Genomic DNA, 141500 nt, shown 5'->3' with positions numbered 1-141500 from the left:
GAAGCTTTGCAGCAGCATTTAAACGAGGTCAGGACTGACCCTGACGAAACAGGGCCTATCCGTTTCTGTTACCGGTGTGAAGCAATTATGAAAAATCAGCCCTAGAGGAGGAAAATCAAGCTGCAGTTTTAGTTCCTAATGTATGTAACACACAGATGTTTTTAAAAGCACGCGCTTTAGACAGACGGGACTGCTTCGAGAAGAGGCTGAAGCTCCCACAAGCACTCCTAACATATACTAAGTATCAAAGTTATTTATGGAGCGGCAGAAAATTGTACTCAATCATCCTCACAATATGGCATTTTTTGCCTTTTCATCCTAGAGACGGAGGGAGGATGAAGGCCTTCCGGGGTCCGAGAGCTGATAAAACTGCAGGAGCCCATCACTAGTGTAGCTACCACATTGTTAAGTCACGATGACTCCCCCTGCTCGATCGAAAATATCTCACCTCATAAGGCAGAGTCCATCAGTAGATTCCCAGGTCACACAGGCCTGCACTCTGCGAGCTGAACAGCTTTCTGTACTTCCACTTTACAGTGGAACCATGAGACTCTCTTGTTATGCTACTGATGTTGCCAACTTTAGGACCACCCTTGGATGGATTTCTACTCCAACAATGTCATCAAAATCTGCGCTGTGAAGAAGAACCCACCTTCCCTAGTCCTTTGCTTCATTTTAAGAAAAATAAACGAATGACAGGTTACCTTCTCCATGCAGAAAACACAGATCCATCGATTCCACCACGTACTCAACTTCAGTATCCAGCTCCAGCATGTCACACCTACTCACCCAGTGTGATAACACAGTCAAGAAGTCATCATTTTCATTCAGCCTCCCTGAGACAAAGGGAATAGAGACAGTCAGAGACAAACTGCGCTTTCCTTACCAGCCTCACCGTTTGAAAGGAAAGTGTTGCTTCGCTGCCTTCGCTGAGAAGTACATCTGTATTACTCTAGATCCTCCTGTAACCAGTGCGCAGCAAAGTGGGTGTCACCTGACACTGGCTGGACAGGACGCCAATGCCAGCTTCGTCCCATACTCTCTAGCGAGCGCAAATCTGACGATGCACACTTTGAGGCGTGCTCTCCTCAGGCAGCAACTCTGTCTTCTACAGGATCTGCTGGAGATGCCCCTCGTTTCATGAACTGCTGCCAACAGCACCTGCATTTATGGAGAATAAAGCATATTCAAGGGCCAGCTTGCTGCCTGGGACAGTGAGATATAGAATGAAAAAAAAAAAAAGAACACCAGACAACAGGCTAGAGAAATTTTTGGAGAAAACAAGACAGGTGCAGATCACGACAAAGAGATGGAAAAGGAAAGTAACTGCAGTGGCCTGCAGGACAGAGATGGAAGACGAAAAAAGGAGGAAGAGAAAGCAGGAAAAAAGCACAGAGAGAAAAAGAAAAGGGAGAGGGAGATGAAGAAAGAGAAAGGGAGAGAAGAAAAGGGAGCAGGACAGTAGAATAGAGAAGTACAGGCAAGGGGAAAAAAAAAAAAAAAATCAGAGGAGTAGTAAGAAAGGGCAGGGGTCAGTGGAGGGCTGGGAAGGACCAAGACTCACAAGAAGGACAACAGGTTCTGGATGGGTAACCACCCAACTCTTAAACTTTTGGGGACTTAATGGGTACAAGGTATCCAAGAAGAAAGCTCAAATAGCAAGCCAAACAGTAATGTCTCCAATGGGCTTGGACATTTCACAAGGGCAACAAAGGCTGACAAGGAAACAAAAGGCAGAGCAGAACCTGTGCTCCATTTTCATTTACCATAAAAAATTATAGAAACCCTGCGAGCCACGGAACCCCCAAAAACCCAATTAAAACCACAAAAGAAACCCAAACCAGAAAACCAACAAAAGACCAGAGCAAAATAACCACCGAGCCGAAGAAACCAGCAAACCCGGAAACCCCAGACACCACAAGAACCCCCGATAACCACTGAACGCCACAGCAGCCACAAGAGAAGCCCTAAGCCCTCCTCTGCCAAAACAGCCCCGCGAGACAGAAAACCCACAAGCCGCAACTAGAGAGAGACACAGACCCACGCAAACCCCCAAATCCCCCCAAACCTGCCAGCCCCGCGGCCCGGACACGCTCAGACTGACCGGAAGAGTCCAGTCGCGCCCCGCCCCGCCGGCCCCTTCGGTGCCCCGTGTCTCCCGTGCCGGCTGCTCGGGGAACGGGAGCTCTGGCCCGGCCGCACCCCCAAGCCCCCGCCGCGACCCCCTCCGCGCACTGCCCGCGCGGCGCGGAGCCCCCCCTCCCGGCCCAGACACCCCGCCGGACGCCGCGGAGACACGTCCCGGCACGGACCGGCGCCGGCAGAACGCCGGCCGCGGCTGGGGGGGGGGTGGAAGGCGCGGCGCCTCGCCGCCCGCGCGCCCCGCACCGACCCCCGGCCCGCCGCGACCACTCGCGCCGCGACCCGCCGACCGCCCGGCCCCGCGACGGGCGGCGGAACCGGAGCCTCACCGGGAGGGAGCGCCGGCATCCCGACGGGCCCCCTCATCGCCCCGGAAAGCACGGGCAGGCTCCTCGTGGCAGCTCCGCGGTTATACTGCCCGGAAAGGAGCGGGGCATGCCGGGATATACTGCCCCGGAAAGGAGCGGGGCATGCCGGGATATACTCCCCCGCAAGGGAGCGGGGCATGCCGGGATACATTCCAGTGCGGCTCCGGCGGAAAAATGGCCGCCGGAGGACTTCCGGGCATGGCGGCGCCCATCTCCGTGCGGCTCCGGCGGTTAAATGGCGACCGAGGGGCTTACGGGCATGGCGGCGCCCATCTCCGTGCGGCTCCGGCGGAAAAATGGCCGCCGGGGGGCTTCCGGGCATGGCGGCGCCCATCTCCGTGCGGCTCCGGCGGTTAAAAGGCGGCCGGGGGGCTTCCGGGCATGGCGGCGCCCATCTCCGTGCGGCTACGGCGGAAAAATGGCCGCCGGGGGGCTTCCGGGCATGGCGGCGCCCGTCTCCGTGCGGCTCCGGCGGTTAAAAGGCGGCCGAGGGGCTTCCGAGCATGGCGGCGCCCATCTCCGTGCGGCTCCGACGGAAAAATGGCCGCCGGGGGGCTTCCGGGCCCCCGTTTGGGGGCGCGAGCTTGGGGGGGGCTACACAGCACAGCTGCCCCGTTCGGGAAGCTAAGCAGGGACCAGTTCGGTCAGCGCCCGGATGGGCGACCTCACCCCGTCTTCGAATCCCCGCACCTAACAGTGCCCCCGCCACGTGCGCCCCTCCTCCCAAAATCTGACCCCCCCGGAGGGAGTCCCATCACCTTCGAGGGTTCCCCGGACCTGACAGTGCCCCAGCCGACCCCGCGACGGGCGAAGGAAACCCCGCCTCACCGGGAGGGAACTTTCGGAACGCTGCGGCTTCCGTGCGCTGCGCCACCCGGGCGCAGTACCGCTGCGTGTCCGCAAGGCGGCAGCACCGAGCGATCCCGCGAGGGGGGGGGGGGGGGTACCGGCGCCTCTCCGGGAGGGAGCGTCCGGTGACCTCACAGCTTCCCCGTCCGGGAAGCTAAGCAGGTACCAGCTCGGTCAGCGCCCGGATGGGCGACCTCACCCCGTCTTCGAATCCCCGCACATGACAGTGACCCCCCCCCCCGCGCGCCCCCTCCCAAAATCTGCCCCCCCGAGGGAGTCCCATCGCCTTCGGGGGTTCCCCGGACCTGACAGTGCCCCGGCCGACCCCGCGACGGGCGGCGGAACCCCCCCCTCACCGGGAGGGAGCGGCCGCCCCGCAATGGCGGCGTCCCTCGTTAAAGCGCCCTGCCGCTCGCGCTGCGCCGCCCGGCCGCAGTCCGCACGCAGCGGGCTCTGCGCGCACCCGCGCAGGAACGCGGCGAGTGTGCACGGAGGCAGCAGAACGCGGCGGCTTCCGTGCGCTGCGCCACCCGGGCGCAGTACCGCTGCGTGTCCGCAAGGCGGCAGCACCGAGGACCCCCGTGTTCGAATCCCCGCTCGGGCCTTTCCGCCAGTGCTCGGGCCTTTCCGCCAGTGCTCGTATCTCTCCGCCTCTGCTCGTATCTCTCCGCCTCTGCTCGTATCTCTCCGCCTCTGCTCGGCCCTTTTCGGCTCCCCCTGCCCCACTAATTACCCGTCTGCCGCTGACCTGCGCTCATTAACAACCCCCCATCTCCTCCAGCGAATTCAACCCCCCTCCCAACCCTACTGCGACCCCTCTGAGAGCCCTCGAACCCCACCATGGCCCCTGACCCCCTAGAAGACCCCCGAAGGAACCCCCAACACCCCAAAAATAGACCCTAGAGAGACCCCCCCCAGAACCCCTCAGAGACACACCCCCCCCCCAAAGAGCCCCCCCACGATCCCCTAAAAAGGCCCTTAGGGCCCCCCAACTCCCCAAAGCCCACAAAGCGACCCCCCAAAAAACCCAGACCCCCCAAACAGACCCCATAAAGAACCCTAACCACCCCCCAAAAAACCTGAGACTCCTTAAAGACGCCCCCAAGCCCCTCACATCCCCCCCAAAATGAGACCCCATAAAGATCCCCTCAAAGAACCCCACACCCCCCCTTAGAGAACCCCCCCCAAAAGCCCTAGACCCCACCAAAAAGAGACCCTGTAAAGACCCCATAGTCCCCCAAAAAGAGCCAACCGCCCTGACTCAGCTGCTGCCAGCCCCATCGATGGAAAGATGCCACAACAACAGTGGCCTTGGCCACGCTTTCTTGGAAACAACTGGTTCCCTCATCACCTCTGAATAATAAAAATTCTAAGGCATTTTACAACAATGTCCAATACAACAGTAAACTGCTGCCAAGTATAACCCAGAAAATTGTTAGCCGATTCTCCTCTGTCGAAACCGTTGCCAGCTTTGGGCTGAGATGCCTCCAAGGTTTGGTCACCTTCGTCTTCAGCTAACATTGCCAAGTCTCTTGGCTGTTCTTCTGGATCCCCTGGAAGAAGACTGGTGACTGCCTGGAGAAGTGACTCAATCTGCTCTTCTGTTAGTCTTTCCTCACTTTCTTCCACCATCTGCAGGTCAAAAACCAATACATTGTTATTCAATCCATACTTCCTTCCTCAGCTCCAAACAGGAAGACTCAGCCCCAGTAAATACTGCTTTCAATGGATGCAAGACGTAGCCTGAACTCATCACAAAAGCATTTTACAAAGTGGAACTCTTGTAATATTTATAACAACACAAAACAAAAAAGCTCCCTTGTTAGCCACGACAGCTGGCATGCCGCAGTGAGACCCTGCTTCTGTTACAAGGAGAACACCACGCTCAGAACAGGCTTTCCTCCTAAAGCCTCTCAGCCTAAGAAAAACCAAACCAAAATACCCAAAGAATTCCCACAAACTAGAAACCCCCACAAAGCCCAAAAACCAAAGAAGCCACAAACCCCCATTAAAGACACACACAAACCCCAGACCCCACAAGAAAAGCTGCGGGAACTCAAAACACCACAGAAGCCCCTAGCCCTCCCCCAAACCTGCAACCCACAGAACCCCAAAGCCTTCAAAAGGCAGAGAACCAAAACCCCCCCTTAGAACCCCAGTTAAAAAAAACAAACCAACAGAAAAACCTCACAAGCCCACACTAACCCCACAAATCCCAGACCCTGTAAAAAAACCAACCCACCCAACCCCTATAGCCACAAAAACCAGGAAAAAAAAAAAAAAAAAATCAGTAAAACTACAAACACCTTACCAACCTCCTTGGCTAATATTTTCTGAGAGGAGCCTGCACCAGCAGACAGACTAACACATTTTAATCCTAAACTCGGTTCTCTGCGTTCTTTCTCTGCCCCTTCTCTACATCCTTTTCTTTCAACTTCCTCTTCCTACCCACAAGGCTGTCTAAACCAATGGATAGAAACACTAACCCAGGTAACAGTACATCCAGTTCAGATAAAGGCAATGAAATCACCAGCGCCAATACTACGACCTTCTTACAGGTACCACAAGCTCCCAAGAACTCACCTGTAACAGGAAAAGAGGAGAAACCATAGAGACCTTAAATGCAATACGCCAAAACCCGAAAGAGACTTATTCTTGTATATTGAATGTTAAAATCACATGCATAATTACAGAATTCTTTACAGCTGAAAAAATATTTTTAGAAGACGACCCTGACAGTCTACCTGCAACTGCTGCAAGATGTCTATAATAAACCCCCACAATTTTCTGTAATTAAAAACAAACAAACGAAAAAAAACACAAACAGGAAAGAATGCAATCAATCATCCAGGTAATTCTGAGTTAACTGATGCCCTGAATGGGACAAGTCGAACCCAAGCTAACACCAGCCAGTTTACTGCAATGCTTGTCTAGCATACACATATATAAATCAAAATGACATGTGGCTAGAGGCCAGGTGCAAAAAAAATAAGACATTTGCACACCACAGCAGACAACCTGCCGAGGGCCACGATATGATATGCTGCAGCAGAGTCTTGTGGCTGTTGGCTCAAACACGCTGGTGGAATAGTCTGCATAACCGGCCCTGTGCACGATTTACATGGGGTTTTCTAAGCTATGCCTGATGTGGCTAAGGGATTTTTACTGGGCAATCCTGGTTTAAGACCAGTCTCGGCTCCTAAGGAATGCCAGCCAACAAAGATGTTTTCAGCCGTTAACAAGAGGAACAGAAATCCAACGACGAGCTGCTGCTTTTAAAACGTGGAGTCATCATTGTGACAAATGGCACCACACAGATCTCTGTTAACACATTTGTAGACAAAGCGGAAGACCTGGGGTTGGGGACAGCTGTGCAACTCAGCCTTCATTTCCCGAGGGCAGGTATGCTCCGTCAGCTGCTGCCAGGTGTCGTCGACAACAAGAAACGGGCTGCACTCTGCCGGCTTGTCCACCTCGAACTTCTCAGCGCAGAGCTGGCGAACATCTTCGGTGCTTATAGACAGTCTCACCAGGAAAGATCTTTCCTGTACATCCACAGTACACTCCCTGGAACGCAACATGAAGGTGGTTCTGTAGAATGAGAAAACACACATCAGCAACTCAAAAACCCCAACAGCTGAAGCGTCAGCAACAAACCTGTCCCCACACTGAGACTCACCCCCGCGATTCCCACGCCCGACAGCCACCTCACCAACTGCAATACTGGTGGCAAAACTGTGGCAAGCGGAACAGAAATTCCTAAGCCAACACCCTCCTTTCCTCATATTACACTCTAACCCTGCAATTACAGCCAAACAGGACTTGTCCTGCCGAGCAAAACCAGGAAACAAAATGCAGTGAGGCTAAGCAATGTCTGAGGCAGCAGGGTCGAGAGATGGTGCTGCTGCACTACTGCCACAAAACAGGCACCTCCTATGGCCGTGTCAGTCAGAAGGAATAAGAAAAAAGCCTCTGCCAGTGGCAGCAAACGGTGCTGATCCCCAAGTTACTGCGTGATAAGCCATCTGCATTCTTATGCTGCAGCACGCAAAGTGTTTTAGGGTGCTTCAGTCCAGTCAGGACACTTTCATTGCATTAAACCGGTGACAATCTGGGGTCCGAGCCCGATTTAACCGGCTTTCCCATGACAGCTTTTTTTCTTTTTTACAGTAAGGCTTAGAGGGAAGCAGAAAGAAAGCTTCCTCGGCAACATTAGGCTAAACCCTAATGGCAAAAGCCTCGTGGCAAAAGCTGGACCTTTTTTCTGTGTTGAAACTGACATGTTCTTACAACTCCGATAACATGGAAAAAGTCTAAGTGCACCCTACAAGGAAATGCAGTTCTACCTTTCAGAAAGCATTTAAAGAGGAAAAAAAACCAAGCAACAACTGGGGGAAAAGCAACCACAAACATCTTTTGAACACATGAACAAAGCAAGCTGCTGTAGTGTGCTTTTTTTAAAAAAAAAAGACATTAACTGTGGTTACAGACTGAAAAAGATACAATTAAAGGAAGTGGAAAAATGGCACAGTGAGAAAGACCTGTTTATCAACTCAGCGGGTGCCAATGTCTGTATGCTAAACCAATCAGGCACGCTAAATCACAATGGCAAAGATGTACATTGCACAAAAGCAAGCCAGCAAAAGCTACCATTGAGAAGGTGGTTCTACCACTTAAGTTCCAAGAAGCACTCTTATCTTTAACAAAGTATTTTTACAGCTTGCAAACTGAAACACCGAAGCTTTGCAGCAGCATTTAAACGAGGTCAGGACTGACCCTGACGAAACAGGGCCTATCCGTTTCTGTTACCGGTGTGAAGCAATTATGAAAAATCAGCCCTAGAGGAGGAAAATCAAGCTGCAGTTTTAGTTCCTAATGTATGTAACACACAGATGTTTTTAAAAGCACGCGCTTTAGACAGACGGGACTGCTTCGAGAAGAGGCTGAAGCTCCCACAAGCACTCCTAACATATACTAAGTATCAAAGTTATTTATGGAGCGGCAGAAAATTGTACTCAATCATCCTCACAATATGGCATTTTTTGCCTTTTCATCCTAGAGACGGAGGGAGGATGAAGGCCTTCCGGGGTCCGATAGCTGATAAAACTGCAGGAGCCCATCACAAGTGTAGCTACCACATTGTTAAGTCACGATGACTCCCCCTGCTCGATCGAAAATATCTCACCTCATAAGGCAGAGTCCATCAGTAGATTCCCAGGTCACACAGGCCTGCACTCTGCGAGCTGAACAGCTTTCTGTACTTCCACTTTACAGTGGAACCATGAGACTCTCTTGTTATGCTACTGATGTTGCCAACTTTAGGACCACCCTTGGATGGATTTCTACTCCAACAATGTCATCAAAATCTGCGCTGTGAAGAAGAACCCACCTTCCCTAGTCCTTTGCTTCATTTTAAGAAAAATAAACGAATGACAGGTTACCTTCTCCATGCAGAAAACACAGATCCATCGATTCCACCACGTACTCAACTTCAGTATCCAGCTCCAGCATGTCACACCTACTCACCCAGTGTGATAACACAGTCAAGAAGTCATCATTTTCATTCAGCCTCCCTGAGACAAAGGGAATAGAGACAGTCAGAGACAAACTGCGCTTTCCTTACCAGCCTCACCGTTTGAAAGGAAAGTGTTGCTTCGCTGCCTTCGCTGAGAAGTACATCTGTATTACTCTAGATCCTCCTGTAACCAGTGCGCAGCAAAGTGGGTGTCACCTGACACTGGCTGGACAGGACGCCAATGCCAGCTTCGTCCCATACTCTCTAGCGAGCGCAAATCTGACGATGCACACTTTGAGGCGTGCTCTCCTCAGGCAGCAACTCTGTCTTCTACAGGATCTGCTGGAGATGCCCCTCGTTTCATGAACTGCTGCCAACAGCACCTGCATTTATGGAGAATAAAGCATATTCAAGGGCCAGCTTGCTGCCTGGGACAGTGAGATATAGAATGAAAAAAAAAAAAAGAACACCAGACAACAGGCTAGAGAAATTTTTGGAGAAAACAAGACAGGTGCAGATCACGACAAAGAGATGGAAAAGGAAAGTAACTGCAGTGGCCTGCAGGACAGAGATGGAAGACGAAAAAAGGAGGAAGAGAAAGCAGGAAAAAAGCACAGAGAGAAAAAGAAAAGGGAGAGGGAGATGAAGAAAGAGAAAGGGAGAGAAGAAAAGGGAGCAGGACAGTAGAATAGAGAAGTACAGGCAAGGGGAAAAAAAAAAAAAAAATCAGAGGAGTAGTAAGAAAGGGCAGGGGTCAGTGGAGGGCTGGGAAGGACCAAGACTCACAAGAAGGACAACAGGTTCTGGATGGGTAACCACCCAACTCTTAAACTTTTGGGGACTTAATGGGTACAAGGTATCCAAGAAGAAAGCTCAAATAGCAAGCCAAACAGTAATGTCTCCAATGGGCTTGGACATTTCACAAGGGCAACAAAGGCTGACAAGGAAACAAAAGGCAGAGCAGAACCTGTGCTCCATTTTCATTTACCATAAAAAATTATAGAAACCCTGCGAGCCACGGAACCCCCAAAAACCCAATTAAAACCACAAAAGAAACCCAAACCAGAAAACCAACAAAAGACCAGAGCAAAATAACCACCGAGCCGAAGAAACCAGCAAACCCGGAAACCCCAGACACCACAAGAACCCCCGATAACCACTGAACGCCACAGCAGCCACAAGAGAAGCCCTAAGCCCTCCTCTGCCAAAACAGCCCCGCGAGACAGAAAACCCACAAGCCGCAACTAGAGAGAGACACAGACCCACGCAAACCCCCAAATCCCCCCAAACCTGCCAGCCCCGCGGCCCGGACACGCTCAGACTGACCGGAAGAGTCCAGTCGCGCCCCGCCCCGCCGGCCCCTTCGGTGCCCCGTGTCTCCCGTGCCGGCTGCTCGGGGAACGGGAGCTCTGGCCCGGCCGCACCCCCAAGCCCCCGCCGCGACCCCCTCCGCGCACTGCCCGCGCGGCGCGGAGCCCCCCCTCCCGGCCCAGACACCCCGCCGGACGCCGCGGAGACACGTCCCGGCACGGACCGGCACCGGCAGAACGCCGGCCGCGGCTGGGGGGGGGGGTGGAAGGCGCGGCGCCTCGCCGCCCGCGCGCCCCGCACCGATCCCCGGCCCGCCGCGACCACTCGCGCCGCGACCCGCCGACCGCCCGGCCCCGCGACGGGCGGCGGAACCGGAGCCTCACCGGGAGGGAGCGCCGGCATCCCGACGGGCCCCCTCATCGCCCCGGAAAGCACGGGCAGGCTCCTCGTGGCAGCTCCGCGGTTATACTGCCCGGAAAGGAGCGGGGCATGCCGGGATATACTGCCCCGGAAAGGAGCGGGGCATGCCGGGATATACTCCCCCGCAAGGGAGCGGGGCATGCCGGGATACATTCCAGTGCGGCTCCGGCGGAAAAATGGCCGCCGGAGGACTTCCGGGCATGGCGGCGCCCATCTCCGTACGGCTCCGGCGGTTAAATGGCGACCGAGGGGCTTACGGGCATGGCGGCGCCCATCTCCGTGCGGCTCCGGCGGAAAAATGGCCGCCGGGGGGCTTCCGGGCATGGCGGCGCCCATCTCCGTGCGGCTCCGGCGGTTAAAAGGCGGCCGGGGGGCTTCCGGGCATGGCGGCGCCCATCTCCGTGCGGCTACGGCGGAAAAATGGCCGCCGGGGGGCTTCCGGGCATGGCGGCGCCCGTCTCCGTGCGGCTCCGGCGGTTAAAAGCCGGCCGAGGGGCTTCCGAGCATGGCGGCGCCCATCTCCGTGCGGCTCCGACGGAAAAATGGCCGCCGGGGGGCTTCCGGGCCCCCGTTTGGGGGCGCGAGCTTGGGGGGGGCTACACAGCACAGCTGCCCCGTTCGGGAAGCTAAGCAGGGACCAGTTCGGTCAGCGCCCGGATGGGCGACCTCACCCCGTCTTCGAATCCCCGCACCTAACAGTGCCCCCGCCACGTGCGCCCCTCCTCCCAAAATCTGACCCCCCCCGAGGGAGTCCCATCACCTTCGAGGGTTCCCCGGACCTGACAGTGCCCCGGCCGACCCCGCGACGGGCGAAGGAAACCCCGCCTCACCGGGAGGGAACTTTCGGAACGCTGCGGCTTCCGTGCGCTGCGCCACCCGGGCGCAGTACCGCTGCGTGTCCGCAAGGCGGCAGCACCGAGCGATCCCGCGAGGGGGGGGGGGGGGGGTACCGGCGCCTCTCCGGGAGGGAGCGTCCGGTGACCTCACAGCTTCCCCGTCCGGGAAGCTAAGCAGGTACCAGCTCGGTCAGCGCCCGGATGGGCGACCTCACCCCGTCTTCGAATCCCCGCACATGACAGTGACCCCCCCCCCCCGCGCGCCCCCTCCCAAAATCTGCCCCCCCGAGGGAGTCCCATCGCCTTCGGGGGTTCCCCGGACCTGACAGTGCCCCGGCCGACCCCGCGACGGGCGAAGGAACCCCCCCCTCACCGGGAGGGAGCGGCCGCCCCGCAATGGCGGCGTCCCTCGTTAAAGCGCCCTGCCGCTCGCGCTGCGCCGCCCGGCCGCAGTCCGCACGCAGCGGGCTCTGCGCGCACCCGCGCAGGAACGCGGCGAGTGTGCACGGAGGCAGCAGAACGCGGCGGCTTCCGTGCGCTGCGCCACCCGGGCGCAGTACCGCTGCGTGTCCGCAAGGCGGCAGCACCGAGGACCCCCGTGTTCGAATCCCCGCTCGGGCCTTTCCGCCAGTGCTCGGGCCTTTCCGCCAGTGCTCGTATCTCTCCGCCTCTGCTCGTATCTCTCCGCCTCTGCTCGTATCTCTCCGCCTCTGCTCGGCCCTTTTCGGCTCCCCCTGCCCCACTAATTACCCGTCTGCCGCTGACCTGCGCTCATTAACAACCCCCCATCTCCTCCAGCGAATTCAACCCCCCTCCCAACCCTACTGCGACCCCTCTGAGAGCCCTCGAACCCCACCATGGCCCCTGACCCCCTAGAAGACCCCCGAAGGAACCCCCAACACCCCAAAAATAGACCCTAGAGAGACCCCCCCCAGAACCCCTCAGAGACACACCCCCCCCCCAAAGAGCCCCCCCACGATCCCCTAAAAAGGCCCTTAGGGCCCCCCAACTCCCCAAAGCCCACAAAGCGACCCCCCAAAAAACCCAGACCCCCCAAACAGACCCCATAAAGAACCCTAACCACCCCCCAAAAAACCTGAGACTCCTTAAAGACGCCCCCAAGCCCCTCACATCCCCCCCAAAATGAGACCCCATAAAGATCCCCTCAAAGAACCCCACACCCCCCCTTAGAGAACCCCCCCCAAAAGCCCTAGACCCCACCAAAAAGAGACCCTGTAAAGACCCCATAGTCCCCCAAAAAGAGCCAACCGCCCTGACTCAGCTGCTGCCAGCCCCATCGATGGAAAGATGCCACAACAACAGTGGCCTTGGCCACGCTTTCTTGGAAACAACTGGTTCCCTCATCACCTCTGAATAATAAAAATTCTAAGGCATTTTACAACAATGTCCAATACAACAGTAAACTGCTGCCAAGTATAACCCAGAAAATTGTTAGCCGATTCTCCTCTGTCGAAACCGTTGCCAGCTTTGGGCTGAGATGCCTCCAAGGTTTGGTCACCTTCGTCTTCAGCCAACATTGCCAAGTCTCTTGGCTGTTCTTCTGGATCCCCTGGAAGAAGACTGGTGACTGCCTGGAGAAGTGACTCAATCTGCTCTTCTGTTAGTCTTTCCTCACTTTCTTCCACCATCTGCAGGTCAAAAACCAATACATTGTTATTCAATCCATACTTCCTTCCTCAGCTCCAAACAGGAAGACTCAGCCCCAGTAAATACTGCTTTCAATGGATGCAAGACGTAGCCTGAACTCATCACAAAAGCATTTTACAAAGTGGAACTCTTGTAATATTTATAACAACACAAAACAAAAAAGCTCCCTTGTTAGCCACGACAGCTGGCATGAGACCCTGCTTCTGTTACAAGGAGAACACCACGCTCAGAACAGGCTTTCCTCCTAAAGCCTCTCAGCCTAAGAAAAACCAAACCAAAATACCCAAAGAATTCCCACAAACTAGAAACCCCCACAAAGCCCAAAAACCAAAGAAGCCACAAACCCCCATTAAAGACACACACAAACCCCAGACCCCACAAGAAAAGCTGCGGGAACTCAAAACACCACAGAAGCCCCTAGCCCTCCCCCAAACCCGCAACCCACAGAACCCCAAAGCCTTCAAAAGGCAGAGAACCAAAACCCCCCCTTAGAACCCCAGTTAAAAAAAACAAACCAACAGAAAAACCTCACAAGCCCACACTAACCCCACAAATCCCAGACCCTGTAAAAAAACCAACCCACCCAACCCCTATAGCCACAAAAAACAGGAAAAAAAAAAAAAAAAAATCAGTAAAACTACAAACACCTTACCAACCTCCTTGGCTCATTTTCTGAGAGGAGCCTGCACCAGCAGACAGACTAACACATTTTAATCCTAAACTCGGTTCTCTGCGTTCTTTCTCTGCCCCTTCTCTACATCCTTTTCTTTCAACTTCCTCTTCCTACCCACAAGGCTGTCTAAACCAATGGATAGAAACACTAACCCAGGTAACAGTACATCCAGTTCAGATAAAGGCAATGAAATCACCAGCGCCAATACTACGACCTTCTTACAGGTACCACAAGCTCCCAAGAACTCACCTGTAACAGGAAAAGAGGAGAAACCATAGAGACCTTAAATGCAATACGCCAAAACCCGAAAGAGACTTATTCTTGTATATTGAATGTTAAAATCACATGCATAATTACAGAATTCTTTACAGCTGAAAAAATATTTTTAGAAGACGACCCTGACAGTCTACCTGCAACTGCTGCAAGATGTCTATAATAAACCCCCACAATTTTCTGTAATTAAAAACAAACAAACAAAAAAAAACACAAACAGGAAAGAATGCAATCAATCATCCAGGTAATTCTGAGTTAACTGATGCCCTGAATGGGACAAGTCGAACCCAAGCTAACACCAGCCAGTTTACTGCAATGCTTGTCTAGCATACACATATATAAATCAAAATGACATGTGGCTAGAGGCCAGGTGCAAAAAAAATAAGACATTTGCACACCACAGCAGACAACCTGCCGAGGGCGACGATATGATATGCTGCAGCAGAGTCTTGTGGCTGTTGGCTCAAACACGCTGGTGGAATAGTCTGCATAACCGGCCCTGTGCACGATTTACATGGGGTTTTCTAAGCTATGCCTGATGTGGCTAAGGGATTTTTACTGGGCAATCCTGGTTTAAGACCAGTCTCGGCTCCTAAGGAATGCCAGCCAACAAAGATGTTTTCAGCCGTTAACAAGAGGAACAGAAATCCAACGACGAGCTGCTGCTTTTAAAACGTGGAGTCATCATTGTGACAAATGGCACCACACAGATCTCTGTTAACACATTTGTAGACAAAGTGGAAGACCTGGGGTTGGGGACAGCTGTGCAACTCAGCCTTCATTTCCCGAGGGCAGGTATGCTCCGTCAGCTGCTGCCAGGTGTCGTCGACAACAAGAAACGGGCTGCACTCTGCCGGCTTGTCCACCTCGAACTTCTCAGCGCAGAGCTGGCGAACATCTTCGGTGCTTATAGACAGTCTCACCAGGAAAGATCTTTCCTGTACATCCACAGTACACTCCCTGGAACGCAACATGAAGGTGGTTCTGTAGAATGAGAAAACACACATCAGCAACTCAAAAACCCCAACAGCTGAAGCGTCAGCAACAAACCTGTCCCCACACTGAGACTCACCCCCGCGATTCCCACGCCCGACAGCCACCTCGCCAACTGCAATACTGGTGGCAAAACTGTGGCAAGCGGAACAGAAATTCCTAAGCCAACACCCTCCTTTCCTCATATTACACTCTAACCCTGCAATTACAGCCAAACAGGACTTGTCCTGCCGAGCAAAACCAGGAAACAAAATGCAGTGAGGCTAAGCAATGTCTGAGGCAGCAGGGTCGAGAGATGGTGCTGCTGCACTACTGCCACAAAACAGGCACCTCCTATGGCCGTGTCAGTCAGAAGGAATAAGAAAAAAGCCTCTGCCAGTGGCAGCAAACGGTGCTGATCCCCAAGTTACTGCGTGATAAGCCATCTGCATTCTTATGCTGCAGCACGCAAAGTGTTTTAGGGTGCTTCAGTCCAGTCAGGACACTTTCATTGCATTAAACCGGTGACAATCTGGGGTCCGAGCCCGATTTAACCGGCTTTCCCATGACAGCTTTTTTGCTTTTTTACAGTAAGGCTTAGAGGGAAGCAGAAAGAAAGCTTCCTCGGCAACATTAGGCTAAACCCTAATGGCAAAAGCCTCGTGGCAAAAGCTGGACCTTTTTTCTGTGTTGAAACTGACATGTTCTTACAACTCCGATAACATGGAAAAAGTCTAAGTGCACCCTACAAGGAAATGCAGTTCTACCTTTCAGAAAGCATTTAAAGAGGAAAAAAAACCAAGCAACAACTGGGGGAAAAGCAACCACAAACATCTTTTGAACACATGAACAAAGCAAGCTGCTGTAGTGTGCTTTTTTTTAAAAAAAAAGACATTAACTGTGGTTACAGACTGAAAAAGATACAATTAAAGGAAGTGGAAAAATGGCACAGTGAGAAAGACCTGTTTATCAACTCAGCGGGTGCCAATGTCTGTCTGCTAAACCAATCAGGCACGCTAAATCACAATGGCAAAGATGTACATTGCACAAAAGCAAGCCAGCAAAAGCTACCATTGAGAAGGGGGTTCTACCACTTAAGTTCCAAGAAGCACTCTTATCTTTAACAAAGTATTTTTACAGCTTGCAAACTGAAACACTGAAGCTTTGCAGCAGCATTTAAACGAGGTCAGGACTGACCCTGACGAAACAGGGCCTATCCGTTTCTGTTACCGGGGTGAAGCAATTATGAAAAATCAGCCCTAGAGGAGGAAAATCAAGCTGCAGTTTTAGTTCCTAATGTATGTAACACACAGATGTTTTTAAAAGCACGCGCTTTAGACAGACGGGACTGCTTCGAGAAGAGGCTGAAGCTCCCACAAGCACTCCTAACATATACTAAGTATCAAAGTTATTTATGGAGCGGCAGAAAATTGTACTCAATCATCCTCACAATATGGCATTTTTTGCCTTTTCATCCTAGAGACGGAGGGAGGATGAAGGCCTTCCGGGGTCCGATAGCTGATAAAACTGCAGGAGCCCATCACAAGTGTAGCTACCACATTGTTAAGTCACGATGACTCCCCCTGCTCGATCGAAAATATCTCACCTCATAAGGCAGAGTCCATCAGTAGATTCCCAGGTCACACAGGCCTGCACTCTGCGAGCTGAACAGCTTTCTGTACTTCCACTTTACAGTGGAACCATGAGACTCTCTTGTTATGCTACTGATGTTGCCAACTTTAGGACCACCCTTGGATGGATTTCTACTCCAACAATGTCATCAAAATCTGCGCTGTGAAGAAGAACCCACCTTCCCTAGTCCTTTGCTTCATTTTAAGAAAAATAAACGAATGACAGGTTACCTTCTCCATGCAGAAAACACAGATCCATCGATTCCACCACGTACTCAACTTCAGTATCCAGCTCCAGCATGTCACACCTACTCACCCAGTGTGATAACACAGTCAAGAAGTCATCATTTTCATTCAGCCTCCCTGAGACAAAGGGAATAGAGACAGTCAGAGACAAACTGCGCTTTCCTTACCAGCCTCACCGTTTGAAAGGAAAGTGTTGCTTCGCTGCCTTCGCTGAGAAGTACATCTGTATTACTCTAGATCCTCCTGTAACCAGTGCGCAGCAAAGTGGGTGTCACCTGACACTGGCTGGACAGGACGCCAATGCCAGCTTCGTCCCATACTCTCTAGCGAGCGCAAATCTGACGATGCACACTTTGAGGCGTGCTCTCCTCAGGCAGCAACTCTGTCTTCTACAGGATCTGCTGGAGATGCCCCTCGTTTCATGAACTGCTGCCAACAGCACCTGCATTTATGGAGAATAAAGCATATTCAAGGGCCAGCTTGCTGCCTGGGACAGTGAGATATAGAATGAAAAAAAAAAAAGAACACCAGACAACAGGCTAGAGAAATTTTTGGAGAAAACAAGACAGGTGCAGATCACGACAAAGAGATGGAAAAGGAAAGTAACTGCAGTGGCCTGCAGGACAGAGATGGAAGACGAAAAAAGGAGGAAGAGAAAGCAGGAAAAAAGCACAGAGAGAAAAAGAAAAGGGAGAGGGAGATGAAGAAAGAGAAAGGGAGAGAAGAAAAGGGAGCAGGACAGTAGAATAGAGAAGTACAGGCAAGGGGAAAAAAAAAAAAAAAATCAGAGGAGTAGTAAGAAAGGGCAGGGGTCAGTGGAGGGCTGGGAAGGACCAAGACTCACAAGAAGGACAACAGGTTCTGGATGGGTAACCACCCAACTCTTAAACTTTTGGGGACTTAATGGGTACAAGGTATCCAAGAAGAAAGCTCAAATAGCAAGCCAAACAGTAATGTCTCCAATGGGCTTGGACATTTCACAAGGGCAACAAAGGCTGACAAGGAAACAAAAGGCAGAGCAGAACCTGTGCTCCATTTTCATTTACCATAAAAAATTATAGAAACCCTGCGAGCCACGGAACCCCCAAAAACCCAATTAAAACCACAAAAGAAACCCAAACCAGAAAACCAACAAAAGACCAGAGCAAAATAACCACCGAGCCGAAGAAACCAGCAAACCCGGAAACCCCAGACACCACAAGAACCCCCGATAACCACTGAACGCCACAGCAGCCACAAGAGAAGCCCTAAGCCCTCCTCTGCCAAAAGAGCCCCGCGAGACAGAAAACCCACAAGCCGCAACTAGAGAGAGACACAGACCCACGCAAACCCCCAAATCCCCCCAAACCTGCCAGCCCCGCGGCCCGGACACGCTCAGACTGACCGGAAGAGTCCAGTCGCGCCCCGCCCCGCCGGCCCCTTCGGTGCCCCGTGTCTCCCGTGCCGGCTGCTCGGGGAACGGGAGCTCTGGCCCGGCCGCACCCCCAAGCCCCCGCCGCGACCCCCTCCGCGCACTGCCCGCGCGGCGCGGAGCCCCCCCTCCCGGCCCAGACACCCCGCCGGACGCCGCGGAGACACGTCCCGGCACGGACCGGCACCGGCAGAACGCCGGCCGCGGCTGGGGGGGGGGTGGAAGGCGCGGCGCCTCGCCGCCCGCGCGCCCCGCACCGACCCCCGGCCCGCCGCGACCACTCGCGCCGCGACCCGCCGACCGCCCGGCCCCGCGACGGGCGGCGGAACCGGAGCCTCACCGGGAGGGAGCGCCGGCATCCCGACGGGCCACCTCATCGCCCCGGAAAGCACGGGCAGGCTCCTCGTGGCAGCTCCGCGGTTATACTGCCCGGAAAGGAGCGGGGCATGCCGGGATATACTGCCCCGGAAAGGAGCGGGGCATGCCGGGATATACTCCCCCGCAAGGGAGCGGGGCATGCCGGGATACACTCCAGTGCGGCTCCGGCGGAAAAATGGCCGCCGGAGGACTTCCGGGCATGGCGGCGCCCATCTCCGTGCGGCTCCGGCGGTTAAATGGCGACCGAGGGGCTTACGGGCATGGCGGCGCCCATCTCCGTGCGGCTCCGGCGGAAAAATGGCCGCCGGGGGGCTTCCGGGCATGGCGGCGCCCATCTCCGTGCGGCTTCGGCGGTTAAAAGGCGGCCGGGGGGCTTCCGGGCATGGCGGCGCCCATCTCCGTGCGGCTACGGCGGTTAAAAGGCGGCCGGGGGGCTTCCGAGCATGGCGGCGCCCATCTCCGTGCGGCTCCGACGGAAAAATGGCCGCCGGGGGGCTTCCGGGCCCCCGTTTGGGGGCGCGAGCTTGGGGGGGGCTACACAGCACAGCTGCCCCGTTCGGGAAGCTAAGCAGGGACCAGTTCGGTCAGCGCCCGGATGGGCGACCTCACCCCGTCTTCGAATCCCCGCACCTAACAGTGCCCCCGCCACGTGCGCCCCTCCTCCCAAAATCTGACCCCCCCCGAGGGAGTCCCATCACCTTCGAGGGTTCCCCGGACCTGACAGTGCCCCGGCCGACCCCGCGACGGGCGAAGGAAACCCCGCCTCACCGGGAGGGAACTTTCGGAACGCTGCGGCTTCCGTGCGCTGCGCCACCCGGGCGCAGTACCGCTGCGTGTCCGCAAGGCGGCAGCACCGAGCGATCCCGCGAGGGGGGGGGGGGGGGGTACCGGCGCCTCTCCGGGAGGGAGCGTCCGGTGACCTCACAGCTTCCCCGTCCGGGAAGCTAAGCAGGTACCAGCTCGGTCAGCGCCCGGATGGGCGACCTCACCCCGTCTTCGAATCCCCGCACATGACAGTGACGCCCCGCCCCGCGCGCCCCCTCCCAAAATCTGCCCCCCCGAGGGAGTCCCATCGCCTTCGGGGGTTCCCCGGACCTGACAGTGCCCCGGCCGACCCCGCGACGGGCGGCGGAACCCCCCCCTCACCGGGAGGGAGCGGCCGCCCCGCAATGGCGGCGTCCCTCGTTAAAGCGCCCTGCCGCTCGCGCTGCGCCGCCCGGCCGCAGTCCGCACGCAGCGGGCTCTGCGCGCACCCGCGCAGGAACGCGGCGAGTGTGCACGGAGGCAGCAGAACGCGGCGGCTTCCGTGCGCTGCGCCACCCGGGCGCAGTACCGCTGCGTGTCCGCAAGGCGGCAGCACCGAGGACCCCCGTGTTCGAATCCCCGCTCGGGCCTTTCCGCCAAAGCTCGGGCCTTTCCGCCAGTGCTCGGGCCTTTCCGCCTCTGCTCGTATCTCTCCGCCTCTGCTCGGCCCTTTTCGGCTCCCCCTGCCCCACTATTTACCCGTCTGCCGCTGACCTGCGCTCATTAACAACCCCCCATCTCCTCCAGCAAATTCAACCCCCCTCCCAACCCTACTGCGACCCCTCTGAGAGCCCTCGAACCCCACCATGGCCCCTGACCCCCTAGAAGACCCCCGAAGGAACCCCCAACACCCCAAAAATAGACCCTAGAGAGACCCCCCCAGAACCCCTCAGAGACACACCCCCCCCAAACAGCCCCCCCACGATCCCCTAAAAAGGCCCTTAGGGCCCCCCAACTCCCCAAAGAGCCCCCCCAAAAAACCCAGACCCCCCAAACAGACCCCATAAAGAACCCTAACCACCCCCCAAAAAACCTGAGACTCCTTAAAGACGCCCCCAAGCCCCTCACATCCCCCCCAAAATGAGACCCCATAAAGATCCCCTCAAAGAACCCCACACCCCCCCTTAGAGAACCCCCCCCAAAAGCCCTAGACCCCACCAAAAAGAGACCCTGTAAAGACCCCATAGTCCCCCAAAAAGAGCCAACCGCCCTGACTCAGCTGCTGCCAGCCCCATCGATGGAAAGATGCCACAACAACAGTGGCCTTGGCCACGCTTTCTTGGAAACAACTGGTTCCCTCATCACCTCTGAATAATAAAAATTCTAAGGCATTTTACAACAATGTCCAATACAACAGTAAACTGCTGCCAAGTATAACCCAGAAAATTGTTAGCCGATTCTCCTCTGTCGAAACCGTTGCCAGCTTTGGGCTGAGATGCCTCCAAGGTTTGGTCACCTTCGTCTTCAGCCAACATTGCCAAGTCTCTTGGCTGTTCTTCTGGATCCCCTGGAAGAAGACTGGTGACTGCCTGGAGAAGTGACTCAATCTGCTCTTCTGTTAGTCTTTCCTCACTTTCTTCCACCATCTGCAGGTCAAAAACCAATACATTGTTATTCAATCCATACTTCCTTCCTCAGCTCCAAACAGGAAGACTCAGCCCCAGTAAATACTGCTTTCAATGGATGCAAGACGTAGCCTGAACTCATCACAAAAGCATTTTACAAAGTGGAACTCTTGTAATATTTATAACAACACAAAACAAAAAAGCTCCCTTGATAGCCACGACAGCTGGCATGCCACAGTGAGACCCTGCTTCTGTTACAAGGAGAACACCACGCTCAGAACAGGCTTTCCTCCTAAAGCCTCTCAGCCTAAGAAAAACCAAACCAAAATACCCAAAGAATTCCCACAAACTAGAAACCCCCACAAAGCCCAAAAACCAAAGAAGCCACAAACCCCCATTAAAGACACACACAAACCCCAGACCCCACAAGAAAAGCTGCGGGAACTCAAAACACCACAGAAGCCCCTAGCCCTCCCCCAAACCCGCAACCCACAGAACCCCAAAGCCTTCAAAAGGCAGAGAACCAAAACCCCCCCTTAGAACCCCAGTTAAAAAAAACAAACCAACAGAAAAACCTCACAAGCCCACACTAACCCCACAAATCCCAGACCCTGTAAAAAAACCAACCCACCCAACCCCTATAGCCACAAAAACCAGGAAAAAAAAAAAAATCAGTAAAACTACAAACACCTTACCAACCTCCTTGGCTCATTTTCTGAGAGGAGCCTGCACCAGCAGACAGACTAACACATTTTAATCCTAAACTCGGTTCTCTGCGTTCTTTCTCTGCCCCTTCTCTACATCCTTTTCTTTCAACTTCCTCTTCCTACCCACAAGGCTGTCTAAACCAATGGATAGAAACACTAACCCAGGTAACAGTACATCCAGTTCAGATAAAGGCAATGAAATCACCAGCGCCAACACTACAACCTTCTTACAGGTACCACAAGCTCCCAAGAACTCACCTGTAACAGGAAAAGAGGAGAAACCATAGAGACCTTAAATGCAATACGCCAAAACCCGAAAGAGACTTATTCTTGTATATTGAATGTTAAAATCACATGCATAATTACAGAATTCTTTACAGCTGAAAAAATATTTTTAGAAGACGACCCTGACAGTCTACCTGCAACTGCTGCAAGATGTCTATAATAAACCCCCACAATTTTCTGTAATTAAAAACAAACAAAAAAAAAAAAAAAACCAGGAAAGAATGCAATCAATCATCCAGGTAATTCTGAGTTAACTGATGCCCTGAATGGGACAAGTCGAACCCAAGCTAACACCAGCCAGTTTACTGCAATGCTTGTCTAGCATACACATATATAAATCAAAATGACATGTGGCTAGAGGCCAGGTGCAAAAAAAATAAGACATTTGCACACCACAGCAGACAACCTGCCGAGGGCGACGATATGATATGCTGCAGCAGAGTCTTGTGGCTGTTGGCTCAAACACGCTGGTGGAATAGTCTGCATAACCGGCCCTGTGCACGATTTACATGGGGTTTTCTAAGCTATGCCTGATGTGGCTAAGGGATTTTTACTGGGCAATCCTGGTTTAAGACCAGTCTCGGCTCCTAAGGAATGCCAGCCAACAAAGATGTTTTCAGCCGTTAACAAGAGGAACAGAAATCCAACGACGAGCTGCTGCTTTTAAAACGTGGAGTCATCATTGTGACAAATGGCACCACACAGATCTCTGTTAACACATTTGTAGACAAAGTGGAAGACCTGGGGTTGGGGACAGCTGTGCAACTCAGCCTTCATTTCCCGAGGGCAGGTATGCTCCGTCAGCTGCTGCCAGGTGTCGTCGACAACAAGAAACGGGCTGCACTCTGCCGGCTTGTCCACCTCGAACTTCTCAGCGCAGAGCTGGCGAACATCTTCGGTGCTTATAGACAGTCTCACCAGGAAAGATCTTTCCTGTACATCCACAGTACACTCCCTGGAACGCAACATGAAGGTGGTTCTGTAGAATGAGAAAACACACATCAGCAACTCAAAAACCCCAACAGCTGAAGCGTCAGCAACAAACCTGTCCCCACACTGAGACTCACCCCCGCGATTCCCACGCCCGACAGCCACCTCGCCAACTGCAATACTGGTGGCAAAACTGTGGCAAGCGGAACAGAAATTCCTAAGCCAACACCCTCCTTTCCTCATATTACACTCTAACCCTGCAATTACAGCCAAACAGGACTTGTCCTGCCGAGCAAAACCAGGAAACAAAATGCAGTGAGGCTAAGCAATGTCTGAGGCAGCAGGGTCGAGAGATGGTGCTGCTGCACTACTGCCACAAAACAGGCACCTCCTATGGCCGTGTCAGTCAGAAGGAATAAGAAAAAAGCCTCTGCCAGTGGCAGCAAACGGTGCTGATCCCCAAGTTACTGCGTGATAAGCCATCTGCATTCTTATGCTGCAGCACGCAAAGTGTTTTAGGGTGCTTCAGTCCAGTCAGGACACTTTCATTGCATTAAACCGGTGACAATCTGGGGTCCGAGCCCGATTTAACCGGCTTTCCCATGACAGCTTTTTTTCTTTTTTACAGTAAGGCTTAGAGGGAAGCAGAAAGAAAGCTTCCTCGGCAACATTAGGCTAAACCCTAATGGCAAAAGCCTCGTGGCAAAAGCTGGACCTTTTTTCTGTGTTGAAACTGACATGTTCTTACAACTCCGATAACATGGAAAAAGTCTAAGTGCACCCTACAAGGAAATGCAGTTCTACCTTTCAGAAAGCATTTAAAGAGGAAAAAAAACCAAGCAACAACTGGGGGAAAAGCAACCACAAACATCTTTTGAACACATGAACAAAGCAAGCTGCTGTAGTGTGCTTTTTTTTAAAAAAAAAGACATTAACTGTGGTTACAGACTGAAAAAGATACAATTAAAGGAAGTGGAAAAATGGCACAGTGAGAAAGACCTGTTTATCAACTCAGCGGGTGCCAATGTCTGTCTGCTAAACCAATCAGGCACGCTAAATCACAATGGCAAAGATGTACATTGCACAAAAGCAAGCCAGCAAAAGCTACCATTGAGAAGGGGGTTCTACCACTTAAGTTCCAAGAAGCACTCTTATCTTTAACAAAGTATTTTTACAGCTTGCAAACTGAAACACTGAAGCTTTGCAGCAGCATTTAAACGAGGTCAGGACTGACCCTGACGAAACAGGGCCTATCCGTTTCTGTTACCGGGGTGAAGCAATTATGAAAAATCAGCCCTAGAGGAGGAAAATCAAGCTGCAGTTTTAGTTCCTAATGTATGTAACACACAGATGTTTTTAAAAGCACGCGCTTTAGACAGACGGGACTGCTTCGAGAAGAGGCTGAAGCTCCCACAAGCACTCCTAACATATACTAAGTATCAAAGTTATTTATGGAGCGGCAGAAAATTGTACTCAATCATCCTCACAATATGGCATTTTTTGCCTTTTCATCCTAGAGACGGAGGGAGGATGAAGGCCTTCCGGGGTCCGATAGCTGATAAAACTGCAGGAGCCCATCACAAGTGTAGCTACCACATTGTTAAGTCACGATGACTCCCCCTGCTCGATCGAAAATATCTCACCTCATAAGGCAGAGTCCATCAGTAGATTCCCAGGTCACACAGGCCTGCACTCTGCGAGCTGAACAGCTTTCTGTACTTCCACTTTACAGTGGAACCATGAGACTCTCTTGTTATGCTACTGATGTTGCCAACTTTAGGACCACCCTTGGATGGATTTCTACTCCAACAATGTCATCAAAATCTGCGCTGTGAAGAAGAACCCACCTTCCCTAGTCCTTTGCTTCATTTTAAGAAAAATAAACGAATGACAGGTTACCTTCTCCATGCAGAAAACACAGATCCATCGATTCCACCACGTACTCAACTTCAGTATCCAGCTCCAGCATGTCACACCTACTCACCCAGTGTGATAACACAGTCAAGAAGTCATCATTTTCATTCAGCCTCCCTGAGACAAAGGGAATAGAGACAGTCAGAGACAAACTGCGCTTTCCTTACCAGCCTCACCGTTTGAAAGGAAAGTGTTGCTTCGCTGCCTTCGCTGAGAAGTACATCTGTATTACTCTAGATCCTCCTGTAACCAGTGCGCAGCAAAGTGGGTGTCACCTGACACTGGCTGGACAGGACGCCAATGCCAGCTTCGTCCCATACTCTCTAGCGAGCGCAAATCTGACGATGCACACTTTGAGGCGTGCTCTCCTCAGGCAGCAACTCTGTCTTCTACAGGATCTGCTGGAGATGCCCCTCGTTTCATGAACTGCTGCCAACAGCACCTGCATTTATGGAGAATAAAGCATATTCAAGGGCCAGCTTGCTGCCTGGGACAGTGAGATATAGAATGAAAAAAAAAAAAGAACACCAGACAACAGGCTAGAGAAATTTTTGGAGAAAACAAGACAGGTGCAGATCACGACAAAGAGATGGAAAAGGAAAGTAACTGCAGTGGCCTGCAGGACAGAGATGGAAGACGAAAAAAGGAGGAAGAGAAAGCAGGAAAAAAGCACAGAGAGAAAAAGAAAAGGGAGAGGGAGATGAAGAAAGAGAAAGGGAGAGAAGAAAAGGGAGCAGGACAGTAGAATAGAGAAGTACAGGCAAGGGGAAAAAAAAAAAAAAAATCAGAGGAGTAGTAAGAAAGGGCAGGGGTCAGTGGAGGGCTGGGAAGGACCAAGACTCACAAGAAGGACAACAGGTTCTGGATGGGTAACCACCCAACTCTTAAACTTTTGGGGACTTAATGGGTACAAGGTATCCAAGAAGAAAGCTCAAATAGCAAGCCAAACAGTAATGTCTCCAATGGGCTTGGACATTTCACAAGGGCAACAAAGGCTGACAAGGAAACAAAAGGCAGAGCAGAACCTGTGCTCCATTTTCATTTACCATAAAAAATTATAGAAACCCTGCGAGCCACGGAACCCCCAAAAACCCAATTAAAACCACAAAAGAAACCCAAACCAGAAAACCAACAAAAGACCAGAGCAAAATAACCACCGAGCCGAAGAAACCAGCAAACCCGGAAACCCCAGACACCACAAGAACCCCCGATAACCACTGAACGCCACAGCAGCCACAAGAGAAGCCCTAAGCCCTCCTCTGCCAAAAGAGCCCCGCGAGACAGAAAACCCACAAGCCGCAACTAGAGAGAGACACAGACCCACGCAAACCCCCAAATCCCCCCAAACCTGCCAGCCCCGCGGCCCGGACACGCTCAGACTGACCGGAAGAGTCCAGTCGCGCCCCGCCCCGCCGGCCCCTTCGGTGCCCCGTGTCTCCCGTGCCGGCTGCTCGGGGAACGGGAGCTCTGGCCCGGCCGCACCCCCAAGCCCCCGCCGCGACCCCCTCCGCGCACTGCCCGCGCGGCGCGGAGCCCCCCCTCCCGGCCCAGACACCCCGCCGGACGCCGCGGAGACACGTCCCGGCACGGACCGGCACCGGCAGAACGCCGGCCGCGGCTGGGGGGGGGGTGGAAGGCGCGGCGCCTCGCCGCCCGCGCGCCCCGCACCGACCCCCGGCCCGCCGCGACCACTCGCGCCGCGACCCGCCGACCGCCCGGCCCCGCGACGGGCGGCGGAACCGGAGCCTCACCGGGAGGGAGCGCCGGCATCCCGACGGGCCACCTCATCGCCCCGGAAAGCACGGGCAGGCTCCTCGTGGCAGCTCCGCGGTTATACTGCCCGGAAAGGAGCGGGGCATGCCGGGATATACTGCCCCGGAAAGGAGCGGGGCATGCCGGGATATACTCCCCCGCAAGGGAGCGGGGCATGCCGGGATACACTCCAGTGCGGCTCCGGCGGAAAAATGGCCGCCGGAGGACTTCCGGGCATGGCGGCGCCCATCTCCGTGCGGCTCCGGCGGTTAAATGGCGACCGAGGGGCTTACGGGCATGGCGGCGCCCATCTCCGTGCGGCTCCGGCGGAAAAATGGCCGCCGGGGGGCTTCCGGGCATGGCGGCGCCCATCTCCGTGCGGCTCCGGCGGTTAAAAGGCGGCCGGGGGGCTTCCGAGCATGGCGGCGCCCATCTCCGTGCGGCTCCGACGGAAAAATGGCCGCCGGGGGGCTTCCGGGCCCCCGTTTGGGGGCGCGAGCTTGGGGGGGGCTACACAGCACAGCTGCCCCGTTCGGGAAGCTAAGCAGGGACCAGTTCGGTCAGCGCCCGGATGGGCGACCTCACCCCGTCTTCGAATCCCCGCACCTAACAGTGCCCCCGCCACGTGCGCCCCTCCTCCCAAAATCTGACCCCCCCCGAGGGAGTCCCATCACCTTCGAGGGTTCCCCGGACCTGACAGTGCCCCGGCCGACCCCGCGACGGGCGAAGGAAACCCCGCCTCACCGGGAGGGAACTTTCGGAACGCTGCGGCTTCCGTGCGCTGCGCCACCCGGGCGCAGTACCGCTGCGTGTCCGCAAGGCGGCAGCACCGAGCGATCCCGCGAGGGGGGGGGGGGGGGGGTACCGGCGCCTCTCCGGGAGGGAGCGTCCGGTGACCTCACAGCTTCCCCGTCCGGGAAGCTAAGCAGGTACCAGCTCGGTCAGCGCCCGGATGGGCGACCTCACCCCGTCTTCGAATCCCCGCACATGACAGTGACGCCCCCCCCCGCGCGCCCCCTCCCAAAATCTGCCCCCCCGAGGGAGTCCCATCGCCTTCGGGGGTTCCCCGGACCTGACAGTGCCCCGGCCGACCCCGCGACGGGCGGCGGAACCCCCCCCTCACCGGGAGGGAGCGGCCGCCCCGCAATGGCGGCGTCCCTCGTTAAAGCGCCCTGCCGCTCGCGCTGCGCCGCCCGGCCGCAGTCCGCACGCAGCGGGCTCTGCGCGCACCCGCGCAGGAACGCGGCGAGTGTGCACGGAGGCAGCAGAACGCGGCGGCTTCCGTGCGCTGCGCCACCCGGGCGCAGTACCGCTGCGTGTCCGCAAGGCGGCAGCACCGAGGACCCCCGTGTTCGAATCCCCGCTCGGGCCTTTCCGCCAAAGCTCGGGCCTTTCCGCCAGTGCTCGGGCCTTTCCGCCTCTGCTCGTATCTCTCCGCCTCTGCTCGGCCCTTTTCGGCTCCCCCTGCCCCACTATTTACCCGTCTGCCGCTGACCTGCGCTCATTAACAACCCCCCATCTCCTCCAGCAAATTCAACCCCCCTCCCAACCCTACTGCGACCCCTCTGAGAGCCCTCGAACCCCACCATGGCCCCTGACCCCCTAGAAGACCCCCGAAGGAACCCCCAACACCCCAAAAATAGACCCTAGAGAGACCCCCCCAGAACCCCTCAGAGACACACCCCCCCCAAACAGCCCCCCCACGATCCCCTAAAAAGGCCCTTAGGGCCCCCCAACTCCCCAAAGAGCCCCCCCAAAAAACCCAGACCCCCCAAACAGACCCCATAAAGAACCCTAACCACCCCCCAAAAAACCTGAGACTCCTTAAAGACGCCCCCAAGCCCCTCACATCCCCCCCAAAATGAGACCCCATAAAGATCCCCTCAAAGAACCCCACACCCCCCCCTTAGAGAACCCCCCCCAAAAGCCCTAGACCCCACCAAAAAGAGACCCTGTAAAGACCCCATAGTCCCCCAAAAAGAGCCAACCGCCCTGACTCAGCTGCTGCCAGCCCCATCGATGGAAAGATGCCACAACAACAGTGGCCTTGGCCACGCTTTCTTGGAAACAACTGGTTCCCTCATCACCTCTGAATAATAAAAATTCTAAGGCATTTTACAACAATGTCCAATACAACAGTAAACTGCTGCCAAGTATAACCCAGAAAATTGTTAGCCGATTCTCCTCTGTCGAAACCGTTGCCAGCTTTGGGCTGAGATGCCTCCAAGGTTTGGTCACCTTCGTCTTCAGCCAACATTGCCAAGTCTCTTGGCTGTTCTTCTGGATCCCCTGGAAGAAGACTGGTGACTGCCTGGAGAAGTGACTCAATCTGCTCTTCTGTTAGTCTTTCCTCACTTTCTTCCACCATCTGCAGGTCAAAAACCAATACATTGTTATTCAATCCATACTTCCTTCCTCAGCTCCAAACAGGAAGACTCAGCCCCAGTAAATACTGCTTTCAATGGATGCAAGACGTAGCCTGAACTCATCACAAAAGCATTTTACAAAGTGGAACTCTTGTAATATTTATAACAACACAAAACAAAAAAGCTCCCTTGATAGCCACGACAGCTGGCATGCCACAGTGAGACCCTGCTTCTGTTACAAGGAGAACACCACGCTCAGAACAGGCTTTCCTCCTAAAGCCTCTCAGCCTAAGAAAAACCAAACCAAAATACCCAAAGAATTCCCACAAACTAGAAACCCCCACAAAGCCCAAAAACCAAAGAAGCCACAAACCCCCATTAAAGACACACACAAACCCCAGACCCCACAAGAAAAGCTGCGGGAACTCAAAACACCACAGAAGCCCCTAGCCCTCCCCCAAACCCGCAACCCACAGAACCCCAAAGCCTTCAAAAGGCAGAGAACCAAAACCCCCCCTTAGAACCCCAGTTAAAAAAAACAAACCAACAGAAAAACCTCACAAGCCCACACTAACCCCACAAATCCCAGACCCTGTAAAAAAACCAACCCACCCAACCCCTATAGCCACAAAAACCAGGAAAAAAAAAAAAATCAGTAAAACTACAAACACCTTACCAACCTCCTTGGCTCATTTTCTGAGAGGAGCCTGCACCAGCAGACAGACTAACACATTTTAATCCTAAACTCGGTTCTCTGCGTTCTTTCTCTGCCCCTTCTCTACATCCTTTTCTTTCAACTTCCTCTTCCTACCCACAAGGCTGTCTAAACCAATGGATAGAAACACTAACCCAGGTAACAGTACATCCAGTTCAGATAAAGGCAATGAAATCACCAGCGCCAACACTACAACCTTCTTACAGGTACCACAAGCTCCCAAGAACTCACCTGTAACAGGAAAAGAGGAGAAACCATAGAGACCTTAAATGCAATACGCCAAAACCCGAAAGAGACTTATTCTTGTATATTGAATGTTAAAATCACATGCATAATTACAGAATTCTTTACAGCTGAAAAAATATTTTTAGAAGACGACCCTGACAGTCTACCTGCAACTGCTGCAAGATGTCTATAATAAACCCCCACAATTTTCTGTAATTAAAAACAAACAAAAAAAAAAAAAAAACCAGGAAAGAATGCAATCAATCATCCAGGTAATTCTGAGTTAACTGATGCCCTGAATGGGACAAGTCGAACCCAAGCTAACACCAGCCAGTTTACTGCAATGCTTGTCTAGCATACACATATATAAATCAAAATGACATGTGGCTAGAGGCCAGGTGCAAAAAAAATAAGACATTTGCACACCACAGCAGACAACCTGCCGAGGGCGACGATATGATATGCTGCAGCAGAGTCTTGTGGCTGTTGGCTCAAACACGCTGGTGGAATAGTCTGCATAACCGGCCCTGTGCACGATTTACATGGGGTTTTCTAAGCTATGCCTGATGTGGCTAAGGGATTTTTACTGGGCAATCCTGGTTTAAGACCAGTCTCGGCTCCTAAGGAATGCCAGCCAACAAAGATGTTTTCAGCCGTTAACAAGAGGAACAGAAATCCAACGACGAGCTGCTGCTTTTAAAACGTGGAGTCATCATTGTGACAAATGGCACCACACAGATCTCTGTTAACACATTTGTAGACAAAGTGGAAGACCTGGGGTTGGGGACAGCTGTGCAACTCAGCCTTCATTTCCCGAGGGCAGGTATGCTCCGTCAGCTGCTGCCAGGTGTCGTCGACAACAAGAAACGGGCTGCACTCTGCCGGCTTGTCCACCTCGAACTTCTCAGCGCAGAGCTGGCGAACATCTTCGGTGCTTATAGACAGTCTCACCAGGAAAGATCTTTCCTGTACATCCACAGTACACTCCCTGGAACGCAACATGAAGGTGGTTCTGTAGAATGAGAAAACACACATCAGCAACTCAAAAACCCCAACAGCTGAAGCGTCAGCAACAAACCTGTCCCCACACTGAGACTCACCCCCGCGATTCCCACGCCCGACAGCCACCTCGCCAACTGCAATACTGGTGGCAAAACTGTGGCAAGCGGAACAGAAATTCCTAAGCCAACACCCTCCTTTCCTCATATTACACTCTAACCCTGCAATTACAGCCAAACAGGACTTGTCCTGCCGAGCAAAACCAGGAAACAAAATGCAGTGAGGCTAAGCAATGTCTGAGGCAGCAGGGTCGAGAGATGGTGCTGCTGCACTACTGCCACAAAACAGGCACCTCCTATGGCCGTGTCAGTCAGAAGGAATAAGAAAAAAGCCTCTGCCAGTGGCAGCAAACGGTGCTGATCCCCAAGTTACTGCGTGATAAGCCATCTGCATTCTTATGCTGCAGCACGCAAAGTGTTTTAGGGTGCTTCAGTCCAGTCAGGACACTTTCATTGCATTAAACCGGTGACAATCTGGGGTCCGAGCCCGATTTAACCGGCTTTCCCATGACAGCTTTTTTGCTTTTTTACAGTAAGGCTTAGAGGGAAGCAGAAAGAAAGCTTCCTCGGCAACATTAGGCTAAACCCTAATGGCAAAAGCCTCGTGGCAAAAGCTGGACCTTTTTTCTGTGTTGAAACTGACATGTTCTTACAACTCCGATAACATGGAAAAAGTCTAAGTGCACCCTACAAGGAAATGCAGTTCTACCTTTCAGAAAGCATTTAAAGAGGAAAAAAAACCAAGCAACAACTGGGGGAAAAGCAACCACAAACATCTTTTGAACACATGAACAAAGCAAGCTGCTGTAGTGTGCTTTTTTTTAAAAAAAAAGACATTAACTGTGGTTACAGACTGAAAAAGATACAATTAAAGGAAGTGGAAAAATGGCACAGTGAGAAAGACCTGTTTATCAACTCAGCGGGTGCCAATGTCTGTCTGCTAAACCAATCAGGCACGCTAAATCACAATGGCAAAGATGTACATTGCACAAAAGCAAGCCAGCAAAAGCTACCATTGAGAAGGGGGTTCTACCACTTAAGTTCCAAGAAGCACTCTTATCTTTAACAAAGTATTTTTACAGCTTGCAAACTGAAACACTGAAGCTTTGCAGCAGCATTTAAACGAGGTCAGGACTGACCCTGACGAAACAGGGCCTATCCGTTTCTGTTACCGGGGTGAAGCAATTATGAAAAATCAGCCCTAGAGGAGGAAAATCAAGCTGCAGTTTTAGTTCCTAATGTATGTAACACACAGATGTTTTTAAAAGCACGCGCTTTAGACAGACGGGACTGCTTCGAGAAGAGGCTGAAGCTCCCACAAGCACTCCTAACATATACTAAGTATCAAAGTTATTTATGGAGCGGCAGAAAATTGTACTCAATCATCCTCACAATATGGCATTTTTTGCCTTTTCATCCTAGAGACGGAGGGAGGATGAAGGCCTTCCGGGGTCCGATAGCTGATAAAACTGCAGGAGCCCATCACAAGTGTAGCTACCACATTGTTAAGTCACGATGACTCCCCCTGCTCGATCGAAAATATCTCACCTCATAAGGCAGAGTCCATCAGTAGATTCCCAGGTCACACAGGCCTGCACTCTGCGAGCTGAACAGCTTTCTGTACTTCCACTTTACAGTGGAACCATGAGACTCTCTTGTTATGCTACTGATGTTGCCAACTTTAGGACCACCCTTGGATGGATTTCTACTCCAACAATGTCATCAAAATCTGCGCTGTGAAGAAGAACCCACCTTCCCTAGTCCTTTGCTTCATTTTAAGAAAAATAAACGAATGACAGGTTACCTTCTCCATGCAGAAAACACAGATCCATCGATTCCACCACGTACTCAACTTCAGTATCCAGCTCCAGCATGTCACACCTACTCACCCAGTGTGATAACACAGTCAAGAAGTCATCATTTTCATTCAGCCTCCCTGAGACAAAGGGAATAGAGACAGTCAGAGACAAACTGCGCTTTCCTTACCAGCCTCACCGTTTGAAAGGAAAGTGTTGCTTCGCTGCCTTCGCTGAGAAGTACATCTGTATTACTCTAGATCCTCCTGTAACCAGTGCGCAGCAAAGTGGGTGTCACCTGACACTGGCTGGACAGGACGCCAATGCCAGCTTCGTCCCATACTCTCTAGCGAGCGCAAATCTGACGATGCACACTTTGAGGCGTGCTCTCCTCAGGCAGCAACTCTGTCTTCTACAGGATCTGCTGGAGATGCCCCTCGTTTCATGAACTGCTGCCAACAGCACCTGCATTTATGGAGAATAAAGCATATTCAAGGGCCAGCTTGCTGCCTGGGACAGTGAGATATAGAATGAAAAAAAAAAAAGAACACCAGACAACAGGCTAGAGAAATTTTTGGAGAAAACAAGACAGGTGCAGATCACGACAAAGAGATGGAAAAGGAAAGTAACTGCAGTGGCCTGCAGGACAGAGATGGAAGACGAAAAAAGGAGGAAGAGAAAGCAGGAAAAAAGCACAGAGAGAAAAAGAAAAGGGAGAGGGAGATGAAGAAAGAGAAAGGGAGAGAAGAAAAGGGAGCAGGACAGTAGAATAGAGAAGTACAGGCAAGGGGAAAAAAAAAAAAAAAATCAGAGGAGTAGTAAGAAAGGGCAGGGGTCAGTGGAGGGCTGGGAAGGACCAAGACTCACAAGAAGGACAACAGGTTCTGGATGGGTAACCACCCAACTCTTAAACTTTTGGGGACTTAATGGGTACAAGGTATCCAAGAAGAAAGCTCAAATAGCAAGCCAAACAGTAATGTCTCCAATGGGCTTGGACATTTCACAAGGGCAACAAAGGCTGACAAGGAAACAAAAGGCAGAGCAGAACCTGTGCTCCATTTTCATTTACCATAAAAAATTATAGAAACCCCGCGAGCCACGGAACCCCCAAAAACCCAATTAAAACCACAAAAGAAACCCAAACCAGAAAACCAACAAAAGACCAGAGCAAAATAACCACCGAGCCGAAGAAACCAGCAAACCCGGAAACCCCAGACACCACAAGAACCCCCGATAACCACTGAACGCCACAGCAGCCACAAGAGAAGCCCTAAGCCCTCCTCTGCCAAAAGAGCCCCGCGAGACAGAAAACCCACAAGCCGCAACTAGAGAGAGACACAGACCCACGCAAACCCCCAAATCCCCCCAAACCTGCCAGCCCCGCGGCCCGGACACGCTCAGACTGACCGGAAGAGTCCAGTCGCGCCCCGCCCCGCCGGCCCCTTCGGTGCCCCGTGTCTCCCGTGCCGGCTGCTCGGGGAACGGGAGCTCTGGCCCGGCCGCACCCCCAAGCCCCCGCCGCGACCCCCTCCGCGCACTGCCCGCGCGGCGCGGAGCCCCCCCTCCCGGCCCAGACACCCCGCCGGACGCCGCGGAGACACGTCCCGGCACGGACCGGCGCCGGCAGAAGGCCGGCCGCGGCTGGGGGGGGGTGGAAGGCGCGGCGCCTCGCCGCCCGCGCGCCCCGCACCGACCCCCGGCCCGCCGCGACCACTCGCGCCGCGACCCGCCGACCGCCCGGCCCCGGCCGACCCCGCGACAGGCGGCGGAACCGGAGCCTCACCGGGAGGGAGCGCCGGCATCCCGACGGGCCCCCTCATCGCCCCGGAAAGCACGGCCAGGCTCCTCGTGGCAGCTCCGCGGTTATACTGCCCGGAAAGGAGCGGGGCATGCCGGGATATACTGCCCCGGAAAGGAGCGGGGCATGCCGGGATATACTCCCCCGCAAGGGAGCGGGGCATGCCGGGATACGTTCCAGTGCGGCTCCGGCGGAAAAATGGCCGCCGGAGGACTTCCGGGCATGGCGGCGCCCATCTCCGTACGGCTCCGGCGGTTAAATAGCGACCGAGGGGCTTACGGGCATGGCGGCGCCCATCTCCGTGCGGCTCCGGCGGAAAAATGGCCGCCGGGGGGCTTCCGGGCATGGCGGCGCCCATCTCCGTGCGGCTTCGGCGGTTAAAAGGCGGCCGGGGGGCTTCCGGGCATGGCGGCGCCCATCTCCGTGCGGCTCCGGCGGAAAAATGGCCGCCGGGGGGCTTCCGGGCATGGCGGCGCCCATCTCCGTGCGGCTCCGGCTGTTAAAAGGCGGCCGGGGGGCTTCCGAGCATGGCGGCGCCCATCTCCGTGCGGCTCCGACGGAAAAATGGCCGCCGGGGGGCTTCCGGGCCCCCGTTTGGGGGCGCGAGCTTGGGGGGGGCTACACAGCACAGCTGCCCCGTTCGGGAAGCTAAGCAGGGACCAGTTCGGTCAGCGCCCGGATGGGCGACCTCACCCCGTCTTCGAATCCCCGCACCTAACAGTGCCCCCGCCACGTGCGCCCCTCCTCCCAAAATCTGCCCCCCCCCGAGGGAGTCCCATCACCTTCGAGGGTTCCCCGGACCTGACAGTGCCCCGGCCGACCCCGCGACGGGCGGCGGAACCCCCCCCTCACCGGGAGGGAGCGGCCGCCCCGCAATGGCGGCGTCCCTCGTTAAAGCGCCCTGCCGCTCGCGCTGCGCCGCCCGGCCGCAGTCCGCACGCAGCGGGCTCTGCGCGCACCCGCGCAGGAACGCGGCGAGTGTGCACGGAGGCAGCAGAACGCGGCGGCTTCCGTGCGCTGCGCCACCCGGGCGCAGTACCGCTGCGTGTCCGCAAGGCGGCAGCACCGAGGACCCCCGTGTTCGAATCCCCGCTCGGGCCTTTCCGCCAGTGCTCGTATCTCTCCGCCTCTGCTCGTATCTCTCCGCCTCTGCTCGGCCCTTTTCGGCTCCCCCTGCCCCACTAATTACCCGTCTGCCGCTGACCTGCGCTCATTAACAACCCCCCATCTCCTCCAGCGAATTCAACCCCCCTCCCAACCCTACTGCGACCCCTCTGAGAGCCCTCGAACCCCACCATGGCCCCTGACCCCCTAGAAGACCCCCGAAGGAACCCCCAACACCCCAAAAATAGACCCTAGAGAGACCCCCCCAGAACCCCTCAGAGACACCCCCCCCCCTCAAAGAGCCCCCCCACGATCCCCTAAAAAGGCCCTTAGGGCCTTTAATGCAATACGCCATAGAGACCTTAAATGCAATACGCCAAATGCAATACGCCAAATGCAAGACCTTAAATGCAATACGCCAAAACCCGAAAGAGACTTATTCTTGTATATTGAATGTTAAAATCACATGCATAATTACTGAATTCTTTACAGCTGAAAAAATATTTTTAGAAGACGACCCTGACAGTCTACCTGCAACTGCTGCAAGATGTCTATAATAAACCCCCACAATTTTCTGTAATTAATCCTCTTCGTATGAGGGCCAAGCTTCCATTCCCAACTCCGTTCAGTGGCACGCTGTAGAAAATAAGATGTTTGCGCACTACAGCGGTAGCCCCACTGAGGGCCACGGTGTAACACGCTGCAGAAGAGCCTGCGGGACGAGACATTCAGCCTCCTGGCTGCGTGCTCACAGGCACCAGTGGAATACGCTGCCTGACTGGCCCCATGCAGAGTTGACATAGGGTTCTGCAAGCTGTGCTGCAAGCGACTGAGAGCATTTTACTAGACATTTCTGGTTTAAGGCACATCTCAGCTCCTAAAGAAAGCCAGCCAACAAAGATGCTCTTGACAGTTACCCAAAGGAACATGAATCAAATGATGAGTTGCTCGGTTTAAGGTGCCAGGTCACTGCTGGTTTGAAAAACGGCACCATACGGATCGCTGTTCACATGCTCATAGGCAAAGCCAAAGACCTGGGCTTGCAGACAGCTGTGAAACTTGGCCTTAACTTTCTGAGGGCAGGTATCCTCCGTCAGGCGTTGCCAGGCGTCGTCAACAAAAAGAAAGGGGCCACATTCTTCTGGCTTGTCCACCTTCAACTTCTTGACTGATGGCCAAAAGCGGGCTTAAGGGTGACAAAGAAGAGCTTGGGCCATCATGAGCCGAGCAATTGCAACAAAATGCACCTAAAGGAGGCTTTAAAGGCATGCTGCAGGTGTTCTCTGAAAAGTAGATTGATTATCTCGTGCAATAAGCCAATTTCCACAAGCAGGGGATATATTGCTTTTATTCAGGCCTAGGTGCTCGATTGATTTCCACAAATCAAGTATATACAAAGCTGACGTTTTCATTATATTTATACACAAATGTTACAAGGTAATGCACTCCCAGTTACAATGATTGGCTAGTAACTTACATGTAATTATAATAATTGCTGTGATGGCATCATCAATCACTGTACCTGTACCTGGGAAAGGGTCATCTTGACCTGTGGATGTCTTTTTTAACCGAATGAAGACAGCTCAGTTAGGGATACCTGGGCTTTGGTTTTCATTGCCAAACTAGCTGTGTGTGGAGATAACCTTGCTTAGTGTTCTTAGTGTTCCAGAACAGTTAGTTCTTAGCAACCACCTAGCAACTATCTACAACCGTTCTTAATTATGGAGCTATTGTAATACAGAGCGATGGTAAACTTTTAAGTTTGATTGATAGATATCACAGGGAACATTTAAGATCTTGGGAGGTATAGCAACAGTAGCAGATGGATTCAGAGAGGGACAGACAAAAGGTGGCTCAAGTATACAACAACATAGTCCAGGGGGATTCGAACTGACTACAGATGTCCTCAGGGGACTGGAGGCTGCCCAGGGATATCCTAGCTAGCATAGAGGACAACATCAGCGTTCTGGAGATGAAAGATGGCATCGGGAAAGGATCTTGGGGAAGGCAAAAGGCACAAAGTGCACTAGCTAGAGAGGGCTGTGGGGCACAAGGATATCCTCAGGAGGTAGGATAGTAGAAGGGCTCAGAGTAAAAGAGACAGAAGGCGGTTCTGGGATGCAATGCAAAACTTAAGAAGGTGTCTCAGCAATGTACAGATGTCTACGGGGAACGAGTGACTGACTGGAGACATCCTATATGGCAGTGAATAAGGCAAGAGATCTCTGTGGCACAGAGAAAGTGTGAGGAACCATTCTGTCCAAACAAGAGAGATACAAAGAGCACCACAGAGCTTGAAGGGTGCTGTGGGGTACAAGAATGGTCTTGGGAGGCAAGAGAGGAACAAAAGTGCTGGGGGCATGGAGGGGGAGGTGGGAGGAATGTGGACATAGAAACATTGGTGATGTAATGAGGTGGTCCGGAGAGAATCTGAATCCTTGGGAGGGGACCACAGATGTCCTCAGTGTAGCAGCGATTTAATAGAGGCATCCGACATGGTAAAGGTGACAGTAGGACTGCTCTGAAAAAAAAATTTAAAGCAATGGCATTAAGGAAAAATAAGAAAAAAAAATAAAGACAGCAGACACAATAAAAATAGAATTTTTTAAAAGCCAAAGGAGAGAGGAACTGAAGAAAAGCGACAATGAACTAAAAGGCTGACATAGAAAAAATAAGAAACAAGGATGCTAAGGAAAGACAAATACTTAAGTAGTAAAGACAGTAAATGGTGAAAAGATACACTGAAAAAGATTTAGAAAGCAACAGGGATTAGGGAAATAAAGGTACAATATTAAAAAACAGAGACAATGAATAAAAATGCAGACATTGAAAGAAAATTTAAAAAGCATTGGCATTCATGAAAAAAAACCATGGTGAATTGGATAAAAGTAGACAAAGAACATTTCAATAGCAAGAGCAATTAGGGTAAAATAAAATTTTGCAACAGAAACTAAAATATTTTAAAAGCAATGGGGTACGTGACCAACAAAGAGCATTTAAAAAGAGGGACTGGCAGTTTCATAAAAGTAGACATAAAGAGAGAATTTCACGAGCGACAGGGTAAGGGACAAGACGGTGTTTGACCACTCCCGATTCATTAGAAAAGAGTGAGCTGCAATTTTCTCCGACTGCCAGGAGAGCAGAAGGTTCTGCCTTGAAAGTAAACTGTTAATTGCAGATTGGTTTGGAGAATCAAAAGTAAAGGTGATTCTGTGGAGTCATTAAAAGCTTTTAAAAAGTCGGTATTTGACCTTTATAGAAGGCTAGGTGCTATTCGTAATAATAACTGAGGAGTTCAGCAAAGTAAATTATAGACAGGAAGATGATCGGCCTGCAAGTCTTGAACAGCCTTCAAGCACTGGTCACAGGTAGAAAAATCCTGGTATTTCACAAACGGGCCAAACATTTTTGGCATTTCTCGTAGAGCTACGACAGACCATCAGACTGCTGGCTTGCTGCCGCCAAAGGCTGGGCACTGCGCGAGCAGCGCATCCCCAGTGCCTCCCAGTCCCCCCGGCCCCGGACTCCCGCAGCAAACAGCCCTCACCACCATGCCTGCCAGGAGTCTCCGGGCACCGGGCTGGCCCCTTACTGTCAGTGTGCTGAACGACCGGGAGGCACAGCTAGCCTGGAACACATGTACTCAGCGTCACAAGATGTTAACAGCGAGGCCTCTGAACAACAGAAATCCCAAATTGTATTTCAGCCTGTTTTAAAAAAGAGCACAGAAGAAAGTAGGGAAATTCCGTCAGAATAAAGGACAGTAGTCGAGCTAAACAGGTCAGCTCAAAACACAACACAGCCTTTAAATCTAGAGTGACTTGAACACTTAAATCAGTGTGAAGACTGATGTGATTTTTGAGCACAGCATAAAAGTAAACATTCTTACTGGCACTGGAAAATGGCTCATCCCTTCCTTACAGCGTAAACTGAAAAGACAAAATTAATAATGCTATTGAGAACACAACAGAATGGGTTGAAGCCCTAGAATGTGAGAACACAGCTGGAAGACAGTACTTTTGAGAAACAAAAATAAGTTTGGAGATAAAGATGTAATAAATATGTTGAATAAAACTTTGCCCTTGGAGATAACAGGAGCAAAACAAACTGCACATAATTGGGTAAGCCGGCCAGAAGACCTTGTGGCCACGCGTGAATACTGAGGTCAACCAGCAGACATGGTGAGGAAGACTACTGGCAACCACCAGAGGACGCCTCGAGACCACCACTCAACACGAATGTGCTGTGGGAAAGGGCATATGTGCCTATTCATGAGTTCCAGGGAAAACAATGAGTATGTGAAATTATTTAGCAGAAAAATAATTCATATCTATCACTTTGCTGTATATACAAGTCACTTTTCACTATTTTGTGTGCACTCACCTTTGCAAAGCTTTTGGCGTGTGCACCCAGTGCTGCAATAACAGAATGCCTTGCTTTCTAATTCCTAGAGATTGGTTTTAGAGCGTTAGTGCTCTGCTATTTCAGTAACAACAGCGGTGCTGCAGGGAGATAAGCCTAGGAGGCTGCAGGACAATGTCATACCCTAATGAGACTCTACGCTCACAGATCCACGACAGCAGCTACAGCCCTTGCGCTGCTGCTGCACACCTTGCTTGGTTAGTAAGACTGAATGTGAAGTGTAAAACTTCAAAGAGTAACATGAAACATAAAGAACAAATATCAGTAATTAACTTTTTACTAAAAAGGTGTATGTTTATATAAATCAAATAAAAATACTTGCATTATAAAAGTATTGTAATTTCCTCTTGTATTAATTTAACTTGCATAGCTGTGAACTGATGCCATTATCTATCTCCAACTCTAATGTCCTTAAGCAGTAAATCACCAAAAACCACAGCAGGACTCACTGTCACTAGCTGCAATACTACAATGCTGCTAATGCTTCTTGGGAAAGTTTGCACGCAGGAGCAGCGCAGATTTGTCCTATTTTGTCCGTGTCTCTTCTTCAACCCTGATTGCTTTTAGTAAATACTAGTATCTCAGTAAGGTCTTATGGTACTACTGTATTTTTTTAGCCTATTGACTGAAAAAGCATAAAGCTTTTATAATGAACATCTAAACACTTAGGAGCAGTTTCATTCCTCTTTTAGTACAAAATTCTTTTCAGAGTATGGTTTAATAGTAAGCACACAGAAACTGATGATTATGCTTTCAGAATGAGAACATGAATGGAGAGAATAAGCTTTACGTAGGCTAACATGCTCCAGAACAGCCCTTATTTTATTTTTAGAATTGGTGTTAAAATATTTGAAAGCAAACTACAGAAAGCGAATTGGCACATTCTTAAAAATTAAATTCAAAGTCCATACTACAAGTGCCTTAGGAAAAATGAAGACACACCTTACAGACACACCTTGTACTTGCAGACCACTGTGGATCTATTCCATCTGGCTTGTACTTTCTTGGTGGAAGGAAGGGTGACAATGGTCGAACAGCAGCAGCTGACATTCAGCTGAGAGAGGAAGAAACCCTTTAGCATAAAGGTGGGTAGGAATCTAAAGCTTCCTTTCTTTTTTTTTTTGGGGGGGGGGTGAGGGGTGAGTGGGGTGTGTGTGTGAACACTTGTGAAGAATACAACTGAATGGATGAAAAAGTATACTGTACAGTTGTTGACACAAGCCACAAGCATTTGCACTTTTTAGACAACTGTGCCATTGTTTCCTCATTGGAAGCTTTAGTTTCACTAGAACACACTTTCCTAGGTACAGAGAGATAACAGACATTGATACCTACATACATCTTCTCAGCCCTGTGTGCAGCCAAGATTTCCTCACCCTGTATGTCCTGAGTTGAGTAATTTTGTTGAAGAAGAGTACAACAACCCATCTGTCCTTGTGAACTGCCTCCTTGCAGAAAAACAATGATTATTTTCAGGCTAATTCTCCAAATGGTCAAGATCTTTTTAAACTGCATCTGTGCCACCAAACCTGCTTGGAGTCCTTCCCAGCTTTTGCTGTCCTTAACAGGCATGTACTCTATTTCATCTTCCAACAGCAAAAACACGTCATGTTCTCAGACCCGAGTACAACCCTACAGCTGTCCACATGCACCCTGCTGTTTTGATCAGGAGCCACTGAACATCTCTGTGAGCACAGCCACACATGCAAGATTAGTTTCACCTGCGCTGTGAGCTACCAATTTCAATGAATGTAGTTTCTGGAGCTTTAAACAGAAAGTCATATTTTGACACTCTACCAGTTTAGAAATGATCCAGAACTAGAATTCGACAAAAAAAGTAGTTAAAGACAAATTGCAAACACACGGCAGAAACACCTTCAGAAATATTTAAATCATGAATCAGGGAGAAAAATAAAACAGCTTCATCATGTGCACAGGGAGGTAACCAGAGAGAGAAGAGAGTCAGTGTTCACAGCCCCCAGAGAAAACAGGCATTCTCTTCCTATTCCTAAATCCATCTGTTACGTCTAAATACTGCAGCACTACTGTGGCAATACGGAGAGTAGAGAACAACAGCTCTGCCAATGGATGTATTATTGGGTGATGCTGTTTATGTATCAGTACACATAAACTGAGAGACATGTTTTGCTACAACCTGACTTTCCTGAAACTGTATGTTTACCAAAAACAGTCACTTGTAAAAAAATGCCAAACAACGTTTGGCAATAGAACTTTGGTGTGTTTGTGTTTTGGTTTAACCCAGAAGGCAGCTAAAGCAATCACACAGCCATGCGCTCACTTCCCCCCACCCAGTGAGACAGAGGAGAGAACAAAAACAACTTCAAAACCAAACACCAACAGATTAAAAGTTTAATAGGAGAGAAGATATAATAACAACGACAAAAGAATACACAAAACAAGTGATGCACAGCACAATTGCTCACCAACTGCTGACGGATGTGCAGTTAGTTCCCCAGCCCTCCTCAGCTAACTCCCCCCAACACAGATACTGACCATGGCATATGGAATATCTCTTTGGCCAGTTTGGGTCAGCTGTCTTGGCTGTGCCCTCATCCACACAGCTTCCTGGGCACTTCCTGGAGAAGGCTCATGCCTCTGCACTGGCAGGGCCTGCGTGGCTGAGAAGTCCTCACTTTTAAACACCATTTAGCAACAACTAAAACTTACTGTGTTATCAACATTATTTTCATACTAAATCCAAAACACAGTATTATACCTGCTCCTAAGAAGAAACATAATTCTATCCCAGCTGAAAGCAGGACAGTTTGACACACAGATTTTTGATAGCTTGCTATTTGCTTCCTGTTGGTTTTGTTCTTCTTCCAGAAAGTCTGTTTGTAGCAAACTTACCCTCTACTCGTTCAAAAATTTACCTTCATGGTATTACCAGCACATTTTCACAGGCAAGTAACTTAATTCCTCTTCTAAAATTATCCAGGTGATAATTACAGCCATGAAAGGAGTGAAAGAAAAGGAGAGGTCAGGCAGCAAGAGAGCTCTGCAGGCTGGCACCAGTCAACATTGCATTAAAAAAACCAAAAAACCCAAACCATCAAAACCTCACACAAACACACACATACCACAACCTTGTATGTTTGTAGGGTTTTTTCCCCTCTCCTTTCAGAGCACATCCCTGTCAGCATATTGTCATGTCAGAGCACAAAGTACAGATGATCTGTATCCTGATGACATTTTCATGTGATGAATACACATTCAGAACTAGTCCAAATTTGTAAGATCACTGTAAATTTTGAGGTTTTAATAATCGTAACTCAAATTTTATTGACACTTGTGAGAAAACTAATTACCTTTTAAATGTAGCATCTCCTTGGAGGAAAATGTGTTAAAAGAGCGAAAAAAAGAAAAAGATTCAGAGCTCCTAAACATGATGGACTGGTGGGGAAATGAATTAAAGTGAAGACAAATAGCAGCACCATTATGTGAAATTTAATTCTGATAGTGTACTTAAGTACCTCTGCAAGTGTACACCTCAGTCCTATCAATGACTAGTCCTTTTTTGGAAAGGCAAACTTTTTTACATAAAAGTCCTGGATTGAAGGCTCCATGAGACAGAATATGGATTCAGCCACACGGCTATTTCCAACTTGCCTGCAAAATTAGTATGAACAAACAGAAGAGAAATATTTGACCCTAAAGAAAGTAGCATGCAGCTGTTAATTTATTGTAGATGAAAGTTCATTCTTTTACCTGAAAGGAAAACATTCCTAACTACCAAGGGACCGATTCAGGAATGAGGTGTGCTCTGTTAACTGCAACTTTTCATCAGCTTTTGTGTACTGGCAGCAGCTTTCCCTTTTATGTGGGTTTCACATGGAGGATCTGCAGCATCCATTCTTGAACTCGCAGACGTTACTCCCTGCTCCCCCAGCCCCATACATGCTACGTACCTGAGCACACAGTGGAACAATCCATGCAGGATTTCCTTCAAATGATGCAGAAGGCGATACTGGGAAAACAGGAGGCAAAACCTGAACCTGGTCATCACACCCAGCCAACGGTGAAAAGATAGGAGGATTCTGGCAGAGGAGCCATGCAGGGCCAGGCTGTGCATCCTGGGAGCACCGCCTGGCTGGTTTCTCTCCCCTTTGCCAGCTTCTGAGGGGATGACACCACCTTGTGCTGCCGCTGCCTGGCTGGTGCCCCCTCAGAGTGAGGCTGCCCCTGGAGAGGCAGGGAACCCCCACCTCACTTCTGCTCCTGAGAACAGGACTGGGAGAGACCTTCCATGCAGAAGGAGGCATGTGGCACAGGTTTAATCCCCATGGATGAGGCTGGGCTCCAGGCTGGCAGGAGGGCCCCTCACCTCCCTGCTGCCCAGGGCTGTGCCTGACCACTCTTCAGCTATGTTGGGAGCACAGTCCAGCCCACAGATGCCCTAGTGAACAGACACTCCAGCTAACTGCACCTCCTGCTCATTACAGCTACAAGTAATTTTGGCTGTGGCTAACATATGCTCCAGACAATAGAGATGCTGTCTCACTCCAGGTCCTGCTTGCGACATTTCTGGCTTAACGAAGACCCCCCAGCCCTGAACTGAAGCCTTTTTCTTTTTCGTTTTAGCTTCTCTTTATAAGCTCCATCTATTTGCAATAGCCTAGGCTTTTTATAAGGTAGTAAGTCAACTGCTAGCATAACTTGAGTATTATATTATATGAGCTAGGGAGCCTGCTTTGGCAGGGGCGTTGGACCTGATGATCTCTTGAGGTCCCTTCCAACCATTATGATTCTATGATTACTATTAAATGTCATAGCTGTACAGGGTGTAAACGTTATTTTATATTATTATCTAGTTAATAACTATTCTAAGCAATGTACAAAGAAGAGCTGGACTCAAATGAGGGCATGAGGGGTCTGAAAAGCGTCCTTCACCCCAGAGACCACCTCAGACACTGAGTTTAGCCTGGTGCATGCCAGCCTCCCAAACTTCAGTGTCCAACGTGACCCCTCTATGGAGATGGCCCAGGACAGAGTAGGAGCTGAACCAGAATCAGCCACAGGTGAACTGCAGTACATCACCCTCCACTTTTCACAGTTCAAAGCTATCCCTCATCCCAGCAACCTCTCTCAGCACCAGCACAGCTCTCCCTGTCGCAGCATGCTGACCTCCCCACTATTTGTTTCACATTGTCCAGCAAATACCCAGTTGCAGAAACTCCATCAGCTCTGAGCACTGACCCCCAGTCCCGGTTCATCTTCACTGCAGTTGCAGTCACAGTCCTGGTCCCAGCACGCAATGCCTGGACACAGCTCCATCATCCCAAACAGACCCCAGCACAGCCACCCCAAGCTGTACTGCCCTTACCCACTACAGCACACTGGATGTAGAGGGGGTCATTGCTATTAGCCCCACTGGCTGCAACTGGGGCTTTCTGTCGCTAGCCTCCCATCCTACAGCTGTTGCTGGCCAGGAATAGGAACCATCACCATCAGTCCTCATCAAGGACAGGTGGGGCTACCAGGACAGCAGAGCATACCTCAGATCCTGAGAGTGGCAAATAAAAAAAATTAGAAAAAAATAAGGGGGGAAGCCCTGGAGTGTACAAAAAAAAAGATGAGTTTTAAGGGGAAATGAACAGAGAGCTATGGGCTGCAATGAAAAGAAGAAAACCACCAAAGGATGACAGGGCAAACTGACAACTCCTGGAGGTACAGTCAGCCAAAAGCAGGAGGCTCTGTGGCACACAGAATCCCTATCTCCCAGCACCACCCATGCAAGCCTGAGCCCTCTGCCTGACATACAGTGGGGAAATATCAGGCTGCTGCAGTCAGAGTCTGCAGCAGCCTGGGGACATCATGCACCTTTCCCTCTGGGATCAACAGCCCAATGTTTATTATTGTAGGATTTAGACCCATCTATTTAACAGTAAAATGTAAACCCTGAACTCAAGCTGAATAACTGCAAATCTCAGAACCTAGATAGTTGCTGGGGCTTTACAACTTATGCCTGAGGTTAGATTTTCAAACCTATGCCTTGAACAGTAAACATGTAAACTGCAAATCCTGACTGATAAATTCAGAGTCCCACAGAATTTAAAAAGTAAAACACAACACCTGAGTGAGAAAAACACTCACCAAGAAATTCTAACCCAAAAGCTGCACAAGAAAACCTCCAAACCCTCTGTTTTACACAAGGAAAAACAAAGCACACACAAACAGGAACACAGTTAAAGAGAATCCAAGGAATTTCTGCCCACAGCTTAATACACTTCCACTTCATCTGTGAAAGCAGCAGGACTGCAAGGCACATCACATACATTTTATAATTGCTGTTTATAAGCTTAGGTTTAGCCACCGCTGAAATGTGACTATACGAAAAGCAATACAAAGGATTCTACTAAGCTGTACTCGTACTGAACACACCTGCCACGCTGTGACACCAACTCATATGCAGTAGCAACAAATGGATGTTATCAAGGCTACCCAGAAGATGGGGAAACATGATGTGAACTAGGTATGTTTTTAGACTCTTAAACCACATTGTGGACATTTCTAGTCCAAGCTACCTAACCGCTCAGGCACACAGCTGTCTTCAGCCCTTGGCAGAAAGTACTCCTCAGGGAAACTGCAGTGCAGACAGACGCTGCAATGTTAGAACTGTTTTACTTGCCTGAAAAACACCTAACACTGAAAGGGGGACTAAGCAGCTCTCTCACCTGTGCAATTATTTATTCGACACAGGCAAGAGGAGGAACACTAAAACCTCTCAAACTCTTCTGTGCTCAAGAGCACTGTCTAATCAACATACTGCCACCAGAAACACTCCTCTCATTCATCTGAGAGCAAGGACATCAGCCTGCACACCAGCCCTCTGACTGACACACCCCACCTACGCTTCTTTGCTTAGCACTGCTCTCTAGCCCTTCTCCCACAGAAACAGCAGGTGCACAACACCCATGGCACCCAAATTTTTTGGTCTCCTCCCACCATTTAGAAAGCAGTCTCAAAACTCCAAGCGCTAGAGAGAGGAAACTGAAGGGAAACAGAACATAGGCAGGACAACAAGAAGTGGTTTTGCTTCATTTCCATAGGCTGCCTCACACAATTAGCTCAAGTCAAACAAACCCTGCTTGAAAGCCCTGTGACTCAACAGTGTCCCAAGGGCGAGTCAAGAGCAAGCTGCTGCTGCAGTGAGGTGCAAGAGGAGCAGAAAGAGGCTGGTGCAAGGAACGTATCTGTTTAGGTCAAGACAAATCCAAGAGGAAACCGGGATGTGTGCCAGTATCACATTCATTAGACAAACTGCACCCCGTGACAGCCTGTGCCTGGTCACAGTTGAGTAAGAGGCAATGAGAGGCTACGCAGAGGACAATCTGCACATTGAAGCAGAGGACAGACGGTAACAGCAACTCCGGACCACCCTACTATGGGTACCTACCCTAACATACAAGTTCTGAGAGAGATCAGAGACTGATTTCTGTCTTAGGCTCATAGAGTGCTTTGCATTGGAGGGCACCTCAAAGATCATCTAGTTCCAACCCCCTGCCATGGGCAGGGACACTGTCCACTAGACCAGGTTGTCCAAAGCCCCATCCAACCTAGCCTTAAACACTTACAGGGATAGGGCTTACACAGCCTCTCTGGGCAACCTGTTCCAGTGCCTCACCAGTCCCATCGTTAAGAATTTCTCCCAAACGTCTACTCTAAACCTACCCTCCTTCAGCTTGAAGCCATTACCTTCTGTTCTATCGCTACACTCCCTGGTGAACAGTCCCACTCCCACTTTCCTGTAGGACCCCTTTAAGTATTGGTAGGCCATACTTAGGTCTCCCCAGATCCTTCTCCAGGCTGAGCAAGCCCAACTCTCTCAGCCTGTCTTCACAGGAGAGGTGCTTCAGCCCCTGGTTCATATTCACGGCCCTGCTCTGGACTCGCTCCATGTCTTTCCTGTCTTGGGGACCCCAGAGCTGGTCACAGTACTCCAGGTGGGGTCTCATGAGAGCAGAGGGGGCAGAATCACCTCCATTGACCTGCTGGCCATGCTGTTTTTGATGCAGCCCAGGACACAGCTGACTTTCTGAGCTGCTAGTGCACACTGCCGGCCCATGTTGAGCATCCCCCAAGACCTCCTCCTCCTCAGGGCTGCTCTCAATCCATTCTCCTCCCAGCCTGTAGTTGTGTTTAGGACTATGCCGACCCACATGCAGGACTTTGCACTTGGCCTTGTTTAACTTCCTGCAATTCGCATGGGCCCATCTCTCCAGCCAGTCAAGGTCCCTCTGGGTGGTATCCCCTCCCTCCAGTGTGTCAACCTCACCACACAGCTTGGTATCATTGGCAAACTTGCTGAAGATGCACTCAATCCCACTGTCCATGTCACTGACAAAGACGTTGAATGGTGCCGGTGCCAGTCCTGACCCCTGAGGAACACCACTCGTCACAGACCTCCATGTAGACACTGAGCCGTTGACCACCACTCTTTGAGTGCGACCAGCAAGCCATTTCCTTACCCACCCAGTGGTCCACCTAGCAAATCTATGTCTCTCCAATTTAGAGACAAGGATGTTGTCAAATGCCTTGCACAAGTCCAGGAAGATGATGTCTGTCATCCTTCCCTTGTCCACCATCTCTGTTACTCCATCATAGAAGGCCACCAGGTATGTCAGGCACGATTTGCCCTTAGTGAAGCCACGTTGACTGTCACCCATCATGTCCTTATTCTCTCCATGTGCCTGAGCATAACCTTCAGAAGGATCTGCTCCATGATCTTGGCAGGCACAGAGGCTAGACTGACTGGCTTGCAGTTCCCTGGGTCTTCCTTTCTCCCCTTTTTAAAACAGGGGGTTATGTTTCCCCTTTTCCAGTCAGTGGGGTCTTCCTGACACCTTAGCCATGAATATCTTGACTATCAACCATACTCTTCCTGTAGCGTTTTGGCTCACTGGTGTTCTCACAGCACACATCCACAGCCCCAGGCCCCAGCAACAAACATCTCTGGAAAGGTGTTGAGTAGCCTGAATGAGACAGACCAACCACACCTGCCATGCACCGCTGCTCAACTCCACTGAGGGCCCACTAGCTCTTGGCCCTCGAAGGCCTGACAATACACAAAGGAATGCCAGACCTTCAGCTTGACAGAGGAACAGGCACCCAGGATGAGGATGGGGAGAATAGGCATGAGGATGGTAAGAGTGATTCAGGCAGTCTTTGAGGAGTGTTTGAGAGCATTTGGGGGCTTCTGGCAGCTTTGGAGCAGCATCTGAGGGGTCTGGGCCAGGCTTTAGGATACGTGGGATCTCTAAGGCCACTGCAGATCCATTACATACAGCAGAGAAAACAGCAATGCAGTATGACCCCAGTGCCAGTCATTTATCAGTTTGGTGGTCCAGAGGGCTGCGGATTCTATAGTGGCATAACTGTGTCAGCCAGAGGTTTCTGGGAGAGGTATAGTAAAACCCATTGCCACCCTGTGACAGTAATTACTCCAGAACTGCTGAGGTGGGAATGGTTCTCTTGTAGTTCCTCTGGTCTAACCTCCCTTATATATACCTAAAGATATACCATTCTCCCCACCCCTTACCCCAGCTTCCTCAGGCTTTTCTCATCTGAGAGATGTTCCAGTTCCTCCATCACCTCGGTGGTCATTCACTGGATTTTTTCCTGTATGCCCATGCCTCTCTTGTACTTGGAAATCCAAAAGACCTCCTGTACTACCCACAACAGCCCAGATACCCCTCCCATCCCAAAATTCTGCATCCCCTGACACAGCAAATGGCCTCCAAATAACTGATGAATGCACTACAGATGCAAGCACGACTTTACAGAGTCCTTGGAAAAGACAAAAAAAAAAAAAAAAAAAAAAAAGGCCTCTCAGGAACCACAATAGTTCTAGGAACACTTGGGAAAATCCTGGAACCAGCGCTTGTGGTCCTAGAAACACACACACCCCCCAGGGAGACACAGTGTCAACAGGCTCACCTCCTGGCATCTAGAGCTCTAGGAACATCCGTCTCCTACAGGAGATCACAGCAGTGGCACTGAGGAGCTTTTGGGCTCATCCTAAAGGAGAAACAGCATGACATTCCTCAATTAGCCCTAAGAGGATTATCTAGTATTAGGCAAACATGTACTGTTCATCCTGACGTGCTGTCAAAAAAAACCCAAAAAACCCCACCATGAAAAAACACACACACATCACAAAAACCCCATACACAAGTCTCTGTCTCTACTAGAGACTGCCATTTGAGTCACTGCCACAGAGCAGCATAACCAATATGCAGACTTCCAAGAAACCTCAATTTTTTTCAGTTAGCTTCATTAACAGCAACTTGTAGCTCTGAAAAGAGAGGATAATGGTATGAATCACACTGCAGGAGCAAGTTTGTGTCTACTCTGTGTCACAGCATTAAAACACACGATTGGGGTGGCATTAACAAGCTATTTCCAGTTATTCTGCTCAGAGTTTCTTCATCTCTTTCGCTTTTTGCACTCCATGCTAACACTGCATTCCAGTATCTGATTGCAAACTTTGCCATTCCAGGGAAAGCACTAAGAAATCTATGAATAAATCAAGTTTCTGCTTAGCCTTTTAGAACAGAATTCCTGCAATTGCTCCAACTCTTGCAGAACTTTTATGTTAAAATTTAAAACATCAAGAAAAGTCTAAAAAAATACACAACTGCACAAACACTTTAAAACAATAGTAGTAATTTAGTTTCCACTTTGTTTCATTTATACAAATTAAGACCAGAGATTCTTAAATATTTAAAGCATGAAAACAGAAGTGAACTATTATCAATTAACAAAGACATCTTTGACAATTCATATTAGAAAGTATTTAAATTATATTTCTAAAACAAAGCTAAGAAGAGCTCAGTTGAAAATTTGTAATCTGACAAGTATCTTGCAGCATTTCTCATGCTTTTTTTGGTTTTGTGGTGTAAGAAACTCATAAAGAAACCTCCTTCCATTACAGAAAAAACAGGGGACAGGGAGACAGCTGAACTCATCAGCCAAGGATTTTCAAATTACCTGTGTGCTGCACAGTCGACAAATACTCAACTGTCTACACCCCCAACACCCACCCATTCCACCCCACCCCTGGACTCTCAGAAATAATGTCTCAGTGCTTTGGATTAAATGATGACCAACTGAATTGATTTTGTCGTCTTGGCAACACTAAATCCAATGACAGATCTCGTTGTTCTTTTTCCGAATCCACCAGCTGATAGCCAAGCATATTTATAGCGCCTTTGCAAACCTCCTGTATTTTCTTAATTTTCTGGAAGGAAAGAACATTTCTCCAGGCCTGTGAAACACTAACTGCATCTCGAGATGTGATTTGGAAGGCTTCTTTTTTTTTTCCAGCTCCTTGTCCGTGTGTGATGTTATAGATCCAGCTTTTGAGTGTGGGGGTCAAACTAAGATCTGCAAATTTATACATTTCTGAGATTTCTGATAATGGATCTCTGACCAGATCTTCAAAACGGATCATTAAATAGCGATCTTTGAGGAAATTAGGTGGCTTTAGAGTAGCCGTTTCATAAATCTGAACATGACTTCTACAAATCTCTTGCATTACTCTGTATTTGCTGTCTTCCACTTTAGTGCCATTGGTACTCAAAACAATTCCATTGTCACGGGCTAATGCTTTGACAGATTGTTCTCGTGACTTGACAACTGCCCTGGGGTCACGGACCAAGTGAATAATTTTGAGATTCAGGGACGGATCAGTGAGAAGGGGGTAGAGAACCTTCAAGTCAAAAAATCGAACCTCCTTGATGACAACATGGCTGTAAGTTTTACAGGCTTCCTCCACCTTGCTGAATGGGTACCGTCCACAGAGAGTCTTGCATGCCATTTCACTGGTTATGTCAGTACGTTGAAAAGAGTCACAGGCAGGAGCTGAACACAGAGCCCGACTCACCGCCCACTGGAAAAGGTCAGATAAGTTTCTTTTCCAAGGCATGTAAGCATCAAACACAGACATGTCACACAGAAAGACTGACCTGACTAGGTCCCGCACTGCCATGTGCAAGACCTTGGCACTGTTCTGGTACATTGTAACCCACACATGCCATGCGGGCTCCATCAGGTAGAAGACGCTGGGGTGCTGGCTGAAAAGTTGGCCGACGAAAGAAGATCCCGACCGCCAAGAGGAGAGAATGAGGACGTGGACTTGAGATGGTTTCTCCTCTGACTGAGACATGAAGCTACTGTACCGGGCATACATGAAGAGTAAGAATCCAGTCTGAACCATAACCAAAAGTATAATGATTGTACTAGGAATCCGAATTCTTGCCATTCTCACTGAGGACAAGCAATTAAAACAGCTGAAAAAGAGAAGGAAAATGCTGGTGAAACATTGCTCCTGTGACACAACAATAACAAGAAAACTTACAGAATACAAACGTTTCTTCAAATATTCATGTATGTTACTTGGCACTATTTGCTTCCTTAATGAGTGGCACTGAGAGAAGGTAATCTGCAGATGGCAGATGTCTGAAACTTAAAGAAAGTAACACAGGACAGCGAGATCACAGCAGAAATAACTTTAGAGTAAATGTCTAATGCTGAAGGAAACCTTGGGTTGATGCAGCTCTACTGTTAAGAGAAAAAAAAAAAAATCTACAAGATACACAAAGCCCTCAACTTGCACTGTGATAAATACTGCTGAGGGGAAAAAACCCAAACAAACAAACAAACAAAAACCAACCCACCACCTTTCTCAAACACTCCGCTATATTTCCTTTGCAGTCTAACATTACAAGGGCCCTTATCTCTTAAAAGGACTAGACAGGAGCATCATTAACTGTGGCTACTGAAATAAAAATCATCTTATCTAAACTGAAGTTTGCCTATAGTGATGGCTGATGCTTTTACACAACCCTCTGCCTTCCAAATTGCAGGAGATGGGTAAAAACTTGAAACCTGAAGCTGCATCTGGCCACAGATGTTGAAATGAAAAAGCACCTAATGTGCCTTTGGGCTGGAGCACATACGCCCCATGACTGAATACCCTGAGCTTTCCAGTTAAAGAATTATCCATTCATGAGTTAGAACTGGTCTGCATGTAACTCCTAGAAGAAAATAGACATGTCAACTGCAAACAGACTTCTGTTTCACTTTGAAGCCCAAGTTCAAGCCACATGCACACATCAACATTTTACTAGAGGATTTTTGGCACCTACCCCTTTGTGCTCTCACTTCTGCTGATTTCACATCTAAGCAGTGTTAGCAGACACACTATTAGGAAAATAAGAATCCGCTTGTATGAAGATCATCTCAAGAGCGACTCAACCACTTCCCTAGGCAGCCTGTTGCTTGATAACCCTTTTGATGAAGGATTTTTGCCAATATCCAATATAAACCTCCCTTGGCACAATTTGAGGTCTTTTCTTCTTGTCCTATCACTTGTTACTTGTGAGGAGAGACTAAGTCTTATGTCACTTCAGCCTCCTTTCAGGTAGTTGTAGAGAGCGATCAGGTCTCTGCTCAGCCTCCTTTCTCCAGACTGAACAACCCCAGTTCCCTCAGCCGCTCCTCACAGGACTGGTTCTCTAGACCCTTCACCAGCTGCATTGCTCTTCTTTGGACACAAAGTTCTGTATACTCTTTACATCTGCTCTAATTTATGCCCACTCAGCTAAAAAATACCATTTTACTTTTTTATTATGTCCCCTGCTTCACCATACAATCTGTTTCTATAGCTTAGCAATGACATTTATTTATCTCTAAAACTATGGTTATCAAAGAGTTTTTAGTGGTTGTGCTGCCCACTGAGGCAAGACCCTTTTCTCCAGTGGTTCCACATTCTCACCAACTGTGCACAAATGTCCATGACATATGGCTGCAATAAACCTCCTGGGATGAAACCTATGCCCCCCTGAGCCTCCCTTGCATAGTCCCAATGCTTATCAGTCACTCTGCCAAGCCCTTTCAGTCTGCTAGCCTGAAAGGAAGCTACCTGCTCCTTTTTCTTCACTTAGCTCTTTAGCACTGAAACAACTCAGCACAGCACAGATCAATACCACAGCTGGAACAAAGCAGGGAATGAAAAGGCATGTAAGGGAAAAAGAGCAACTCGACTCATCAGCCCATTGCCCACTCAGTGCATTATGGTTTTGTCTAGTTCTGTGTACCATGAGATACAGTATCAAAAGCCTTACTGAAATCCAACAAAACCCGAACCCCATCAACTGGCTTCTCTGTGTCAACCAGCTGGGCAACCTTGTCATGAAAGGAAATCAGATTTAATGGACAGGACCTTCCTCTCCTGAAGCCGTGTTGGCTGTGACCAATGACTGCATTGCCCTTTAGGTGTTTTTTTAATAACTCCCAGTATGATTTTCTCCATAATTTTACCAGGCATTAAAGAGAGACTGACAGACCTGTAGTTACCATGGTCTCCTTTCTTACCCTTCTTGAAAACTAGAACAATGTTTGCCAGCTTCCAGTCAACTGGGACATCTCCACATTCACAAGACTGTTGAAAAATAATTCAGAGAGGTTCCTCCCAACACAAATCATTTGTCAATTCTATACAGGCTGCCCCTATGATCACCTATTTTTTCCACTGCAGGACTCAGCAGAGGGTGCTGTTAGGCAAATGTTCTTTCAGCAGAGAAAGGCAACATGCCAAAATTTCGTTACTTATTCGGTGAAACACTAGTCTGTGACTTGCTTTGCATTGCCTCACCTCTGTTTTTGCCAGTGTCCTTATCTGCTTACAGCTTAGGGCGCTACCTGCCTATCCCAAGGTCGCCTTGGGAGACATAAAAGTGGCTTGCTCCTGCCACCATTCTTCCTTCTTTGCTTCACAGCAGTCCTGTGCAGTTGCTCCTCTCTCACTGAAAACGTGTGTGGGAAAGGGAGAAGCACCAGAGAGGCGAGATGTCCTCACATTACTGCCACCTCAGCGGCCACCTCTAGCAAGCAGCTCCTCATCAAGTCATGAAATCAGATTGAGGGACATCAAGTTGCAGCACAGAGCCCTCCAACGCACTGGATACATGCTGGAAGTATTACAACACTTGGTGATATCACAGTATGTGCTTTTTGACCTAGTGAATACTGTCAAGTATAAATTATTTTAATAATGGGTACAAAGCTATTCCTCTTCTGTGATAGGAGCATTACTTCTTTTGTGATACTATTTCTTCAGAGAGAGCTCTGGCAAAAACCAGAATAATCAGAAGTCTACATCTAACAAACTCCTGAGGCAGAATCATCTCTTCACAAGCCAACACAAATGTTCAAAACACAATCTGAAAAGTACCTACACGTATGGTTTAGTTGACAGTCAAGAGTCGAGCTCTGTCACCATGCTTGTCTGCTAACTGTTACTAATGGAAACAAGATCCTGGACTAAATGAACCCCATGTCTGCCTTGCAATAACTACTCTTAGGTACTGTGTAAAGGAAATTAATTATACAACCTGGCCCACAAAACAGTAATTTTCTACACCACTTAAACTAGTTCTGAGAGAACGGTGAGGGCCTGGGCCACGAGCACGTGCCACTGCTTGCCAAGAGACTGGACACATTACAGAAAGCTACCCAGTTTTACCAGGCAGGACACAAGTACAGCGAGCGAGCAGTAATATTGATCCCAGAAAGCTTGTTTTCCAAGTAGAGCACTTTTCAGACCCAGATTTGTGGAAAAGAATGGAAGAGGCAAGAAATAAATTGTGCAGCGAATGATCATTTAGCTCTTGCTTTCAGGACATTTTATTTGTCTGTCACATAAGACAAGTAATGCTGGAATCGAGTAATCACATTCTGCAGGTCAGCACTGAAAGAAGCACAATTCCTTTCAGTACCGAATTCAACCTGAAAAAACCTAGTAACTTCACAGAAATTAACTTTATAGCAAAGAAAACCAAAACAAACAAACCAACAAAAAACAAATACCAAACCAAAACCCCTCCTTTTACACAGTCATTTTTTTCTGGGATAGTAAAAGACTGTAGAAAGAGACCGAAACTCGTGTTAGAGCTGTAGAGAAAACACGGGCTGTCCCTGAACTTGGTACAGAAGGCTGGGCTGAAAGACTCCCTCAGAAAAACAGATCTGGAATAAAGCAAAACAACAGAAAAGAATCCTAAGTACCTTCTCCCCTAAAAGGATTTCTGAGCTACCATATCTTAGCTGTGTTCATTGGTCTTCCCTGGCCATTCTGTGTCTGAGAAAATTTCCAGCACCTTTCGTATCAAACAGTTTGTGCAGCACTTTTAAAGCCAATGTCTTCCTACATTACACAGAAATTCAACTCCCAGAAAATGCAAATAGACATATTCACTTCCCAGACTGAACTCTTCCACTGAAAAATAAGTATTTAATGCTATACTATGTGTTTAACCTTTTGCTAGTCAAAAATTATTTTGTCCTGTGTGCTTGTCATACACTGAATACTGGCTTTAACAGCAATCATATGAGCTGAATAGAAGTATAATTTATGTACTTAAAAGTCACCAAAACCTCAGTAACTGTCATCAAGCATTTTATAGAATTAAAAGGAAAGTGTTTGTACATGGTATGATAAACACAGCAAAGATCACCTAAAGGTCTGCTATACCTCACAAAGATGTTTACTTACTGCATACTTTACCTCTAAGCCATCACACCAGTGCAGCCACCACCAGAACAGTTTCTATGATTCTGTGACTAGAAGCGCAGTTTGCTGCTCAAAAAAGTAAAACCCAGGAACATGACAGAGCTGATCTATGAAAAATTCACCACAATATTACCAGTAGTTTCTGTTATAAATCACCCAGCTGACAGTGTTCTTCCAAAGCTAGAAATGACAGATCTTCACAAGTCAAAAGCTTACCATATCACCAACAATATGCTGGTTGGTCTCTGAATGAGGAAATAAGAAGCTGGTTTGGAGGGTGCCTTCTATAATCACTGGTACTTCTAAAAGAAAAGTCTTTCCAATAGCTGATCATTGCTAAAGAGCTGAGCTCGTTAATAAACCTATTTAATTTTTTAAACAGTGAAACTGCAAAAGCAATAAATATGGTAAATGTATTGTGATCAGGTATCACAAACATTATACTAGCATTTCAGCTGATAATATAGCTTTTGAAAACTTACTTCCTTTTACAACCTAATGGTAAATGAGATTGGAAGAGCTGTTTTTATGTAATCATCAGGCTTAAAAATTTAGCAACACAATGAAACATAACACAGATTTCACAATCATCTATAAAAAGAGTTTAGAATAAAGGTACTGGGCTTCTTTGGTTTCTTTCTTTATATTGTTTGGAGTTAGATATATTTGTCCAACTTGAACAAATGGCACTGACAATGCAGAGCCCTATTTCTTCATGAAATGCAGCTGAAGATCACAGTGTTTTCAGCTGCTAAAATTACCCACGATCAAGAAATGAAGTCTGCTCAGTTCCAATATCTGTTAGGAGCTTTCATTACTTTTAAGGATAGCAAAACCGGGGTGACAAAGAGATACTTGCAGTGACTGGGTCCCATTCGTTTAACTGAGACTTTTTCTGCACCGATGCAACATCATCCTCAAATTCAGAGTCTGAGGACAAACAGGCGAGATGTGCCCTGTGCATCCCGCTAAAGCAACCGCTGCAACTAAGAGAAAACGACAAATTCTTTGGTCTAGAAATTATTTCACCTAGAAACAGAGGCTAGACGCGGTGGAAAACTGGGATCTCCCGGCATGACGGGAAATGTTCTCTAAAGCACCTGACTCCGTCTAACTCCAGCACACAAAACCACTTTAACCCGAATCAGCCATGTTCTCGGGGGAAGGTGGGATGGTGGGTCGTTTTTGTGGTGTGTTGTTTTGTTTTTTTTTTTTTAAAAGCAGTTTTTTCAATAGCTTTATCTCTGTCAACACGGGACTACACTACCCCTCCGGCCACCCCGCGCAGCACCGCGGCACATCGGCACCGCGGCGGCGACTCCGCGGCTCCGGGAATTCCCGCTACTCCACCAGCAGAGAACGGCTTAGAAACACCCTGAAAGGAGGTGCACGCGTTGATAAACACCGCCGTTACACACAGAAAAAAAGAAAAGCGAAAAAAGGCTTGCCATCGCCCCGCTGGCCATCGCCCGGCTGGCCATCGCCCGGCTGGCCGACCGGGCCGGGACGATGAGCCCCGTGGGACACCCTCCCAAGCCCGGCCTCTCCGTACCTTCCCGCACCTTCCCGCTGCCTCCCGGCACCGCCAGAGATCCGAGCTGCCCACGGAGACAATGAGCCGCTTTCAGACGTGGCCAAGGAGCCGGAGCAGCGGGAGGAGTCGATCCGCCCCGCACCCGGAGCATCCTTGGGCAAAGACGCCGCCTGGCAGAGGCGGCCCGCTGTCCCGCCCCGCCCCCGGCCACTTAAGCAGGACCGGCGGCAGACGGCGGAGAGCCTCCTGCAAACGCTCGCCCACGGCCATAGCGTCCCGGCAACCTCACCGATGCATCTCCCAGTCGCCTGCACCGTTGTGCGGGCGGCCTGCGCCCGGTGCCACCCCTCGGCCTCTCAGTGGCACTCGCCAGCGCCTCAGGCCCGCTTGCAACCACCTCCCCCTCCCTCAGGCCCCACGGCCCACCCCCAGGCCGCGCGCGGCGCGGCCACGTCCTGCCTGTGTGGTGCGAGGGGAACGGGAAGGCCCTGTCCTCACAAGCAGGTTGCTTGGCTCGTGAAAGCGTAACCATAAAGGTGGTCTCTCTCTTCCTAGCGTCACCCCTTAGAAGACTCTGCAGCATAGCTCTTACGTGTCCACACTCCCATTTTTACTGATGCACAGGACTTGTAACCGGCTACTCTTTCCTCTTAGAGAGCCACTTAGAGAAACCTGATTGAACATGCTTCTGCGTCCTGCTCAATGAGCAGCATTTCGATTTCCATCCAGCCCCTGTACTCAGACCACCTGTGTAGTAGCACTGTGGTGGGCTGCAGTGGTATTTTTGTCTTTATGCTTTCTGTTGCTTAGCATGCTAAAGGAAGAGTCCTTGTAGAGGCTTCCAAAAGAGACTCCTCCTTCCCAATGCTAGTTGCAGCAGAATCTGAGGTTGTGCAATAAAGGTGTTAGCAATAAACTGAATTATAAGGAAAAAACACCTTTTACGTTGCTTTACTGGTACAACCATAAAATAATATTACCTTTATTCAATTGCTTGGTTACTAACAGGCATTGAAGGCCTTGAAAAAAAAGTCAGAACTATAAACCAAGAACTATGGCAAGTACCAGAGTGATCCAGAAAGTCAGCATAACAGAAGCATCAGAAACAGGTGGGTTTTTTTCCCCTACTGTAGCCACAACTGCCTTTACTGCTCCTTCTACACAGCATTCACTTATTAGTCACAGTTGTAAAACTCGCCTTTCAACAGAAATGGCAGGATTGCTTCAGGGCATGCTAAGCAGTTACATGCCACCTGCAAACAATCAACATTTTTACTTCCTCCTATTAAGTTCTCCCCTTAAATTTGGAGGATTTTTTCCACTTTTCTTCTTCTAAAAGAAAATAGAACACAAGGAAATTTTTATCTGTATTTCCTTATTCAGATCAAATCACCACTTTTTCTTTCACATGCATTCACTAACCTGTTGCTCTGAGCAGTATCATTTGTTCTAAGTTAATGTGGAAGGAGAGAAAAGTGAGATACAGCCTCCCAGTATTATTGTTTTCTGGCATTACCCTCTTTCACATTCAAGCTCCTAACTTAAATGTGCTTCTTTCAGTTTAGAGGACTGTCACACATTCTGTTTTCATGGCAGTATGACTCAAACCCTTAAAAATGGGGTTCTATGTTCTCTCCAGAGTTTTCCATCCCTTGCTTATACCCACATTAATGCTCATGCAGACACATACCAAGTTCAATCAGGGAACTGACTTGTTTGAAAAAGTGAATGTATTTGGTAAAGGTTATCTTAATTTTAATGAAATTAATAAAAAGAAAAAAAAATACCGTCCCAAAGCAGCACTCTCAGAAAACAGATAAATGACTGTGCATTTGAAAAAGGAAGCACGAACAGAACATACTTGCAAGATACAAGTTCTGGTATTCCCAAGTAAAAAGTGGAGCAAGACTAAAAACAGGTATTTATTTCTGAACTGCATTTTCTCATGTATCTCCTCAGGACTGGTGCTGTTTGTAGGACAGTACTGGAGACACAGGCAGAACTGGTGATACTGGAGTTGTAGTCAACACCTGATTCTGAAACACAAATATTTTAATCCTACCAAACACCCAAAGAAAGATAAGGAGAATGCTGACATACTGGATCCAGGCAAATTTAATAATTTCCCAAAATCCTGGCTGATATTTAAAGAAAGTCAAGGAGTGTTCATCAAAAAGCTTCTGATACTATTACTGTAATAAGTAAACAAAGGAACTCAAACCTAGAAAAGCACAAAATTCGGTTTGCATAGCAAAGCAAAGCCTTTGAGCCATGGAAATCCCTAAAGGCCTTTTATCATACTATGTAACAAAAGCTGCAGATGTGACTGTCCTAGAAGACATTTAAATCAATTCAGTGGGGAGAGCCTATTTTGTCCCTGACTCACCAGAAAGTAATTATTGGTAACAGGCAGGTAACCAAACCTAGTAAGAAGTGTGTTCCATACAGATTCTTTTAAACACAAGCTTGTTCTTGTCCGAGAAAATTAGTAAAGAACATAACAAACAAGAAACAAACCCATAAAAAAACCTTCAGGTCTGTTGGTGCATGTAACAGATTTGTGACATGCACTGCAGGGTTGATTATTTGGTGAGCTTACTTTGCACCTGGATTTCTAATTATCTGCTTTACGTCAAAGTAGTATAGTAAAGATGGATGCTTTACTAGTGGCATCTATGACAGATTGAGACAGCAAGTGGTGCAATAGCAAAGGCAGACTTACTATAGATACTGTGAATGACTAACAAACTGCAAAAAGAACAATTTAGTAAGGCTGAAAGCAACACAGGTTCCCAGCAGAAAAAGTCAGAAACTGATTATGCAAGGAGATACTTCTGGAGGAATGAGCAAATAGGTATTCAGTTAACTATAGTGCTTAGCTAACGAAGGAAAAGTGTAGTAACAAGTCTTGAAGAAAACGGATTTCATTTGACCAATATATGCAAGCCAGTTATGTCAGCTTATGTATTTTTCAAAGGATATAAGATAACTTCCACTGGGTAACGAATAGTGGCATTAACAATAAATGGTGCATCTCTTGCTCTTCCAGTCATCCAAACAGGACTGGGATCTGAAAACACTGTTGTCACTAAAATGGGTAAAGGAAACATACAGGTTAAGGGGTGTTAAGGTTCAATCTTAAGATTTGAGTTCTGTATTAATACAGAAATCAAATCAAACAGCTGCCAATGTGCTAACTACTGCTGTCCTGTAATTCACAGATATGCATTTGGGCTTACCATTTCTATCCCAATATGCTGCAATGATGTTTGTTAGATCATAGTCACTCGCAAAAGGACTCGTGCCATTGATCACAGACACCTGTTACAAGGAGATACCTGCATTATTTGTTCACTCTTCACAAAAGCAATTCTACTGTGTTTCATGAGCAAAGTATCTGTGCCATTGAAGGAACATGCATAAACATCAGACTGAACATCTTGTCAGAATAATCTCTTCCACCTTTCAGCCTAACAAGATAACACCAGTTCCAAAGTTCTAGGGTCCATTCTGTGCAGGAGTACAAATAATTATGATATCATGTAATATGGTACTAGAAGGATAAAGGGCAGGGGGAAATTGATGGGAGAAGGAAAAATTTCCTTACATTGTATCTGGTATCCAGTCCACAATGGTTAAGTAATTGCCTCTGGTTCAATTTCAGGTCTCCATTCATATAGAGCTGAGACCCTGGCACAGGAGAAAAAAACTGAAGAAAAGCCATGCTCTGCATCACAAGTGTTGACATTCTCTGAAATGGTAAACATGAGAAAATGAACTTAACATTGGGGATAACACAACATGCTTTTCTATCTCTTTGTATGTACAGATTTTCTCCATAGATTTGATTTTTTTCTGACTCCCAATTTTCAGATCATCACATTAGTCTAAACAAGGGAAACACCAAAAAAGAAATACTAACAATTTTATTTTTTAGTGAACTGCTCTATTTGTTAGTTACTAACTTTATAAACCAAAGTTCTACAGGAAATTTAGTTAAGCCCAACACCTTGTGGCTAATGACAGAACAATTTGACTTGCCGTAATGTGAAAAGCTGCAAGATCACAAAAGACATAATTGGAGACACACTTCAAAATATTCAGCAAAGTCAGCTAAGGACTCCTGCTCTGCAATAAGGATGAAACAAAGAAGTTCCTTAGCCCTTATCAATCACCCAATCTGAAGGAAAATTTTCACATTTACTGTAAAACAAAGGTGGTGTAAATATCATAACTCTCAGTGATACTAATCACTGGCCTAATACTTCAGAATAAATTTAGGAATGTCAGGCCTCTACTCTTGATCTTGGAATGTTTTCTACACCACATGGCCATGCTTGCTAAGATTGTCCACCTGCAATCAGCAAGAGGCTCTTGGTTAAACTAAGTCTAATCTCCCTAGTAAAACAACTTACTGGCTTCGTGGGTACATCCGACACAGCTCTACACTGCCTTAGATGTGTCAGTGGGTTCTCTGAGCACTAGCATTTTACTCATTGCTTCAGGTATTATTAATTGCAATGCCACTTGATACAATGGCAGCAGAATTTTATTTTCCCGATCCATATAACACCTTCTTCACCCTTCCAAAGATCCTGGCAGATGATTGCCATTGCTTCAAGAGCCATTAAGTAAGCTAAATCTATGGAGTTTCAGCATGCTGCAACAGCCTGCCCCTCTACCTCAGAAAACTAACCACTTAGGTCATGACACAGCAATATGTAAGAATGCACAGCCTACTGCCTACTGCAAGGCTCTCAATTATTTCCTGATGCCACCTACCTACACTGACAGGCACTGTTGCACATCTCTGTCCTGTATGCTGCACTACAGCCCAAGAGAGTGCACAGATTCCAAAGAAAACTAAGAATCATAGAATCTCCTGGGTTGGACATATCAAAATACGCAACAGAGCTAGACTAGGAATGACCCAGCAGAGTATGAGAAAAGTAAATAATTTTTTAGCAGAATGAAACTTTTAGATAGCAATTTCAAATGTGTAAAAGTTCTTTCATCTTTTGCATAACCACTACTGGAATATTACACTGGGTCTATAGGTCACAACAAATAAAACTAAAAATGCTCACATAAAGATGGTAGGAAAAGAGTAGAATCAGCTGAACACCAACTACATGCTCCGTAGGTTGTAGCGGTAGTTCCAGTTTAAAATGCAACTGATCCATTTTGCCATCTTGATTTTTGTCTTCTTCTCTAGCCTGAAGGAATCAATAAGATTGTTTTTTAAAGGCACAAACTTCTGTTAAAAAGAGAACAAAAGGTAAAACATCAGGGGATCTCCACAACTGCAGAAAAAAAAAAAAAAAAAAAGCAAGCAAATAACCTGCATAGTTAGGAAAGCAATAAAAAGCTGGTTGACTTTATAGACACAGGAGAAGAGACAAACATCTTGCAGTAGTGTCTGTAACACAATGTCTCATGTGTGCCCCTAGGAAGAGAAAATTCATCAGACTCTTCAAGGTCTCTTCCGCCCTATGCCATTTCAGCCATCTCCCTTGCAGGTTACAAAGCCTGCCTTAGTGCTGGATCCTCTGTTACTTCCTGTACAAATGTGGGTGACAATCAGGCTTATGCCTCTTGAATTTCAGCCTACCTCTTAATGTAGCCCCTGCAAGCCAATGTCTGGTTGCGAGCCAAGGCTTGCTACATTTCTGTGCCACAAATGTTCAGTACTTCAGCTCTTTGCAAGCACAACAGGACTCATGACAGAGGAAATGCAGAAAAAATAGCAGTGACCGTTGAATCCCTGAAGGAACAATGGCTGCCAGGCAGAGGCTACATGCTTTAGAAGGACTTAGAATTGCCTTGGTTCAAATAGACCCTTTACGTCAAGACCAAGCATCGCCCTAACCTGCCATCCACTAATAAACCACGTCCCTCAGCACTGCATCTAACGGTCTTTTAAATACCTCCAGGGGTGGAGACTCCCTGGACAGCCCGTTCCAGAGTCTCCTTTCAAAACTAGGGACTATGTACAAACCCTGCAAACTTCAGATTGTGATAAGCCATGGGGGGTGGGGGAGAGAAGAAGGGCCCAACTACCCTACTAATTTGAGGAAGGTAAACTTATGTGCTCAAGCAAACCACCAGAGGCTCTTAAGGACGTGGTGTAGTGGTGGTTGTGGTAGTGTTAGGTTAATGGTTGGACTTGATGACTGTGCTGGTTAAAAATCCCTTGTCCCAAGCAAACGTTGCTGTAAGGCACGGGGTTATGCACAAAGCTGCTGTGACTCGCATGCAGCAGTGCACGGTAGGCTGCTTGGTCATGAGCACTGGCAACACTCAACACTTATGCCCTGGTCCCATGGCCGCTCCCCTGGTCCCACTCTCCAGCCCTGCTTCCCACATTCACCGCCGAGCTCGCCCCGGGCAGGCCTACCGACAGGAGTGGGACTCGTAGCCGGTCCTCCTGGAGCCTGTTGAACGTCGGGAAAGTGCTCCACGCCAAAAAGCTTCCTGGGGCGGGCCCGACGGTAGCCACGAAGAGCACCTGGTACCGGAACCGCACGGTGGGCTGCTCCAGGTACGCGCTCTGCTTCAGCCAGAAACCTGCGGGCAGAGGCGGCGCGAGACCTCAGGACTGCGCCGGGCCGGGCCGGGTCGCGTGGGGCCGAGCGGTGCTCACCGTGGCTCCGGTAGGCCACCAGCAGCGGCGGCACGTAGGTCAACACCGTCATGAGCAGCAAGGCGAGCGCCGCGGCGGAGCAGAGCCCGGCCCGGTAGCGCGTGTGGAGCGCGGGATGCGAGAACAGCTCCACGCCAGCCATCACGAGCGGCCCGCGCCCTCACCGTGGCAACGGCGGAGCCCCAGACTGACAGGACGCCTCTCCTATCAGCACGTCGGAACGCGGAGAGGCGACGGGTGCGCCAGCCAATAAGCGTGTACCACTGCATTCCGGGGCCGATGACTGCAATGAGGTGGGAGAGCGCCCGGGAACGGCAGCGGAGCCCATGGTGCGGTTTCGAGCGCCACAGGAACACCTCGGGAGGGACCAACGCGTGACCTCGCACCCGCCGGCTGACTCTGCGCTCGGATGTTGCAGCCCCGCCTCTGGGTAGCCGGCCGGAAGCGCTGCGTCTGGGGTGGTTGCTAGGGAACTGGCGAGGCGGAAGTCCCGCCTGCCGAGCTGTGGCTGTTGTTGTTGTGACAGGGACCGTGACAGCGACAGGCCCGGCTGCCCGGCAGGAGCCCCCGCCCGCCCGCACACGGGCCTCGCCGCCGCTGGCTCCGCTTCCCGCCGGTCCGCACGATGAAGTGGATGTTCAAGGAGGACCACGCGCTGGGTAAGGGTGGGCCCGGGTCAGACGCTGCCCGCCGCCCTCCGTCTCCTGCTTCGTCGCGGGGACCGGGGCCTACCCACTCGGTCTGCCCCGGTCGGCTCTCCGATCCGATCGTCCTGTCTGTGGGCGGACAGCCGACTGCGGCCTTGGCCGAAGGGTGGCGCGATTCCCGGGGACGGCCTCCCTCAGCAGCTACGGACCCCTTTCGCGGGGGTGGGGGTGGGGGGGCGGGGGAAGGGTTAAACTGTCGCCGTCCCCGCAGGCTCCCGTCTCTCCCTAGGACACTGGCGATACTATTACTGTGCTGTGACTAATTACGAGTTTTGTTCACAGAGCACAGATGTGTCGAGTCGGCAAAAATCCGAGCCAAATACCCCGACCGTGTCCCGGTGAGTAACCAACCAGCGAGTACTTAAAAGCAAAGGTGGATAAGCTGTTTCCATCCTGTCCTCTCTTCTTCGATCAGATCCTAAGTAAATTAATCTTCTCTTTTGCATCCTTAGATGTTTTAAAGAGGTCTCAAACACATCTAACACATAAAACACTCCCTCTTCTGCCCCACAGAATATTGACAAGTAAACATGAGTGCCTGACTTTCTAAACGCTTTCCGGGCATGTTTATAGCTTATCTTAAATTCTTTAAACCTTTGCACTCATCCGTCCTGGCTACATGAGGAAGGTGATTTTCCTTCACTTCTTCCATGTCTACAACCACTCTTCTCAAGAATCTCCCCATGCAAACCCTATTGTTTGAAGAGCCAGTGCAAGTGGTGACCCACCTTTATTAATAGTTACCAACCTACCTTCTAAATACCAAATGACCTCACTACTTCACTCTGCAATCTTTTTTTTATCATGTTTTAGTCAGTGAAATAACCGCATTTCACATCCTTATGTAACAGCTAACATGTCCACATTCTCAACTTACCTGCTTCTGAGTAAAATTTCCTACATCTCATGTGACCACATGCCAGTTAGTGTCACTGCTGTCTGACCTCTTGATAAATCACTTATCCATTAGGCAGTGTGACCCAGAGTAGAACCTCTAATCCCATTGACTTTCTCTGATGTTGAGTTCCAGCTAGTCACAGCATCTTCTCAGCTTGTGGTCTGGCAAGCTGAGTCGATCCTTGCCATTCTCTGCTTGATTGGTTAATTAGTTAATTAGTTAACTTAATTAGTTAACCACCTATAGTAGTGTTAACTATGCTATAGATTGTGGCATGCTAGTGTATCTCCACAGATACCCATTTTTTCATCTCAAGAGTATCTTTCATTACCCTAGGGGAAGAAGAGATGTTGAAACTCATAGTGTGAGTCAGAATTACGTAATGTTGTATCAGAGGTGGACAGCAAGGTATGGATGGATACAGGAATTAAATCTCAAATTGTAGTGTGATGCTGCATCTGGGCCGATACGTTTGATGATTCAGAGTGAACCATATACTGTTCACAAAATAGTTGATATCAAGTATATTTTTGGTATTTAATAGTCAACATCTTTTTTCGGACTTAATGTTTCCTGCTTTCTAGGTTACAGCCTGCATCCTGAGTGACATAGATTAAAGGGACTTCAGTTCTCAGCTGCTGTATCTATGTACCTGGATTTAGAAATGTGGTTCAAACCTGTTAAGATAATATATTAACAGCCTGACACTGTCGTAGGCTAGACCTTTAAGGAATAGATGAGAGGTAAAGAAATTAATGCGTGCCAAGTACTGCAATTTTAAATTTGCCCAGGGAATCAAATGGTCTAGGGGTTAAAAGTTTTAAGTTTTACTAGAAGCAGTTCACCAAGAGCCTTGACTTTGACAGTTTATAGATTATGAAGCTAAAATGCCTACTCTGTAACTGTAATGTGTGAAAAAAACCCAATATTGGTTGTTAAGGCTTTAATATTCCTTTCAGGCTGTTCTTGGTCCTCTTTACAGTTCCCTCCTACTGAATTCCAAAAGGCAGATACTATGGCCTCTATCTATTTCTGAAAGCAGAGCAATTAGAAGGAAAAAACCTCACCAGATCATCCAACAGCATGTATTGTAAATGTAATTGAGCATTACCTGTCTGCTGTAGCAATGGGGAGTGCAGAGCTAAGGCTTTAAGACAGTGGAACCTCTTACAAGCCTTATTTCCCCATGTGCAGCATTTTCCTTCAAGAACTAGCCCATGTGGAGCAATAAGCATCAGGTCCCTTCCAGAAGTAATACTTATTTCTCCTTCCTCTTGTACCTGTTGCTTTTTTTGTGGCCATCCTGTCATCTTTCCTTTCTGTAGTCAAGGTCTAATTTCCTAACATATTCTATCATCAGTTCAGCACAATACAAAGCAGAGAACAGCATCATTTGAGTCATACGCTGACAGCACTAACTTGGTGGAACAAACAATGTGCTTTAGAGTGCAGTCACAGTCAGAGTAACACAGTAAAAAAAAATAATTCTGGTTTCCAGTGATAAAATTAGTGTGCTATTGCAGACCTGAGTCTACAGACACCCCAGGCTGGTAATTAACATCGGCAGTCTCTTTTCAAAGTTGCAAACAAAGGCCTGTTAATGCTGCACACATCTTACCTAGGCATACTGGAGTTCCTCCCTACTTTCTGTTGCCAAGCACTGCTGGTGTAGGCAGAGACTAGCCAAGTTCCTGCGGTGGCCTAGCAGCATCAGCATGGACTGTGATTTTAAAATTGGTTTTCCTTACAGCCTGTGTATCCCATCTGCGTCTCATTAATACATTGCTGAAACCTACACTGTATTAATACGGCTTCGCTGTCATCCTGTAACTTCGTCGAGCTAACTGAAACTGTGATCATGGAGTTTTGAACATCAGAGGCATCCACTGCTGGATTATCTGGCAGTATAAGCTTAGCACAACAGGGGCACAGAAGATCACAGCATCTTTCTGGTAATTCAGTGTACTCAACTGGGAAGCTTTGGCAGGCCAACTGGTATCCCAGAGCCTACTGCAGCCACACTTCGCTTCTCTTCCTTGACACACTGTTGAGCTGGACTGACACGCTCGTGGGCTGGCTGTGGAAGTGGGTAATTGTTCATTATAAAAAAGCAGAGAGCGTGGCTGTCAAATCAAAAGCAGTACAGCAAAGCAATGTGTAAAAAAAAAAAAAGCACAGAACACCTGGTCATTCTGTGGCCACCTGGAACCTTTCAGTATACCACAGCTGACTGCAACTCTACCAGAGTTTTGACCCTATTCAGATACACCATGGCGGCTTTGATTCTACACCGAGCTGCCTGAAGTATGCGTCTCCACTTAGCATGAGTTTCTGACATACTGGCAGTATTGTGTGATGGCACAGTATGCTGCACAGGTGAATACAAAAGACTTCAGGAGAAGAGAAAGAAGTTGTTAATATGTACTCATGGAAGCCTGAGAGCCGTTCTGGCCTCTCCAAATTGCATACAACAGGTGAAATGGCAGATGAGATGCTAAACTAAGCTGGTGGTTCTCTCTCCCATTTATCCAAATACTGATTTATTTTTTTTTAGCTTCAGTGTTACTGAGTTACTTGTTTTTCTTTTGCTATATGCTGTATCAAGGAGTTGGTTCTGTTACTGGTTGGGAGCAACTTGGAACATTGTTTAAAAAAAAAGATAGTTAAGGCGGAAGGGTTGAGGTGGTGTGTTTGTTAAACCTGTGTATCTCTGCTTTGTGGGATTTCATTTAGTCACATGACAATTTAAAGAGGATATGGCATGCACGTAGCAAACTAGAATCCTGTGTAACACAAGATTTCAAGCAATGATGGTCACACTTGCATGTTCTGTGAGGAGTGGCTAAGGCCTCCAGATTTGTCTAGTTTGGAAAAAAAGGGAGGCTGAAGAGCAAACTTAATGCTCTCTTGCAGCTTCCTAAGGAGAGGAAGTGAAGAGGGAGGTGTTGACCTCTCTTCTCCCTGGGATCTGGAGACAGGGTGCCTGGGAAATGTTCACAGCTGTGCCTGGGGATGTTCAGACTGGACATGAATATTTCTTTACCCGGAGGGTAGTCAAACACTACAACATGCTGCTTCGAGGTGGTCAGTAACCCATATGCCTGTCAACATTTAAGAGGCATTTGGATGGTGACCTTCACATGCTTTAATTTTTGGTGGTCAGGCTGTTGGACAAGATGGTTGTTGTAGGTCCCTTGCAGGTGAACTATTCTGTTCTACACAACTTTCTTTTTTACACTGTGACAATGAGAAAAACAGAATAAGCAGCATTTGTACAAAGGGAATGCGCTTCCTCGGATTACCTGCTGTTGCTGGACTACCAGTGCTGCAGTCTAGTCGAATGTTTCATGACTCCACTGAAGCTGTCTGTTCATGCAGATCCTGTAAAGCCTGATGTTTACACCTGTGTTTTACAGGTCATAGTGGAGAAGGTCTCAGGATCTCAGATTGTTGATATTGACAAGAGGAAATACTTAGTTCCATCTGATATTACTGTGGCCCAGTTCATGTGGATCATCAGGAAGAGGATTCAACTACCATCTGAGAAGGCAATATTCCTCTTTGTAGACAAGACTGTCCCACAATCCAGGTGAGAGGCTATTCACTTGGTGTTCAGAACCACAGGCATACTGGAAGGACAGGAACTCTCTTTGAACCTTACTTGGTCATTTTTAGGAGGTGTCAGTTACGTTTTAATCTCACTGCGAGTTTCACAAAACATTTCTTGCGTTAGGCTGAAAGGAAGGGTGACTGAGAAATGCCATTATTTACTTCCATGGTAAGAGGGCTATTATGTATCTTTGGTTGAATGCAAGAACATTTACAACATCAATACACAAAAAATAATCATTCTGAATGTAACAGAAAAGTTGCATGTTAAATACTCAAACACCACAAATTACTCTGACAGCTCACAAATTATAACATTGTAGATTAGTTGCTAGTATTTGTTTTATAAATTACTTCTATAAACACAAAATGCAAAAATAATATAGAAAGGTTTTTCACATTGGTTTTATATAGAAAAATTAATTATTGTCTGTTACATACAGAAGCAGCAGCTACTGCTTTCTATATGAGATAGTTTAATATTTGAGGAAATAGTACATCCTTATGTTACACATTTTAGATCTTATTAATCCTTACCTTTGTAACAGTGCCACCAGGTAACTGGTTCAGACTCAGGAGTATTTCTTATTTACTTTGTGATACAGAACAGAGGTGTGTGAGTACCATCTTTTTCTGCTTGCTTCCTAAGAACATTGAAAGCGCCTGTATGTCATCTTAGCAGTGCTGCATAACTGCTAAGAATAGGAAAGGGCACACTGTCTCATCTCACATGTTCAAAACACAGACCACCAATTCTTTGACACCCTTCTCTCTTCATCCAGAAGTTTATCTACTACTCACCAATTCCCTTACGTTCCCAGTACTGCCTGCAACGCTTTCAAGCTCCTCTCTGCCTATCCAGTTTAAGAAAACTTTAATTTCATCAAAAGTTCAAAACTTTATCCACTAAAAATGCACTAGTTTCTGGCTAACTTCTGTTTTGTTGCCCATGTGTTTTGGTAGTAGCATGATTTTAAATCATCATTTTTTAACAACATAGAAAACAAAACTGTTCCTCCCCAAAACAACCTGGGCCTCAAAGAAACAGCCCAAAAAGCACAAGTTTGATAAATCTGAGACAAGCTGAACACTGACAACTACACCAGTTGGAAGCAGAAATGAGGTTGCTCACACAAGAATGAAGACATAAATGCAGCTGCATTCAAGGAAGATACTGTCAGGCTATTGATCCTGGTATTAGTCACAGCGTCAATAATGGATGACTCAGAACCTGAGAGACATTCAGTAACTGATTTCCAATAAAACAGGGAAGTGTGCTGACAAACACATTTGTGATGAAGTAACAAAAACCTAGACACTCTGCAGCAAGCCCAGGATCATTTTGGTAATTCTAGAGTCAGCTGCTTTTCATATATATCCTCATTTTGGTATTTTAATTCACACAGAGACTTACCACTTTTGGCTGTTATTAGTATTTGCCTGTGTGATATTCTAACTGTTACCATTTGGAACTGTCATGATCCAAGCAAACCGTTTCTCTTTTTTCCCCCTTTAAGCTTAACTATGGGACAACTTTATGAGAAAGAAAAGGATGAAGATGGATTCTTGTATGTTGCCTACAGTGGAGAGAATACATTTGGTTTCTGAATGGTGGGGCTTGGCTACTATATCATCCTGCTGTGTATCTTGTAAATAGCTGATCATTTTCTGTTCCAACATATACAGAAGTTTCTTCTATAACACATGCATTTGTAACTGGATTGATTTCTTAATATATTGATAGGTCTTGTTTTAGTAGACTGTTAAATTATCACAAAGAAGTTTTGTTGGTTTTGTGCATTTTTTTCCTCGTGGCTTTGAATCCCTCACTCCTTTGGGGGATATATTTGATGACAGTGATTAAGTAATAAAGCAAAGTAGTTGGGCTGCTAAAACATGAAAGGGTACATATTTATTCTGTTTTGACATGGTAACTTAAGAAAAATAAAAAAATAAAAGTTAGTAATAGGAACACTGGATTTGCCAGCTTATCCTAAGCAGGAGCAAGATGCCATCATGTTGAAGTGAGCTAATATGTTCTTTGCTTTCAATTAACAAACAAGTACAATAAAAATTCCTGTCACAAACAGGCAGTGCTGACATTTCTTTGATTTTGGCCAGAAACTTAAATCATCACATTTATTATACATCTACTTATATTATTTACTAGACACTGTACAGCTTCTGAACTTCTAGCATGTGGATGATGACAGAGGGAAGAGACAAGGAGCCAGCTCTGCGTTCCCAAACCAATAGCTTCAGAGCTATGAGCTCTCATCTGGAAAAGAGCTATGCTGGCCACAAACTGTAAGTGGAGTGGTAAATAGCAAGGGGATTTGGAAAGCAGGACCTAGGTGTCAAAAGCATAGCCTGTAGGGAAAGGGCACAGAGGCAACTGAATGATACAAATAGGAGACTGGGGAACGGGAAAGTGTAATTTCTCTGTGAGTTATTGCAGAGAGAGAAATATTTGGCAAGGAGTTCAGATTAAAACAGTTGTGTGAGCAGTTCTTAAAAAAACAAACCCCAAAACTAGTTGTGCTACGGGTAGTTATATAGATATACATGTCCTTTCCAAGTAAAAATTCTGTAGATATTCTAAGGATATTACAGAACCAAGCATGTTAAAGAACAGCTGGAGTATATACAGTTCAGTGGTGCAGCTGACATGCCTGAAGGATAGGGGTCTAGTCAAACTCAGGTGGTTTCACATTAACCTCGTGAGATTCAGCAAGGCCAAGTGGAAGGGCCTGCACCTGGTCAGGACAGTCCCCTGGTAGCAAGCGAGACTGAGGAACCCTGCAGAAAAGGACTTGAGTACCAGCGGATGAAAAGCTGGACATACCCAGCATTGCACACTTGCAGCCCAGAAAGCCAACTGTAACCTGGACTACAGCAGGAAGCAGCATGACCAGCACGTCAAAGGAAGTGACTGTCCCCCTCTACTCCCCTCTGATGAGACGCCCACCTGGAGTACTGCATCGAGCTCTGGGGTCTGCACTGTAAGGAGGACACAGAGCTGTTGGAGCAAGTCCAGAAGAGGCCATGAAGATGATCAGAGGGCTGGAGCGCCTCTCCTGTGAAGACAGACTGAGAGGGTTGGGGTTGTTCAGCCTGGAGAAGGCCCCAGGAAAACACTGCGGCCTTTCAATTATTAGATGGGGACAAACTTTTAAATTATTTTTAACTAAAAGAGGGTAGATTCAAACTATATCTAAGGAAGAGGGGGTTTTTTATGGTGAGGGTAGTAAAACACTGGCACAGGTTACTCAGAAAGGCTGGGGGTGCCCTATCCCTGGAAATAGTCAAGGTCAGAGTGGACAGGACTTCTGAAAACCTGTATCTAGTAGAGGATGTCCCTGCTTACTGCATGGGGTTTGGGCTAGATGACCTTTAAAAGTCCTTTCCAACCCAAACTGTTCTATGATTTCAGAGGCAGACAACTGGAATTAGATAGGCTGCATGTATGATAAAGAGTGTGAGATCATTTTATCAATGCTAGTGCCACAGCGTGTATGCAGCAGGGCAAAAGTTTTAAGGCTTTTCCACAAAACAAACAACAAAAAAGTTAACCCCGAGGCTCTCAACTGCTTCCCAAATGGACTGACCATAGTTACACAGCTACCTTGTGGCAAACTTGTGGTTCTGAATGATGGGGGAGGAGGGAAACCACCTAATTGACCTAATTGCACATTACTGGAGTTCCCGCTTCAATACTAAAGGGTAACACTGGGATGGAAAAGTAGCATTGCTTTAAACTTTGTAAGCCAGCAAGGAAACATGAATTACAGCTTAGATTACTAATAAACATCTTTCTTCATTTTCATGCTACATGGTGTGAAAGAGTTGAGTTTTTAAATGTTTCCAGTCACAGTGGAAATTGAATTTGATTTCAGCTTGGAAAGTGATCATACTAACTCAAACTCACATAAAGTTGCCTTATGCCTAGAATTATGTTTGACTCTGCAGTTAGTCACAAGTACTGGCAGAAATACTCCAGAATGAGAGGGCAGGAGTCTCTGAAATGTTGACACAACACAATAGTAGATTACTGAGGCTTGTCACAGTCACAGTGCATGTGTGTTTACAGCATGTGAAAAAGTGCTCTCAATTTCAGTGAGCCTTTCATTATTCAGAATAACACTGCCATGTCTAACACTGCTTAGTGAACATTCCATCACTGCTTCCATCCTGAATTCCTTCCACAACCATCCTCTCCATGCATTTGGCATTAATGTTCAGTCTTAAGAGAACTTTTGATTCAGAGCTGAAAGTGCTTTTATTAGTAGAAAATATTTCCTTGACACTAAAACTTCATAGCTTGTCTGTGTTTAGCAAATAGTATTTTTTGCTAGCTGTTAGTAAGAAATGTAACTTACAACACGCTAGCTGATTACATGCCAGAACATATATAAACAAACCAAGGGGAGATGAAGTTTTATTCCAAATGTTAGGATGGAGATGACTTTTAGAGTACCCTTCATAAGCCTTTCAAAAACCCATATTAAAGCTCTTTTGACATCTCTGTAGTAAGTATTTTAGATTTAGGAGCCCAGGTACACAAGCAATTCCAGAGAATGCAAGGATACGTTTTCTAGAGCAATAACTTTCTTTTCACCTGCAGATGCACTTAAAATGGTAGTAAAACATCAAGAGACTTTTGAAATGCATAGATGGACAGCATCCCTTTAGATACACTCTTGTAAAATTATTTAAAATGTTTGGGTCCCATATGATCTGCACTTTCTATTGACCCTTCAGGACTGGGAAGGCATTTCAATTCACATGCTAAACAGAAAACAAAGAAATACCTCACTATTCCTACACGTCTAACACCTCTCTACCTCACCTATTTTTAAGCTAATTTGAAATGTCATCTCCAGTATAACTAAATGAGCACTAGATTGAGATGGTCCTTCCACTTTGGAATTAAACAGATGCAGCATTTAAATACTTCTTTTCAATCTCAGAAATGCCCTCCTGTTGAGTATAAGATCCTGCAGGCTTAGCTCCTCAGCCTTTTAAGTAGTGCTTTTAAAAAGTTCCTTCCCTTCCCTAAATACGTCCCCAATTCCATCCAAAGAGTGAGGTTAATATCAGTGTTCAGCACCTCTAAAACTACCTGACGAGTAGCAGCAGCAGTCTACAGTTCACAGTATTCTACAAACGCACAGCAAAACGTGACCAGGAACAATCTCCCCTTACAGCTGGGCTCACATTTCAGGAAAGAGTTAAAATTTCCATCATTTAACTGCTCATCTGAAAACTAGTCTGATGCCAAGTCGACACAACTAGCCTTATGCAACCCATTTTAACTTTGCAGCTGGATAGGATATGGGAACATTCCAGTCTGGTCAGCAAGTTTGCTACAGACCTTGTTGATTAAAAGCAAAACTAGGGTTTTTTTAAAGTACAGTTTCTGGGAAGCACAAAGGTAAATTTCAGGAGCTGGGAAACATACCTGTTAACACTCTTTTGGAATGCAATTTTCTCAGTTACAATAACTGCTACTATTTCTCTTCAACAGTTCACTCCGTAGCCCATCTGCAGTGGCATCTGGCTGTTGTTATCCCCTAATGACTAACACAAGTCACTGTTCTCCATAGCCCCCTGCCCCATACACCTCCCCCCCCACCCCACAGAATCCAAGGGTTTTGTTATTTCTTCAACAGGTAAGACACTCATTATTTGACAAGCCAACCCAAGTGTTAAGTAAAAGGATTTGCTGTAATCAGTTCTCAGACTGTGATGTAATATGTACTGTTCAGTCTCACATGTAGCTCAGGGGGTTGACTGTCAAGGCTGTTTGGAGAACTGCTGTGCCCATTTTTCAATTCCAAAACTATAGTAAGATACCAAAGAACAGTCAAATCATTAAAGAATTCTTGAGTTCTAAGTTATCCACTTCTTTCATCCTGCCATTGCGTTGTACAAATGTTTTACAAATGATCATGTGGAAGTACAAGAGGGGAGCTGCATAGCAGCAGTTACATAGAACTGAACCTGCTTACAAAAGGCAATAACGGTGACAAAGTTTAATGAGGATCACCCACTGCTCCCCCCAGCTCGTGGTGTTGACTGTTTTGCCATGCAGGCATTATTTGGTAATAAAGCATAAAGGCAAAGACTGCCAGAGACTACTTCTCATCCCTGCCTTTGCCAGGCTATTAATGAACACTTGCCAGGAAACAGTGACATAAATGGCTAAGGCATCCCTGCTTTTAATTAGCCAAGGGGGATTAGGGCTATGGACAGTACTTGAAACACTGAAAAGTAGGTAGGGTTTGCCTGGAACTACACAGAATTTGCAAGTTTGAAGAGGTTTGTTTCCTGCCCACAGAAGCAACACAGTTGAAGCAGTTACCTGGCAAAGTCCTGAAATTAAGAGATGCGTGGGACATCATAAGTGGCATTATTTGACACAGCCCTCTCCCCAGGATTCTTCTGCTATGTTTAATAAAACAAAAGCTTATTTATAGATGGGATCCCAGAAAAAAAGACCCTTTAACAGAACTATTATTTCCAGTTAGAAGAGGTGGGGGTAGGGGGCATGGAAAATTCTCCCGGCCACCAGAGAACGAGAGCTGAGAGTTTTAAAAATATTACCTACTACACATCAGGGTTGTCCAAGCAACACAACGCCAACCGTAACATTATGAAGAGTGGAAGAAAAAAGCAGTGCTAAAATATTCCAGTGACAGCCCTTCTTCAGTAACACCCCTTCCACTGCAGCTTCCATTACTGCCACTGCGATGGACTGTGCCTGATAAATCGTATCCTCAGCCAGCACAGGATAGCACGTGGCTGCTGCCTGTCTTCTGGAGGCACAGTGCTGTGAAATTTAGGTCTGCAATGACCCTGTCTCTGTATTTCAGCAGAAAGGGGGCTTCGATTCAACCAAAATAAGAACTTCTCTAGATTGCTTTCCTTTTCACTCCTGTCTTCTTACAGCCCAGGAGGTATATAGGGCATCTTTTCCTGGCTCTTGAACTGCAGAGCTTTGTGCTGGATTTACACAGCCATGTGTATGCTCATATGAAGTGCAGGTATTCCTTGGCACTCTTGACCCAACCTTGCAGGGCCTGGCTACGCAGCACTTTCCAGGCTTCTTGATAACTTACTGCAGCTTCCTTGTAGTCCCAGTATGTTTCTAGAGTCTTCATCCTGATAAAACAAACAACAACAAAACTCTATTATCCTATTGCATGGAATGTCACAAAATGAAAAAAAAATCAAACACCTAAGAACATGATGATACCCTGTGAGCTCTTTCACACTAGTAATTTAAATTCCCTTGTGCTGCTAGGGAGACTCAGAGAAACCCAGACACTGAAGCTACTGTATCTAGACAGAAGGAAGCAAAATGTCTCCTCTACCATGCTCCATACACACTCTCCAGCAACAGAAGTACCCCGTGTTTGAAAACAGGGTTACAAAAAACATCCATCATAGCAAAATCGCTGAAGCAAAACAGAGCAGGTGACTGGGGACAGATGCTTTGCACTGGGTGGAAGTAGCCTTGTTTTGCTAGAAGCATGGATAGGATTATTGCCTGGAAGGGAACAAGAATGAACAGGACAGTTCTTTTCCAACACAAAGTAACGGAGAAGAGTTGAGACAAAGGAGAAAATATATTTTTATCTTCTCCCTGAAGCAAAAGGGCCTCAGCACTTGTGGTGCTCTTGCCTTCCTCAGGTAGCACCTGCTCCCCACAATCTCAGCAGAACCACTGGTCACTCTGCTGAGTGTATATACCACTGGTTTTCAAAATAGGGAAATTCAGGTCTAAAGTATCCAAACACAAGTGCCTCTAAGACTATCCCTTCAACACTTTTTTTCTTTACTGGCATCCTCCTCCCAGCCTCTTTTGCCAAACAGTCTGTCAGCTGCACGTGGCATGTAGCATTTATACATTCAACCCAATACAGAAGGAAGGCCACAGGCAACATGACCTTCATTAAGAGAAAGAGCAGAACTACTACAGGGACCCTAATCTAGGAAGTCCAAGAACCACTACACTAGCTTCCAGAACAGGCTTTCATGCTCAAAATCATTACCACCCCCAAAAAGCCCTAACAAGCCAAAAATATAACAGCAGACCATCAGAAGCTGTCTTTCAGGCACTCAGCCTGCTGCTGTAAACATATTTTTAGAACACCATGTCATGGCTGTTCAGACCTTGCTGAACATGGGAGATGCAAATTCTCTTACAAACATGCCTGCACTCATTATTTTGTTTTATTTACCTCTTTTGCATTAATCAAACCCTGTGAAACTAACCTCCAAGCTGCTCTGGAAAATTCCATGGAGGGGCACACTGCAACTCTCCTCCACCTGGCCAGTGGAACAGGGACAGAACCCCATTATCAATGGTGGGTCACAGTTTAGGCACATCACAGAACAGGCAAAAGACCATCAGCTATCTGCATAAGCAGAGTTCAGGAAACCACAGGTTCAAGAAGGGTCAACCCACCACAACCATCTCCAAACCCCTAGCACAGGCAAGCTGTCCCTCTATGAGATACTCCCAACATGTACCTCAAACGCAGTACAACCCACCAGTGCCCTCTCCTCCACCTCAGCACCATTCTCTGGGGAGCAACATGCATGATACATTCACTGTTTGGGAGTGCTAGCACACTGCCTGAATGCCCAGCACTTGTTAGAGAAACTGGCCCTGCCCTTCTTCACTACAAATGCATCTAATTACTTTTCTTTTTCCTTTGTCATAGAAAAGCTAGTATCAGATGCTGTTTACATTTTCAAACCACAGCTACTGGTACTTGTGAGGTCACATTTAGCATGGTCAAAGATTTAAAAAGGATTATACAGATTTCTGAACTCTCTCAATCTTGTTACAAGTGAAATAGCTGTTTTCCTTGCACATAAATGGATCTAGATTCAGATACAGGTTCCACCTGCCACTAAGCCAAGAGAAAGAAACCAATGCCTAGCTGTTCTTAATTTCCTCCTTGAGAAATGTTGCTTTTTCCTGAATCTGCTGGCAAATCAATGGCTCTTCAACTCATATCCGGCCATCTGATTCAACTCAACTAAAACACATGTGGGATTTTTCTAACCCTCATTATTCCAGCAGAACTTTGTTGGAAACTGTTGTGGTAAACAGCAAGGGAAAACACAGATAGCACAAAAGCAGGACAGACAGTAAGAAGCAGTTCAGTATTTCCACCCTGGTGTATCAACTACCTGGGTGCATCTGACCACAGCCTCTCAGTATCTCATTCCCCAATCAGACATCATCACTACAGGGTTTAACAGCAGATGCAACAGAAAGCTGTGTTTTAAACAGCTTCTTCAAAGAGCTGCCAAAAATCAAGCAGATTTATATAATTCTCTCTCAACTTCTTCATTAAGCTTCTATGAAATTTTCAACATATATATGTGTAAAATGTTTTTGAATTCCAAGTACTCTACATCTGCCTGAAAACCTCACAAGACTTGTCTGTCTCTCAGCTTTGGTTGGACCACCAAGTGTCTGAGCATTAGTAATGAAGAACTTGTGACAGGTTGTTGTCAGAAGTGAAGACTAGTTTGCTGCCCCAAGTAAAGTCCAGTACAACCCTACGGTCTCCAGCCTATCCAGGTCTGCCTGACTACATTCCTTTTATGTTTCTCTCGACTGTTTCAAACTGACACCTATACTACTGTGTAAGAGAGGAACAGTGATTATCATGGCTGTGTGCCAAAGACATGAGAGGTGATCCACAGATTTCATTTTGAAAAGTTATCATGTTCTTGGAAGAGCCTTACATAAATCACCATTATTCTTGAAAATATTTGTGTGCTCAGCCACACGCCAAGCTGAGCAGAAATGGGGTCACAAGCAAGGCAGCCTGCAAAGAAAAGTAATACATTGCTTGAATACTTTCTTCCCAGCAACAAACCCTACCCTTAGTCCCATATTTAAACACTTATGTTCAACCCATAATGCACTTTTGGTATTTCATACACATTGTACATGAAAAACGTTGACAGAAGCACAAGGCATCAACCAAAACTATATCCTGCCACAAAAATTAATGAGTCATATCTAAGAGGGCAAAAGCTCACAGATCCTCAATGTACAAAAAACCCCTGTTGTGAATCCATAATGAAAGTGGGTCAGGAAACCATACCTGGCCTGACTCAATCAGTATGTTCTTCAACACTTTGAAAAAATCAAGTTTTGATATATTTATGATGGCTAAGTATTTTCATGGGACAGAAAATACTACTTAATAAAGGCTCTTCAATCTGGCAAAGACCTAACAAGCATTTGTGACGTGCAGTATAGTATTTTCTTAGCTAGATCAGAAGACCTAACTGACCTGCAGGCCTCTATACAGTATTAAGATGATCACAGGAATAACTGAACTGCAAACTTTAAAAATAATACTGCAAAGGTACTAAAACATTGCTAAAACATTATTGCCAAATGTGTCTCAGGACTTGGTGGTTTGGGCTTTTTGTTGCTGTTTTGGGAGTTTTGGGGTGGGTTTTTTATTAGTTTGGGTTTGGGGTATTTTGTTTTGGGTTTTTTTTTGTTTGTTTGTTTTTAAATTAGAGAATAGCAGTAACAATGAATCTGCACCTCTTCAGTGATGGTTACTTTGATACTTCCTTAAAATCATCCTCAATCCCTCCAGCAAGAAATACTTAATGTTGAACTGGCAGAATCCCTTTGTTTTTCATAAATGAACACTGGCAAAAAATTTTAAACACAGAAGCCAAGCAAAGGTTCTATACTTCAGTCTGGATGTTAAATCTTAAAGCCATCTGACAGTCCTTGTGCTCTCTACAACAGCCCTGGAAGTGACAGCACTGCATCCGCACTGAATGGGAAGGAGGAAGGAAGCACAAGCTTCATGGAGATGGCTGCTGACCACAGTTCAGAAGAACAGAGGATCAGTCATGCATTTAACAAGCCCAACAAGAAACTCAGGGCAGGTTTATGTTACATAGTCTCTCTCAGGTTCAGACATTCACAGCAGGCCAGCTACACCTTGCACAAACAGCAATGCCTGGTGACCCTGCAGGGTGGATGCCCCTGCTTGACAAAAGGCAGCTCTCCCCTTCCTCAGGTGATGAACAAGGCGTGGTTACTCCTGCCAGCAAGGAAAAAACCAAACCAGCCACAACCAAACCACCCCACATTAAAAATAAAACAAACAAACCCCACCTTTGGCAAATTACCACCAAGTGATCTGCAAACGACAGTAATACTGCAGAGGCTTTAGCTAACAATTAGCCACATTTACAGTAACAGCAGCAAAGACACAACTTTGTCCAATGAAGTGTCATCACTCCTTTGACAGTGAGCATGGAAAACCTGAAAAAAAACCCTAGCATAGAAAAGGTGGATTTATGTACCAGTAATTTCAAAGCATTACCATGAAACGACATGTGAGAGGGAGACAACAGAAGAGAAGGGAGTTTGGCCGATGGAGGCAAGAGGTTACAGAGAAACAATGAATATTTTAGACAGCCCAGAGAGATGAATGAGAATTTAAGGCACAGAAGACAGACCATAGAAATTGTCAGAGGGGAATAAAGAAAGTGGGACAGCACAATACGGTACTGTCTGGTTCTTGGTGCAGAAGTAGCTAACACCAGCCAAACACCACTTCCTGCTCAGTCTCCGCTGAAAGCAAATAAACTAAATCCTAAAAACCCAACCTGCTGAATGTTACACTGGGAACCTTAGCTAAGCTACACCCCTACAAATGCCCACACTTGCTCTTAGGGGGAGAGAGCAGTGTTCTGCCCCTAGTAGGCTCTCTACCTGTTCAAATTTAACAGTGATCCTCAGGAGAGGAGTGAGGAATGGAAGAGGAAGGAAAGCACAAAAAGCATGAGAACCAGCTTTAGATGCAGGGAAGAAGAAGAAAAAAACCCCACATCAGAATCAGCATGCCAGGTCCAGGTAAAGCTTTAACTGCCCTGGTGTCCAAGGTCTGACAGTAGACAGCAGCAGATGAAGGAAGGTTTAAGTAAGTAAAGAACAATCCTTGTAATATACCCTACAGCTACCAAGACCAGCTGCTTGTTCAGCAGACCTGAAGGGACTACAGAATGAGATTCTCTTGGTGGAGCAGAAAGGATAGGAGGCAAGAGACCAAAAAGCAGACTGCAAGTGTGGCCAAAGTGTGAAAAGGAACCGGTGACAGCCCAGCACTAGAACCAACCACTTGTAGGAGAAGATAACATACATTTGAACAGGAAGATACAAAACTGGGTAACAGTTAAATATACAGGAGTTTAGAGGGTACAATTTGAAAGTGTATCTGAAGTCCACTCAAATTGGGACTACAAGGAAGAAAAACAAAAAAGGAAGAAAACATCAGAATGTTGTCTAGGAAGGGAAGGAGTGGGGAACAAAAAACAAAATAAAAATATTGTATTGCTAAGTGAAGAGTAGGAAAACAAAGACTTTAAAAGGAAAGCAGCTAGACAAGCTGGTGAGCTAGCACCTCTGCTGTACTAACAGTTTGTGCAGGCTAAAATCTATGCTGCATCTGCAAAGCAGCTGAACTTTGTCACAAGCAGCACAGACAGAAAAATGGTGGAGGACAAAAAAGTCAAAGGAAATGACAAAGCCACCAGAGTTTAGAAAAGCCCTGAGGTGAAGTGACTTTATATAAGCAGCACATGATCAGCACAATGAGTTACTGCCATGGTTTAACCCTGCAGGCAGCTAAACCAACAACCAGTGGGCTGGGAGGGGATGAGGGGGGTGAGGTGGGGGGGGTAGAATTGAAAATGGAGAGAGAAAAAAAGGGGAAAAACCCTTCTGGATTGAAATACAGGCAGTTTAACAGGACAGAAGAGGAAGATAGTAATAACAACAACAATTTTAAAAGAATATGCAAAACAAGTTATGAATACAATTTCTCACCAGCCGAAATCAATGCTCAGTAAGACCCCAAGGGGCCCTGCTCCTCAGCCCACCCCTCAGTTACACACAGAGCGCGAGGCCGTGTGGTTCGGAACATCCCTGTGGCCAGGCTGGGCAGCTGCCCTGGCTGGGTCCCCTCACAGCCTCTTGGTCGGTCCCCCCCTTCTCGCCAGCAGCCAGTATGAGAAGCTGAAAGGTCCCTGACTGCCTGGCAGCAACTAAAACTATCGGTGTGTTATCAACATCATTCTCATCCTAAATCCCAAACACAGCACTGCAACAGCTGCTGGGAAGAAAATTAACTCAATGCCTCCTGCAACAAGGACAGTCACCTACTCAACAATGCACCATCTCACACATTATTTAAGGACATTATGATGCACACAAGTGAGGACAAACTCCCACCCAAAACAGGCTAATAATTTTAGTTTTAAAATAGATTTAAGAAGAAAGTATCTCTCTTCTCTCAGAATCAGTTGAAACTATGTCAGCAATAGCACAGTTCATGTTGATAGCAGAATCTTAAAATACTTATGAGACACTTCTACAGACACAGAAGGTAACTGCAATCTTTAATTAAAAAAATTCAAAAGCAAGCAAGATCACACTTCTGAGTGTAGAAGAAATTGTGCAGAGAGACCTGGATGCATAAGAGAGCTGGGCAATCACCAACCACACGAAGTTTAACAGGAGAAATGCTGGATTCTGCACCTGGGAAGGGGCAACCTTGGCTACACATCCAGACTGGGGGATCAGATGCTGGAGGTCGGCTATGCTGAGAATTTGTACGTCATCTGGGGCACATCAAGTACAGCACAGCCAGCCAGTCCAAGGAGGGGATTGTCCCGCTCTGCCCTGTGCTGCTGCAGCCTCACCTCAAGTACTGTGTGCGGTTTTGGGCACCACAGTACAAGAGGGACATGAAGCTATTGGAGAGTGTCCAGAGGAGAGCAGTGAGGATGGGGAAGGGTCTGGAGGGGAAGTCTTACGAGGGGAGGCTGAAGTCCCTCTGTCTGTACAGCCTGGAGAAGAGGAGGCTGATGGGAGACCTCGTGGCACTCTGACTTCCTTGCAAGGGGGAGCAAAGGGGCAGGTGCCAATCTCCTCTCTTTGGTGACCAGGGGTAGAACCCGAGGGAACGGCATGAAAATGGGACAGGGGAGATTTAGGTTGGATGTTAGGAAGAGGTTTTTTACTGAGAGGGTGGTTGGGCACTGGCACAGGCTCCCCAGGGAAGTGGTCACAACACTGAGCTGGGCTGAGGTCAAGAAGTGTCTGGATGATGCTCTCGGTCACATGCCCTGCTGTGGCTGCTCCTGTGTGGAGCCAAGAGTTGGGACTTGATGATCCTTACAGGTCCCTTCCAACTGAGGATGTTCTATGATTCTGTGATTCTAATAACTATAAAGACTCAGTGCACACTTACTTTGGCTAAGTTCATCTATGTAATGTCATGGTATCACAAAAAGCAGAAATGGCCTATCTTCCCTGCTTCCAACCACACACACCTCCTACTCCCTTTTGCACAGGTTTTATTATCCATTTTAGCTTTCCATGAGCCAATTCAGCTCATCAATCCAATAGGAAATAAAGACATTTTCTACCATGTTAACTAGTTGAACTGGCTCACCAAGACACTGGAGAAGTGCCAGAGATACCAGGGAGAAAACAGGAATCTACAGCTAGTAGCAGCAGAGACTGCTGCAGGACCATCCTCATCAGCAGCTACAAGCAGTTAAATTAGCTCAACAGAGCTTTGTTTTGAAAACTTGTAAACCTTCAAAAGGGATCAGTCACCCCAAATTCTTACCTGAACTCCAAAACAACCACCCCAGTTTCTTCTGTCATTGCTGCAGGAGATGCAATAGCTATTTCTCCAAGAAGGTGATCAAAGAGAGACCTTTCCTAACCCATCAAGCACATGCCATGTGTTTCAAAATTCAGATTTTAACAATAAATTTATCCAAAGTGAAATACATGAGCAGATTCTGGTATCATCACATGGTATTCTTGCCTTTCATTAAGAAGAACTCAATCTTTAAATAAAACACAAATGTCTTTACCGGAGAGTGTCTGGTAGATCCTCTAGCGAGATGCTTGTCACCAGCTTTTGGAAGGTGTGGAAGAGCTCCACTTTACAAATCTTGGATCTGATGGGGGGAACAAGTAAAGAAGAAAAAAATTCTGATTGGAAAAAGGAATCAGAAATGCACTTCCTTTTACAGTTCACAGCTGTACATCCCACATGAACGTTTTTGATAAGAACTATGTTCACTTCTCAAAGAATGTTAAAAGTTCTCCACAATTTATCTTTCCTATCCCGTCTGAGCTGTCCACCTGCCTTTTCCCTTCATTTTAAATGTTATGTTGACAAAGAGTTGTATTGTGCCTGTTGTCCCAGCTAGCACTCTTGTCAGTTTGCAGAAAGAACATTTTAATATGCCCACTGTTATCTTTATGAGGCTGCTCTGTCATCAGCTCACAGCTACAGCGAGGCTGAGCCAGAAGGAATAGCCCCAGAACTGATCAAGGAAGGACAGAATGGCTCCAAATGCATGTTCAAGCTGGCAAACTTTGTATTATTCAGAAGGAATAAAAGAACCAACAGAACTATCTGGAACAATGCTGTCCTTCTCACAATGATGACAAGGACACACTCAGCAACAGCTGCAGGGCAGTTAAATACAAAGAGCCTCATCAAAAAATAAAGCAAATCAAAGTCTGAAAGGCCTTTTGAAGATACCATATATGTCTATGTCAGCCGTAAGCCATTCTTTTCCCCCAAAGAGAAGGTAACCAGAAGAGCTGTTTATAAAATATGGCTTGTTTTGGAAGCTCCAGCTATTTTCTCTATTTAATTCTCTTTATCTGTTTGTCTTCATAACATCTGATTTAAATCTCTAACACACAAAAGCTGATTCTCCAGAAGCTCTGAAGACAGACCACTTAAAAAACCCCCCACCAAACCCACAAACCCACAAACCCCCCCCCCCCAAACCCTACTTGGCTGGTACATTTTTCAAGAACCCCAAAACCGGCAGATGCTCTAAATCTAAAGATGCTCTAAAATTTCACCTTCATCTTAATCTGTCAGAGGTTTATATTGTAGATTTCGCTGGTTTAATTAATTTAGCATTAACAAAAATACATACCAGACATCTACCTACAAATTCCTTTTAGACATTCAGCTTTACCTTCCTTGATGTTTAGTGTTACCTAGCATATTGCAGGGGGTAAAAAAAACCCCAAACAATTCCCACCAATCACTCTGAGACTCCTTGAGGGGAGAAAATCCATGGTAGAAATTGAAGTCGTCTTTACGTACTAAACGCACCCCCTCCACCCCCAATAAAGCTATAAATTCCTTATTTTTGTTATAGAAGTTCCTTTACACAAAAGCACAAAGTTTATTTATTCCTTGGCACTGTTTTTTAATCCTGATTTCCTAAAGAAACGAGACCTTTGCAATCACAGTGTCTTGCAGGCCCTCCTTAATAACTTTTGAATGTTTTAGTGAATTTTGAGCACATGTAAAAAAAGAGGATTTCCTTTCCCCTTTTTCTCCATTCCTCAGATTTCTTCCTGCTCTAAGAATGCTCTGTGTGTTAGAGGCACGTATGCTAACAAATAATATCTATGCATCCAGGCATGACAGCATTCCCACCTGCTTTGACGGCTCCCAATGCCTTTCTTCGTTGTTCCCTGCCGGAAGCCATCTGAGGTGACATCCAGAGGTTGCTCAGGGACTGCACTCCAACTGATCGCTGTAGTAGAAAGGATTATGAACGAAGGAGATGCTCTCATCACAAAAGCAGAAATTAACAGTTCTTCTCATGCTACAGCCTCACATAATACCATGTTGCTTCCAAAAAAATTTTAACCTAGACAGAGGACCATAGTTCTCCACGGACAGAATTCCACCTAAATTTGGTTTAATAAAAAATAAACAAAACACTATCCCCCACATGGGCACCTTTCATCTTAGGCAGGTTCTTCAAGAATCCATGCCTCTACATACCTGGCCTCCCACTTTTTAGTTAAGGGGCATTCTCCTTCCTTGAGTGCATCCTGTCCAGAGAAAGCATGAAGAAATTTCCAAGTCAAACAGCTTATTCTCCTATCAGGCTGTGAAATACTCCATGTTTTTCTTATTAATTTACTATGTGCCATTATTTGATTGTCTATTGTATACTCTACATAGTTTCCTCTCTGTTTGGTAACTGAGGTACATCAAATATCGGTAGACTTCACTTGAAAAACGTTACTAGCTAGCAGTCAAATAAAAATCAATTGTTGTAAATTTGTTAATGCTGAAGACTCTGCATGCCTTATGTTATAGATGTAAAACAACTAGCAAAGCATCAGAACGTTAAGAGAAGCAAACTGATTGACATGCCCAATCTGTCCCTTCTGTCCTTCCACTGCTTAACAACAGTTCCTTTACCTTCTCCTGCCTTGAAACAATTTTTGTTCTCTACTTTCTTCCATTTCTCTGGGTTCCTACGAGGCAAACCAGTTGCCCATGCATATACCCTAAAGAGAATTTTCACAGCTTCCTTCCTTCGTGATACCATCTTTCTCTTCAAGAATGCTCCAAAACTACACATTATAAAGCATATTATGGAGACTGGTCATGTTAATCACCTGTATTGCAGTTCAGCTGTATCCTGCAAAGTGTAAATTGTACTTGCATTGTGATTTAGGTACAACAGTGTATCACTCTACTAAATGAAAATCCTGTGTAGTGTCAAGTAAGATTAAATACATACAGCTGGTATTAAACCCTCCACATGTGGAATATTTAAAACCACCCAGTCAGAGGATACCAGTTTCTGACAAGCAGATAAAAATTCACTTTCCAATGAAGATGTTTTCTGTGCTTTCACAGTTATCACAAACTTAAACATTAGATGGAACACATCTTTCTTTTTAAAAATGCCAGCTGGTATGTTCCTACCAACTGTATTCCCATAATCAGTGTAACAATCCCGAATTTAGAATTTATTCTGATTTTCACCAAGAAAAAAGCTCAACCTGGCATAATTCATATATGTGAGAAAGCATTATAAAACACCCACCGTTCATCTTTATTAACAGAATTGTCTGAGTAACTGTACAGGAAAACAGACATACACAGGATTTTCGTCACAGCTAGCTTCAGATCTTTTTTGCTAAGTGAACTGACACCATTTTTTAATGATGGGCTTTGTTTCCTACTTCACAAAATCATAATCTTTTCCTTCCTGGCACCTGAAAATAGCTGCGGTTTAATGCATTTACATTCCATTAAGGAATCCTTCGTTCTGAATCTATTTTATCATCAGCTGAACTGTAACAAGGTAACCTCCAATTAATCCAGAAAAGGACACCACAGCAGAAGGTACACGGGCCCACACATAAAAGAAATCTGCTGAACGATACACACACAGGGTGGCAGTTCTGCTGATTTTTTCTTCCCCAAATGACACCATGCTGCTAAATCACAACATGACTTGCATATCCATTCATTGCCATGACAAAAAATGCCATGTCCAAAACCTCTATCAATTAAACCTTTACTTTATACTACCCTGTATTCTTTACATGTCCACAGATTTCTGGAGAAATTACATGCAGAATTCAGCATGGCCAGTCTGTTCATTACCAAGAAAAATGCAAAATTAATTGAAAAAAGAAGGGTTTTGATAGCTTTGTTTTCTTATTGCCCTCAGAACTTTTGTTTTCACTCGTTTAGATTCTCAATTCTTAATGGCATCAACCACATATTTATTCAGTCTGGAAACTCCCTAGAGGGAACTAGAGGCTGAGTGAATACTATAAATTATTAACACTTCAGTTCCAGTCTGAATTTTCTTGCTGTAAGTCAGACTCTGCCTCTAGCACTACCACTGTTCTGGGAAGCCATCAACTTTTATTTGAACTCTTGCACAATTATGCAACTAGCTCAAGTTAACTCACCTGCACCACAAGGAACAAGTTTTGTTTTGCTCTGAGCTTGAACTTCCTGAATTGCCTGACGACTATGTTCAAATTGAAGACCTGATTGCAGCAGCTTAACTTCCTGAGTGAGAAAACCATCTGGTAAACATGAGATGTGCTGACACCTAAAGTAAACACAGAAAAATACAAGTGATTTTAAGTTTGGTTCCCCCAGACAGGCCAATTTTGTGAGATTTCCCTTCATAATCTCAAACATGTTACTCGTACATTAAAATTGAATTGAATGTGAGTTATAGAAGAGAGACAAGGAGGCTTGGGAACACTTTTCCCTTCAAAAATTATTTTTTATAAAAACAAAGCCACACCCTTTATTAAGACACTATATATACTAGAAATACAATGATGATTTTTTTTAAAAGTCCTAGTTAAAAGTTACCTAGATAAAGTACGCAGGATAAAATATGCAATGTACTAGTGCAATCACAATGAAATATAATAATCAAAGTATTTACATAGTCAATCATATTACATGAACAACCCATATGGAACCAAATGTTCATAATCAAAGACTAGAAAGATACAAAATATGCTTACTGTTCCATGTGTAATCTCGTTCTTGTTAAATGACCATGACACGCTAACTGGGGTTAGGATCAAATGAGGCGTAAACCAGCACATGTTTAATCATTATAATGTTTACACAAAGCAGGCATAAATTAAGACTGAGTTCATACTGTCATATGTAGTAGTTTGAAAAAGTGACTGACTTTGCAACCTAATGAAGCAGGGCAAATTCTTGTACCATGTGTTACCAACTGAGGAAAGGATAACCCAGTGAACTCCACTGGATAGGTAGCTAGAGTTTCCCCTATGAATATACCACGACCTCTTTTATAACCATCTCAGAGGGATGCAAAGCTATGGAAAAAAAAGTTACTAAGTCAAGCCTTTCAGATGAACTGGTCTGGTAACTGCCTCTTAAAAGCAATGGTTCAGCTCCTAGTTTCTTTCTTGTTCTTCTTTCCCTCTGCTCTTGTCCATTTCCATTTACTCCACTCTTATGCTTGCAGGTTCCTTTTTGGCACTCATTCAGCAAGAAAAACACCCACTTCCTATCCTTCTGCTGTTGAGATAGCTTTCATCAACTCAAAAGATCTGAGGAGCAAGCCAGTGCACAGCAGATGACTTGCTTTATGTAGTACCAGTATCATAAATCTCCCTGAGTTGATGGGTTGTGTTAACATAGCAGGGAGAAAAATTAAATCTTGGGTGTAAACCAGATCAAAGGAGTAGACAAATTCAGACTACCACTGAAATGCAAAAAAGTTTTGCCTTTCCAGTCTAACGCAGTCTTTTTCCAGCTGACCAATACAAGCTGTCACATGCTAGATGGCCTGAACCACTTCAGCACATCACAGATGGGTTGAGGTGTGAAGTGTCCTCTCCTACTTCACCTGGTCAACACCACCACCACCTGCTCAAGCAGGGCCACCTTACAGGACCATGTCCAGATGGCTTCTGAGTATCTCCAGGGTAGGAGACTCTAGAACTTCTCTGGGCAACCTCTGCCAGTGCTCTGTCACCTGCACGGTAAAAAAAATTGTTTCCTGACGTTCAGAAGGAACCTCCTGAGCTTCTGTTTGTGCCAGTTGCCTCTTGTCCTGTCACTGGGCACCAGTGGAAACAGCCTGGCTTAATTTTCTTTGCACACTTCCCTCAGTTATCTGTATAAATTGACAAGACCCCCCCAAACTTTCTCTAGACTGAACTGTTTCTCATAAGAGAGATACTCCAATCCCTTGAACGTCCTTGAGGCCCTTTGTTGGACTCTCTCCATGACACTCTTCTACTGGGGAGCCCAGAACAGGACCCAGCACTCCAGCTGTGGCCTCACCAGTGCCAGGAGGGAGGAATGCTCACCTCCCTGGATCTGCTGGCAATAATCTGCCTAATGCAGCTCAGCATGAAAACTGTTATGGAAGTCTAGGCAGACGATATCCTCTGCTCTACCCCCACCTAGCAGGCCACTCACTTCATCACAGAGGTTGGTCAAACATAACCTTGGTAAATCCATGCTGACCACTTCTGGTGATTTTTCTTATCTTTTATGTTCCACGAAATGGTTTCCAGGATTAGCTGCTCCACTTCCTCCCCAGTGGTCAAGGTGAGGCTGACTAGACGTCTTTTTCTCTATACTACACAGGGCTACTTTCTGAAATTGTGAATTTGTAGAAATTCACGTTATCTGTAAACAACTTCAGTGCAGAGGCCTGGTATCTGTGTGACACATAGTTATGGGAGACAATCTCCATACAGCGCACTTACCTTTCAATAATTGCTCTCCGCATAGCTTCTTGGCTATATGGGCACTTCCCCACTATAACTGCTGACAGATACACTGGATACTGCAGGAAATGCATCAGAAGAGCTCCCTGACACCCTAGCACATTCCAGCGAGCCATTTTATCACTGCAGGACATAGAGCACGTTCTGTCCCCACGACCTGGCTTCACTCGTAGTAATCCCACACAGTGATATCCTAGGCCAGGTACTCGGGCATCACCCAGCACTCCAGGTACACATTTTGCTCCAGTTCTATAAACATCTACAACCTTTGATCTCCCTAAACCAGTCTCCTTATTAGCTGTTTGCATCTCTCCAGAACATTCACAGATCTTTAGATTTGTGTCATCCTGTTTCAGAGATACTTGCTGAACAGACAGGTCTTCAGTGATTACAGAAAAACAGCCACCATCATCAGTTTTCATTCTTTTGATTACATGATTACTTGAGGTTTTCTCAGATTTCCTTTTATCTTCTATTTCCAAGTGTTCGTGGTTACTTTTATGCTGTGATGATTGTCCAGCTGCACCATCTCCAGTCACTGGCTTTGAAAGCTGGATCTCTGGTTCAGTAATTGGAATAATAGAAGCATCTCCACCTACAACAAAAAAAAGTAATGTAAAAATAGGACAAAAGTGCATCTCTCATGACTGGAACACAGTCATACCAGTAATATTATGGCTAATAGTAGTTTTTACAAATTTGCACTCAGGAAAATTTAATTACAAGAACTCATTTTTCAAACAACATTGCCCTGTACTATAATAAACCTGATTTCCCTGAAATTTGGGCCAGTTACATGGCATTTTAAGTTTTGCATTTTACCCAAGGGAAAAAAAGAAAGCCAAAAAGCACAATTTGAAACAAAAATTGTAAAGCAAAAGGTGTCAAAGAAATTTGACAGGCTACAAGGAGTGCTAACGATTCACATGAAAACTAGTAGGAAGGGACCTGTAAGGATCATCAAGTCCCAACTCTTGGCTCCACACAGGAGCAGCCACAGCAGGGCATGTGACCGAGAGCATCATCCAGACGCTTCTTGACCTCAGCCCAGCTCAGTGTTGTGACCACTTCCCTGGGGAGCCTGTGCCAGTGCCCAACCACCCTCTCAGTAAAAAACCTCTTCCTAACATCCAACCTAAATCTCCCCTGTCCCATTTTCATGCCGTTCCCTCGGGTTCTACCCCTGGTCACCAAAGAGAGGAGATTGGCACCTGCCCCTTTGCTCCCCCTTGCAAGGAAGTCAGAGTGCCACGAGGTCTCCCATCAGCCTCCTCTTCTCCAGGCTGTACAGACAGAGGGACTTCAGCCTCCCCTCGTAAGACTTCCCCTCCAGACCCTTCCCCATCCTCACTGCTCTCCTCTGGACACTCTCCAATAGCTTCATGTCCCTCTTGTACTGTGGTGCCCAAAACCGCACACAGTACTTGAGGTGAGGCTGCAGCAGCACAGGGCAGAGCAGGACAATCACCTCCAGGCCAACACAGCTAAACATAAACCTCAAAAGAATAATTCAAGAATAATCTATCAAATAAGCATGGAAATCTTAATCTGTATCACTAAAACAACTTCACAACCTAAATTCTGAACCTCAGAAGCAAACAAATCCTGACAGACGTGAGAAAGGCAGCGAGGAAGTTATTCTTCCTAGGTGACAGGACAAGGGGAAATGGCAAGAAGCTGGGCCAGGGCAGGGTCAGATTAGATATTAGAAAAAAATTTTTTACTGAAAGAATTGTCAGGGCTGGAACAGGCTGCCCAGGGAGGGGCTGAGTCACCTTCCCTGGGTGTGTTTAAAAAAGGGTAGATGAGGTACTTAGGGATATGGTTTAGTTTAGGATGGGAATGGTTGGATCTGATGATTTTTAAAGGTCTTTTCCAACCTTGTGATTCTGTGATTCTATTACATTTCAAGATGTAAATTCTATTATCATATTGCACTAACAAATAAAACAATCACAGTAAATTGTAGCAATGCCACCAAAATAATAAAAATGTACGAGCCAGTAATTCACTCCGCAAAGTACTGAGAGTAGTTTGACTTCTTTGTTTTGCTAACAGTCCAGCAGTCGAAGAACACAAGGGTAAGAACGTGGTAAAATCAAGACATTCAATAAGCCAGTAAACCACGAGGTCACATTCCTACATTCTGCCACCAGATCTTTGTGGTGCTGTTTTAAAAAAACAAAAAGTACTACAGACATGAAGAGCTTGTACCATTACCCAACAAAAATTCAGACCCACAAAGTTCCCGTGAATCACATCCAGTGAGATGGCATGCCAAATGTTATCTGCACAGGACCAGTCAAGCACATCTTAGGGTACATCCTGACAGCTTACTGTCTCACCCTCACTCCTGGCCAAAGACAGGCTGAAGAAAAGCAAGGGGCAGAAGAAATTCCACAGGTGGGAGCCATGACACTGATTCACTCCAGCATACTTACACGGGGTATGACTGCAGAAGAAAACAAATATGGTATTTGGTTTGAGTCTCCATTTCCCAGTTTCAGTTCCCGGAATAAAGATACTGCATTGCTGATGGGAAGCTGCCAGCCACATCTGATGGAGAAGATACCTGTTAGGCAGAACATTTTCATGAAAGCTTTACATTGTTTTTGACACATGGGAAAACAACAGAAATTAGAGGCCAGCTAGTGCCTGTTCTGTCCTGATCAAGACCATCATTTAATGGTTCTACAGATAGATAGGACCCAATGTACTACATAAATACAAACACATCACTGGAACTTTAATAATTAACTCCAGTGAATCTAACCCTTTGAGGTCTGGTATCTCCTCAAATTGTGTATCTAATCTCTTTACTCTGTATTTCTACCAACTTGGCAACTCATCCATATTCTGTGAGCCAGTTTAGTAGCAACAAACTGCAAGAAATGTTCTCATTTCTGCAGCATTACTATTCTCCTGATTCAGTTCCCTGAACCACCTTATCCTGTGTGAACAGGAGGGCTGGTGTGTGGGAAAGAACAAAAAGACTAGTCTTGACAGCATGGACATCACATGAAACCAGATCCTACTTCTTTGTACAGAGGCTCTACAAGAATGAAGAAACAGGCTTTTTTTGAAAGGGCCTTAACACCACCTGTAAGTGTAATTATTAGGTTAAACTCCTGCTAGCAAAGTGGGGAAGAGTTGCCTGCACATAAGTAACACCGTCTCTTTCACTACATTCTCATCAATGAAGCTGCAAAATCTGGCTATGCCAGATATGGGTCAAAACTATTTGTATCATAACAAGCAGCCACAAGTGACACTGAGTAACAGCATGTGAACGTTACACCTCACCTCTGGAAACTCCTCTTGGCCACAATTTCAGCATGACTGTCATTCAGAACATCTCCTAAAGCAACAACCAAACCAGAACAATACACATTATTGCTGAAAAGGAGAAGAACAGAGCCAACAATTTCTTCTCCAGATTTGCTAGCATTTGAAGGTTTAACAATCCCATTAGGATGCTCCAATAAATTTAAACTTCCTGTCACTAGAAAAGGAGGTCAATAGCCAAACAAATAAAGGATTAAAGTCTTCCCTCCACAGCAAACCAGAGACAACTTTAAACAACAAGTTTTAACTCTTCCGATACTTGAAATTCTTTCAATTGAATAAACACTGGCTTCCTTTAAAACCTTCCTGATGTTTGTTCTTAATAGTAAATCTTGATATTCCCAGTTTTACATACATAATATTTCAAGTATTTGTTAAGCTTTTGGTTGAAGTTGCACTGTGTCCTACAATTTAATTGCTTGTCAGTAATTCTGATATTTACCAGGTTTACACATCTCATCTCCAGACTTCCTGCAATGTCTGCATACTGCAGAATCCCAAGGAACAGAATCTGTAGGTGACCTTTTAGTTCAGGAATAAGAAGCCAGGTGATAAGAATCCTCTCTAACAGTTCTAAAAGTTTCAAGTTTAAAAGTTCTCTAACAGATAGCTATTAACATGATCTACCAAACAAGTTTTAAAATAAATTAACCTAAGAGGAAAGTATTTTATAAGCTTAAAACACTTAAAACCATTGAAGACAAACACTTTGTCTAGCTTTACTAGAGGAATTTGCTTTACTTTTTTCCTCTAGGAAAATTTCTAGTTTGTCTTTGAATACCTAGGTTGCAAGTAGTACAACAGTTTAATCTCAATTTTCCTAAATCAATAAAAAAATGCCTGTGAATAATATTCTAGGATGGCTAAATCACATCCACAAGAAATCTAAGATACAGAATTTTCACTTTTTTTTCTCCATTAATTCATTTAAATATAACATCCAACCTAAAACAGCCTAGAACAGATGCTAGCAAAACCATTTCTGTTATCTCACTGTATTCCTCCTCTGAAGTCTAAAGAGGACAGAAAGTTCCGTACATCTCCAGAAACACTTTTCCTCCTTAATCAGTTTTCAGAATTAACTACTATGGCTTCTCTCCCCCCTCCAATAGAGATGACAGGTAAATTCTGAATTAAAAACAAACAAACAAACCAACCAGATTATTCTAGGTTCAGCAAAGCAAGGAAAGTCCTACAACAAATGGTAGCAATGGTAGCTGTGGGACAGAATGTATTTATCCCACACATTTATTGTACAAGCATACACAAATATTTAGCTGTAGAATGTATAGTAAGGGAGAAAAAGCCTGTTATAAAAGCTTCAACACCACCAGCAAGAAAGCAAGCAGCATAGGTAGCCTGTTCTTGGATTGTACACCGTATTTACCAGTTTTTCTCATTCTGTTTTGGCCAATACATTTTGTTCCGGTTCCCATGGCAACAACTTCCTTTGTCACTGAAAAGCAGAAACAACATCAAGTCAATGATCTATCACCAGAAGCATTGCTCTCATACAGTCATTCTAGTAAGACAACACACAAAACATTGTGTAGAATGGAAAGTACAGAGCGCTAGCCACGTGACATGCCAGAAAGGACATTTTCAGCTGGAAAACTGAATTCATCAGGCGGAAGTGGGAGCACTAGTGCTAGGATAAGTCTATGATCCCACAGCAGGAGTGCCAAAACAGGCCTGACATGCTAGTCAACATATGGCAGACACTGGCACAGGACTCCTCGAGCCTGGAGAAAAGCAGCATGGGATACAATCTGCATGACAACATGGAATTTTTTCTTCTCCACAAACTCATTTAAATATAACATAATTTAACAATAACATTATAACAGAAATTATATTATTAAATATATTTATATAATCAAAATATATTATAAACAAAACTCATTTAAATGTAAGGGAAATGAAAATGACTGTGAGCTAACACAAATGCACAAGTAAATAGCACAGCCTGTTAAAGGAGACTAAACTGACCGCTTTGTAAGATTCTTTCAAGTAACAGCCAAACACACTTTTGCAAGGGTTTGCATTAGGTCCTGCCTGGACTTCTGCCAATTACTGAACAGCCAAATGTAGGCGTTCATATACTTACACTCTGGGAAGAAGAGTATTTAACTACAACCAACTCTTTCAAGACAGAAACTGTAAAAGTTTGTACAGTCACAAAGAATAAAGAAGGTGGGTGGAGGAATGACAGGAAAGGTGTGGGGGTTTTTAAAGGTATCTTGAAAAGAAACACAGACAGTAAGAAAGCACCAAGGACTGCCCTTTCCCTTCCTCTTCCTCCCACTCCCACCCCAAGTCCTGCAACTCATTCTTACCCTGCAGGTGTCCTGGGCCGGCACCAAGCTCTCTTTGGGTTGCAGACTCCACTTTGACAACAGCTGCCAATGAAGTCCATTCCCTGTTTGGATCTGGTTTCCCCTGCTTTGGCAGTCTGGTCCTATAATGCCCGTAGCATAACTCAGCGATTTCATCCGCTGTCCACATGGCTCCTGGTGCAAGTGCAGGTTCTGAACAGAATTGGGTTTCATCACGACACCAAATCACAACCCCTGTCTCTCCAAACCCCGCCGCCTCGTTCCACATTACATCTTCCCATACCAGATTCCACTATCCAAGACCGAACTGCAACGCCCTTTTCAAGTTTACTTATTACATATCACATTAGATAAGAGACTGTGTTTCTAAATGGAGTGCTGGGTTCCCAAGCTTCCCGCCGGACAGCAGTCAACAGCGGTCAACGCGGCACCGTCCCGCGTTCCCTTCAGCACATCCCAGGCGCCTGGCGCCACCGCACCCACTCCCGAGGCCTCCGACCTTCCCCCCGCCCCAGCACCGGGCGCTGCCGAGCTCCGCATCACGCGCGCTCAGCGGAGGCCCCCACCCTGCGGGCAAACGGCGGCGCCGCCGCGCCTCCCCGGGCCGCGCCGGGGATACAGCGACAACCGCGCAGCCGCGCCGGCCGCCCGCCTCAGCAACAGTCAGCCGGCGCATGCGCAAGCGGCTCCCCGCGCAGGCGCCACCGGCCGGGAGCGGCAGCTTTGCGCAGGCGCACACACAGACACACAGAGACGGGCGGTAAAGAACTCTGCGTTTATTCACGGTCGGCGCCGCTCCGGGCTTCACACAGAGGTGCCTTCGGCGGGATGGCCGGGCTGCGCCTCCTTCTTGTTGTCCTCCGGCTTCATGGCAGGGAAGAGAAGCACCTCCTGCGAGGATGGACAGCGTCAGCGTGCGCCAGGGCCGCCCCACCGGCCTCGGGAGCAAGGCCCCGGCGGCAAGTCTCGCGAGAGCGGCCCGGCCCAGCCCAGCTTCCGGCGCTGCGCTCCGAGACTTCCCGGCGGGCGCGCCCTGAGGGGGCTCTGGCGGGGCGGGGTTTGCCCCGCAGCGGCCGCGGGTTCCTCGTCGGAGGGCCCCCGCCTCGCCCCGCGCGGACACCGCCACGGGAAGGCACGGCCAGTTCTCACATTTACCTTGATGTTACTGGAGTCCGTTAGGAACATGGTGAAGCGATCGATTCCCATGCCCCAGCCAGCCGTAGGAGGCAGGCCGTACTCCAGCGCCGTGCAGAAGTTCTCATCGATAAACATGGCTTCATCATCGCCTGCAGCTTTTGCCTGCGTGAGAGAAGCAGCAGTGAAACAGTGGGCAGTACACAGACACACAGCTCCCCTTGTGCAAAGGGCCACTTCACCCCTGAAACCAGAGCCCGGTACAGCTGCGTAAGGAACAGATGAAGGAATCTCAGCCCTTGCAGCACCCACTGGAGGTTGCTCCTGCAGGTGCTTTCAAAACAGCTCTAGGCTCAACTCCTTTCTGGTCTGTACATTTCACTTTAGTAAAAGCTCCAAACCCACATGGCTGCAGATGACAGTGGAATAAACTGCTTTCAGAGGCTCCTTGGGTTCTTTATTGCTCAGCAACGACTGAGACTCATCAGTAGGTGCCCTATGAAACAAAGCTTTGGGACTGCTTTTTCCCCTTGCCCAAGTAGAAAGATTAAAAAAACCCCAATGAGATAGTAACTAACACACCCGAGTGCCCAAAGTTGTAAACCCAAAAGCACAGGCTAGCCAAACCTGTCAAGTTTAGAAAGTGTGAGTGTTGAAACAACAGCAAACATCTGTTGTTCACAGAGTTTCAAGAAGACTTTGCAGAAGAGTCTGAAAGCAAACTTTTCTGTCTGAGTCCGAAACCCTGAAATGCAAACTGCCACCTTTCATCTCAATCTCCAGCTTAACGTAAAATGTTCAGGCAAATTTTCATTCAAACAGATATAGTGCAACGTCTGGCTATAGTCATGAGACACAACTGCAGCAGACATACATACATACAACAGACCAAAGGTGAAAGAAGTCTGTAATATTCATTGCAACTGAACATTGTGAAATTTACTAAGTTAGTTAAAGTAAGACTGTTTTCCTGGTTTTCACAATTTTTTACTCCTCTCTCACACCGTGAAGCCACTAGAGAGAGTAAGAACTTCTTCAGCAGACACATAATTTGACCTCAATCATGTATGTGCATACCTAATTAATAACAAAATCAATTTCACTCACCCCTTTCTGAGGCTTATCTAGAGAAACCTAGTACTATACATTTGCAGGCCTAATTATTTCCAGTCTGCAGCTTTATTCTGTGACCCAATTCAAAGTAGTAGTAACTCAGTTCAGGAAATTGGGTGGTTTTTGGTTTTTTTTTTTTTTTTTAAACACACCATTCACACTCCTACTGCACACAAAAATTTAAGAACCCAGAAAGTACAATGTTGTATGGCTACATAAATGCTTAACTGGGGAAGTAACTGCTAAGTGGGTTAGAGGAAACACTTGCACATTTGCTGTTTCTCAGATTAGTACTTCAGGTAGAATGAAAGGGAAGATATTCCAAAACAAAGTTGTACTACTAAAAAGTTATCAACAACAGTGTTTGGACTTGTTTACCTTAGAGTACAATATGCCTTTAAAAGGAATTAAGTTTTAATGCCAGGCTTTCCCTTGAGCGAGAAACACCTGTTAGAACCAGGAAGGAGGGACTACTGCCAGATTTGGAACAAACAGAGGAAATTTTCTTTGGCTATGCACCTGTATCATTGATTCACTATCAGCAAGACACTATACCTTGGCCTGATCCTCAAAAAGCTGCCGCTGTAGGAAAGGATCATTAAGTTCTGTGTATGCATTGCACACTTCCTTCTTCATCACAAAGAGTTCAAAGCGTTCTGTTAGTCCCCGGTGAGAGCGATGCCTGTGTGAAGACAACCAAACAACCATACCTTAAAATAAACATCTTTACCGAAGCAAAGAGCACGTATATTACTTTATGAGGATTGCCTACACTTTGGAGTAACAGCTGTCTAAACTCCAAACTACTAAGCATCAGCACACCTATTCCCTGGTTTGGCAACTCAGGAACCACAGTCTACCTTGGTGGGTGTCAGAATTCACAAGCTAGCACACAACATCAAAATCTGTTTCCACATAAACGTTTATTCCTCTCATTTTTATGAAGTAGAGGGTTTAAAACAGTCACACACTAACCATGTCTCACAATCTTACCATTTGGCTAGAGGACTCATTATCTGTGGATGATCACAGATGAATGTAGGGTTGATACAATTGACTTCCAGGAATTCACCAACTAACTGGGAAAACAAAAGCAAAACAATTATGTAGACTAGAGTATGACTTCTGCAGTACTGGCTTCCCTAACCATCCTACTTCCCTCTCTTCACTACTGAAAAAGGTACCATAAAACTGAAGTTTCCCAACTAGTAATTCCTGACCATGGTAACATCATCTTTAACAGACTCTGTCCAAGTTGGTTAAGAAAAATGACATAGCAAAAACTGTACAAAACCCAACATATTCAACTTGGACATTACAACAACAGTCCAATAGGAAAAACACGAGGAAAACAGCTACCAGGCAATAGTTTGGCAATAAAGAGACAGACTTAATACAGCTAATAGAAGAACTATATGGTAAGCCTACCAGTTTGGTACGGCACAAATGCACACATCTCAGACAAAACTGACATAAGATAAAGCACATCTGCTTTAAACACAAGAGACCAGTTATGAAACTAAAGTCCTCTGGTGCTTGTAGTAACAGGCATCAGTAAACTACATTTTGGTGTAGATTACACACAACAAACAAAACAAAAAACCCCAAAGGAAAGGAAGCCATCCAGAGGGATCTTGACAGGCTGGAAAGATGGGCCCGGAGGAACCTAATGAGGTTCAACACTGCCCAGTGTCAGGTGTTGCACTTGGGCCGGAAGAATCCCAGACACAGATACAGACTGGGAGAAGAGCTTATTGAGAGCAGCCCTGCTGAGAAGGAGAAGGACTTGGGGATTGTGGTGGATGAGAAGCTTGACATGAGCCAGCAGTGGCTCTTGCAGCTCGTAGGGCCAATGGTATCCTGGGCTCCATCAGGAAAGGAGTGGCCAGCAGGGACAGGGAGGTGATTGTCCCTCTCTACTCTGCCCTCGTGAGGCCCCATCTGGAGTCCTGTGTCCAGAGCTGGGGCCCCCAATACAAGAAGGATGTGGAACTGTTGGAGAGGAGCCACAAGGATGATTAGAGGGCTGGAGCACCTGCCCTACAAAGAGAGGCTGAGGGAACTGGGCTTGTTCAGCCTGGAGAAGAGAAGGCTGCGGGGGGGACCTCATTGCAGCCTTCCAGTACCTGAAGGGAGCATATAGGCAGGAGGGGATTCGACTTTTTAAAAGAGCAGATAATGGCAGGACAAGGGGGAATGGACTAAAGCTAAAGGAGGGAAGGTTTAGATTAGATATTAGGGGGAAGTTTTTTACAGAAAGAGTGGTGAGGTGCTGGAATAGGCTGCCCAGAGAGGTGGTGGATTCCCCATCCCTGGAGGTGTTCAAGGCCAGGTTGGATGGGGCCCTGGGCAACCTTGTGTAGATCCAGGCCTGGAGGTTGGTGTCCCTGCCTGTGGCAGGGGGGTTGGAGCTCTATGATCCTTGGGGTCCCTTCCAACCCAGACCATTCTATGATTCTATGAAAAAAGCCATTTTGTCACAGTAAGTTTTCTCACTGTGACGCAGAAATAGCTGAAGTGCATTCCAGCGTGCTTTCCTAGATGCAGCTAAAGTTTTGCCCTGAAGAGACTTCTGTTGATACAGATAGATCCTCAGGGACATTAGGATTATTAAAACACGAGCTTTACTTACTCTGTCAAGAAGCCTGGCTGTTGTCCTGGGAGGTGGACACTCAACATTCCTCTCTACACAAAGGTCATCGAAGAATCTGCGAGTTTCTAAATTTGTTGCAGACAAAAATTAGAAAAGTCACCCAGACAACCAGATACTTTCTTCTTCCTGCATCTTTCAATGTGTCTCACAAATGACTTCAAAGATCTTAATGGTATACATAACAGAAAAAATGAGCTTAAACAACCCCACACAACTGTGGGACATTATTACGGGGCGGGGGGGCAGGTTTGTACAACACAAATCACTACCATGTGTCTAGACCTCCTTATGCCTCTGGATTAGGAATAAAAGTAGCACATCCACACATTTTGAAGAAAGCCCAAAATAATCATACTTCTAACCTACAATCACAGGCATAGAGACTCAACCGCATGAAATTCAGAAGAAACGAGAAATAAAAAGCTAGATCTCTTCAACAGATGAAGAACTCCACAGATCATGCCTCTTGAATATACAGCAACACATAAACTCAAAGAGGCAAGAGAGTCAGGTCCTGCTGCCAAAGACCGCGAGGCATGATGCTTCTTTCTGGACCTTTAGGTAAGAGACAAAAGCAGAGAAAAGCAACCCCAAGTGCCAGTGCCACCTCAGAAAAGCAGCTGACAAGACTGCAGGCTGAGAACTCAAGACCTTTTGCCTTCTTTCTGTTAAGGAAGAATTACACAACTCAGCATCTAACCTTCAGTTTCAAAATGCTCAGCTGACGGAAAGTTCACTCCTAGGGCTTTTTCCAGATCACACACCATGCTGATTCGCTGGAAGGGGGGGGTAAAATCTATCTCATAGGCCTGTCCATCTTGACCATCTGGATGGTAAGTAATCTTGTAGCTTCCAGTAATATGTTTCACCATCCCTACAAAACGAACCTGAGGTTTAGAGGAAGAGTATGCCATACAATGTACAATTCTCCTGGAGATTTTTAGTTTTGCATACATCACCTGAAAGCAACTTCTCTGTAATTTCCATCAAGTCATGATAGTCTGCATAAGCCATATAGAATTCACAAGTTGTGAACTCAGGGTTGTGAGTCAAATCAATTCCTTCATTCCGGAACTGACGTCCAATTTCATACACTCTGTCCATGCCTCCAACCACCAACATCTAAACAGAAGGAAATTCTAGTAAACACACTTTTTCAAAAGAAATGAAGTGAGCTGAAATACAACTACAACACAACCTTACAAATCTAATTTGAGATATGTTTTCTTTCCTCCAATCCAATCCAATCAGTTCACCTTTAAGGATAAGTCTCATTTTAGCTTTTTTAGAGTCAGATCACAACAGTCTGGAGAATATAGGCTTAGTCATAAAAGGTTTGTACTTCACCTTATGATAGAGTTCTGGAGCAATTCTCATATATAAGTTCATATCGAGTTCATTGTGGTATGTGATAAAAGGTTTTGCTACAGCTCCACCAGGAATTACATTCATCATAGGAGTCTCAATCTGTAAAACGGTAACAACAGAAAAAGAAATGAATTTAACAGTGGCATAAGTATTCCCAGGCTCCTACACCAGTGCCCTACTCTCATCTAAATTGTTTCCAAAGCAGAACTCTGCAGATCAAGCAAAAAAACCTCAGCTAGCTTTGATGAAAGTCTCTGTGTTTCATTTCTTGTTTGACATTTCAGTATATGAAAACAATTCTGAACAAAACAGCACCTTTCCCATCCAGTTGGTAAAAACAAATTAGTTAAAACTATCCATTGTTACCAGCAATCATTCACGTTTACTGAATTGAATTCTGTCGAGTTTCAAGGAGAAACAAAGAATTAAATCAATCTGCAGGACACCTCAGTGAATCAATTAAGTTCAAAACATTACAGATTTTCTTTCAGAGAAGCTGCATTTTCTTACATGTTTAGAAGGTGACTTCTCATGCTTCAAGCACTGACTATGTAACAAAGACTTTGATTTAACTTGACATTTAAAAGAGAAAGCAGCTGCAAAGGATGGGAAAGTGGAGTATCAGACTCATTTACAGTACAAAACTTGCCCCCCTACACAGAGAGCTGGTTCAAGTGTCCAAACAATTTCCGAATTGATTCTGTGCGATATACCACATGTAAACTGCCATGCCTACAAATCAGCTTGGCTTTCATGTTAACACAAGCATTTTGGTGTGCCTGTCCGTATTTTTACATATCAGCACGGAGAATTAATGCCCCATTACTGACCCAGAAGCACGAAAATGGGTATTTTCACAACAGAATTTCACAATTTGCAATAGAACCACTAATAGCCATACAGCAGGGGAACACTTCTATTTAATAAAATGAAACTCAGGGCTTCTGTTAATTAACAAATGACAGGACAACCCCCCCCCAAGTGTCAATGGGTGATAAAAAAAACCCAAACAAAACACAAGGATGCAGCTAGAACTTAAAAAGAGAAAAGGAATTTGAAAGACTATGAATACAGTTCCCTAAACAAGTAGTCAATAGGATTCTCCAAACAGACCTACATTATAAAGGAAGCTGAGCTGCAGAAACAGAAAGCAGTCAGCATTCCAAGCAGTACTGGAAACAAAAAAGTTTGATTGATAATGATAGAACAAACCCTGACAATCAGCTGAAGAGCACAATATAATAGTCATAAGAATTTGGCTATTTTTTCCTCAAAAATAACAAATACCTGTCCATGGCACAACACTGCACTGTGCCATATGGGGTACTGGTACAACAGAGCACTGCCTGATCCTTGTACCTCCAAACTGCTCTGTTCTATCATCACACCATTCCCTGACTTCTCTGCCTTTTATTTTATTTCCAACTGTCTGGCTAAGCCTAACTAACTTACTCCATTGTTCCAAGCCAGAACTTTACATAAACTGAGAAGGAGTCCTGTGGTCCATTTTGATTAAGTTATCAGAAGAGTAAAATATGTAAGTACTTGATTAAGAATTATCTGAAGAAAAAAACCTAAACCAGAGAGACATTTAGAGCTGTTATACATATGACAGATGACAACACAGGTTCACATTCCCACTGCTCTCTAAAAACTCCCACTGGCAGCTTTTGCAGATTCACTTGAGAAACACTTGTAAATAAACTACATTAAGTCCTAATGTTTTTGCTATCTGTAAAAAATCTGGATGCTACAGGGCATAAGTATTAGTATTTTCTCATATGCTACTCTGCAACAGATTTAAAGGTAAACCAAGTTTCACTTACAGGAAATATGTTACTTCCACCTTAATTTACTGAATTAAGCACAGTAGTTTGAAGATTTACCTTGCTAAGTTTCCTGAAACATAACCTCACCAACTGAAGACTAGTCATAACTTTTTAAGAGACAGGAAATGAATGGCTCCCATTACATTACACTGATAAAACACACGGTGCTGAGGTAATTATTCTCACTTCTGTAAATATTTTGCATGTAAGACTGAACATTAAGCATCCCTGAAGTTGAGAAGCTCTAAACATATTAAGTATGCATAGAGAAGTAAAAGCTGAAACCTTACCTCAAGAAATCCCAGCTCATCTAGAAAGCTCCGGATATACGTAATGATCTTTGCACGGGTTATAAATTTCTGTCTCACATAATCATTAAGAATTAAATCCAAGTATCTCTGACGATACCTAGTTTCCTGAAAAAAAACCCCAAGTGTCTTTAGAACCAACTAGACAAAATGCGCTGCCAGAGGAAAAAAATACCTAAACCAAACTGATGAAGAATTCTTTTGTTGACTGATACCATCAGCAGATAGAAAAGGTCATCTATTCAGATCTATCTGTTAAGTTGCCTCCAAGAATGACAGGTATGACAAGTACCTTATCTTTGAGGCCAAAGTGAAGATGAGGCAACATGTGCAGACATGGAGACAAGAGAGTAATTTCATAAGGAATAATACTCAGTTCCCCTTTCTTTGTTTTCCCAGGATTCCCCTCTACACCAATAATGTCTCCACGACGCAGCTTGTTGTTAATACGGAAATACTCTTCCTCAGATTTGTAGAGCCTGTAATTACAAAACCAAAGTAAGTACTTTTGTTTAAAATTAAAATTCAAATTAAACTGTCCAGCAAGTCCTTCCCCAGACCAAATCCTTTAAAAAGGATTCTTTTAGCTGGGAAGCCAACCACAACACCACAGAGCTGACTAAGGCAACCCAAATATGAATACCCTAAGGCAATGAAGAATCTGAATGGCCAAATACAGATCTCTAGGGCCCAGAGTGCAGTTCTGTTTCGAATGTTACTGGCAATACATCTGCTTACTTGGAATTTGCCATGACCTGCAACTTCACTCCTTCACCACGAAGATCATAGAAAATCAGCTTCCCTCCCGAGGCACGCTTTGCATGGATTCGACCTAAATATCAAAGTATACAGACCATGAGGAAGAGTGTCCCTGGCAGAAAGGATACAAAGGCAAAAGCCACAGCATTATCAACTTTGACAAAGGATCATCAGCTGTGCTCACTGCTATCCATGAAAGAGAAGCAGTTAGAATACTAGTGCACAAAAATAATAAAGAAGGATCAAATTTGGGTCCTGGAGCCCATCTCAGAATCTGCTCTAAGGGATGTTGCGCAGGTGCACCCAGTCTGCAAAGACATGTCTGGAACAGCCTAACCGCTACAGACTGAAGTCTGACCAAGTAACAAGGGACTGGCGCAAGTCTGTAAGAGACTACCCCATCGCTGAAAGCAGCTAAGACTTGGCTTAGCTAAGCAACAGACCGTCCTCCTGTATCCCAGATAAGCCTTTACCTGCCACTCTCACTGTAATGTCTGTCAGGTGATCTCCTGGCTGCAGATGACTGTACTTCTCTATAAAATCTGAGAGCGCTAAGTCCACGTGGAACTTGTGAGGATAGGGATCTTCACTGGTGCCCTTCAGCTGCTGGACGGCATGGCTACGGATCTTGTAGTATTGCTGTCATCAGAAACAAACAAAACCAAATGATTTTGTTAGAAACTGAAAGTATTTTACAGGTCATAAATTAAAACACAGCTGCCCTTAAGTAGGCCTCTCCCCTTTTAACCATTTAGTTCCATCTAAATAAAATAAAATGTAACACTTATTCTCAGAAGAGTAACAAGCATGAGGCCAGACACTCACATTTGGATCCAAGCTTTCCTCATCAGCACCAATGTTATTCTCAGAGTCAGAAGTCAAAGGGGCCTTATTTGAATGCTTTTCACTTTGCTCTTTCTGCTTTGCTTCTTTTTCAGCTATTTTTCTCTCAGCCTTTAAACGTCTCTTCAGCTCACTGCAAAAGAAAAGGAAAACATGCTGTAGGTACTCTGATACTTCTACAGGGAAACAACGGGGTTTTGCCAAAAGCTTAACTATACGAATAACCCTGTCATCTCTCTTAGTCTGTGAAGAGGGCTGAACATAATGGAGACTTTCTGTCCGGAGTTTGCTAGGTGTCAACAACACATTATGCAGCAATGCATCTAATGGAGACTTACTGTCCAGACTTTTGTAGATACCAGAAACTTATTTTACAGCAATGGTATTGTGGAACGTGCATACCAGCACACTGTAAGCTTTCTAAGCAGGTCTGTCTCAGAGAACAAGAAAATTCAAAGCTATGAGGGCACCAAGACCAGTCCTGTGGCTCTGGTAAATGAAAAGAGGAAGATAAGGGCTGTAGTTCACAGCAAAAACACAGTGATGGAAATGAGCAGATGAAGTACATGACCAGCAGGGTCCTTGAAGCCTATCTAAAGACTGGAGTGCGCATGTGGCAAAGGGTGGAAACCTGTGAATGAGTTCCCAGAAAAGGAACGGATATGTTAGTCATTTCTTGGAAAGGTCATGAATGCATGTGTATAGCCTGCACATGAACTTGGTCAGGGCGCACACTGGGAGGAGCGTCCCTGTGTGCCCAGTACTACAATAACGAATACCTGCTTCACAGTCACCAGGGCTACTGAGTTTTGATTTCAGCTTTTCACTGCATCATTTCCCCAGAAGCCAAAATAAACCTTAAACATGTTTAAGCATCTCCTTCTTTAAACATTTTTAGCTGATTTCCTATGACACAAAAACACTCACAGAAAGTTAAAGCCGAATCAAACACCACCTAAATTGACCTTGAGGTGCACGCCAATGTGCCCAAGGACCTTCCCCGGGGCCCCGCAGACACAAGAAGGTCGTAACTTCATATAGCAATAAGTGAAATAACCTCTCCGCCGGGAAAAACAAATAAGAATCATCCCTTGCCCAAGGCCCACAGGCGCCGCGGTCCGTCCCGCGGGTCGCGACTCCCGACTCCGCCAGCCGGGCCTTGAGGAAAGAGGCAGGCCCAGCCAGACCGCGAAGCACCGACCTGCTCTGGTCATGAAGCGCCTGGCGCCATCGCAGCGCGGGCGCGGCCCTCCAGGCCCAGCCGCGGAGCCGCGCGGCGGCAGGGCTCAGCATGGCGCGCTCCGACGGATCACTTGGCGGAGACCACGCACCGTGTCAGCCGGCCGGCCGCTCGCCTCGCCACCCCAGCCCGGCCCGGCCCGGCGCGGCGCGGCGCGGCCCAGCTCCACCTGCCCGCCCAGCCTCACTTTTTGCTAAGACGCGACTCCGCTTCCGCTGCCTCGCACGCGCGCTCTGCCGCAGCCGCCATCTTCCCGGCTCCAGACGGCTCTTCCGGCGCTCCCGCGCCTGCGCCCCCGGCGCGGCGATGGCGGAGGGCGGCGGCGCGGCGGCGCGCTCGCGCTCGCTGTTCTTGTGGGACGACGGGAGCCCGATGCGGTTCTACGTGCGGCCCGGAGTGGCCAAGCTGCGCTTGGCGCCCTTGGTGTTGGCGGGCGGCGGGCGGCTGTGTCGCGTGCAGGAGCCGGGAGCCGTGCTCCTGGCGCAGCCCGGCGAAGCGGCGCCCGGCGGGGCCGTCTCCACCGAATACGTGACGGAGTGCGTGGAGCGCAACCAGCGGCTGCCGCTCGAGCCCTTCCGGCTGCCGCCCGCGCCGCCCGCCGCCGCGCCGCGCGGTCGCCTCGCCTTCACGAGAGCGGAGGACGCGGCGCTGCTGCGGGCGGTGCGCGGGCGGGGCGAGGCGCGGGTGGGCGGCCGGGCGTTCTGGAAGGAGCTGGAGCGAAGCGGCCTGACGCGGCACACCTGGCAGGCTATGCGCGACCGCTACCTGCGGCACCTGCGGCCGCTGCTCGGGGGCGAGCTGGGGGCGGGCGGCGGCGGCCCCGCGCCCCGCTGCAGCCCGGCGGTCGGTGTTCCCGCAGAGCCCCGGCGGACGGAGGAGTCCGCACAAAGCACGGGTCTCTTCGAGGCGGCTAACCGGGAGTTTGAGAGCACGGAGGTAAGCGCGGGGAGGAGCGCTGCGCCCTGAGAGCGAGCCGCGCGGGTGGGTCTCGCCGGCTGTCACAGGTGTCAGCTCGTCATTCGCCTAAAGGACTCGATCAGACCCTTCTGCCGCGGCGAAGCGAGCGCTTCACGGGAGCCGCGTGGCTCGTGACGATCGGCGCCTCGCAGCAGCCTGTCTTCTTGGCTTATTTTCTGCCCAAGTTAACGAGTAAATGAACGTGCCGCTGTTGTCACGCTAAAGGCAGCGTTGGCAAAGGGCATCTCTCCTTTCACCTCAGGCGTTAAACGTACCTGCAGTTGCAATAACGGTTACTCTTGCCTCTTACACTTAGCTCCTTCCAGTTCTCCCTTGCATGTCCTGCTTTCATCTCAGGGTGTATCCTTCGTAGAACAAACGGCTTCACTCCAGTCACTGGATTTCACTGTGCCCAGTAATTTCTGAGGGGTTTTTTTGTATGTTGTAGAGTCACAGTGGGTAGTGGTGATAAAAGCAGTTTGCCAGAAAACACCTTGCCTAACAGATGATTCCTTTTCAGTCAGGAAGTGACACCTCCGACACTTCAGAAGAGCTTTCTGCACGGGATGGAGAGGGGAAGGCCCCAGGAGAAATACCATCTGGTTTGAAAACTGGACCAGAAGACACCGTTTTCCCTGACACTCAATTACAGAGGGAAGACCGACCAACAAGCACTTCTGGTGTGGTGGGAGAGGTAGTAAAAACGATGCAGTACTTCATGGAGAAGTTTGGCATGGACCTGTTCACTGTTACACAGGCCTTTCTGAAGAACACTGGTGAAGTGGAGACGACTTTATACTTTCTGCAGACAGGGCGTCGCTCAGACGGGTACCCAGTATGGAGCAGAGAAGATGACTTGGAATTGCAGAAAGATGATGAACGTGTCAGAAATAAATTAATAGCAAAATTTGGAGCTGAAAATGTAGCAAAGAGGGTAGCATTTAGGAAAAGTTAGCAAAGCAGAGGGGATTCACTTAGCTAAGACTGGTAGGAACTTAAAAAAACAGTCATTTCAGAAATGCAAATGCGATAGAAAAGTTGATGCAACTTTCTGAATTTTCAGAAATGCTTTAATTTTTTTAAATAAAAGACTTACTGTATTTTATTTTTATTTGCAATACTGAGTACATTAAACATCTAAAAGTGGAAAATAGCAAAGAGAAAGGTTCTATACAGCATTAAGCTTTCAATGAAAATTTGCTTTAAAGTGTGTATCTACTGTATAAAATAGCTGTACATTGCTGCTTTCAAGTTATTTTTTAATAATTTGGGCTGCCACCAAAACCTGACAATCTCAATAAGTGCTCTAACCTGTAACGTATTATTACTGCACAGTAGCAGCTTGCCCTCTGTCATGTGTCTTACCTCAAACTTGTGTGTGATCACTTTAATAACCTGCTCTGCCAGTTGTTGCCATTGCCCTTTTTTTTGTCTGTTGTTAATGAACCTTTACTATCAGCAGACAGTTGGAAATGATAACAATGCTCAAAAAGAGGGATTAAAAACATTCACGCGAGAAGATGAGGCACTTGGTGTCACACATGAATGCTGGGATGTCTCAGAGTAGCCATGTGCACTGGGAATGGCCAGAAAAGGTCACTGTCATAGTATTTTATTACACATTACAGAAACCTGTCAGTTAAAGTTTACGCTGGTAGACAGTTGTCTCGAATTTTATTACCCCTTCCAGCATGTGTTTCCAGTGCTAGTATTACAGGAGTTGCTTAATAACACTAACTTTGCCATCTTGCTGCGTGTTTTCAAAAACAATGAATAACTCTGTTCCAGCGTGCGTGTCTGCAGGCAAAGTACCACTTGGACCAGGCCACACAGTCTAGTTGGAAAAGGTAAACCAGCTTTCAGGGCCATGGGCCGTAGTTCAAGTAGGAGATACAAGTTAAGAAAGAGTAGTCAGTTTATTCAGGAAAGTATCACCTAAGTCATGTTTGCAAGAACATCATTGCTAGTATGCAGTCACAGTCTGAGAAGTGCAGTACTTCTAGTCTGAAATCACACTATGATCACTATTTTAGTATAATTTGAAAATTACCCTGTAAATCTGGAATTCTTTTGGTAAAATAAAATGGGCTTGTAAAAGCAAAGATTAGCAGGGCTCTCCCTTAGAATTGTATTTTGGGATTTTTACTTAGTGCACTGTGGCACTCAAAAAAAAATCAAGGCACATCAACAATTTGATGTAATGAGTGCTACCTCAGAAACCTGCTGTCCTATTATTTGGGGACCTAACCAATGTATCCAAATAAATGCCAAATGGCAGGACAGATCAGTCCTGCTGAAAAAGTGAGAACTGGTACATTCATGCTGCCCAGACTGGTTACTTGTGTGGAAGACCAGACAAGCACTTGTGAAAGTGCATGATAATACAACAAATGATTCTTAAAAAATTAGAAACTTTACCAACCAGATTTGAAAGCCAAGGTTTGCTGATGAACAAGTTCATGAACAGGAGACCCAACACCTGCAGCCAAAAACCTCACATTCTAGCTTGGGTGGTGTACTTGTCTCAGCAGCAACAGAACCTCACAATTCAGTGGTCATCTTATTTAACCAAAACAGCTCTAGAATTTAAAGTAAGAGGTGGAACATGTTAAAAATAGCTGCAAGATAAAAAGATAGGCATAAGATTTAGTAGGTCTTCTAAGTGGCATTTGTTTTAAGAGGGAGTTTGTCTTTTTCAGGGCAATGAGCCAAACATGCACTGCAAACTTCTAAGCCTGCTTACAGTGCTTTTACCTTTGCAGAACCACAGAACGACATCAGAACCTTTCTGCGTGCACTTGGTGTACACAGTAGGTGTAGGAACTAAGACCCAGACAGCACAGCTCACTCAAGGTTGCACTCTTCCAACTCTTCTGAAGTGCTGAAAGGCAATGCTTAGCCACAGATAAACTTACTTGTACAGGCAGATGGATCCGGGTCTCAAGTCCACTTTCACAGTAACAAGGCCAGGAGATACCACTATATCATATGGTTCTGCCTCGGGGTATTGTGGCTCTGTCTTTTCCCATGATAAAAAAAATCTTTGTTTTCTCTGCTTTGTCTTAGCAAAGGTGGAGTTAATTCCTCGCAGTATGTTGGAAACAGTTTGGTTTTCCATGTTCATATCAGGTCCCTGTACTATCACGAGTGTCAAGAACACGTTTTTTTGTAGCTCCAAGTAGTACACAGATTTCTCCATTGTAGTATTGCCAGGAGCAGCAATACATGTGAACCTGGAAAGGTGAGCAGTGCCAGTGTGTGTGCCAGACAAGTCCAGAGGCTTCAATCCTCCGTTTTCTCTGATTAACCTTAGGAAGCTGAACTTAATTTCCAAAACAGTACATTAAGAAAACACACCAATTCTGCTTCCAGAGCTGCCTTGCTGGGCACCTAACCTCCCCTACTCAACATTTGCACAGTTCATCCTGCAACTCTTCCTAACTGCTACAGGATGGTCTCTTACCCCAAAGGGACACACAGGATCTGGAGTACTGATGCCTACCCTGGTGAAGGTGACTAGAGAGTTGATTCTGGTCTGGGAAGCTCTCCCGCTTCTCTAGGCTGCTACTCTTTGTCATCTCAGGGCAGACTGTTGAGATGGCTCATTGGTTGGTTCCACAGGTCCACTCTTTAGCTAGCAGCTACTCTCTCTTGTCGTAACTGCACGGTGTCCGTCTGTAAGATTGCTCTCCCTATTTTCCTTAACAAAATCGGCACGTAACAAACCCCTCAATTTGCAGGTACAAAAAACCCCCCAACAAACTCAGCTACCATGAATTTGTCAAAAGAGCTTTCTTCCTACTGTTAGAGATTTTTCTTTAGGTAAATTCGCTGTCACCCATCTTGCCTATACACCTTCAGTGTCAGTATGTTCCCTCATTTTAAAATTCAGCAGTATATGTTTATCTTTTTTAAAAGATACTGCAACTTTTTAATATCATGAGAACCAGGTCTAGTCCTACAGGTAGGTGTCACTTTTCTACTAAATGCCTTTCTGGTGGGTTTAATAAGACCACCCATCAGAGCTACACTGGTACAAGGAAGGCAGCTGACTGACAAAGTGAAGAGGGTGTTGGGACAAGGGGCTGCAGCCAGGGCAGACAGAGAAGAGGAATATGGAGGATGGAGTGGGAGTAGGTGGTGTTGGTGAAGGAAGTAGAACACAACTCCCCATGGCCCTGAGTGCCCTGATCCTGCCAGGAGCCTCCTCAGATCACCTCTACTGCCCAGCCTAGCCCTGCTCACCTTTTTCCCAAGGATGCACATCCTCAGAATCAAGCCTCATCCCTTGTTCATGCTTGTGATTCTGCTTTGCTGTCTGCAGGGTACTGGAAATATTCCAGCTTTGGAGAATGCATGGTTAAATACAGGCATGTTAAAGGGACTCTAAATTTACACATGAAAGATGACCTACAGAAGGAGGTAGTTGTAGGCATCTCTCTCCCTCAGGGTGGTAACAAGCTTTTCTCCTTTTTTTTTTTTTTTTTTTGCAGAACACTGTTGAAAACAGGTTAAAATCATTCTCTCCTTCAGGTTTGAGCTACATATTCCCATTGGAGGTGGGAGAATGGTATCGCCAATGGAGATGGTGGAGAATAGAAGTCTATTAAGCATAACTTTGTTGTGCTCCATGACAGAAAGTACTCTCAACCAAATAATTCAATAGGTTAACTTCCAGTTCTCCTCCTCTCAACTTCTGCAGTCCACTGCTACAAACCCATCTTCCCAGTTCCAGTATTTATACCAATGGAATCTGTGTCCTTACCTTGTCATTACAGTCTTGACCTTAGCATGAATTTTCAGTCACACACGTGGACTGAGACAACTCCCAGGGGAACAACTATTCTTGCTTTTGAAAGCCAGAAGACAGAATTTAATCTGAAAAATAAATGGATCCCCATATGCAAACCTGGGAGTTTTTATTTTCAACTATAGCTGGTTTATTCTGTTTTCCTATTATATAGTAAGCAAATACAAACATTTCCCCAACACTGCCAGCAAGGCTGGATGCCCAGTCTCAGGAATTCAGCAAAAAGAAAAACGGCTTGAAAACTCAACCATTCTGAAAAAAGGATCTTTCCAGAAACTACTGTCCAGCCATCCTTGCTTCTGGTATTACATATCCTGTGTGGCAGCAGGACAAATAATGTTCTCTCTATTCAGCTTCTATTTATATCTCTTCTGTTCTTGCAATGCAGTTGGTCCGTTTAGTTTCACTAGTATTCAGCTGTGGTATGTGAGGGGTTTGAGCTCTGCTATCTGGTCCCACTCCTTTGGCATTCTGCTTGCTCCAGCCTACAGATACTTCCTCTTTCACATAAACGATGGACTGAATTTGGAAAACAGACTTGCATTATTTCAACCTGCATTGTGGCTGGGCCTCCAGGAGCCTTGGAGAGCGGCCCCGTACTGCAAAGAAAGCTCTTAGGAGTGCAATCAGGGGTCTTGTGTTCCTTGTCCTCGCATAGCACATCCATGCACACTCTTTCACACACACATGCATGCGCCTCTGTCCTATTTTGCTACAGTAAACAGTTCTCCACTCTTCAGCCTTCAGAGAGTAGGTGCAGAGAGCACTTTTCTGCCTTCAGAATTTGTTACATAGAAGAGTTCTGGGCAAATAAGAGATCCAGTGACATATTTTTTTGCTCTTCTTCAGACTGAATGAGCCGGTAGCCCAACAAGTCCATCGCATCCCTGCACACATTTTGCACTTTTTCTATCTTCTGGAAGGGAAGAGCCTTCCTCCAGGCCTGGGCTACTTCCAGTGCATCTCTCGACCCAATGTCAAAGGCCTGTGCTCCTTGTCCCTTCCCGTGGGTGATGTTGTGCACCCACCTCTGAAGTTCTGGTGTGAAATGGAGTTCAGCAAACCTGTACATCTGAGCAGCCCTTGCTAGCGGGTCTCTGACAATGTCTTCGTAGCGAACCAGCAGGTAGCGGTCTTTCAGGAAGCTGGCAGTGGCCTGACTGCCTGCCTTGTAAATCTCAACATGGCTTTTACAGATTACCTGCATTGTGTTGTAAGGCCCCATTTCTCCCTTTGTCCTCTGGGACCCCACAACGATGTCGCTGTCACGTTTCAGGTCTGCCATTGTATTCTCCCGGGATCGGAACACCGCCCGAGGATCACGTACCAAATGAATGATTTTGAGATTCAGGGACGGATCAGTGAGGAGGGGGTAGAGAACCTTCAGGTCAAAGAATCGAACCTCCTTGATGGCAACGTGGCTGTAGGTTTTGCACGCTTCCTCCACTTTGCTGAATGGGTACTTGCCACAGATTGTTCTGCAATTACCTGCAGTGATTATGTCACTGCGACTGAATGAGTCACAGGCAGGGGGGGAGCACAAGGCCCGGCTTGTCTCCCACTGAAATAAATCAGACTTTTTCTTCTGGCTAGACATATAAGCATCGAACACAGACATGTCACAGAGAAAGACTGACCGGACTAGGTCCCGCACTGCCATATGTAAGACTTCAGCGGTGTTTTGGTACATCTTGACCCACACATGCCATGCGGGCTCCATCAGGTAGAAGACACTGGGGTGCTGGCTGAAGATTTGTCCAGTGAAGGAAGATCCTGACCGCCAGGAAGACAGAATGAGGATGTGGACTGGAGAAGGCTTTTCTTCCATGGGGGCATTGTTGCTGCAGAGTAGGAAGTGGAAGTGGATCAGAAGGAAGGACAAAGCTGCCAGAATCAGGAGCACCTGTACCCTTCTAAACTTCATCACGGCTGCAAAGGACCTGCAGAGACAAAGAAGTTCAGCATCACAGTATCGTAAAGGAGGAAGGACATGGTCAATCAGGCTGCCAATCCCTCTGCAGGCTCAGGGTTTTTGAAAGGTGACTGTTTTGAGAGAGATTATGACAGCCACAGCATAAGGTGTTTTCAGAAAGGACTGCAGGGCTGAAAGTTGTCTGTAATAAAAACACTGTTTGTCAGTAAGCCATTCTAATGCATTCTTAGAAGATCATCAAAAAGCTTGTCTGCACTTTTATCAGAATTTAAGAATTAGTTCAGTGTACTGAAATAAGTCAGGACACACAAACATGTACTTAGTGAACATAATCCCTGCAGAGATGATCCCATCAATTTTTATGGAGGAAAGATAGAAAAAACTTTTTTTGTTAAGAATTCAACAGTTCCACATTGTTACTTTTAAGCTCCTGCTCTGACTACCATTTACAATTATTTTTATGCCAGAATGCTGTAAAAATACAATCCAGGCTCCCATTTATTTTGCTTTTATTCTTTTTGGAATTTCAGGAAACATTCGTCGTCATCACAGGCAAACATTCCCATACAAAGGAAGTCATCTGGCACTGTAATAAATCTAAACACAACAATATCTTCTCCATAATCAAAGCATCATAGGCGATTTTGCTCGAAAAAACATGAGGGTTTAGCTTGTTCATCTTTGTGCAGGCAGGCTTACCTACACCTTTTGTAGCCTAAATCCTTTTAAAAGACTGTCCCCTGCTACCCCTCCTTTCAGCCCCACGTCATGTAGATCTTTTATGAGAAGAGATACAACTCAACAAGTTAGTCCAACTCAAAGGTCTGCCCAACACTGGCTCTTTTTTTTCCTTGCACTAAACCTATTCTGCCTGTTGGGGATGACTTCAATATTGGAAAACGTCTATTGTGCCTGGAAACAATTCATAGCCTGAGTACCAGCTGGCACAGGAATCTGCAGGAAGTACACCACCAGAGATGGGATCAGAGGCAGAAAGGACTGACTTAATTTTCAAAAAGTACATTAAAACATGCTCTGCCAACCGCTCCTCTTGTGTGCTCTGCTCCCCTCGCTCACCCATGCCTGACTGTCTTGAATACGGGTGGGTGCACACAGCACTGTGCGCCCCAGGGGGCAGACCCCTCAGCAAGCAAGCCCACACAGCATGTGTTCCCTGCCACCAGGGCGAGAGAGAGGGAGCGAGTATAAAGTGTAAGGTATAAAGCGTGCCCTGGCTGGCCACTACACACACACACTGCTTCCCCACAACGTGCCTACCACACCATCTCCTGGGTTCATAGTATCATATGAATGTTCCCAGTCAGAATTTCCCTAACCTCCTCTTATGCCCTGCCTCAACTTCCCTCTGCAGTGAAGCTTTCAGACTCAATTGCATGGAGGTGCCTCCTCCCACAATTTCAGTTCCTTCAGCACCCATGCTTAGATTTCTAGGCAAAATCACTGGAGCTAACAGACTAGCAACAGCACTCTCTTTTCCCTCCAGCACATACACATAAATTACTTTATCTGATCTACCTGCTGTGCATTCGTTTTGGGTTTAGGCTTTATAGGCAGCAGTTACAATTTGTCAGAGCGAGCCAGGATAATACCCAGCCTGATGGATAAGCCTGGTTTTCCCAGTAAGCAGTACCACAACATGAACTTTACTTTAGTAAAGTCTTCCAAGCATGGACCTGTGCATTTGGTGAGGGACCACATGCTTCTGGTCTCCTGGACAAGCAGCCCACTGCTTTTTTGGGTTATATAAATGGACTGTAGTATTCAGGTCTGACAAGAAGCCGATTGAGGTTGACATTTGGGCCAAGCCTAGAAAGAGCTGCAAAGAAAGACTGTTGTAAATAAGTTATATATCAGCTTCCTCCTTGCAAATGAATACAGCAGTGTTTGCCAAAAGTCCTGGCCTCCAAATTAACTTTGATTATATCATTTCCATCTGGCACAATTAATATCATTGTTCTAACTCCTGACAGAGTTCCTGAACTATAGCCAGAAACTCTATTGAGAAAAACCCTGTTGAGCAGACATGAACACAGGCATTACGATACCCAGGCAGATTTAAAACCACTGAAAATATTATTTCTCTTGAAACCTGTGTGTGAATAGCCTGATTCAGAGAGAACAGATTCAGGGTTTTTTGGGAAGAAAAAACTTTGGGAAGTCCCAAACAAAACCAGAGTGGGACAGCTGGATATTTTAGACATATCACAAGAGTACGTGCACCATCCCTGTGTGGGGTGTACTGCTCTTGGTGTTTGCCTGAGAAATGGCCTCATGTAAGGACACAGCCTCAGCAGCTTCCTTACTCTTATACAAGAAGTAGTGACAATAGTTGCTCTGCCCCACAAGGACAGGTGAAGGACTGAAATGAGTTGTGTGTGCCTGGCGAAGTGGAAAAGAAGAACAACAGAGCCGTACAGGTTCCATCTGACACTTCCTAATATGAAAGAAATAATAGTAACATAACCTTATTTTTCATCTCTGTATCTCTTGACCATAGCAGCTGAGATGTTTCTAAACTACAGCCTTAATCTTAACCACATTTGGAGACAATCTCAACTGCAGAAAAAAAAAGGCACCGTTACTGTCTGTTGGCAGAGAGAAGAGCCAGGATTTGGCTGAGAGCTGAAAAACCAGGAAGCCTCTCAAGGCAGAAAGAATGAAGAACTGAAACTACTGAAAAATACAATCCAGTGTCATCCTGTTAATGTCCCTACGGCACATGTACAAGAGAACAACAAACCAGGATCACCCTGACTGAGCAGCTTGAGTCTCCAAAGCAAGCTATCAGAGTTTTAAGCTTTTCCATAACGACACGGGGACCTTGGAAAAGCTTGGTCTTGGCAAAGAAAGCAGCATGCAGCCCCAAGGAGCCAGACCAAACAAGCACACTGTGAGCATGGGTGGCATGTCCCCAGAGTACAGGGTTGTTGAACATGTACATGTCTGAAGGGAAGGTACACCCCCCAAATACTCATTCAGTGCAGACTGTGGCTAAGTGCTCTGCAAGCCCGGGGAAGCTGTCCAGACCAGTTCAGATCCCTCACCGCTGTAGTGGCAGTAGCATAGCAAAGAGGGTCTGGTGCCAGAAGGCCCTGACACCGGTCTGATGGCATCAATGGTTGCTCATAGTTCTGGCAAATCCTTCTGCAATTTGGCCTGCTCAGCTTCTGCAGAATTAGAAGCAGCATCTGACTGTTCAGAGGAGAACAAATTACATGACTGTCACCAGTGCAAAATGTTGAGAAGGGGCACTGAGAAGACAGTCTGGAGAAACAGCAGCTACCACCTAAGCCAGATCAACAGCTTCTGTCCGCAGGAGGAATCATGTAGCGATTTACCGGCATCCATAGGCTTACAGCGTCGTACAGAAATGATCTCCCAGTTCAGGCTGCTGAGCTTGAGCAAGCAAATACAGTTCTGGGCACCAGAGCACCCACAGATACCAAGAAATGCTAAAGTCTCACCTTAACAAGTCCTCTTGAAGCGCCATCAGACCTGGGTCAAGCAACGTTACCCTCACACACGTGCAGTGCTGTGGTACACACTCCTCCAGGCAGCTACACCCGTGCGTTCACGTACTGGCACTCTGCCTTCGCGCCAGGTTCTTATATGCACATATGCTCAGCCCTCACCCGTACCTGTACCCTCCTGTCCCCTTCATTTGTGCATGTCCCAGTGCTAGGATGGACTACAGTGCCCGCCTACTTTGACCAGCCTCAAACTAGCAAACTCCACCCTGCACTAAGCAGCAAAGCATGGGAATGGCAGTTTCTTGCAGGGGCACAAATGACCAAACATTGCTAGTAAAGGGGAAAGGCCAGACAATTCATTAAGGGGACCAAGAGTTGCTTTTATGTTAAGTCCCATTGCAAGCCCCAAAAGAGACTGCTCTCTTTCAAAGGAGGAATAGGAGCTGTGGAGCATCAGAGCAAAGGACAAATAGGAGCCCTTGCTGCAAGAAGGGCCAGCTTGCCCACCCTGAGTGAAGAGATAAGGCATATTTGCCTATCATTGCTCTGGATGTTTGCCATACTGTCAGCAGATGCAGACTCACAGAAAGTCTTTTTGACTCTTTTCTGTCTATGCTTGAGTTAAACATATGGGGGCTGAGAACAAAAATTGTGTGAAAGGAGAAGCTGTGAAAGGAGCAGCTAGACTGGGCCTGTTAATGATTCACAGGGGTGCTGGAGCTGCAGTAGGACTGTGCCAGGTAAAGTAGTGAAGAAAGGCAGCGCTGGGCTCAAGAGAAACACATGATATCCTGCAACTGCGCAGAGACAATCGCTTTGGGTCATTCCTCTTCCAGGTCTCATTGTTTCTGTTGCACCATCTGGAGAGGTGTAGACTTTCTCTTGATTGCGTCCTCCATCCTCAAGGACCTCAGTGAACTGCTCTGAGGACAAGTGGAGTATAAGACATCAGAAGCAAAAAATCTGGGCAAAGCTGGTCCTTCCAGCAGGAGGGACGACATGAACGGGGCAGGTCATGTTCCCTTTCACCTGCAAACACAGATGGTCAAGCCCTGGTAACCATGGGCTAGGAAACAAGGTGAGAAGCTGGAAGTGGTCCAGGTAGAGCCCTGCCAAGAGAACTATGAAAAGTTCTGTGCAACCTGGATTTCAGCTATATGTTCCTATACCCTATTCCTACTATGTGTAGGAAGGATTTACATGTATGTCATTAAGTATTATAAAGCTGGTTTGTAAAGGTCACACCGCTTGTGTGGCTCTTCCTGAAGCCCTGTTCCTCCCTGGCCAACAGTTGGATGAACTCCTATTCCACCTGTATCTAGTTTGCCCATGATATGCTGGTCTTTTGGCACCAATATCCAGGCTTCCTTACAGCACTGAACACTGAACCAGCCGCAGAGTCCTCTGGTCACAAGGCCAAGCAGATTTTTTCGATTGCACAGACTGCAAGTTCTAACTTGATGGCTGAGCTCTCCAGAAGGCAGCTGCTGTGGTGTGAGAGAACCTACTCTTGTTGACATGGCTAAGAAGGGTACACTGTTCTGACACACTATGTTTCCTGAGATCTGCAAAAGGTGGGAAGCAAAGGAGGAATCCTTTGGCTCCTGAACAATGGACTTCATTCTTCCTGTATGTCTGACTCATAAGCTTTATGAACACAGTGGGTTGGCCTGGGCTGGATGCCAGGTGTGCACCATGCTGCTCTATCCACTCCCCTCATCACCTGCACAGGAGAGATAAAGTATAACAAAATGCTCATGGGCCCAGGTGAGGACAGGGAGATCACTCAACAACTACGGTCATGGACAAACCAGACAAAATTAATTTCTTACTAATCAAATCAGACTAGGATAATGAGAATGAGAAACCCAATTTTAAAAACACCTTCCCCTCCACTCCTCCCTTATTCCCAGGCTTAACTTCACTCCCAATTTCTCTACCTGTCAGTCCAGGCAGTGCAGGGGAGTGGGGGTTGGGGTCAGTCCATCACATGTTGTGTCTCCTTACTCCTTCCTCCTCAGGAGGACAACTCCTCACACTCTGCAGTGTGGGGTCCCAGCCATGGCAGACCGTTCCCCTCCATGAACTGCTTCAACATGGGTCCTTCCCACAGGCTGCAGCTCTTCACCAACTGCCCCAGTGTGGGTCCCTTCCATGGGGTGCAGACCTTCTGTCCCAGACTGCTCCAGCCTGGTCCCCCCCAGAGTCACAAGTACCCCAGCAAACCTGCTCTGGCATGGGCCTCTCTCTCCACAGGCTGCAGGTGGGATCTCTGCTCCCTGTCATCCTCTATAGATTGCAGGGGGACAGCCTCCTTCAACATGGTCTTCTCCAGGGGCTGTAGGGGAATCTCTGCTCCAGTGTATGGAGCACCTCCTCCCATTCCTTCTGCACTGACCTCAGTCTGCTGATTTGTTTCTCTCCTCTCTCTGGCTGTAGTTACTCTTGGTGTTATGCAGGTTTTTTTACCCCCTTCTTAATATATTATCACAGAGGTGCTACCATCATTGATAATGGGCTCAGCCTTGGCCATCAATGGGTCCATCTGGGAGCAGCTGGCATTGGCTCCACTGAAAAAAGACTGACCCCATCTGATATGATGTCCTGTACGAGCCATCTGTCCAAGAGCAGGCTGGTGTGCCCCTGCACTCATGTAGCTACAGCCTTTCCCTTGTGATTGAGATTAAATTTAGAATTATATCTTCAGTTCGAAACAGTTTGAGAATTGTCTGAATTGGCACAGGGGTACCCAAAGTTGCAGTAGGCAGGAGTAAGGATGGTGGCTGACTTCCTCCCTCCCTCCCTCCCTCCCTCCCTCCCTCCCTCCCCTTGCAGTTGCAGTATGTCTGTAAATGCTGTATGAAACACACTGGAGCAGAGACTGGTTAATACAGTAGCAAAGAGGACAATGTGATAAACACAAAACCAATAGCTAGAAATTGCAAGTTTACAAAACACCTTATAGAAAAATTGGGTAACTGAATTCCAATGTGAAAACTTGTATATGCATGGAAGAAAATCCTGAGGTTATGCATAGCAATATGTTAGAAATATCCTTCAGATGATTAAACTATTTTCCCACTTTCCCTGTGGGAAAGGCAGCAAGCCATTTAAAAAAATAGAAGCAATGGAGTTTAGGATATGAAAATAAATGGAAATGTTTCCTGAGTGACCCTGGATAAAATGGAGTGGCAGAAAGATAAAAATATAATTGTTTAAAAAAAACCCCAACAACCACAAAAACCAACAAGCACCAGAAGTAGTAATGCTTCTATTAAATACAGCATTTATATATCACCTTAGAGATGGTACTGCTTTCAAATTAAAGAGATAGTTGTGAACATATTGTTTCATGTCTTTGTCAGTGTCACAGGCAACAGGACAGAGCGCTGTCTACAAGTTTGCAGACAATAGAGGGCTGCCTTCCCTTCTCTTATGGGAGAATGCACCTACGATACTAGGTCCAGTAAAAGACAGACACTGGATTAGTGGAGTGAGCACAAAAAAGACACAAAGCTAGTCAGGGGTAGTCACACAAGGTACACGAGGAGAGACTGAATAGGTGGGATCTGTTTAGCAGGAATAAGACCGAAAAAAAAAGCCTTTTTGCTGTTTCACACTACCTAACAGGAGGGTGCAGAGAGGCTGGAGCCAGACATTCCTCAGAGGTGAATGGGAACCCTGGAACAGGAGACCAAACAGGCTGTAGGATCTCCATTCTTGGAGATATTAAAACCCAGCTGGACAAGGCCCCCTGCTCTAACCAACCCCATTGTAAGCATGGGATTAGACCAAAAAGCTCCATAGGTCCCTTTCAACCAAAATCACTTCACAATTTTATCATTTCAGCTGGCAGTAGCAAGACTTGAGCGAAGCAGACCTTGCCTTACAGAGATGCATCCGAAGAGAAGAATAGCTGAACAGTCCAGGAAAGGAGCACAGCACTGCAAAACATAGAATCGTAGAATTCCCTGGGTTGGAAGAGACCCTTTAGATCGAGTCCAACCATAGCCTAACCCTGACCTGTCCACCTCTAGATCATGTCCTTACAGACTTAATCTATACACTGTTTAAATCCCTCCAGGGACAGTGACTCCACTACCTCCTTGGGCAGCCTGTTCCGATGCCTGACAACCCTTTCAGTAAAGAAATTCTTCCTGATATCTAACCTACTTCTCCCCTCTCAAGCCGTTCTCTATCATCCTACCATTTGTTACCAGAGAGAGGAGACCAACCCCGACATCTCCGCAACTGCCTTGCCGATAGTTGTAGAGCACGATAAAGTCTCTGCTCAGCCTCCTTTTCTCATGTACGTACACAGCCTTAAAGGCTCCAGTATGCAGTGAAGACAAATGAGCTATAAACACAGCAAGAGTGGTATTTGGTAGACTGCAGAAACCATAATGAAACATGCTCAAACCTCCAGGCAACAGGGTCTAGTTCTTAAATGACCCATTTTACCTGAGTTCTGTAAAAAAAAAAACAAAGAAAAAATGAGCTGTTGTGGGTGAGGAAGTTTGGACATCTAGGTAGATTACAAGTTATTGACAAATACCATGAAATCACCATTGCTGAGTGCAAATAACTGTTGTCCTTGCTTCAGACTGGAGAGTTGAACATGAAGATCCATTATAATCCTGGAAAGTTACAAGCCTTATCCCCATGCTGGTATTTGTGCTCCTCGCCTCACCTAACCTTTGTTTCTCTCTGTGTAATTTAAGCTAATCCAGTTCGCATGATTGGAGGTTATTTTCCATGACTCTCTTTGACAGGATGACGACTGCCTGCCAAAACAATTTTCAAGTAGTGTCACTTATTAGCTCACTAATTCTGAACAAATCTCCTCGATGCATCAGGAGCTGTTGATTCTCCTCCTTCTTAGTAATGCTTGCTTTCCAGTCTCTACCTGAAAATCCAAAAAGCTTCCATAATCACAGTCCCTCTGTATTTATGGAGATTTGTGTATGTAATCACACAGGGCCAATAAGACCCCGTCCATCATGCTCTCTCCTAAGTCCTCTACAAGGAAACTTTCATGCAAGCAATTGCAGATTTTACTCCCCCATCATTACTTACTTGTCACATGACTTTTGGCAACGTGTAAGTTTCCCCCACTCTACCACCCCTATCAGGAGTTGAAATTCCTTTATTTACTGCTGATTCTTTGCATTAGTAAACAAACATCTTGGCCATATCTGTCTGATACTATTCCATTTCCTGGCTGGTCTTAAGTATCACCTACCTTTCTATTACTTAAGTTAGTAGTAAGGAGAAAGTAGTAATATTAACTCATCGACTAGATTATTTTATTTTTGTTTATCTGCCTTTTCATTATCTTATGGAATGACATAAAAAGGTATTCTACCATGGCTGGACAAGTAGGACAGTTCTGCCCTAGAGCTCTTGGTTCAATAGCAGGCAGTAGAGAGCCATATTCCAGGAACAACCTTACTGCACCACAGGTCTATGTCTTTAAAAAATAATGCAATGGCATTGCATTTATTGGCTTCATTGTACTATAGGAGTCTAATATCTCAAATGGTGGGGAAACGGGAAAACAGGAGAGAAAGAAAAAGAAAATTATGTAAATAAGGCTACAAGAATGAGATCACATCATACTTTAGCAACAAATTACAGAAAACAGAAGAATAGTAAGAAAAGAGTTATTCAGCTGTTGAATTAACTTCACCAGTGAGCTTCTGCCTTCTTTATGTACATAGTCTAAAACCAGAAATCAGCACATGCACTAAAGCTTGGAGTAGAACAGCTAGTCTAGAGTTGAAAGGAATGGTAATAAGCAGAGCCAAATCACACAAAGGTCACACAGTGCACTACAGCACAGAAGACCCTATGCTACCACCAACTGTTTCTGTCAGGCATCAAGGAAACAGGTCATTCACACCTACTGACAAGACTTCTTTGAGCTGGCAAGGCTTCAGGGAACACCAACACAAGTCAAATAGCGAATGGAAGCCAGGCTGATGGTCAATATAGAAAACAGAACCCCAACCTTGGCCTGACCAGTTGTTAAGCTTAGCTAGACAGCTTTTAGGTACCTTCCAGCTGCTGGAATCCTGAGGAGGCTGTCTTTTGTGGCTGTCCTGTCAATAGCAAGACTTCGCCGTACTGAACCTTCCTTCTCTGCCAGAGCTCCTCTACCAAACAGTCACCTCAAGAAGATAAAGCCCACTGCTGCCTCCTCCTCTCAGATGCACAGCCTCTCCCTAGCCACTTTACTTTGTGGAAATTTACCTGTGCCTCCCTCTGCCATGTGCCAAATATTTCCTTCCCCCAGACCTCGTAGGTAATACCAACAGAGCAGATCAGCTCATCTGGCCTCTGACAGTCCTGCACAACCTGGAAAATGAGGTTATATCCCAGTCATCACGTACAAAGAAGTTCTGCAAGGATATCTTCACACTTGCACAGCAGTGCTTGAGCCTCACCTGAGCTCCGCGACAGGCTGGGCCCTGGTTTGCCAGGCCTCCTCAGTCGTCCCCAGAATGCCTCCCTGCAGCCATCCTGGGTCTAGCTTAGGACAGACCACATCTTCCCACAGCAGGGTGGCTACATAGTGGTGGAGAGCTGGTTGCTTCAGACAAACTCTCATAAACAAGGGCCACAGCCCCATGGCAGGAAGACACTCAGAGGCTGGTCTAGGCTGCAGTCCCAGTGGGGGCAGTCAGCACTGCTGGAAGAGAAAACGGGTGAGGCCAAGGGCTGGGCTATTCATGTTCCTGAAGCACCTGGGGAAGCTGATGGCCTCATTGCTGGCAGGTGTAATCTGGCCCAACCTGCCCGTAGCACCTACTGTCAGCTCCTTTGGAAGCTGAAGACTTGTACATTTGCCCATGAGCTGAGAATTTCCTTCCTTTCCCAAGAAAACCCACTAGGCACAAGGTTGCCTCACTGTCTAGGTTAGGTTACCCTGCTCCTAAAGATGTCCAGTCCAGACAGTGCAGAGAAGGGCAGAAGCACACAGCAAACTTACTCCACAGTATGCAGCTGGTGTTCCCCAGTTAAGACAGGGTGGATGGCTGTGGATCAGCCATAAAAGCAATGAGGGAGTTTTTCTAGAGTACTACAGACCTTGTCTGAACACCTGAGGAAGACAGACCAGTGTCATGGCTTCTTCCTTTGTTTCAGTGCTGAAGGGGCTTTCTTTGGCACGGAGCACATCCAAACACCAGCTTAGGCTAGTTTGTATGGCTGGCAGAGTGCTCTAGGCTACACCCATGCTGTGACGCAAAGCATCTGTGAGTATAATGATGAAAAATGATACTAGCACATTTGTGGTTTAATGCTAATTTGCTATTGCAGCAGGGAAAACCTAGGTGTGGTCAAAAGGCAGTGTTATGTTTGCAAAAGATGGCAATAGAGGATGTGGTCTTGAGAAATCTGACTGTCTTGAGATTTATGAGCTATACATATGCCTATGGCTCTTTCAGTGTCCCTGGCCAAATGCTGCTGGACTAAGAAACAGAACAGCATTAATTACTGTCGAATATTTGCATGTTAACAGACATCTCTGAGGCAACTCTGAAAGGGGTCCATGAAGGGAGAGCAGTCTGAAGGGATCAGCTTTCTGTAAAACCAGAAACTGTTTATTAGTAGTGGGAAACCAAAGTACATGAAGAAGAGTTCAAGGAGACATATGAAACTTGAAAACTGTAATAGATGCAAGACAGCATAACAACACAGCAATGTCATGCTGTAGAGGTCACCTGGCCCAACAGACACCACCCTAACTGTTATTTGTCAATGGTTTGTCTTAAGCAGCTCAGAATATTTTGACTCTATTTGGGGGGCTAATGATGTGCAATCTCTGAAGCTGTCTCCCAGTCACCCACAGCCCCAGCTTCTCTCTCCTTTTTGTTCCGGTATTGGTCTTTTTAAAGGGAAAGGATGTAGCAAGGACATACAGCTGATGTGCAATGACCTTTTCATCCACTTTCTTTCTCATACAGTTATCAGAGAGTAGTGGTCAATGCCTCAACGACCAGATAAAGAACACTAATAAGTGACACTTCGAGATCCATACTAGGACCAGAATTGTATAATATCTTCATCAATGACAGAGGGATCAAGCCCACTCTCAGCAAATTTGCAGACAAAACCAAGCCAAGTGATGTGGCTGACAAGCCTGAGGGATGGGATGCCATCCAGAGGGACCTGGACAAAGCTCAAGTGGGTCATGTGAGCTTTATGAAGTTCCACAAAGCCAAATGCAAGGTCCTTCACATGGTCAGGGCAATCCCAAGCACAGATCCAGGCTGGGCAGAGAATGGATTGAGAGCAGACCTGAGGAAAAGAACTCGGAGGGTTGTGGTGGAAAAGGACTGTGGTGGTTTGACCCTGGCTGGAGGCCAGATGCCCACCAAAGTCATTCTACCACTCCCCTTTTCAGCTGGACAATGGAGAAAATAGATTTTGAGAAGCTTAAGGGTTGAAATAAGGACAGGGAGAGATCATTCCACAATCAGTGTCACAGGCAGAACAGACACAACACGGACTAAAAAGAAAAAAAAAAGCATCTAATCTATTACACTACACACAGTGAAACCAGAGTCAGATAACGAGAAGTACAACCAGTTTGTAAAACACCTCCCCCCAGCCCCTCCCTTCTTAGCAGACTTCACTTCAGTCATGATTTCTCTCTTCTCCCCCCAGGTGTCACAGGGGAATGAGGATGGGGGTTTTGGTCAGGTCCTCACAGGCTGCCTTCCTGCTTAGCCTGGGGGGGGGGGGGTGGGGGGTGGCTTTGCAGGTGGGGGTCTCTGCTCACCATCATCTTCCATGGGCTGCAAGAGGACCACCCACTTCACCATGGTCCTACAGGCTGTAGGGGAATCTTTCTCTCCAGTTCCTGTAGCGCACACACACCCCACACCCCCCCCCTCTTCACTGACCTTGGTGTCTGCACAGTTTCTTACATCTTCTCACTCCTTCCTCTGGTGGCAAAAAGCAGCTGCTTGGTCAGCAGTGAGTCTGATCTTGAGCCTAGCTGGTATTTATCCTGTTGAGTCTAGGAGAAGCTTCTAGCTGCTTCTTGCAGAAGCCACCACCCCCGCAGCACACCCTGCCCCCCCCTCCCCCCCCCCCCTCCCCGAAACCCACCATGCAAAAATACAGCAGAGGTGTTGCTTGATTGAAAGCTCAGGATGAGCTGGGCACTTGCAGCCCAGAAAACCAACTGTATCCTGGGCTGCATCAGAAGAAGTGTGACCAGCTGGGTCTCAACTCCAGTCTCATGAGACCCACCTGGAGTACTGTGTTCAGCTCTGTGGCCCACAACACAAGGAGGACATAAACCTGTTGGAATGAGTCCAGAAGAGGCTGTGAAGATGATTAGCGGGCTAGAGCACTTCCCCTATGAACACAGGCTGAGAGCGTTGGGCTTGTTCAGCCTGCAGAAGAGAATGCTGTGGGGAGACCTTGCAGCACCTAAACTGGCCTACAGCAAAGCTGGAGAGGGACTCTACAAAGGCTTGGAGAGACAGGATGAGAGATAATGGTTTTAAGCTGAAGCAGGGCAGATTTAGATTAGATATAGGAAGAAATTCTTATTATGAGGATGGTGAGACACTGACATAGGTTGCTCAGAGAGGTTGTGGATACCCCTTTGTCTTCAAGGTCGGGTTGGGTAGGGCTTTGAGCAACCTGGTCTAGTGGAGTGTGTCCCCGCCCATGGCAGGGGTTGTTGAACTAGATGACCTTTACAAGTCCCTTCCAACCTAAACTATTCTATGATCTCTTCCTCTCCTTCCTAATAAGCTTACATCCCTCCATTGCAATACCCCAATCCTGGGAGCCATCCCACTGCCTACCTATGACCTCAAAAAGAGTGTAGCCCTGCAACTGCACACATTTCTAATGCTTTATGTTTATTCCCCATACTGCGTGCATTGGTGTAGCGACACTTTAGAGAAACACCCCAGCATGTTGAGTTCCTGGAAAGGGTTTAGGGGATTTCCCCATAATGATGCCTTTTAGGCACTTCCTTGCTGACATGCAAATACTGGAGGTGACCTCATGAAACATTTTTGTTGGTTCGCTGAGCCCTTCCTGTCATATCACCCCATGTCCTTTACTCATCTTGATATAACAAATAAAGTATTTCCCAGTGAGAACAATCATCCACTGGAACAACCTTCCCAGGGACACGGTCAGTTATAGTTTTCAAGACCCAAGTGCTAGAGTATCTTGTCTAGGCTACCTGTTCCACAAAAGGTTGGATCAGATGATCTTCTGAGGTCCCTTTCAACCTGTTCTATATCTCCCCTCTAATGGACTACTGGCACCCATTTAGGAGACTTTGTCCTGGGCAGGGGGCAACAAGGAGTCAATGAGATGTCTACAGAACCTGGCAGGAGGTCTGGCAGTGTGTAATCTCACACTATCTCAGTTTTCCCATCACTTGGGAGGCAGGGTTGACTAGTGGATCCCAATTCTGCAGGAGTACAGGTGAACAGAGCTGTAGGTAAGAATGCAAGGCAGTGCAAATTGTTCCTCTGTCAGCTTCTGGCTCCCCTGGCTCACCAGCATGAGTGTGCCAAGGAGTGTTATTGCCTCTTGACTCAGTTCTATGATTCTGTGACTGCACAGGCACTCCCCCTGTTTCTACAGAATAAACAGACAGCAGATGATCAGTTCCTTATTACTTTGTATAGCTGATACGTTCACCTGCCAGTAACCCTGAGCCCTGATGGCGCACCCCATACAGTACAGGGGCTTTATGGGGTGCCACCACGTTCTTCACTACTGCAGCAGGAACTGCCTGGCTGTCCCAGCTTTGACCACTTAAGCACCATGACTTGGCACGGCTGTCTCAGGTCCAGGACCTCTCTCCAGCAGTGGGCACCAGTACCCACCCCTATCAGAAGCCCGAGGAGTAAGGGGGGGGGGGGGGGCAGGGGGAGCTGTGAGAGGCAGCAGGTACATGCAGCCAGGGCTGTTCTGGGGGGCAGGCCCAGGCTGCCACAGCAAGCCTCTGGCATCAGCAGGGAAGGAATGGCTGACTCCAGTCTGTGCCAGGCTTACAGGGCTCATCCTGCACCGATGGGTGCCCTCGACGTGCTCTCACCCCACCCCTGCTGGTGACCAGGCAGGCCCTAGGCAGCAAGCTGCAAGGCAGAGGCAGGCCTGGGGCACGGCAGCACCATGGGCTGAGCAAAGGTGACTCCCACAGTGGCCAAGCCAGAGCTGGTGCAGCAGGAGCACAGCACAGAAACTGACATGTCAGACTGTTTATTAATAAAAAAAGAAAAAAGTCACAATAACTTACTCCCTTTGTCACATAAAGGGCTCGATATAAAGAAGTCTGGCCTCCTAGGGTAACACAAGTAAGTGAGAGGTGGGTACTTTTCTCTTGTCCTCCCAAGACAGTGGCCGCCTCCTGTCCCCAGGGGGAAGTGCAGCCAGCACAGGAGCTACAGGCCCGTGGGGCTTGGGCTGCGGGGCCTGGCGGACGAGCAGCCCAAGCCCCTGCCTGCAGCTCGTTGGCAGGCAGCACAGACTGACACAGAGTGCAAACGTAAAGTATATGGAGACCACAGGCACCAGATGCCAGAGGGTGCACAAGCTGCAGTAGAGGAGGACAGAGAAGTGGCTGCTTTTTCCCATAGTGCTGAGGGGTCTGTGGAGCAGGACAGTGGCTGCTTGCAGGCAGGAGGATGGGGGTCTGGCTAGAAGCAGCCTTGCCTGGATGCCACCTCACACAAGGTCTGTCCTGGCAGAGGCCAGCTGTAGCTACTTGTCACATTCCAGATCCTGGGCCCCCTCAGCACCTTGGTAGTGTGTCTCGCAGAACTCCTGAATGCGACTGCAGGCCTCCAAGATCATCTCCTCAGGCACAGTGATGACCACACGGAAGAAGTTTGGGTACTCAAAGCACTGAAATGAGAAAGGATAAACTGATAGATTACTTGGGATAGTTCTGTAGTTTCAGAGCCCTGCTCTGGGACCATGTGCTGTGTCAGCAAGTGAAAGTAAGTGGTCAGTGTAGGGCAGACTGGAATACGGCAGGGGTCTTGCTCCCTCAGTCTGTTTCTTCTGTTCCAAGCAAGTCTCCCATCTCCATCTGTGTAGACATTCTGCTGTGAGGGTGACAGGCCAAAGGATTCTCCATGGTCTACACAGGACACAGGGGATTGGCTGGAAGGAGATAGGGACAAGAGAGGGCTGGAGAATAGCCAAGGCCCTGTCCATATTCAGTGCTGGAGGTGGAACTGGAAGGAGGTGGGCACAGATGTTCTCAGACTACTCTGTTCCTCTGCCTACAGGTGTGGGGAACTGGAAACACAACAGAGAAAGGAACGTAGGTGGTAGCAGTTACAGTCCTCTTAGGGAGCAGCAAGGAGGTGTTGGGGTACACAGGGTTCAGGAATTCAGCTTTGCCAACTTGAGAAATACAGAGCAAACCTGGGGCTGGGAAGATGCTGGCAGCCTGTCTGAGGGCTGTTAGTGAGCCAGAGCCCACTAGTCTCTGTCCCTCCACACTGCACCTAGAGCTCACAGCCAGCACATACACAGCATTACAGACCATGCCAGTGTGCACACAATTCCCGACCTCTCCCCAGAGCTCGGGGCTGCAAACCCCTGTTGCTGCTCTCCCCTTGCGTTGGCCCCACAGCTCCCTGGGGCTCTCAGAGTTGGGCTTACCGTGGCTGGCAAGCAGAACACTGACTGCTCTGAGATGAGTCGCTCAGTGAACTCCACATCATTTTCAAACTCAGGGAAGTGTTCCATCTCAATCTCAACCTGCAGCAGAGAGATGTAACATGGCAACCAAGGGCACCAAAGCTACCTGCAGTGTCCCTGCTTACCCACATGACCCAACAACTTCCCAGTTAATTGCAGCTGTCTGCCCTCAGTTTTTTGCTCATGATTTGGGCTGACTAGCAGGTAAGAGGCAGAAACATGTAAATGAAAATTAAGGTTTCTTGAAGAAGCTGTCATAACTACATAAAGATGGAATTTCAGTTAAGGACACCTTTAGTAAAAAAAAAATGGCAAAGATATAGTAACCAATTAGAAGTGAAAAGGAATAAGTAAGATATTAAAAAAGAGCTTAGGAGAGAGCTCTAGTTAATCTGCATTAATAGCTCTGTCATACAAGAAATCCATATAGTAAGAAAAACACTAATGTTTTGGTAAAAAAAGAAAAGATAGCAGGGTCTAGAATATCACAGAAAAATTCCTTGCTGCATGATATAATTGGTAAAATACTGAAATGTTCAATAAATATTACTGTTCTGTATTTAGAAAGGAGGCAGCTATCCCTTTATCAAATAAGGACAGTGATATCCTGCCCATTTGTTTATAGCAAAAGATTAAACATCTCATGAAAATATTCTTAAACCAGGTGAAAGATAATTTGCCTGTAGAAGTTCTGAAAGAGCCATTGGAAGAAAAAAATTACCAGATTATTTAATTTGAAGTAAATGTTCAGATTTGCAGAAAACTAATAGGTGTGAAAGAGCTGTGCCTCTACACAGAGCATAATAAACAGACTGATTTATGTAGCTCTGGGTAAGATTTGAAACAGGGTCAACTGAGAAAGTCTTATCTATAGAAGAGAGAGACTGATACTACATTGTTCTTCAGTTCTGGGTCCACATTTTTAACAGCTAATGAAAAACTAGAGACGCTGTGAGACAGAGAGATATGAAAAATTCATTAAACTCAAGGGAATTAAATGCCTCAACTAAGCTTCAGATGAAAAAGGAATGTCACACAGTTTAAAAAACCCCACAGTAATGGAAGAAGGCAGAAAAAGAAGCAACAGCATAGGCAGAAAACAGACACCCTACTAGGAAGAAGGCACATCACATCTTCAACAGGAGGGGCTGTGATGTAGGTAGGTTCAAATTTAGGTAGAACACCGAGTTCTGTGCAGGATCAAGTGGGTGAAATGTACTGGCCTCCACTATGTGAGAGGTAATCAGCATATTCTGGCTTTCTGAAGGGACCAAGAGATGCATCTACCACACAGGGCAATGTGAAAATGCATGGTAATGGAGTCCTGGTGCCAAGAACTCTTCTGAAAACACTGACAAATACTGGTAAGAGACCTAGTGTGAGTATTGATGATCTGGAAGTGGTGTGTCACTCTCTTACCATGAGGTACATGGCTCCGGCGGGCCGGACAGGCTGGAGGCCAGGGATAGCTGATAAGGCAGCATAACAAAGGTCAGCATTGGACTGAAAAGCAGAAAGAAATTTCAAAATAGGAGAAATTCCAGGAAGCGAATCAGCAAATCGAAGCCACGCTCTGGACCAGGACTATAAACAGGTTTGCCCACTGCAAATAAAGGGACAATCAATGCAAACAGCATGGGTAATCATGGCCTTGAATACAGCAAGTGTGCCTGAGCTGAGCTCAGTGCCATGGCCGGGGTCACCAGCTCTATCTGCAGGCCTGGGCTGCCTGAAACTTACCACAGCCAATATTTCTGCCCCAGTTACCATTTCTCCTTTTGGAATCAGATTTGCTAGGCTCTCCTAGTCACACCTGTTACCTTGAAGTGGTGTGGGGAGGGATGATGCGCCAGAGAGAACAAACATGAACAAACTGTGATGACCTGTTATAGCCTGTTTACCTTCAGGATGCTGAGGGTGTTGTGGTAGAACTCAGGGGGTGTTCGGTTCAAGATACGTTCCAGAGCTCCCTGAACAATTGTACAGGGTCCTAGGATCCTCTGACTCAGTCTCAGAAGGCCATCCCTGATCTGAAAAAAAACCCCAAAACCCACCATGGTGGTATTTGCAGCTCTGACTGTGCTTCTCTGAAGGAAAGGGACAGCTCTGAGGCTTACTCTCTATTTCTACAGCTGTCCACACCCTTCTTCAGTGAGTATGCTGTGTACTAAAGAACATTTGCTTGACTATATGCCAGATATTTGGAGTCTATTTACAGTGTCATTCCCTGTTCCTCTCTTGCAGATAGTAATGTCAACAGAAACAACCTTTGGAGCTTCCCAATCTGACTCAAACCAGGCTGGAATAGAGCTAACACAAATAAAGTCATAACTGTTCCAACTACCACTTTGCATTTCCCTTAGGTTTGGGCCCACAGATCACAATTTCAAAGCTACTAGGGGCAACCAACGTTAGCTCTTCTGCTCACCCACTTGGTCCTCTCTTCTCCCTCTTCCTGGGCAGAAAGCACTCTAGTTGGAAAGGTCAGAGCAGTAGATGGCTGGTCTTGTAACACAGCTGAATAAATAGCCAGATAAAGCAATAGCAGGACTATGAAGGTGCTTTGTACTTAACTTTAAAAGAAACCATAGAAGAGCATATAAAGTCCTCACATGGTCTCTACATGCTGGATAAGCCATGCAATACCTTCAGTGCACACCAGAGCAATTTAAGAAAAGGCAATACAAGCATGAAAAAAATCCAAGCCATGTATGAAGAAGCAGCAGAGATGAAGAGTGTGTTACAGTATAGGTGTGGGTAAAAGGCTGTATTTGGGAGCAGGTGGGGTAAAGGGACCAGAAGAACCTAGAGGTGCAGAACAGCACATAACGAATTGGGTGATGCCCATGTGAGAGCAAGAGAGCAGTATGTGCCTGTATCAGTTAAAGCCTGGGTAACCCACACCCTAAAGACAACTGCAGGTCTGTCGCTGTGACAGCAACACTCAGCTGTTCTCACCTCATTACCAAAGATGTCTCTCCTGTCATGAATTAGGATCCAGCCCATCCGCCATCCAGGGACCAGCCACCGCTTTGCCAAGCCACCGCAGGACAAGATTGGCACGTTTGTGCTCAGAGTTGCAATGGGTTCATATTTGCAGTCAGCAAACACCTGTGACAGGAGGCTGTGTTTGAGCGCTGGGGTGGAGGGGTGGGGGTGTGCATGAGGCACAAGAGGGGAGGCAGGGAAGGAATGGGAAACTGATAAGGAAAGCTCCCAGCTTCAAGGTATGAACAGGCTAAGTGAAGTAAAATGAAAGCCATCTGGGAAGAGGAAAGGAACCAGACATGAGAGGTATCTCCAGGACTGCACACGAGAGGACTAAGAGCTCCAGGCGTAGACCCATGCATAGTATAGGGGAGCAGAGCTGTCGCTTGGCTATGGAGACCTGGCTGCCATGGCCAAAGGGCAAGTGAGTCAGAAAGGGTGGGCAGCATGGGGGTGTAGAGAACTACAACTGACACTCACCATGTCTCCATAGATCTCATCAGCAAGGATGGGCACACACTGTCTTGATGCCACTGTGGGAGAGACGGCATTCAGCTTGGCCACCAAGCATCCTCCTTGAGAGCAGACTTGGCCATCGCTGCGAGGCCTGGCTCCAAGGGGAGCTCAGAGGCAGAGAGCGCCTATCTCCCTTCTGTAGACTGTTCACGCAGAAACCGAGCATTGGAGATCCCTGCCCTGGCTGAGCCTAGTTCTGTGGGCAGGCAGCACAGCCCTCCCACACTGACAGGCCAGGGCTCAGGAACTGTAGGGCTCCTTCTGAGCGCTTTCACTCTGCAGAGCCAGAGTGAGGAAGTGAGCAGGTCAAGCCACACAGATTGCTTGAGGAAGAACAAGACACACGCTCTGTGTGATGTTGCCCAGATAAGGCAACACTTTCATACCGAGCAAGCCCAGCTTCCTGAACTGGAGTCAGTCACGAGGGGATAGAAGCAAATCCCTGGGCCACGACACCACAGTGATCAAGACACGGGAGATGTGGGCAGAACCCTAGACTGCAACCATGCCTCAGATATACACAGGATATACTGGCTCACCTGCCAAGATCTTCTGGAGGTGACTCTTACTGAAAACAGAACCACATGGGTTTGATGGGTTGTTCACAATGAGGCAAGCTGTCTTCTCATCCACCAGAGACTCCAAGTGCTTCAAATCAATCTCCCAGGCCTTCTCTGGCTAGTGAAGAGAAGGAGAAGTAACAGCTGAGGAACTGGTCTTGCTACATAGGGCAAGGTATAACAGGGTATCCAGAGTTGCTCAGGTCACCTTCACCCACTTTCCAGGCCAGGAGAAGCAGAAGTGTCAGGGCTGCCCCTTCCAGGCCTGCCACCACTTACCAAGAGGTTGTAGAGTTTGACCTCAATCCCCATAGACAATGCCAGAGTCTTGTAGAGGGAGAAGCCAGGCCGTGGCACTAGGATGTTCTGGCCTGGGTTGGCCAGAACTGCCAAGGCAAGTTCTATGGCCTGGCTGCAGCCACTTGTTAAGATGACATCCTGCAAAGAGCACATGGGAGTCAGCAGAAAGCACAGCCACTCTGAAGTGCCCCAGCCATGTGAGAGTAACATCATACCCAGACTCTGCCAGGTGAGAGCTTCTCAGCCAAAATAACAAGTCCAGAGTCGTTGACTGAAATCAGTAAACCTCTAACAGCGGGAGAGCCCAGCCTCCTCCTGAGCAGGGTGGAGAAGGGCATGGGGCAGGGGATGAGAGCAGCAGGAGGGGAGGGAGAGAGCTGGGGCAGGGAGCCCCACGCTGTGTGACCTAGGCATGGGCAGCAGCACCCTGCCCGCACTACAGTGAGTGTGCCTCATCTGGGCACCCATACCTGGGCTTTCAGTGGTGCCTCTGGGCAGTTGTAGTACGCGGCCACTGCTTCCCGGCAGGACTGGTAGCCTGGGGAAAGAGGAGCCAAACACAGAAGAGCAGTTTTTACAGAGTTTTTTTTTTTTACTTGCCAGTACAAAGCTTGCAGATGCCATCCAGCCAGAGGAAACACATTTGTTAGTGACACTATCTCTCAGGCCAGGCATTGTGCAGCCCTGAGGCTGGGTCAGGTAGGCCAAGAGCACACACGGACGCTGCTCTGACCCCAGCATGTCCTGGACACAGAACTGACAGAAGGGGTGCAGGGTACTGAGGGAGCTGTTCTGACCCAGCAAGAGACTAAGTGGTGTTACACAGCCTTTGCTGTTTTGTGAAGCACAGGAGCAGCTCTCCCTGTCACCACATGGAGTGTTCTGTGAGGCAAGTTTTTTCTACCTGCACTGGTTGCAAAGAAGGCTCACATCTGTGAAGTCAGGGAGCCCAAGGGGAGTCCTGGTCAAGGCAGATCAGAAAGGAACTTGCCAGCAACTCACAGCAACTCAAGCCCTTCTGGGTACCTGATGAAACCCTGTCTGCTGTAATGGCTGGGGGACAAATATTGCTTCTGCAGCAGGCTCTGAACCTCAAATAGACCATGCAGGAAAGGGCACTCAAGAGTATCTGGACGATACACATACTTGAGTACTCATCAGCAGGGTGCTCAAAGATCACATCTCAAAGATGTCCATGAGCTCCATATACCTGCTGTGGGCTAGGAGCTGGCACATGCCTTCTTTATCCTACTCTCACAGGAAGAGCTTTGTCAACTCACCAACAGATGGAGCATAACCGTTGTAACGTCCTGAGTCCAAAACCTCCTTCACAGCCAGTGTGACCTCATCATTTGTGGGAAGGTTTCCAAAGACTGTAGGGTCTCCTTTTGAAGATTAAAAAATAGTAGAGTTCTCACTGATCTGCCACAGGCACAGAACTGTGTGGTTGCCTGGCCTACCCCTGGGTGTTCACACAAGCTTTGTGCTTCAGAGCCCTGCAATCTGCCAGCCACACAGTCAACCCTACTGCCCAGAGGCTTCAGCCACAGCTCTATGCTCACCTAAGGACAAGGAGATCATAGCTTTCTTTGGGTTGGGCTCCACCTTCATGCTGTCTACAATGGCTCGGACAGGATTGAAAGTCTTCTTTGACATTTCAGAAGCCCTGACGGCCCATCTTGGTTTCCGGCCCTTCGCCTTCCCCAACGATATGCTGTTCCCATTGGTCTTGAGATGAACATCCAGCATAGGGGGATGATCTCCATGGCCATTCACTTGGATCAGGTACGAGTCCATCCTGAGAGCTGTCACTGTGAAGTAGATTTCCTGGGCTTAGTTAACACATGCCAGACAAGGGATCTGCCTGTTTGGGGATACAGCCCACAACTCTCTAAAAGTCAAACTTCTGGAAACTATAGATCCTACCTACTCAGTGCCTACGGACAACGCAGCAGCAGCAGATAGGGCTGTTTTCATGGCCGAGATGGGGTGAAACCATGTGAGAGCACAACACAGTAGAAATTATTAAGGCATCTCTTTGTGCTACCTGTACCGTTGTCTAGCATGGACTTGCTGTGCTGAGGAGAAGCAGGGTCCACTAAAGCCACCAGCTAAAAATTAGCAGCATGTTGTAGTCACTGCTTGACTGAAGAGTCAATGCTCCACTGACAGAAGGGCCAGGTCACTCGCCTTCTCCCTCCAGCTATCAACTTGCATGCCTCAAGCTGTAACCACAGGGATCAGCCCACTATGTGTGTTCACATGCAGAATGCCCTGCCAGTCTGCAGACAGGGATGCAGCACTGTTTAAATCAAATCTCAGATGCCAAAAATGGCAGTTCTGGTCCAACGTTATCAAGGTGCACAGGGCAGCGGCAGGGTATAGGTTGCAGACACTTGCCTCTGTCAGCAAAGCAAGAGGGAGCAACAGCCCAGACCAGTGACCTTAGGTGAAGAGGCCGTGCTTAGAGAATCGAGCAAGACTGGTGTGGCCAAGGAGGTAATCAGGGAGGTAGCACTGGCCCAAGCAAAGGGCCTCCAGTCCTGCCCAAATCTGGGTAACAAGCAAGGTGCAGAACAGAAAAACAGCTGTCTTCTGGCCCCCAAAACACACAGAGAAGTACCCCAGCATGTATACCCAGAGCACAAGCCAGACACAGACAGAAAAAGCCTTACTTACTTACAAACTGCTGCCGACTCAGGGCTTTCCACCTGCAGAAGGCTGGGGACACGGCAGGCAGAGACCTCCTGAGTGACCAATTCCATTCTTGTCACTACTGGCATATTATCTAGGAATTCTGCCATAAACCACTTATGCTTTCTGCATGGCCCTATTTCTCTTCTCCTCTGAAAGGCTATTCAGTTGCCCTTTCTTGACTGCAGTTACTTAGCTTCTTGCTTACAGATACACAACAGCTACCCCTTCCTTGCTACAGAGACTGAACTGGAAGGGTTGTACTGTTGGCTGGTTCAAGCAGGATTTGCCACCTGAAGAAATTTCTTACAGCTTCAGTGATGTTTGCATCTGGAGACGCCCCATGCTGCTACAGTTACTCTGCCTCATTAACCTGTTTATAGCAACTCAGGTTGATCCAACAAGCAAGACTTCAGTTTCTTTCCTGCTAATACTTTCTGGATCTTCTTTCAACCAGAAGTCAGGCCACTGAAAAAATATGCAGCAGGGCCACATAAAAACTGAGAAGATAAACGAGCCATGTGTCTCAGCTCAACAGCAGGACAGGGTCTATCCCAGCAGAGCCTTCACACCACCCTGCAACATGGCTCTCATACAAACAGGAGCTGCAGGCACAGACACAAGGGATGCCTTCAGTGTATGCAGACAAGGAAGATCTCCCCACTTCTCCTCCTAAAAGCAGCACAGTACCAAAGCATAGTACTTTACCTTCTGTAGCACTTCAAGGGAAAACACCAGCAAGCTTGGGGGTCCAGTCCCTACTTTTCATCCAGGACAAATCCCCTTGAGAAGGAATTCCTGCGAATTCTTGCCCATGAAATAAGCCCAAAAACTGGGCGTTGGGATGGAATCGCTTAGCCATTGGCTCACAGAAAGGGCTGCTCTCCCCACCCACCTATCTACCTCTCCTCCCCTCCCCACTGCAACTATGTTCACTTCAAACACCTGGAACATGCCTGCACATTAACTCTTTCTGGGGGCAGCCTAGAGAAGGACAGATCTTGGTTTCCTGGGGGCCCTGGGCTGCCACCCTTTTGCACCACTTCCCTCAATCCTCAAAGACTGTGCAAATCTGCACAGAGTCCAAGTATTCCAGCACTAGCACCTTGTAATGCACCAAAAGTAGACTGATGGATGCCAGAGCCTGTGGAAAGTATCAGTCTATTCTGACTTCAAAGGCTCTGGGCTCCCAGTGCACCAGATGAGACAGGACAGTTTGTGGCATCTTTGCAGTTGGGAGACATCTTCCTCCACTGGCTGAAAGGAGGCAGGTACTTCCCTAGCTGGTGTCTTGGAGGCACCAGGATCTTAATGGTTAAAGGAAGCTCAAGCTGCCAGGGTTTGTTTGTTTTTTTTCCTTTTCTTTTGTTGTTGTTGTTTCTGAAAGGCCCGAGCAAACTCACCATGCAATACTTCCCTCTCTGGTGGTACTGCAAAGCACAGATGACACCATTCCTAGAAGGCCCTTTTTTTTGCTAAGTGATGTGAAATCTATGCCTTCCTGTCCCTTGACTCCTGCAGACTGAGGCTAAATAAGACAGCTATCTGCACCCTGCCTGTCTTCCAAGGGCTGCTCCAAGTCTTCCCTTACTGCCTTGGCAGGAAATGGCTGGAGATCAGAGATTCTCAGGGACAACAGTATCCTGCTAATCTTCTTGCAATCAGACTGCTGACAACTTCATTGGAGAGGCCAGTGGTCCCTAATTTTTGCCCGGTTACACCTGCTTCTGTATGGGAGAAGGAAGGACCTCTTGCACTCAACCCATGCTCCCTACACCACCTGCAATAAGGCTGCACCTCACCAGGTGCCAGCCCCTTCCCTCAGTGTTGGGGCTGGGATGACACTGCTGGGGAGTCGTGACCTGCCATTGTCCACAGAGCTGTAATGGGCACTGATGAAGCCACAATGGGGTCGTGGGACTTGGGGCTGGAGGCAGGTTGGCAGGTGGTGGGGTGCAGCCAGCAGGTCCAGCCAGTGTTCCTGACATAAGTGACCTTCAGAAGTTCAGGCAGACCCCTCTCCAGGCACCTATGGGTATTTTCTTGCTTCCCCAGCTGGTCCCATCGCTTGCCCTGCTACAGCCCTGCCAGGGTTAAATGTGGCACTGAGAGGCCTCAAGGACAGTGCTGCACATTCTGCCTAGCAACAGCCCTGAAGCTGATGCAACTGAAGCTCTCTGCCTGTAATACTGCATACAGCAGTGGGGTTCAGGGGAGGGCAACGTGGAAGCCTCCTGCCAAGAGGGGAACATAATGTGTCTCTGGAGGCAGACACAGTTACATAAGGCTGACAACCTGGCCAGAAGTGGGGGGGAGGACAGGGT

At 47.1% G+C, this 141500-nt stretch overlaps 8 protein-coding genes and 4 long non-coding RNA genes across 15 annotated transcripts; 2 read left to right on the top strand and 10 right to left on the bottom strand.

Moving 5' to 3' along the window:
- Positions 1 to 4665: 4665 nt before the first annotated feature.
- LOC311196453 lies at positions 4666 to 8162 on the bottom strand. Its single transcript, XR_014617582.1, has 3 exons — positions 6713 to 8162; positions 5846 to 5942; positions 4666 to 4991 (listed from the first exon to the last, which is right to left on the bottom strand). It is a non-coding gene; the product is annotated as an uncharacterized lncRNA (long non-coding RNA).
- A 4602-nt stretch (positions 8163 to 12764) lies between these two features.
- Positions 12765 to 16063, bottom strand: LOC311196573. Its single transcript, XR_014617586.1, has 3 exons — positions 14802 to 16063; positions 13935 to 14031; positions 12765 to 13090 (listed from the first exon to the last, which is right to left on the bottom strand). It is a non-coding gene; the product is annotated as an uncharacterized lncRNA (long non-coding RNA).
- Positions 16064 to 20757: 4694 nt separating this feature from the next.
- On the bottom strand, positions 20758 to 25417 carry LOC311196614. Of its 2 annotated transcripts, XR_014617589.1 has the most exons (5): positions 25174 to 25225; positions 24884 to 25015; positions 22796 to 23033; positions 21931 to 22027; positions 20758 to 21083 (listed from the first exon to the last, which is right to left on the bottom strand). It is a non-coding gene; the product is annotated as an uncharacterized lncRNA (long non-coding RNA). The 2 variants fall into 2 exon arrangements; XR_014617588.1 differs by having other exon boundaries at positions 24884 to 25417.
- Positions 25418 to 28692: 3275 nt separating this feature from the next.
- Positions 28693 to 33270, bottom strand: LOC311196403. 2 transcript variants are annotated; one of them, XR_014617577.1, is made up of 5 exons: positions 33109 to 33160; positions 32819 to 32950; positions 30731 to 30968; positions 29866 to 29962; positions 28693 to 29018 (listed from the first exon to the last, which is right to left on the bottom strand). It is a non-coding gene; the product is annotated as an uncharacterized lncRNA (long non-coding RNA). The 2 variants fall into 2 exon arrangements; XR_014617576.1 differs by having other exon boundaries at positions 32819 to 33270.
- Positions 33271 to 51235: 17965 nt separating this feature from the next.
- LOC311196398 (carbohydrate sulfotransferase 5-like) lies at positions 51236 to 53374 on the bottom strand (the record flags this gene model as incomplete). The annotated part of the gene is made up of 2 exons (XM_084269953.1): positions 53304 to 53374; positions 51236 to 52445 (listed from the first exon to the last, which is right to left on the bottom strand). Exon 2 carries the CDS (start codon positions 52415 to 52417, stop codon positions 51236 to 51238), a length of 1182 nt encoding a protein of 393 aa, XP_084126079.1. The 5' UTR covers positions 52418 to 52445; positions 53304 to 53374.
- A 6621-nt stretch (positions 53375 to 59995) lies between these two features.
- Positions 59996 to 65047, bottom strand: TMEM231 (transmembrane protein 231; the record flags this gene model as incomplete). 2 transcript variants are annotated; one of them, XM_084269951.1, is made up of 7 exons in its annotated part: positions 59996 to 60400; positions 61238 to 61350; positions 61502 to 61583; positions 61870 to 62013; positions 63350 to 63478; positions 64660 to 64829; positions 64906 to 65047. In XM_084269951.1, 7 exons carry the CDS (start codon positions 65045 to 65047, stop codon positions 60218 to 60220), a joined length of 963 nt encoding a protein of 320 aa, XP_084126077.1. In that variant the 3' UTR covers positions 59996 to 60217. The 2 variants fall into 2 exon arrangements, with proteins under 2 accessions (XP_084126077.1, XP_084126078.1); XM_084269952.1 differs by having other exon boundaries at positions 59996 to 60421; positions 61259 to 61350.
- A 364-nt stretch (positions 65048 to 65411) lies between these two features.
- On the top strand, positions 65412 to 73905 carry GABARAPL2 (GABA type A receptor associated protein like 2). Its single transcript, XM_084270206.1, has 4 exons — positions 65412 to 65564; positions 65895 to 65950; positions 69927 to 70099; positions 71637 to 73905. The coding sequence occupies exons 1-4, from the start codon at positions 65531 to 65533 to the stop codon at positions 71725 to 71727; spliced, it is 354 nt and encodes a 117-aa protein (XP_084126332.1). The 5' UTR covers positions 65412 to 65530; the 3' UTR covers positions 71728 to 73905.
- Positions 73906 to 77137: 3232 nt separating this feature from the next.
- ADAT1 (adenosine deaminase tRNA specific 1) lies at positions 77138 to 97293 on the bottom strand. Its single transcript, XM_084269911.1, has 10 exons — positions 97265 to 97293; positions 96982 to 97173; positions 96033 to 96101; positions 94604 to 94658; positions 93742 to 93872; positions 91280 to 91895; positions 88973 to 89118; positions 86679 to 86778; positions 85078 to 85164; positions 77138 to 77283 (listed from the first exon to the last, which is right to left on the bottom strand). Exons 2-10 carry the CDS (start codon positions 97148 to 97150, stop codon positions 77151 to 77153), a joined length of 1506 nt encoding a protein of 501 aa, XP_084126037.1. The 5' UTR covers positions 97151 to 97173; positions 97265 to 97293; the 3' UTR covers positions 77138 to 77150.
- A 447-nt stretch (positions 97294 to 97740) lies between these two features.
- On the bottom strand, positions 97741 to 108547 carry KARS1 (lysyl-tRNA synthetase 1). Its single transcript, XM_084270110.1, has 14 exons — positions 108416 to 108547; positions 106971 to 107121; positions 106619 to 106784; positions 106125 to 106218; positions 105679 to 105865; positions 105369 to 105494; positions 103229 to 103348; positions 102841 to 103003; positions 102582 to 102755; positions 101861 to 101946; positions 100222 to 100307; positions 99784 to 99910; positions 98137 to 98280; positions 97741 to 97872 (listed from the first exon to the last, which is right to left on the bottom strand). Exons 1-14 carry the CDS (start codon positions 108475 to 108477, stop codon positions 97786 to 97788), a joined length of 1773 nt encoding a protein of 590 aa, XP_084126236.1. The 5' UTR covers positions 108478 to 108547; the 3' UTR covers positions 97741 to 97785.
- On the top strand, positions 108532 to 110290 carry TERF2IP (TERF2 interacting protein). The gene is made up of 2 exons (XM_084270112.1): positions 108532 to 109164; positions 109706 to 110290. Exons 1-2 carry the CDS (start codon positions 108535 to 108537, stop codon positions 110138 to 110140), a joined length of 1065 nt encoding a protein of 354 aa, XP_084126238.1. The 5' UTR covers positions 108532 to 108534; the 3' UTR covers positions 110141 to 110290.
- Positions 110291 to 114782: 4492 nt separating this feature from the next.
- CHST4 (carbohydrate sulfotransferase 4) lies at positions 114783 to 119454 on the bottom strand (the record flags this gene model as incomplete). Its single annotated transcript, XM_084270317.1, has 2 exons — positions 119414 to 119454; positions 114783 to 115935 (listed from the first exon to the last, which is right to left on the bottom strand). Exons 1-2 carry the CDS (start codon positions 119437 to 119439, stop codon positions 114783 to 114785), a joined length of 1179 nt encoding a protein of 392 aa, XP_084126443.1. The 5' UTR covers positions 119440 to 119454.
- An 11196-nt stretch (positions 119455 to 130650) lies between these two features.
- Positions 130651 to 139931, bottom strand: TAT (tyrosine aminotransferase). Its single transcript, XM_084269901.1, has 12 exons — positions 139885 to 139931; positions 138045 to 138293; positions 137763 to 137867; positions 136953 to 137020; positions 136462 to 136620; positions 136162 to 136300; positions 135587 to 135639; positions 135077 to 135229; positions 134020 to 134148; positions 133538 to 133621; positions 132080 to 132178; positions 130651 to 131311 (listed from the first exon to the last, which is right to left on the bottom strand). The coding sequence occupies exons 2-12, from the start codon at positions 138277 to 138279 to the stop codon at positions 131168 to 131170; spliced, it is 1368 nt and encodes a 455-aa protein (XP_084126027.1). The 5' UTR covers positions 138280 to 138293; positions 139885 to 139931; the 3' UTR covers positions 130651 to 131167.
- Between the last annotated feature and the right edge of the window lie 1569 nt (positions 139932 to 141500).

Source organism: Gallinula chloropus, assembly GCF_964237585.1.
Source record: "Gallinula chloropus genome assembly, chromosome: 13".
In the NCBI taxonomy this organism is placed as follows: Eukaryota; Metazoa; Chordata; class Aves; order Gruiformes; family Rallidae; genus Gallinula; species Gallinula chloropus.
Note: the sequence above shows the minus strand (reverse complement) of the source record. Positions and strands in the feature narration are given on the sequence as shown.

Coding starts and splice junctions, on each gene's coding strand:
- GABARAPL2 (XM_084270206.1), top strand. CDS start 65,531: ATGAAGTGGATGTTCAAGGAGGACCACGCGCTGG. Junction 65,565..65,894: donor CAAGGAGGACCACGCGCTGG/GTAAGGGTGGGC, acceptor TTTTGTTCACAG/AGCACAGATGTGTCGAGTCG. Junction 65,951..69,926: donor AATACCCCGACCGTGTCCCG/GTGAGTAACCAA, acceptor TGTGTTTTACAG/GTCATAGTGGAGAAGGTCTC.
- ADAT1 (XM_084269911.1), bottom strand. CDS start 97,150: ATGTGGACAGCGGATGAAATCGCTGAGTTATGCTACGGGCATTATAGG. Junction 96,102..96,981: donor CGGCCCAGGACACCTGCAGG/GTAAGAATGAGT, acceptor TCTGCTTTTCAG/TGACAAAGGAAGTTGTTGCC. Junction 77,284..85,077: donor GATCTACCAGACACTCTCCG/GTAAAGACATTT, acceptor TTGTTTTATCAG/GATGAAGACTCTAGAAACAT.
- KARS1 (XM_084270110.1), bottom strand. CDS start 108,477: ATGGCGGCTGCGGCAGAGCGCGCGTGCGAGGCAGCGGAAGCGGAGTCG. Junction 106,219..106,618: donor CATTACAGTGAGAGTGGCAG/GTAAAGGCTTAT, acceptor TTTGATATTTAG/GTCGAATCCATGCAAAGCGT. Junction 105,866..106,124: donor CAGGTCATGGCAAATTCCAA/GTAAGCAGATGT, acceptor TTGTAATTACAG/GCTCTACAAATCTGAGGAAG.
- TERF2IP (XM_084270112.1), top strand. CDS start 108,535: ATGGCGGAGGGCGGCGGCGCGGCGGCGCGCTCGCGCTCGCTGTTCTTG. Junction 109,165..109,705: donor GGGAGTTTGAGAGCACGGAG/GTAAGCGCGGGG, acceptor ATTCCTTTTCAG/TCAGGAAGTGACACCTCCGA.
- TAT (XM_084269901.1), bottom strand. CDS start 138,279: ATGGACTCGTACCTGATCCAAGTGAATGGCCATGGAGATCATCCCCCT. Junction 136,301..136,461: donor TCAAACTCTACAACCTCTTG/GTAAGTGGTGGC, acceptor TCTCTTCACTAG/CCAGAGAAGGCCTGGGAGAT. Junction 133,622..134,019: donor ACACCCTCAGCATCCTGAAG/GTAAACAGGCTA, acceptor TCTGCTTTTCAG/TCCAATGCTGACCTTTGTTA.